The sequence below is a fragment of the Xiphophorus hellerii genome, chromosome 6 (assembly GCF_003331165.1).
Source record: "Xiphophorus hellerii strain 12219 chromosome 6, Xiphophorus_hellerii-4.1, whole genome shotgun sequence".
In the NCBI taxonomy this organism is placed as follows: Eukaryota; Metazoa; Chordata; class Actinopteri; order Cyprinodontiformes; family Poeciliidae; genus Xiphophorus; species Xiphophorus hellerii.
Window position 1 is genome coordinate 4022846 of NC_045677.1, and position 120267 is coordinate 4143112.

A 120267-nucleotide genomic window follows, 5' to 3' on the forward strand; every position below is an offset into this window, starting at 1 on the left:
CCAGTTGATTTTGTTTTTCCTTTTTTGGGGGGGATTTTATTGTAATCCATAGGGGAGCCCAGAAAATCTTTGGGAACCACTGGTCTAACTACATATACTTTGCAGCCGATAAACAAAACTTCAGTACAGACGTGGGACTTTATTAAAATCAAAGTTTACAAAACAGCCTGTGAATTAGTGCTTTAGAATTTATTTGGAAAAAAAAATACTTTAGGGGAAGCTAAGTGTGCTGCATTTTTTAAAAAAAAAGTTAGCAATAGCATTAAATGCTAAACAAAAAAATTGGCTTCGCTATTAGCAGATTAGCAGAAGTGTGTGCTGCTTAATGTAGTAGTCTGAAACAGCGCTCACATATGTTGATGCTGCTGCCGAAACAGAACACAGATACAATCATTTGATGGAGGGAAACATGAAAATAAAGCGAAAACTACAAATGAACACATGAAAAGAACTCCGATCATCTCACTTATGCCTTACGTGATGTCATCAGAGGACTACGGAAGCTTGTCTTTGGAAACTTCTTTTTTCTTGATTAAAAAGTCTTTAGTTAGCAAAACAGCAAAAGCCACGTGTCCTAAAATTAACAGTCTATATGTAGCTTAAGTTCTACTAACTTCACAGAAAAGCCAGGTGTGCAGCTTTAAATATATAATAAATAATCCCTGTATGGAAAAGAAGAACATAAATACAGCATTCTTTTCACGGCAAAAACGGTTTCATTCTTATTTCAGGATACCTTCGTTTAGCCGGCGGTCCAGCTGCAGTCCTTCCTTTTCAGCATGAGATGATGAAATATACTGAAATGCTGTTATGGAGTCCTTGAAATTTGTAGAACAGTAGCAGAAACTGCCCTGCATAATCATTGCTGCACGGCTGTTTTATATGACCACTAAACATGAGCTGTGATAGAAGCACTTTTTTACGAATTACAGCATCTACTCATTGGGTTTGGCATAATCAAACACACACCGACGCGCCCGGCCCTCGCCCCCCACACACAGACATCCTTCTACTTTACAAACGGAGGAATTTGTATTGACTTTTTTATAACTGCATTATGCCTAACCTAGACTTTTTCCTTAATCCTGAAAATGACTAATCCTAACCTTAATCAAACCTTTATTCACGTCATACCTCTAAATCAAACTAGCACAGCGTGTTAAACTGGAGAAAGTCAAATGCCAAAATGCTCCCAAAACACTAAACCTATCCCTTTAATTCAGCACAGAACTTTCTGTTGTTCAGCAAGATTTTGCAGAGTTCACACGCTACACCACTACCGGGGGCGCCAATCCTCATTGACTGGAATATTTGTTCTGAGCACAAATGACATCTTAATATTTATTTTGTTTCCGTACCACCTTGGGCAGAACGTCCTGTTGCCCCATATAAAACACGCCTGCAGGTCTGAAGCAGGTCATTTGCAAAACGTGTTTGCATTTTCACAGTCACTTGCACTGTTTTACTAATTTTGAAACACTTCTGCTATTATTGGACATCTATTTTTGTGATATATTTTGTTGTAAATAGTCATCTGTTGTTTTTGTTTTTTTAATGATCAATACTTGTACGTTTAGAAAGAAAAGAGAGAAAAAACTACTTTGGTTGTCCTAGATCGGAGAACGCTATTTTTATTTCTGAGAATCGCATCATATTTTTCATATTATAATCTTGTATATCAATGTTGTTATTATTCTTTTAAGGTTGCTGTTTTTAAGCTTGGTTTTTTTATATATTTTTCACACTTCTTGATCTTCAGTGTGACTCTATTCTATTCATTACATCCCAGAATCAGCACTGATAAACATCAGAATATCTGTGTGCAAGTAGAAGCCAGAAATGTAAAAAAAAAACACACAAAAATAACTGTTCCCATTTGTAAAATTTACCTTTTTACACAAGTTAATTAATAATATCATATTATACAATCCCAGTACTATTCAATAACAGATCCGCAGGCTCTTTTCCTCCATCTTTTTAGTTTGTAATATTTAAAACTCCACTTTTTTAATCAATTGAATTGTGGCCAGTTGCTCCTGTATTGCTTTGATTGTTAAAAGGAAAAGAAAAAGCACAAATTTGTTTCATTTTGTCTCCATATTAACGAGAAAGTTCCCCCACTTTCTGGCCGGTTCTCTGACAGCCGACAGGAATATATGCTCCGTCACTCCCACTGCATGAGAAGCTTTTGGCAGCAGCAGAAGAAGCAGAAGAAGTCTGGAGCGGATTCCTCATGCAGAGTGCCAGGCTTTATGCAACATGTTATTCACTCTTCAGAGACAAATCTTGTGAGATGACTCGCCTCCTCTTTGTCGCTATAAATCACGCTCATCCGTTTTCACCTCCTGTGCACTTGCATGGTGCAGACCCGTGTGCCGCAGGAGGGCAGACAGAAGGCTTGTCTGCATTATTAGACAGGAAAAACCCAAACTGTGAGGTCTGCTTTTTTGTCAGCAAAGCGCTTTCGCTCTCCAAGAACCTGAACCAGCACAAAGTCCTTTTGTAAAATAAATAAGATATTGTGTTGCCTGTATGTGACTTTTGCTTATACCTCTGGAACTTTTCAGCATTCGTCGTGACAACGCAATAAGCCAACAAGAAAGCTGCGGGGCGCTATGGGATATAGGTCCAGAAGCGTATTACAAGCTTCAACGCCTTTCGGTCCGGCTCTGAGACGCCTGAAACACTTCATCCCAGAGGTTTTCACAGTGCAGACACAGAACCACAAGAACTCCCTCTAATTAAAACAGAAACTGTGGAAAGCGCGTGTGTGTGTGTGTGTGTGTGTGTGTATGCACCGAATGCACCTGGGAAGACTCAATGTGCTGTTGAGCCAAATAGTTGCTGGAACTTTCTGTGGTTGTTTTAAGAACTGGAGAACTTACTGACTTTTTTTCCCTTTTTTTTTTTTTTGCCTCATTGTAATTTGCATTGAACATAGAAATGCTGAGACTGCAAACAGCACCACGAGTTCAATATTCACTCCAAAGAAATCAGATTTTTCTTTTGATCACACTTCCACCATAAAGTTCAGTAGGGTTTGTTAGAATTTTATGCTCAAATGACCACAAAGAAGCGCATAACTCCAATGGAACTAGTTTTTATTCTTCAGATAAAACATATGGAAATATCAAAAGCGTAGCTATATTAGACATTTATTAGCTTTTCGGGGCCCTGAGTCATTGCGCTGTAAAGGTCCATCCATCCATCCATTTTCTGTTCACCCTTGTCCCTAATGGGGTCGGTAGGGTTGCTGGTGCCTATCTCCAGCTACGTTCCGGGCGAGAAGCGGGGTTCACCCTGGACAGGTCGCCAGTCTGTCGCAGGGCAACACAAAGACATACAGGACAAACAACCATACACACACACACTCACACCTAGGGAGAATTTAGAGAGACCAATTGACCTAACAGTCATGTTTTTGGACTGTGGGAGGAAGCCGGAGAACCCGGAGAGAACCCACGCATGCACAAGGAGAACATGCAAACTCCATGCAGAAAGACCCCAGGCCGGGAATCGAACCCAGGACCTTCTTGCTGCAAGGCAACAGTGCTACCAACTGCGCCACTGTGCAGCCCCGCGCTGTAAAGGTGCCTGTCAATAAAATAACACCTGTTGTGACTGTTTCGAATTACATCTTTGTCGCCTTTGCACATTTCCAACCTCGTTCTACACCTGCTTATCCTGGTGGGGCGGGGCCTGGTGGAGGTCGCGTCAATGTGTGAGAGGTCAGCAGAGTGTCTGCAGGAGGCAGCAGGAGGGCTCTGCATATCTACAGACTGACAAGTCTTCACATTCCGCTTTTCAAAGTAGCTTGATCTGTTTGGGTTCATTGTTCAAAGTCTCATTTTCACCATGTCATTCATTAATTAATTAATTCATTCATTGATAAATATTGCATAATTCAACCTAAATATGCAGTTAGCAAGCTAGTATTTGGCTTCTAACTAAATATTTCGTTAGCTCCAACCTACATATTTAGCAAGTAACGAGGTAAGTATTTTCTTTAGTTTGGAACTAAATATTAAAATGAAGTTAGCAAACTAAATATTGAATTTGTAAATGAATTATTTAGCAATTATTCAGTTTATCACATAAATATTTTGTCTCAAAATGTAGTTTGCAAGCTAAATATTTAGCTCGAAACTAAATATTTAGTTATATTTACTTCATGCTGCTCCCAACAAGTTGCCACCCTGGGTGGTTGTCCATGTCGCCCATATCAGAAACCGCTACTCCCTTTAATACCCTTCAGATTCATTCTTTTCACTCAGTTTTTGCACTTGTGCTTCATGTTAGTCATATTTTTCATTTTGATTTATTAAATTTCCCACCAATCCAGCATAATTCAGTTCAATTTAATTAGAAGATGACCATAATATCTGTGTGTGAGCTCAGAAAGCTGATCTGAAGGACATTACAGGGTTCGGCCTGCCTTAGCAAAACCATTTTTACTCTTTATGTCGACCAGTTGGTCTATTTCAGTCACATCCCATCACATGTGTATCAATATCTGTTGGAGTAAAGCTTTATTTTAGTAGACGGATGCGGCGAAGAACCTGAAAGGGCTCATTCAAGGCTTGGCCTGTCTGCGTTTGATGTGTGTGAAACTGAAAAAGAGGCGAAGAAATGGGGCTGCAGCTCAGCTCGCTGCTGGCTCAGCAGGAGCTATTTCAAGTTCCCGAGAAACAAAGCAGCAGCAGCATCGCCTTTCATGTCCAGCGTACACGTTTCACCTCCAAACGGAAACACAGGCCGCACTGTGTGGCTATATTTAGGCTTCACCTCCAATAATGAACACAGGTTCCTGACCGTCCGCCCCCTTCATTCTTTCTCATCCTGTCGTTTTTTTGTTTTGTTTTGTTTTGGGGGGTTTTTTTGGCCCGAGGTTTAATTAAAGGGGAAAGCTTCCTGCAGTTCTGCTTTAAGAGAGTTTGATTTTTTGCTGCAGCTGCAGAGAGATGGACTCGTATAATCTTACAAACCAAATAGGATACGCACAGACTGCAGCCAAGACTGGCTGGGGTCAGCCAGGAATAATCCCCGCTCTGGTCAGACTGTTGAGGAAATGACTGCTTACAGAGAGTTAGAGGACAGAAAAATAGCTGGAAGGCCGAGAAGAAATAAACAAGCCCTTCATTATTCTGAAAGGCGGTTCGTCAAGCGAGCACACAGGGGTTGTGCTCATATTTATTCACTTAAATATCTGGTATAACACCAATACTTATTTATTGCTTGTTTGATTAAATTTTTTTTTTTACACTTTATTTATTTTATTAATTTCTTGAATGGATTTCTGTCCATTTTGTTCATGACATTTTTTTAACACCTTTCATTCATTGACTTATTTATTTTTATTTTATTGATTGGTTGATTGATTTCTATAAAAACATTTCATGATTGTCTCATGAAGTTTTTTTCAACTTTGCCTTTATTTGTTTGTTTATTTACTTATTAGTTAATTGAGTTTCAATAAAAAGTCCAATTTTTTTTTTTTATGACATTGTTATTAACTTATTTTATTAATTTGATATCTTGGTTGATTGATTTTTATAATTTTCTCCATTATCTTTGATGAACTTTCTACTAACTTTTATTTACTTATGTATTTTCTGTTGTTGATTGATTCATTAATTTCTATTTCAAAGAAATCATAATTTTTTTTGAAAGGTTTTTGTCAACTTTTTAAATGCATTTATGTATTTATTGGTTGATTGATTTCCAGAAAACCTTTTTATTATTTTATGGTGTTTTCATTAAATTAACTTTACTTATTTATTGATTGATTGATTGACTTCTATAAAAAATATTATTTTTTAATGATCTTTATATAAAATTAACTTTATTTTATTGATTGGTTGAGTTCCATACTGTTTTCCATGATCATTTCTGACGTTATTAACTTTTTTATTTTTTTTTTATTTGATTGATTTATCCTTCAACTCAGACGCCCTGATGCTGTTGTAAATTCCTAGTTTAACACCAAATGCAGTAGCAAAAAAGTAATATTGGATAGTACAAAAATGGTTACCATGGAAACTTAGCACAGATTTGTGGACAGACCATGCAAGATTTGGCAAGTGGCTCCGTTTGCTTGGGTCTGAGATGTGACAGGTGCTGCTCCAGCTCAGGTGAAATTTGATCTTCAGCCTCCAAAGAAAAAGAGAAACATATTTCTGTTTACTGCATACTTTGTAATATATTGCATCAAATATCGCTTGTTGCTTTTAATCCTTCATAACCTCTGCTGCCTGCGTTAATGCAGAATGCAAATAGGATTCTATCTGCAACATCTGCTGAGTGTTATGAAATGAATATAGCTTGTCAATAGAAAAGTTGTAACAACTTTTCAACAAAATAAATCATCTTGAAAAGGAACTTCACTGGCGCTAACCTGAAATCAAAGAAACAAACAAATGATAAACAAAAACAAAACTTGTGCTGCACTGACACCTTGTGGCCAAATTTAGCCACATTCGTGAGTCCAAGTGTTTGACATTGAAGTTGTTCTTTTGTGACATTTGAAGCCCGGGGGATATTTGAAATCTTAAAGTTCTGGCTTTGAAGCTGTGCCCTCCCTGCAGACCTCCTCATTCAAGTATAGAACTGGACGCAAACAGTCATGGTCACTTATTCAGAGTGATGTAGCAAGACCGGCTGGTTTTGAGCAGAACTTGCATTGTGGAGAGAACTCACATGACGGTGCTAGGTATGGCAGGCATCCCGATCACTTGGGGTAAGAGTTTAAACAAGTGGTGGCCAGCTGCTCTCCCTTGCCACCCAGACCTTGTTGGGAGAGCCACTGCTGACACTTGAAGTCCAAAGACCGGATTATCTCAACAGTCCAGCGACAGGAGGTGGAATCCCTCCGACTGTACGTATTACCACCTTTATTTCATTTTGGCTGACACTAATCACTTGGCACAGCTGGGGACTTATGCTTAGCTTTATGGGGATGTAGGAGGATATTAAAGCAAGCGCATGGCTGGAGATAGTGATCATAGATAAGTCAAGCCATTTACTGGAAATCTGCAGCTACATTTTTCAAACTAGCGTACTAAATAATTCAGAACAGGCTATTCTAGAATTCAAACAAATCATTTTGAGACACAAACATTTGTCAGGAGTCCGTTAAAACACCAGTATGTAACTCTTACTTTAAAATAAATAAAAATTCTATATATTTGTTGTCACTATGTTGTGACAGTACGAGACAGACAATCTGTGAAAAAAACCTAGCTCCTTTGCCTTCTCCCAGAGCTAACTAGAATCAACCAATCAGAGCCAGGAGGAGGGTCTTAGTGCTGTCAATCATGCCCTTCCTCACTTGTTCTCTACTAGCATTGCCTGGTCATAAATGCTAAGCCTAGTTAGCGATTATCAGACCTAATGACCACCGATGACGGCGCTTAAGCGACTTTCCTGTAATGGTGAGTTGTTTCTCCGTCCTTAACACATTTAACAACACGTTCACGAGGTTGATTGACAGCGCTAAGACCCTCCTCCAGTCTGTCGCAGGGAAACACAGAGACAGACAGGACAAACAATCATGCCCCCCCCGCATACCTAGGGAGAATTTAGAGAGACTAATTAACCTAACAGTCATGTTTGTGGATTGTGGGAGGAAGCCGGAGGACCCGGAGAGAACCCACACATGAACAGGGAGAACATGCAAACTCAGTGCAGAAAGACCCCGGGCTGGGAATCAAACCCAGGACCTTCTTCTACAAGGCAACAGTGCTACCAACTGCGCCACTGTGCAGCCTGATAGTTTTAACAAACATGTGAAAAACATATATTTTTTTGTTATAAAAGTTACAAAGTGTCTCTTTAAGCCACCACAGTTCAGCTACACTGATACTTTTTTAAAAGTTAGAATTTATTTGGTAATATTAGTATTTGCATTTAACTTTGGTTCAGTAAGATGAATTCTGTTTTTGAGTTAGTTTACCTGCTGAAAGACAGAATTTCTGAAACAGTCTATAGACCTTGATGTGGTTTTCCTGGGTTCGATTCCAGTCTTGGGTTACTTGCTGCTATTCCTGGCTCTTTCCAGTCAAATTACTGTTCAATACATGCCACAAAAGTCCAAAAAATGTACATGTTAGCTTTAGTATGTTACTCAAATTAATTATTTAAATAGCTCAAATAATTTAGGTAGATTGACAAAATAAGTTGTACATTCCAGTTGTCCTAAAAACTAACATCTGTATGGTCAACATTTAATCAAAATGTCGTAATTGCATGTATTTAATATTCCTCAATCCAGACAGATATTCTCTAATATATATTTGAAAAATACAAGCTACAACTGATCAACAGCACTTGTTGATAAACTGGAGAAGTTGGTGGGGTTTCCACTAAAGTGTTTCAAACTTTGACAGACCAGGACTACTTTGTGACACTTGGTACTTATACATCTGGGCAAACACAATTTAATTCTGGGGTTCCTCAAGGCTCCATTCTCAGTCCTGTTTTATTTAATCTCCCAGCTCAGATTATAAAGTACTACAACATCCCTAACCATCAGTATGCTGATGATAGGCACGTATATATCTCTGTTTTTGCATGACCAACAGTTCACAGCTGTGTTTGAGTCAGTGTGTCCATAAAATCAGTGAATAAATAGGTCAGAACTTCCTCCAGACTAAAGTAGTTAAGATATAAAACATTTTAAAAAATCATTGTTTTTGGACCCAAAATTGCAAGTATAGAGGTTATCCAGCACTTAATGGACTTGGTGGGGCTAAAAATCACAAAGCATACAAGAAACATAAATCTTACTTTGAACTCAGATTAAAATTTGATCAAACATAAAATGTGCTATTAAATCATCTTATGACAATCTTAAAAACATGGCAAGAATAAATGGTTTCCTTCCAAAACAGGTAATTAAAAAAATTGCTGCGTGCTTTATTTCAGACATTAAAGGTTACTGGAATAGTAGAAAATTTTGTAAATTAATAGAAAAAAAAAGGGTTTGGAAGCTTGCCTTGCTTGGCTCACAATGAAAGTCTGTCGCTAAAATTCTTGCTCCAGCACAGAACCACAAGTCCCACAACAGTTTCTGAATTGTATTTATTCACATACAACCCAAGTAAACACATCGCTCTTACCCTTCCATTCTGAGCACTTTGGCCCACGCTGCAATGGCTTATGGGCCTTTTCTGCACAAGAAAGGCATCTTAATAATAAGACAGAGCATAAAACTGATTTGAGCAGGGCTCTCTTTCTTTTGGCCACGCATGCAGATGCTTGCGGATTGTTGTGCAGAGAGTGGGTTTTATAGCAAACATGTCTGATTTTGTTCCGATGTGAGATGTGTTGCTAAGCTCTCAGCAATGCTTGGTCCCTTCTGCGAAATGTGGGGAAAAAAAGTGACATAAATGTGAAAATTAGTCATCTAAAAGACCCTTTCTAATTATTCTGCAGGTTGCTTACAGGATTTTATTCAGTAAGACAAAAACAAACAAAAAAAACCCAACAAATTAAGGCAGCTTCTTTAAATCAAATTAGGATCTGCAAAAATGTCTTACTTTTCTGGATGAACTACATGAGCAAACTGGAAAGCAATGCAATTAATATTATTCATATACTCATATATACATACAATTAACATTTAATGCACAGCAGTTAAGACTGAGTTCTTGCTAACAGTAACAAGAAGACTGAAAGAAAATAGTTTCAACAACAAAGCTCTCTGCTGAAGCAGTGGAAGGGGCCTCAGCGCCCCCTACGTGTGTGTTCTCACACAAAAGACGGCACTTAATTGAAACCCATTGAAGTTCCTAAGGTTCACTGATGAAACCCCTCGTTGAGTCTGCATGGAGACGAGGAGACGGAGAACTTTCCACACACTCCCTGTTCTTTCCGTCCAAATCCAACCCAATTTATTCATAAAGGGCATCTGAAAAACAGAAGTTAGCCCAAAGTGTTGTACGAAAATAAGGCAAAAAAAAAAGAATAAAAGTCGAGAGCAAAACAACACTCACCCCCAGAAACAAAGGCATTAAAAAGAACATCTCTATGCAGACCGGAGCCAACGCTATTGGAAAAAGATGTGTTGTTAAATCAAAAGAGACTTAAAGACAGGAAGCAAAGACGTCGGTCTAATGTTCAAAGGAGATGAATTCCAAAGTTTGGGAGCCACAACAGAATGAGCTTGTTCTCCTCTCAGTGGTCAGCTGAGGGGAAGGGAGATAACGCTGGAGTACGACCAATTCAATTCAATTCAGTCCGATACACTTATATCACCAGTTCACAACAAATGTCGTCTCGAGACACTTTACAAAAAAAATTATTTCAGTTCCGTCACGCATACATTCCTATTGGTCCTAGTTGTCAAACAGTGCAGCATATTTGGTTAATTATTCACAGTAGTTTAAACCGTTTCTATATAAGTGAACCCAGCAGATCGCAGTGAGCCATTGGCACATTGTCGACCGTAGATAACATTAGGTTGTTACGATCCACATCTCTGGGGAGCGGTACGGTGGCCCTGAAGAGCAAACCATGACAACAAATCACTAAACTGTGAGGATGTTGGTATTGTGTGTTTATTAGTTAATTTAGTCCCTGTGCTGTCGTGTCTAGCCTGACTGGTTCCAGCTGTCTCTTGTTCCCCTGTGTATTTAACCTCACCTGTGTCTCCTGCTCCCCGTTGGATCCTAGCTTGTCGTTCCTTGTCATAGTTCTCGTCATTGTGCTGGCGTTGGTCGTCATTGTATGCCTTCCTGAGTTAGCGATCTAGTCCGGTTCCTTACCTGCGTTTTCCAAGTGTTGTGAACCTTGCGGACTTCATTAAACTCACTCCTTCCTCTTACCCTGGGTCTCACCGTGCCTAAATCCTCATCTACAGACCACACTACAAATTGTAAAACACAACAGCATATTCAAAAACACAACAATATTAAGTAAGCACCTCTTCTGCTTTGTTAATATCATCATGTTTTCCTAATTTGTAGTTGTGCTTAGTTAATATCTTCTTGTTTTTGAATATTTTCTTGTGCTTTTCATTTTGTAGTTGTGTTTAGTTATTTGCTGAAGTGGTTTGCACTTCAGGGCCACCGTAGATCAGTGGTGGTCCTCACACCTCCGTCTGGAGACTGTCCCTCCAAGAAGGGCCCAGCAGTATTTGGTTGCAATTCACGGGGCAGCATAAGAAGTACGGCCCATTTTGGAGGCATTGATCAGAATCTTTTCTGCCACTGTTATATCAGGCGAGAGATACAAAGCTCTGGTAGTAAAAACCAACAGTCATAGTGTCATGAGGTGTGGTGAGGGTTGGTGAGGCAGACGCTGTAGACCCAGGTAGGATAAATTAATGGATTTAATGATGAATGTCCAGAATAACACAGTCCAAAATAACGGGCAGCACGGCCGAGCGGAAACCAGGGCTCGACACCGGTAGCAACCGTACAAAGGAATGGACACGGAACAACACGAACGCACATTAGACGAGGACCCGACGAGGAACAAAGAACACAGGTGGAGTTAAATACACGGGAGGGTAATCACAGAGACGAGACACACCTGGGAACAATCAAGGGGAGGACAGGACAACAAAGAGACGCAAGGACACAAAAAACTCTAAATGAACACAGAAAACACAGATCATGACAGTACCCCCCCCTCAAGGGCGGCTACCAGACGCCCAAAAAAAAAAAAAAAACCACAACAAGGGTGGGCGGAGGGGCGCCGGATGGGGGGCCAGAGTCCAGAAAAAACAAAAATACAACAAGGGTGGGCGGAGGGGCGCTGGACGGGGGGCAAAGAGTCCAGAAAAACAAACAACCCACCATCGTGGGCGGAAACACAAGAAGGGCCAAGAGTCCATAAACAAACAAAAAACTACCCACAGGGTGGGCGGAGGCAAAGGAGGCGGGAACCACGGAGGTGGTCCGGCGGTCGTCCGCGGCGGCGGGAACCACGGAGGCGGTCCGGCGGCCGTCCGCGGCGGCGGGAACCACGGAGGCGGTCCGGCGGCCGTCCGCGGCGCTGGAGGCGGGAACCACGGAGGCGGTCCGGCGGCCGTCCGCGGCGCTGGAGGCGGGAACCACGGAGACGGGAACCACGGAGGCGGGAGCCACGGAGGCAGTCCGGCGGCCGTCCGCGGCGCTGGAGGCGGGAACCACGGAGGCGGTCCGGCGGCCGTCCGCGGTGCTGGAGGTGGCGATGAGTCCCGGGGGCCGCCCACAGACGGCGACGACGAGCCCCCCGAGGCAGGGTCTCTGGTGGAGCACAGGGTGTCTCGGTCGGAACGCTGGGGGTCTCGGTCTCGGGTGGAACGCAGGGAGTCTCGGTCTCGGGTGGAACGCAGGGAGTCTCGGTCTCGGGTGGAACGCTGGAGGTCAGGGTCTCGGGTGGAACGCTGGAGGTCAGGGTCTCGGGTGGAACGCTGGAGGTCAGGGTCTCGGGTGGAACGCTGGAGGTCAGGGTCTCGGGTGGAACGCTGGAGGTCAGGGTCTCGGGTGGAACGCTGGAGGTCAGGGTCTCAGGAGGAACGCAGGAGGTCAGGGTCTCAGGAGGAACGCAGAAGGTCAGGGTCTCAGGAGGAACGCAGAAGGTCAGGGTCTCAGGAGGAACGCAGAGAGTCTGAGTCAGAACACAGGGAGTCTCGGAAGGAACGCAGAGAGTCTGAGTCAGAACACAGGGAGTCTCGGAAGGAACACAGGGAGTCTCGGTAGGAACACAGGGAGTCTCGGCCTCGGGTGCGCCGGCTGGAACGCCGGCTGATTCGGCCTCGGGTGCGCCGGCTGGAACGCCGGCAGAAACGGCCTCGGGTGCGCCGGCTGGAACGCCGGCAGAAACGGCCTCGGGTGCGCCGGCTGGAACGCCGGCAGAAACGGCCTCGGGTGCGCCGGCTGGAGGTGCCGGTCCCGGAGCTGGATCTGAAGGTGGTACTGGTGTGATGGGAGCTGGAGTGGACGCTGGAAGGAAGGCTGGAACGGATTGTTTTCTCCGCACGAACTCGTCATAAAGTTCAAACACGATCTCTAACACAAATGAATCCTTTCTGAACTGCTCGAAAAGAAAACAAAAATCCTCCTCGGAAGTTAACTCAAAAATGTTTGTAGGTAGCGACGATGTAGCGTGGGTGGTGGCTGTCGGGGTGTGAATCTGGTTCTTTAATTTATCATAGTCCGACTCCAGTCCCTCTTCCTCCAGCAGCAGTGGAGAGGGCAGGATCTCTACGTCCTTGTACAGATCCTTTTGCGCCAACTCCAACTGCTGCTGGATCCATTCCTCACGGTTATTTTGGGCCATGAGCGCCGCGACCTCACCTCGTTCTTGGTCGGGTCCTTCTGTCATGAGGTGTGGTGAGGGTTGGTGAGGCAGACGCTGTAGACCCAGGTAGGATAAATTAATGGATTTAATGATGAATGTCCAGAATAACACAGTCCAAAATAACGGGCAGCACGGCCGAGCGGAAACCAGGGCTCGACACCGGTAGCAACCGTACAAAGGAATGGACACGGAACAACACGAACGCACATTAGACGAGGACCCGACGAGGAACAAAGAACACAGGTGGAGTTAAATACACGGGAGGGTAATCACAGAGACGAGACACACCTGGGAACAATCAAGGGGAGGACAGGACAACGAAGAGACGCAAGGACACAAAAAACTCTAAATGAACACAGAAAACACAGATCATGACACATAGACAAAGTTTTGTCACCAAGGCAGTCTCTATGACGATCACAATAAACACTTAATAGCCAGATGGTTATTATCTAGGAAAAACAATAAAGGTAAAGCATAATGTGCATATTTCCACTATTCTAAACGTTCTTCCAAACTGCTGTACCCCCCACATGCGTTTTCTCTGCCGATGTCAAATAATTGTTGCTATCAGTAAAGAGTTTCCACTAACTCTCATCACAAAAACCCTTGGCTAACTCCCGGCTGCCTTCCACATATCAGCCAGTCGTTCATTTAAATCAAATTTATTGCTGTTATTTATGGGACCAACGCCGGACGGATTGAGACAATTCCCCCGTTTTCAAAATACCATCGCTGTGGACTCGATGACTACGTGTTGACAGCACAAATGTTGGGGATAAAGAAGGTCGGTATTCCACCCTTGACCTCATCAGCGTCAACACCTTCCCTCTCTAGCTATTTTGTTTGCCCTTTGGAGGATTTCTTTGTGTTAGAAATGAGATGTTGCAGGAGTCAATAGCAGGAGACACATGGGAAGAAATATGTACTGAAGCACAATTAACAACAAATTCTAATACATGGAGAGAATTCAAATGGAAAGTAATAGTCCGGTTTTTCAGAACGCCAGCAATAACCAGTAAAATGAACCCAACACAACCCAGTCCATGCTGGAGAAACTGTGGGACGCAGAATGCAAATCATACTCATATCTTTTGGGCTTGTCCTAAACTAAGTGTATTCTGGGAGGACATTTTTGAAGCTCTCAAGGTAATTTTTAGAAGAAATGTTCCAAAAACCCCCTTTGTGGCAATTTTGGGAGTAATACCCGATGGATTGGACAGGAAGGATGATAGATATCTTCTAAGAATCTTGCTTACAGCAGCATTGAAATGCATAACTATCAGATGGCTGAAGCCAGGACCTCCTACATATAACACATGGATACAAAAAGTTTGGGACATTCATTTGATGGAAGAAATCACATATTCCTTAAGGCTTCAAAAAACAGTTGTTAATATAAGGTGGAGCTCTGTCATACCGTTACTATTTCAGTGACACAATAACAGGATTGCCCTTTTGCACTTGTATGTTCTCTTGGGTCGGTCTAAAATACCATGGTGGGAACCACTTTAACTCAGGGAGGATTTAATCGTATGTTTTGTATTTTTTTTTATTTTGCTGTTATCTGTCTGTTGATTTCGTTTTGTTGTTTTGTAATCATTATTACATTTGTTAAGAACACCTACTGTCTCATCTCCTGTTGCCAAGTTGTAATGCAGATGACAAATGTCAGTAAGAGACGGAAGAATGTAACCTTCAACATGTGTTGTAAAAAATAAAAAAAAAATAAAGTTCAAAAAAAAAAAAAAAGAAATGAGATGTTTACCTGGGAACCACAAGAGTGCTTTCAAGGCTGGCAAAAAAAGCTTTATCCTCCACTGAATGAGCTTACCAACGAATAAATTGTGTTACACAGGCAAAATCTATCAAAGGTAAATTCTTATTTGACATTTTCTTGACTTAACTTACTCTGCAGCCCAGAACAGAGGTAATAAATGGGAGAGAATTCATTACAAGAGCCGAACATAAAACTGTAATTTTTCACAGGACTTTCCAGCAGTCTCGCCGCTGCTGCGCTTCGGCAAGTGGAGGAGCTCCAAGGTCATCAGGATAGATGTTTTTTGTGGCAGGGGCCAGAAATGCCGCAGAATCAGAGGAGGTAGGTGCTGTGTTCAATATACAGTATTTACACTGAGAAATGCAAAAAAAAAAAAAAAAAGAAATCTGTTTTTTCCACATTTATTAAAACTGTGACCATGTTGTGACAGTTTGCTAAGAGCCTGATAATCTGTGGAAAAAAATCAAATCCTCCCTGAGCTGCTATTGCTGTCTGAAGAAATACACCGGTCCCTGTCAAAAACAACCAATCACAGCCAGGAGGAGGGGCTTAGCGCTGTCAGTCATCCTCATGTTGTCCCTGCTAAAACCTTTTATCTGTTGTCATCAGTGGCTATGCTAACTATCCTTAGCATTTGTGGAAGACTGTTGTGGTAAACCAACTGTGGCTGAGCAAAAAGAAAGGGAGAAGGGTTGAGTATTAGTAATTACTAGTATTGATTACTAGTAATCAATACTAGTAATTGATACTAGTAGTATCCTAGTATCAATTAGGATACTACTAATTGACGATTAGTAGTATCCTAATCATCAATTAGGATACTCACCTAATCATCAATTAGGTGAGTATCCTAATCATCAATATTAGGATGATTGAGAGCTCTAAGTCCCTCCTCCTGGCTCTGATTGGTTGTTTGATTTCTGTCGTGAGTCCTGGGAATATGGCAACGCCACGAGAAGGCAGAGGAGCTCGGTTTTATTTGAACAGATCATCTGTCTTATCCCGACATAATGATAATTTTAACACATATGTTAAAAAACATATACTTTTAGAAACGTCATATACTGCAGCTTCAATGACCACTTTTTTTCTTTTTTTAAAAAAAATGTTTGTCTCTGTTTTTGCCTTCTAAAAAAACATTTTAAAAAATGATGCCGTTTAACCTTCTGCTCTTAGGTCGATTTACCAGAAGTTTCGAGAGGTGGATATTTTGGACAAGAAGAAAACGGTGACGGCTGTCAAACCCGGAGAAGACTGAGCCATTCTCCTCGGACTCGGGATGGTCCTGTGTTCAGTCATGATGTATTTTGTGTTGGGCATCGCCGTTTTACGCTCGTGTGCAGACAGGTACTGGTCTGGTGGTCACTGTGTCATAGAGGTGCATCTAGTAGAACAGAGGCACCTGGAAATAAAAGCATATTTCCAGGTAAGATGGAAATAAAACTTAGCAAAAAAAAAAAGCAGATAGCAACGGGGTAAAACGGAGAGAGATGAGCTACGCCACATGAAATAGTGATTGACAGCGCTGAGATCTGCCCTCTGGCTCTGATTGGTTGTTTCTAGTTAGTAGTAGGTAAAGGCAGAGGAGCTCAATTTTTTCAGATTATCTGTCTCAGATTCAAACTGTCCCTACATAGAGACAGTTTGAACAAAACAAATCGTGTTTTTTATGAAAGTTACATACTGCAGCTTTAAATAATTCATTGTTTTGTGCTGGCATCCATCGCTTCCAGGCCGACATCTTAAACCACCTGGTTCTCTTCAACAGGACTGAGTTTAACACCATAAGTGTCAAGGGTCACGCACTATTTGACCGGCAGTGATGTCAAACCCACAGGGAAACTGAAACGTTGCTCATATGGAGCTTAAGCCTGTAAACAAGATGGAGTGTCTGAATTACAGCTTAAACCTAAACGGTTTTGATGAGTCAGATTTAATAAAGTCTCAGTTCTTGAGAGTTCAATGAATTGTGCGTTTCTGGACTCCTGCACATTGTTTCCTACCCCCACCTCCTCAGTGACCTTACTGGAAAGCTAAATTGCGAGGAACGGTTTTGGCTTGTGTCACCTATCCAATCGGATTCCAACGTCAAATGGTTTCTGCAGACTTTTGGAGAGTTCTCCGGAGAGCGTCGGCAACTTACTGGACTCCTCCACTATATGCGTGATGAAGCATGAGAGTCTCTAGACCAGTAGTCCCCAACCCCCGGGCCAATTGGTACCGGGCGACCTGTCCAGGGTGAACCCCACCTCTCACCCGTTGACCACTGGAGAAAGGCACCAGCACCCCTCATGACCCCAACAGGAATAAACATGTAAGAAGGATGGATATTAAAATGTAAGCAAAAAGTAATAACTCTGAAACAGGAAGAACAGAGGAGTGAATGACGGCCTTTATTCATGCAACCCCTTCTGCAAAACACACAGTATTTGCATCTCTTGACACAATAACAAAACAAAAAGAATAAGACACAGTGCCACATGTCTTATTCTTTTTTGGGAGCTGATGGAAATAAGATGCAAAAGTTTGTATTTGACTGATGCATCTAAAAGTATTTCTATCAGGGAATATATCATAAGCATCAGCTTGCAGCAAGGACCGTCTGCTGAGTTTAGAGTTTATTACATAAACTGAGTTATTTTTTGTTTTGATGAAGGAGGATGCATCTGCCAGCGACAGTCACCCGTGTTAAGAGCAAATATTCTAACCCTTAAAATCGTTCCTAACCGAAAACAGTGTGAAGTCTTTTATTCGGTAAGCGGCTCACATCATTCACATCTAAGCTGGCACTGTTCATATACAATATTTAACTATTCCAGTAAAACAAACCAGCATCTGTAGTTTCACTGTGAGTTTATTCCAGCCTCACTTTGGGTTAATCAGGTTCTTGCTTGAAATGTACCACCTGTATTGATGTAGAGGAAGTAGCAGACCTGTATTACCTATTTCTTGTGTTGATTTATGGTCGCTCCCTGCAAGAAAAATACAAAACTCTAAAGTTTATCTAAAACTTTAGAGTTTTCAGATAAACTTTTACAAGGACTGAGAGTGACTCTCAAACCTTTTGTAAGAAGCAATACTATATTGCAGTGGTCCCCAACCCCCGGGCCGCGGACCGGTACCGGTCCGTGGACCAATTGGTACTGGGCCGCGGAAGAAATAATTAAATACTTCCGTCTCGGTGCGCAAACCACGCCCCAACCCCCGGTCCGCAGCAAATTTTCGAAGTCTTGACCGGGCCGCTTTTACGTTAAAGATTGGGGACCACTGCTATAATGAATCCAAAAAAAGGAACATAGAAGAAAAAAAACTTTCTCGTGTGCACCATTGTAGCCAGCTTTCTCTCAACTTTACCTTACCTTCTGTCGGGATTTGAGATTTTTATGTTTATTTTGAGTTCTCTGTGTTCTGAGTCCCTGTGCTGTCCTGTCCTCCCCTTGATTGTTCCCTGGTGTGTCTCGTTTCCTTGATTACCCTCTGTGTATTTAACTCCACCAGCCTTATTCCGCCCGTCAGCGCCTGGTCATTGCCACATGCATGGTCCTTATGCTGAACTACTGGATCCTGCGACTTCTGCACCTGGGGCTGGCAGAGTTGCAGCAGGAGGCAGAGTGGGAGCGCCTGACGGCGGTTGCCGTTCTGAAAGGCAACACTCTGCCTCCCAAGCCGCAGAGTCTCTCTGCCAGCCCAGACCCAGCGTCTCCGGAACCAGCACCTCCAGAGCCCGCAGCAGCGCCTCCGCGGCCAGAGCCTGCAGCAGCCCCCTCTCCTGCAGCTCCAGAGACTGTTTCTCCTGCACCCGCCATACCTTCAGCCGTTGCTGTCTCCGTGCCTCCAGCCCCTGCGTCCTCCACACCTCCGGTCGTCACCGCTACAGCTGCCGCTCCCACGCCCGCAGGAGCCGTTGCTCCTAAGCCTGCTCCAGCCCCTCGGCGAAAAGAGCCCACTCTCGCCTTCGCTCCGGTCCCCATGGTGAAGGGTTTCCAGGCGGCCGCCTGACACCAGGCCGACAGGGGGCGCGGCTGATGGCGTGGCCTGTCCCCGTAAGTGAGCCTTCGGGCCCAGTTAGTGGGTTCTCGGCCCCTTCAGAGCTTCCTAGTTCCTCCGAGATTCCTAGTGTCCCCTCCGAGCTCCCTAGCTTTCCCTCCGAGCTCCCTAGCGTCTCCTCCGAGCTCCCTAGTGTTCCCTCCAAGCTCCCTAGCGTCCCCTCCAAGCTCCCTGGCTTTCCCTCCAAGCTCCCTAGCATCCCCTCCAAGCTCCCTGGCGTTCCCTCCAAGCTCCCTAGCGTCTCCTCCGAGCTCCCTAGTGTTCCCAATGTTTCCTCGTCGCCCCCTAGGGCTCCTCCCGAGAACCAGCCTCCTAGTGCTCCTCCAGATTCTCCCAGAGACTCCTTGTCGCCGCCTCCTGTGGCGCGGTCCCTGCGCCGACATCGCCTGGCGGACCCGCCTCCCGCAGCCAGGCCTCTGTGCCGACGTCGACCTCCGGACCAGCCTCCAGGGGCCCGGCCCCAGCACCGACATTGCCCGCCGGACCCACATTTGGCTCCTTCCTGTGCCTCCGCCCACCCTGCTGGGTTGTTTTTTGTTGTTATTTGGACTCTGGCCCCCCGTCCTGCGCCCCTCCACCCACCCTTGTTGTGTTTTGTTTTTCAGAATTTGAGCCCTACACCGTATTCGTCCTGTCCTTCTGTGGCTTTTTCATAGATGTAGACGTACCCATTGCTGCAAACGTCAGCTGCACAGTCGATCGTTTCCAGTGATACCCGCTCATCCTCCGCCTTAAACACCAGTTCTCCACACATCAGATATGTGTAAAAGCTGCTGGTGTCAGAAGCAGTTGAATGTCTCCAGCAAATGACGGAGGACAGATGATATAACTGAGTTCCATTTTTTAAAGGAACTTCCAGGGCTGGGTCGGGTATCACAGGATGTCTATCATCTGGACTGTCTGACCATGGCAGTATCAGGGTCATCACATCCGTGTCATTAAAAAAGCAATCCCTCTTTTTGTTTGACTTGCAGGTGTCGCAACTTTCTGAAATTCCACTCCAATAATCCTCCAGAAGTGTTGATGTAGTGTCATTTACTTGTTCCTTTGGCAGAGGAACGACAGGACCAAGGTCACGAATAATTCGTGAACACTTCTGACAATGTTCACAGTAGTCAGTTGTATATAGTTTAGTGTTTGTGTAGATGCCACACTCCGCCAGATAGTGCAACATGTAAAACAACAGGACTCCTGGCCTGTCCTGATGTTTCACATCCTTAATCTTCAGAGTATCAATTAGTTCATTCTGAACAGCAAACACTTCATGTGCAGGAAAGTCTCTTCCTGGATGGCACATTGCTGTGAAGAAGCATCTCGCAAACAATGGTGTCGCTGAAAAAAGTTCAGAAATCTCCTCAGGATGCTGAGCCACAAACCTTCTGACAACAGTCAAATTAATTATGCTTTGCGTTGTGGAATTCATCCAACAGTTATAAAAGGAGTTGGAGAATTTGCAGAAATACATGGCTGGGTAAATATTTACATCCATGGCATCGAAATCGTTGGTGTCATTCTGATTTCCGTCTTCTGAGTTTTCTTCTTCAGAAGACGATTCCTCTGATGAAGAAAACTTATATACTTCTCCAAATTCTGGCCACGTATCCTCAGCATTTGGGCTTCCAGAACCAACTTCCTCATCCTTGGAGGAAGCATCAATGCTCTTAGTATAAATGCCTTCGTTATGGTCAGGGTCAAATTCAACATCATCTTCAGAGCTTTCTTCATCTGAAGACCATTCTTCTGATGAAGAAAGCTCAGACACTTCATCAAAATGTGGCACAACATCATCCTTATCTTTAGTGTCCAGGTTCTCACAATGGTCTGTGTGACTTTTAATTTCTGTGTCTCCAGAGAAGGTTTCAAATTCCAGCTCCATTTTGCTATCAGGAAGACAGATGCTTTCCAAAGCAGCAGTTTCTCCAGATGTCTTTACTGTCAAACACTTATTGATGGTAACTTCCTCGACTTTAGAGGAAGCATCGATGTCCTTCTGATTTTCAGGAAAAATGTCAAAACTCATGTACTTCCCTGTCTTAAACTCTACGAATTCTCCTGAAATTCCATCGTCTTTGGCAACAATGTCAAAACCAGAGTATTCCAATCTTCCATCTTCAGATGAGCTCTCTGTAGAAAGATCACTGTGTTTTACATCGTCTTCGGAGACAATGTCAAAATCAGAGGACTCAAATCTTCCATCTAAAGATGAGCTCTCTGCATAAACATCCTTGTGTTTTACACATTCTTCAAAGAAATCTTCAAATCCAAAATACTTCATACGTTCATCTTCATATGAGCTCTCCTTTGAAACAACATTGTGTTTTACATCGTCTTCAGAGACGACGTCAAAATCAAAGTGTTTCGAACCTTCATCAGTTGATCTCTCTGCTGAAAGGTCTTCATCTTTTATCCGATATCCCAGCAACTTTTCTACTCCCTTCGTAACAAGATACCCAAGGCCCCAACCGATAGTTAAAATCATTTTGACTGAGGTTGAAATGGTTTCTAAAATCACTGTCCGAAATCGTCTCTCTATCAAAGTGTTGTACCTCCAGTGTTGTGAAAAGCAAACTGAGAATTCTTGTATTCCAAATGATAATAATAATCGCTTGAACCTTTATGACATCATCGATGAGAACACCGATGACATGATGATGTCATGATGATGATGTCACACGACCTGTGTCAGGTTCTTGTTTGTTTTAGTTGCTATGGAAACACAAGGAGTTATGTATGAGATAAGACTACTGTCAATTAAAAATGCATGCGTAGGCATCTAAATTTGTGAATTTAAGTCAGTAAATGTGCATAAATGTAAGTTTTGTATTTGTCCTGTTTTTCAACTCATACGTACGTGTAACTTTACCTATGAGAATACTCGTAAACAAATAAATTAATACAAGTGTTTTTGATTGGTTTTATAGAGAGTAAGTATTTTTCCAGAAGTTAGACACACATCAGTCACATTTAGAAACTGGCTCTAAACCATCTGCTTGATCTATTTTGAACTGGGAGTGAGGAGGATCCTCTTCAACTTATCATGTCTCGCCTTAATTACTTGCTCTGTTCATAAGGAAAACATTGGCTGGCTGACTTCTCTGGTTTTCACTGCTTAGCTGCGTCATTTATATATTTCCTCTGTCCTGTTGTACAAATGGTTTTTTTAAACATTTTATCTCCAAAAATATAGAAATGTTATGGATGAAATAATGTGTTTACAATCATGAATTTAAAGTGTAGCAGGAAGCCGGAGCACCCGGAGAGAAACCTGCAAATTTCTTTTTGATATTTTATTCATGAAATGTAATTACAAAATCTATTTCTGACATTTTGTAATTAAATGTCAGAAATACATTTATTATTTCAGAGCCTTTTTGGGAAATAAAGGCTCTAGTGGCCTTTATTTTATAGGAGTAGACAGGAAAGTGGGTTATGAGAGAGGGGATTCAAACCCAGGACTTTGATGCTGCAAGGCAACAGTGCTCCCAACTGAGCCACTGTCCAACAGTTTTATTCTCAAAATTAATGTTTTATTAACATCTAAGGAGAATTTAGAGGCCAATTAACCAAACAGTCATGATGTTAGACTGTGGCAGGAAGCCGGAGCGCCCGGAGAGAAACCTGCAAACAGGAAACCTGTCTTAATCTTTTTACCCTTTGATCCCAGAAAATTTTGTGTCTCTTGTCATGAATGTTTAAGTAACTGAACTCAACAACACATGTTCTGTCCCAGTTACTGAAACGTCTCCAGCTTCAAAATGCTCGGTTATTATCTCATCAGGGATATTTTCTTCAACCAAATTAGAAATTTCTAGCTCCTCTCCAAAAGCACCTTAATCGCTTTCGAGAGGAGGGGCTGGAGAAACCATCACATTAGATCTTTTTACCCGGTCTTTGCCTACTTCCTTTCCTTTTGATAAAGGTAAATGAAGCCCCTTCTGAACATGATGATGTAGAAGCAGTCGTGATAGTTTGTGGACTCATTTTAAGCGATAAAAAAAAGAAAAGACGTTTGATACAAGACGGAACTACGAAATTTAACTACGAAAAAACATAACTCAACTAGAAATCATAGTGCAGCAAATAGAACCTCCAGCCCCTGCGTCCTCCACACCTCCGGTCGTCACCGCTGTGGCTGCCGCTCCCACGCCCCCAGCAGCCGTCGCTCCTAAGCCTTCTCCAGCCCCTCGGCGAAGAGAGCACACTATCGCCTTCGCTCTGGTCCCCATGATGATGGGTTTCCAGGCGGTCGCCAGCCAGGGGGCGCCAGCCAGGGGGCGCGGCTGATGGCGTGGCCTGTTCCCCGTAAGTGAGCCTTCGGGCCCTGTTAGTGGGTTCTTGGCCCCTAAAGAGCTTCCTAGTTCCTCCGAGTTTCCTAGCGTCCCCTCCAAGCTCCCTGGCTTTCCCTCCAAGCTCCCTAGCTTTCCCTCCAAGCTCCCTAGCTTTCCCTCCGAGATCCCTAGCGTCTCCTCCGAGCTCCCTAGTGTTCCCTCCAAGCTCCCTAGCGTCCCCTCCAAGCTCCCTGGCTTTCCCTCCAAGCTCCCTAGCGTCCCCTCCAAGCTCCCTGCCTTTCCCTCCAAGCTCCCTGGCTTTCCCTCCAAGCTCCCTGGCTTTCCCTCCAAGCTCCCTAGCGTCTCCTCCGAGCTCCCTAGTGTTTCCAATGTTTCCTCGTCGCCCCCTAGTCCTCCTCCCGAGAACCAGCCTCCTAGTGCTCCTCCAGATTCTCCCAGAGACTCCTTGTCGCCGCCTCCTGTGGCCCGGTCCCTGCGCCAACTTTGCCTGGCGGACCCGCCTCCCGCAGCCTGGCCTCTGTACCGACGTCGACCTCCGGACCAGCCTCCAGTGGCCCGGCCCCAGCACCGACGTTGCCCGTCGAACCCACATTCGGCTCCTTCCTGTGTCTCCGCCCACCCTGCTGGGTGCTGCTCAAATCTTTCATCTTCAGATGAGCTTTCTGAAGAAACGTCACTGTGTTCTACATCGTCTTCGGAGAGAGTGTCAGAATCAGAGGACTCAAATCTTTCATCTTCAGATGAGCTTTCTGAAGAAACGTCACTGTGTTCTACTTCGTCTTCGGAGACACTGTCAGAACCAGAGGACTCAAATCTTTCATCTTCAGATGAGCTCTCTGAAGAAACGTCACTGTGTTCTACTTCGTCTTCGGAGACACTGTCAGAACCTGAGGACTCAAATCTTTCATCTTCAGATGAGCTCTCTGAAGAAACATCACTGTGTTTTTCATCGTGTTCAACGAAATCTTCAAATTCAAAGTAATTATGTTGTTTATCTTCAGATGAGCTCTCTGCAGAAACATCAGTGTGTTTTACATCGTCTTCAGGGACGATGTCAGAACCAGAGGACTCAAATCTTCCATCTTCAGATGAGCTTTCTGAAGAAACATCACTGTGTTTTTCATCGTCTTCAGCGAAATCTTCAAATCCAGAGTAATTATGTTGTTTGTCTTCAGATGAGCTCTCTGCAGAAACATCCTTGTGTTTTACACATTCTACAAAGAAATCTTCAAGTTTAAAATTCTTGTATCGTCCATCTTCAGATGTGCTCTCCTTTGAAACATCCTTGTGTTTTACATCGTCTTCGGCGACGACGTCAAAATCAAAGTGTTCTGGACTTTCGTCAGTTGATCTCTCTGCTGAAAGGTCTTCATCGTTAATCCGATATCCCAGCAACTTTTCTACTCCCTTCGTAACAAGATACCCAAGGCCCCAACCGATAGTAAAAATCATTTTGACTGTAGTTGAAAGGGTTTCTAAAATCACTGTCCGAAATCGTCTCTCTATCAAAGTGTTGTACCTCCAACAGCGTTGAAAAGCAAACTGAGAATTCTTGTATTCCAAATGATAATAATAATCCTTGAACCTTTATGACATCATCGATGAGAACACCGATGACATGATGATGTCACACGACCTGTGTCAGGTTTTTGTTTGTTTTAGTTGCTATGGAAACACAAGGAGTTATGAATGAGATAAGACTACTGTCAATTAAAAATGCATGCGTAGACATCTAAATTTGTGAATTTAAGTCAGTAAATGTGCATAAATGTAAGTTTTGTATTTGTCATGTTTTTCAACTCATACGTATGTGTAACTTTACCTCGACGTGTTTTGCGTTCAGAGATGCTCTTCTGCATACCTCGGTTGTAATGAGTGGTTATTTGAGTTACTGTTGCTGTTCTATCAGCTGGAACCAGTCTGGCCATTTTCCTCTGATCTCTGGCATCAACAAGACATTTGCACCCACAGAACTGCTGCTCACCGCATATTATCTCTTTTTCAGACCATGTTCTGTAAACCCTAGAGATGGATGTGCGTGAAAATCCCAGTAGATCAGCAGTTTCTAAAATACTCAGACCAGCCCATCTGGCACCAACAACCGTACCACATTGAAAGTCACTTAAACACCTAATAAAGTGGCATATGTGACATAGTAGTGTCAGTACTTTAACAAATTCTGACAGTTTCAGAAAGCTCAAAGTTCTGACATTTTTCAAAAGATTTCCTTTTGATTTCCTTTGATTTCTTCCCAGTGGCCGGTGAGTGTATGTGCAACTGTCCTGTGTGTGAATTCATTTGCTGTATTACCTATTTCTTGTGTTGATTTATGGTCGCTCCCTGCAAGAAAAATACAAAACTCTAAAGTTTATCTAAAGCTTTAGAGTTTTCAGATAAACTTTTACAAGGACTGAGAGTGACTCTCAAACCTTTTGTAAGAAGCAATACTATAATGCAGTGGTCCCCAACCCCCGGGCCGCGGACCGGTACCGGTCCGTGGACCAATTGGTACCGGGCCGCTGAAGAAATAATTAAATACTTCCGTCTCGGCGCGCAACCCACCCCCCATTCCCCCGGTCCGCAGTGAATTTTCGAAGTCTTGACCGGGCCGCGTTACTAAAAAGATTGGGGACCTCTGCTCTAGACTGTTCAGAGCATGCACCGAGCTTCTGAGGCCGAAGCAGCAGTGGCTGAGTGCTGTGGCGGAGCAAACGGAGAGTTTGGTAGCAACCAGGATCCCTTCAAGATGGCTGCAACCTCACCATGCATATACCGGCCTGAAAAATAAATTAATGTGAAACTCTTGGGCTGCTGCTACGTGCTTCCTGTCCTGCCACTGCTAGGACTGCAAGCCGAAAGATCTCAACAAGCAGCTGAAACAAACAACAACCTCCATGCTCTGTCCTCATGCTCATAGAAATCAGCATGTGTAGGTGTACTGAGAAATGTATATTGAGAAAGTACTCTGGGCCCAGAAGGTAAAGGCAGAGCAAAATTGACTAGTAAAATATAAATAATAGCTCAAGCTAGTACAATATTTTAATCTCTTATCCTGCTTTACGTTTAGATAAAGTTTTAAACCTGAAGTGACGTAAACGTTGACTTCAAGCTCTACCGTTAATAAGGAGAATTTGACTGCAGTATTCAATGTTTAACCCAAAGAGGGCAGCACTGAGATGGTTTGGGGCCAAATATTAAATAAATTAAATAAAGTGACCCGAAAACGTTGCATTTTTTTCACTGTAACAAAAAAGAAGCACCTTTAAGAAACCAATGTATGCAATTTCTTAGCAAAAAGGTTGATTTGGGGTTTAGTTATTCTTTAAGATTGAAACACGTTTCATAAGACAACACTGAATATAAGACAAGCTACCTGATTAACTTAGCAATAAAATTATGTTGAATAATTGACAGATCTATTTACTGCTTCTTATTGTTGCAGATCAGCTTTTTTTTTTTTTTTTTTTAAAGTCAACGACTTTTCACCCACTTGTCAAAATTTGGGTTTTACTTCCTCAGATGGGCATGGAGATGACCACCAGGGGGCAGGGCTCCCGCTCTTTTCTTCTGTCGTTAAGTTTGCATTTTATTTTGATCTTATGGAAAACATAAAAAAATATGGGGAGGGGGGGGAACCATATTTATTAAAACTGTCACCATGTTGTGAAAGTATAATTTACAGATAATCTGTGGGGGGTGGAGGGGAGCTGACCTCCTCCAGCACCACCCAGTGCTACAACTGAGGCCTGCAAAAATGCACCAGTCCTCCAGCCAGGTTGAAGGTTTTAGTGCTGTCAATCAATCTCCTGTACTCGCTGCTCAATGTGCTAATGACAGAGAAACAACTTACCGTTAAACAAAACCCGTTTATCCGTTGTCATTGGTGGCTCTGCTAACTGGCCTTAGCATTCGTGGCAGGCTATGTTGTGGTGAACCAGCTGTAGCGTAGCTGAGCATGAGAGTGATTGACAGCGATAAGACCCTCCTCCTGGCTCTGACTGGTCGTTTCTGACAGTATAAATTAGAAGAGATAACCTCTTTTATATGCTCTCATGAAATAACGATAATTTTAACAAGTAACCAAAAACATATACAGTATATGCATTTATATTATTTTCTCATAAAAATTACTTACCGCAATTTTACATCTAGTAAAGGATTTGTTTCATCCAGAAGAAGATGGGAGAAAAACAAATTCCTACCTTGAAGGACGATCACCACTGGCTAAAGTTAACCTTGCCTTCCTCCAGTTGTTTTTCTTTTCCGCATTTTAAAAACAGTTACTGTTTTCTACTGTAGGCAAGATACTAACAACTCTCAATTTTTTAAAAGAACCTTACTTGAAAATCAGTTTTTGTTGTTTTTTTTCTTTGCCCCTTTAGGCAAAGACTTACAAGTAACACAACCTGAGATAACCGCCTTTATTTTGTCTTGATACAGTGTGTGGACAGAGGAAGGGACGTGTGCTGTCATCAACGCCACGGTCACCGGGGGTCATGACCTGTTCATACAGTTGCGGGTCAGACTGCGTGAGGGTGTCCAGGTTCCCCTGTCTGCAGGTGTATGTGAGCGTCAACAACACGGGTCGAATCGGCCGTCTGTCGCACAACGAAGAGACGCAGGACGCCAGCTCTGAAGGAAGTCCAGCGCCAGAGAAAACACCGCGACTGGCTGTGAGTCGCTTCAAATGTTGGCAGGAGGAGTCGACATGCTGGCCACAGTGACAGACTCACTCCAACCACTGAGCAGAGAGGGTCTGTTGGTTCCAGGTGGCGCAACTATGTAACTTTCTGAGGTGAATGTGGGCTCATCATAGGTGCACCGTGTAGGCCATTGTTTTGTTTTGGTCCCACTTCAAGAGCAGTGCCCCTATATAGTGAATACCAACTTTATGTGCCGCTACAAAAACTTTAGCTATATTCCGCTAACATCGAAATATCGCAACTTTGCAATTGCCGTGTTTCCGTTGAATAAGAAATGCCAATAAAATCACACATGAAGTGACAAGTCATTAATATGCAACTCCATCATCCTCCGACTACTTCCTGTTATCTTCTTCTTTGTGGTTTGCGCCAGTAGCTGCATTTCCATTACAAATGTGCGCAAAACTGTGTCGATATTCCGCTAATGTCGAAAAAGCAAAAATTTCCAATTGTGGTCTTTCCAAAAATCTTTTAAAAAATATGCGGCCATATTCCTCATACCACTTCCTGTCGACTTCTTCATCTTTTCCACTGGTAGTAACATCTGGTTGTTGATCATGTGACTTGTGTGATGTGAAAGAAGTGCTTCCACTGCAGTTTTGCGAACTACACTAAATCACTACATTGTATCGCCAAAACTTTAAATTATCGTGTTTGCATTGGGCAACTGTATTCTCGAAATGTTAAATTGCTCAATTTTATGTTCTTAAAATGTACAACAGCAGCTAATTCCACCAGTTAGTTCAGCGATAACTCATTAGAAACATGCCACGCCATCATCCTCCAACTACTTCCTGTCGTCTTCTTCGTTTCTGCCAGTGGCAACGTCGGACTGTTGATCGTGTGACTCGCCATATGCGAAAAATATTGCTTCCATTGCAGTTTTGCCAGAAACCAATTTCAATGTGACCCAAAAAGAGACACCTCATCCTAGCGCCAAACTTTTTTTTGAAATTGAAAAACGAGTTGGTTTTTCAAAATTGGCAAATAAATTAAACAAATCTATTCTTAAAATGTCAAATTGTGCAACTATACGGTGAATGGAAAAACACAGCTGTACGAGTTAACATTCACTGTTGCGTAAAAAAACCTGGCCAACCAAATAAACGTTTCGCTCAGTGTAACCTGCCGCCCTTTGCTTGCCTTGCAGTGTGTCTACATCCCCCGGTGCCAGAAGGACAGCGCGGCCAACCGCGCCGTCATCGTCAACGTCTCCCAACACCTGAAGACCAACCAGCACGCCTCCTGCTACTACGACCCCAGCGAATAGCAGGACGCGGTCCTGCTGACTCGGCTCTATGACCACAGCTCTGTCTTCCACACCCTGTTGTGGCCCTCTTGCACGCTCAGGTGGGGGCCCTCATCGTCGTCATGGTGAATCTCACGCACTACGTCTCCAGACTTTGCGAAGAGGTAGGGAAGCTCAAGAGGTGAATGACATGCGGCGGCTCTCAAGGTCACGAATGTTGGGTGATAGACATGTAAAGAGGATTTTATTTTATTTTTAATCTACAGCAAACTTTGCCGTGACCTTTGGCAGACTTTCCTCCCTGGCTGAGACTCTGAAAACTTCCACGGCACTGCAGCGAGGATGTAGCTTGTTTAGAGAAGCGGACTGGATGTTCCTGGCCGGAAGCTGACAGACATGGAACTGGCTGTTCCTGACAAAACAGAGATCTTTCTTTTGCCTGGTTTTAAAGCTTTGCAAAGCATCTGCGAGGACGTGTTTAATCCAAGCACTGCGTGAGACTTCAGAAAGAAAGAAAAAAAAAATGTCCTGGAGTGACCAGAGTTTTCTCCAGCTGCACTGAGCGTAGGATAACAATGCGCTGCCGCTCCCCCCACCTGTTTCTCTGCTCTGCCACTCACGCATTGGAAGCTAAAGGAGTCCCACCCATCACTCATTCAGACAAGAGACAGATTGAGACTGAAAGCTTTTTAAAGCGAAGCTGTGTTGTTTTTCACTCAAGGTTATCCTCAGAATCTCTTTCCAGGATATGGCTACTTGAAGGCTCTGACATATAGGAGAGTAAAATATTAAAATATCTTTGAGGAACCTCCTGATGGTTTATTGAAGTCTCATCAGCGCTTTCGCGTCCAAGTAGGACACAAAGTAGATGAGAGAAAACATCTTTAAATCACTGACCTGCGCTAACCTGCCTCAATGCGACAGTGTTTATAAAACGCCTCGTTGTAGATGCTTTTTTCGGGTTTTGAATTGAACAAAACTAAAAGTGTTTAAACGACAACAGAATATTGGATGTTTACTCTCATTTTTCAGTGTTTGTCATCATTTCCGCTGCTTTTTCTTAATGTCTCTGTTACTCATTTCACTCATCCAGATGGATTAGGACTAGGGATGCAACAATATAAAAATTGGTACCGATTCCGATATTATTATTGATGTCATGGCCGACATAGCATTTTTATTTTTTTTAACCTGTATGTCAGAAGGCCTGCATGTGCCCCTCAGCAATAATATTTAGCTAAATATAATAAGTTAGCTAAATAAACTAGTCTGGCTGCCCTCAGTCTAATAATGACTCTCAGAGCTTTGTAGCTGTTGTGCAAGAAATATTTTTTCACATTTTTGCAAAAAAAAAGAAAGAAAAGAAAATAAGTTGTCTGTTTCTCTCATGTGGTGCTGGTGGCCTGCTCCAAGACATGGCTGAACAAGTTTTAGCTTATATCTTTAAGAAAAACTTCAGTCCGTCCCAAGAGCTTGGCCTTCCACTCCCACATTCAGCCTGAATGAAGCCATATTGCAAAAAAATAAATAAAAAGTTGCTTGACAGGACAGCAAATACTCACAGTCAAAGAGTGTGTCTGGTTGTGGTTTAGTTGTAATCAATGCAGGAACTGGAGGAACCAAAGCTGCAGTGATCACTGAGAATTTTTCTGCAGGAGAAAAGCAGCTAACTTGTTAGCTGGAGTAAAACTGATGTGTGCAGGACTCTTTGTTGTGGATTTGCACACAGACTCTTGTGGATTGCTCTGCAGAGCATGGGACAGTAGCTGACATCTCTGCTTTCGTTCAGATGTACAAAGGTGGTCCCTCAGCAACAGTTTTCTTCCCCCCCCCCTCTCTGCAGATGGAAATGTGAGATAATAAGGAAATTACTCATGTAAGAGGAACTTGTTCATCCTCTTGCAGCCTAACTTCAGCAAAAAGAAATAAAAGTGGTCTAGTTGTTCAGCTTCTGTGAGTCAAAACGGGAAACACGGGTAACGGATGTCGATCCTGTGCTGTACTACTGTTTAGAAAACGTGTGAGAAAATTACAACATTTCACCCGTTTTTCTTAGTAAGATGGATGGAAAAAATGCTGCACGTTCGCAGTTGACAATAATCGCCCCACTGTTGTCAACTCAGTGACTTTCTTGCTAGATTTTGCAACATTTCAGACAAAAAACAAAAAAAAAGAGTCAGGCTTTTTTAAAGATCTGTAATCGGCGATCGGCCAGAAAACTGCAATCAGTGCACCGCTAGTTCAGGCTGAGTTCCTGCTAAAGGAAAACATCGCCCCATACGAGAAAGCTATCTGCTGAAACAATGGAAGGGCTTTCAAAGCTGGAAGCCTGGAAAACAGGACATAAATAACAAAAGAAGTGAAAAACAAACGGTCAAAAATGGAAGTTGATACCTCTGAGTGAGCTGCGAGGAAGTGGGTTTTTTAACCAGAAAAGCCAAATAAACCATCATCAACAAGCTAAACAGAAGAAAACACGGATATGCTTGGTTGAACCAGATGACAAGACGCATAGTATCCATCCATCCATTGTTTTCTGCTTCTCTAAGATCAAGTTGTGAGGCCAACGGGTCCAAAGAGGGAAACCCAGACATTTCTCCAGGCCAGAAAGGAAACGAGAGTTCCTCTAGCGTGATCTGGGTCTTCCCCCGATTACTAAAGCACGTTCTGTTCAAGGTTCTACTCTGCAGGAGCTGATTTTTCAGATCCGACATAAAAGGGATTTTTAAATCTAGAGAACTTGCTGTGACCTGTAGCAGACTTCCCTTCCTGGCTGGGGCTCTGAAAACTTCCACGGAGCAGCAGCGAGGATGTAGCTTGTTTATAGAAGCCGACTGGATGTTCCTGGCCGGAAGCTGACAGACATGGAACTGGCTGCAAGCAGGGATTTTCCTCCGCATGGCTTCAAAACGCAGTGAGGCATCTGAGAGTAGCACTTTACATGTGTGTCTAATTATCATTTAACACAGTTCTTCTCTAGTCACATACACTGTAAAAGGGTTATATATATATTTTTAAAATCCAAGCCATATGTGAGATTTCAGTAGTAGTGCCCAAAGTTCTTTCCCGGCTGTACCCCAACCAGACTGTCTCCCATGCAGCCACTGGAAGTCATCTTACAAAGTCACCAGAAGTCACATCATTAGTCACTGACTAAACATCTTTCTCCCCGAGTGACTCATTATTGGTGTACTTATAAGAGAAAAAAAAGAAACATGACTTGAGAGTCTAAATATAATATTTATAACGTTTGCTTCCTAAATTCATCATGAATTTAGGGTCCTCAAAAACCTGTTCCGTGGAGGAACCACGGAAACATTAACGGGGCAGTATTATGTGTTTTCCAGCCATATAGTGCCATTTTATAACACAATCAAGTAACTATGTTAACTTTAGTTGTTATAAAAATGCTACATTAATCGATTATGATTTAAAAGAAATTTGACTTTGTAAATTAACGCCTTGAAATTGGGCCTCTGTCTCTTTAAAAACTCCCGCTCTTTCTGAAACTCCACCTTCAGGAAGTCGTCACAACATGGCTCCTCTATTAACCCTTTAACAACATTTTACCAGCTCAGCAGATGCGCAGTTCCACCACGTGTTTGCTAATTGCTGCTGGCTAGTCTGAAGGAACTGAGTGGGGGAGGGCCGCTCTGTGAGGCAGAAGCTCTGAAACTTGGAAACTGCAGCTCTGTAGGAGGAGCTGCCTCTTGAAGGCGGGGCTAGGTCCACCCAGGCGTTTTTTGTCTTTTTTTTTTTTTTCAGCTGAATGGTTCCCATGGAGAGTAAAGAATTTCTCAAACATGCATGAAAGAATCAACAAAAAACTCCAAGTATGTTTTAGATGAGGGAATAACATTACAACATGATGAAAAGCTCAAAAAAGTCAATTTTACATGATACTGCCCCTTTAAACCATGTTCCCTCACATGGTTCAGGGAGGAGTCGGTTTGCTTTGGGCCTTGCATAAGACTGCATGAGGCAACATATTTTTTCATGCTTTTCTCGTTTTTTGCTGACATTTATTTAAAGATGTCGGTTGTGTTGTCCTTTGTCAAAAAACCAAAATAAAAAAAGCACAAGGGGTGGGGGAGTTGATTTCCCCTATCTCATCATCCCATGAGGAACATCTGCTCCAGCTGGAAAATTGTGATTTTCCACTCGTGACCAAACTGAGTCTTTGTCCCGGTTCACATGTCTGAACAACAGAAGCTGGCTGCCGTCTTTCCTGCGGTTGATGTCTCTGTGTTAGACAGAGAGGGGCTGATCTGATAACTAAACTAAAATGCTCTCAGTAGTAGGCCAGAACAAATCAAGAACAATAATCAGGCATCGTCTTGGTAGAAAGTATCCAATTTCAATACAAAATTCAACGGCTTTGCATTGAATTTCCACAAGACGATAACACTAAATCGTACCTGTGATATTCATTAAATCTATTTTTTCCTTTCTCAATAAGCTTTGATTCTACAGTATAGATCAAAGCTTCTTATTGGGTGAAATTGGCCTAATCCAAGTCCAAACCTAAATTCAAATAGGAATCTTTTAAATGCTTGTTGATTGCCATGCCTTTAGACAGAGATTGAACCGTTTGGTAAAGAATAACAGGCAAAAGCTTCCATCTCTAGATGCACAAAGCAGACATACTCCATATGAGTAGATAATCATAAGTGATAAAACTTATTCAGAGGCTCATTTGTGTTCATGGTTTTGGTTGGTTCAGAACATTGATTAAATTAATAATTTAATTCGGAAATATTTTGTTACTGTTTTTACATGTATTTTTTTAGAATTAAAAAATAAACATAGACACTGGATGAGCACTCTCTGTCAGACTGAATGATTGTGAGATTAAAGTTATGTTTTTAAAAATAAATGTCCACATATAGTCAGTAAATTATCTTTTACTAAGCAATAAGCTCAACGATTTTGTTAGTCCTTTACGTTTTCTGTAAGCAAAAACATAACAACCAGTAAAATGAGTTGTTTGTTTGTTTGTTTAATTCACTTTCTTCCACAATCATCTAAAAAAAAAAAAAAAAAAAACAGCATGGAATTTGTTCATCGTGTCCTATTTTGTTTTTAAAGTCAAATCACGGTACATAAATTTGATCCTGACGGTGTTTCCAAACATCATCCCAAAAATATATTTCAACACCAGGTGTTGAAATATCCACCGAACGGGTCGGCTCTTCCAGCACAGTTGAGCCGAACGATCCGGATCTCAAAAAGAGGAGCCGAAATTCCCATCAGTCCAGGCTAGCTGTGTGGAGATAGCGCGCTATGAAACAGAACAGTTTGTTTTCAGGACAGCACAATGACGAACAATATGAAGTATGATCAATTAATATCGCTCCAACATGCTGCTAACATCACCGGCAGCTAGGACCGGGGCTTTCTGCTCCACGGTTGTCGTGTACATGGACAGAGGATAACATTAACGTCGCTGCGTGAGACTTCCCGAGTGGGCACGGATGGGATTAACTGGGCTAGCCGCAGCTAATGACGGTGCTGGCTGACTAGCTTCGCGGCTAACCGGTTTGAGTTTGCAGTCCAACTCAGGTACTGTTACCTCGTTTCTCCTTTATTTTGTTCGCTTTCGCTGTCCACCCAAACGACTGTAAAGTCCCACACACCCAGCCAAGTTTGAGCTCGCGCACATTAAAAATATTAACGTTAGACTAAAATTAGCTCATGTATGAGGCGAGGTTGTCATATTGCCAATGACATTGATCTGCTTAGCGAGCTCGGCTAGTCTGGTCATCTAGCTCCCCGAGAAACGACACCCAGCTAAAGTTTAAGGAAGAAAACGGCAGAAGTGGAGAAAGCGTTTCGTCCAGCTGCCAAAGCTAAACCGCAGCCGTGTTAGCCTCTGGCCAGCGTGCAGCTGAGCTTCAGGAGCTACTGAGTTTGTTTACATGCTGTTGTAAGTTCCTTAAACCCACTTTCCTGGGCACTTTTCGGAGCTTTTGCGTAAACGCGCATAACCATTCTGCGTTCTGTTTTACATATCCAAAACATTTCAGCAGTTTGTTATCGGCAGGGTTAGGTCATCTACTCCCAGGTGCCAGCTAAATTAGGTGAAACAAAATCTAAATGACTTAAATAAACAGAAGGAGCGCTCTGTAGATGATCAATATATAATAAGGCAGCTTTAAAGCATTTGATAAACCCGTTTGGGATATTTTATGGGATTCATAACTCCTTTACTTAATTTAAAAAAAACAACTCATCAAATGGACAAAACTAACACAAATGTGCGATGTTATTATGTAAGCAGTATTTATTCTTAAGTTTTGTAAGTCTGTAAACAAAGTCACATGACCTCCTCCGACCACAATATTCATAGCTTTCAGGACAAAAATGACAAAGGTCCAGAACATCAGAAGACAGTGGATCTTTGCCAGTTTTAGTTTGAGATTATATCTGTAATCTTCCATATCCTCCATAGATTAACAGAATCCTGTATGTCACCGTTGGGATTAGAGATTCACCAATCGTAAAGTTTGTGGCCAGTCTCTCATCTCCAAAACTGTAGACCGTATATAACAGTTTTAGCTAATAGATTTTTTTTTTCTTGGAAGGTATTTAAAATGTACATTTCCCTCACGTTTGTTTGTGAGAATTCAGTTCACTTCAACAGTACTTTTATTCATCCCAAACGGAAATTAAATGACTGAATGATAACTTCAAAATATCTTCAGAGAGTCGTTTTGGCTGGTGAAGCTGCACACAGGGAGGTTTTCCAGTAGCAGTCGGTTTCGCAACGAATCTGAAAGGGCCTCTGACTACAGACTGTTGCTGTATGACTGCCTCGTGACTGTCATGACATGCTAACAGCTCAGCAGAGATGATATTCCACAGAAACATGTCATGGATAACACCTGCAGTTGTTAGCAAGCTATGCTAATCCACCTGGTTCGCTTTTGCCACCCCTCTTTAATGATTGATGGAGGGGAAGTTTTCAACTTCCTGCTTCTCTCTCTGCATCCATAAAGTTTCCTTTTCAACTCCTCTGGGATTTGGGGTCATAGTTCAGGTATTATTTTTAGCTTTTCAGATGCTAATCAGCTGCTCGCAGTTGTAAAAACAATCTTTTGTTGCCCAAGGTTACGCATCACAGCACCTTTCCAAAAGTAAAAAGAAAAAAAAAATGTAATGGCTGTCTGCGTTACACAGTTAAACAGGATTATCTCAAAACAAACATGACATGAATAAAGAGGAGGACATTTTAACATCTTAGCATGAATTAGGCATGTTAGCATGAACAACAGCTTTGTGTGTATTCCCTGCAGAATGAAAGATACTCATCTGAGCTCTGAGGTCTCCAATAAGCTGCCAACATTTCTAAACCCAACATTTTCCTTTCAGAAAGAACCTGGTCAGACAGAACATTTTACTGTAACACATCCACCACCCAAAGGTCTAGTCTTGGGACTTTTGTATGTTTAAAAAAAAAAAAAAAAATAGATTAATTGCGTAATTAATTAAAGTCTATGTAATGAATTAAAATCCCGGCCCTAAATATTTTTCATTCCAACATACGATTTCTTATCTTTCTATGCAGCACACTCACATCGGTTCAGTGAAAGTAATGGGTAAAAAAAAAAAGCTGTTTGATTCCTGCCTACATCTACAAGGTTTTCATTTACTTAAAATCAAGAAAATTTAAGAACAACTCTGAAAATCCTCTTTATAAGACTGTCATAGAAAAACAGAGTGTCTTCAGTCAGAGGCTTCTTCAAACTCACCGTAATACAGACCACTACAGGAGATCCTACCTGCCTTCAGCCAGGAAGGATCTTGAATTAATATGATAAATTAAGAACATTTCATTTTCCTTTGGGATCAATAAAGTATTTCTGAATTTGAATTGAATTTCTCCGAACAGTACGCCTTTATTCCTCTATTTCTGAGGTTTTTTTGGGGGGGGGTAAAATGTTAATAATATACCCGGAGGTGAACGTGTATTATCTGGGGAAAATGTTAGTATAATATCTGCCGTGTTTAAAAGGTCAGCCGTCGTTCTGTGATTTCTTACATAATTGTCTTTTCTTTTTTTTTTTTTTCCTTGCCTCACAGTCAGCTGATAGCTCTCATCTGGAAATCGCCGGGCAGGATTCGCCGGGACCGCCATGCCTCCGCGGCCCTCTTCCGGAGAACTATGGGGGATGCACTTGATGCCCCCCAGCATCCTAGTGGATTGCCTGCTGCCAAACGGCATGATCCTCACGTTGGAGTGCCTCCGGGAGGCTACGCTCATTACGGTCAAGCACGAGCTCTTCAAGGAAGCCAGGAAGTACCCCCTCTACCATCTGCTGCAGGAGGAGAGCTCCTACATCTTCGTCAGCGTCACGCAGGAGGCCGAGCGCGAGGAGTTTTACGACGAGACCAGGAGGCTGTGCGATCTCAGGCTCTTCCAGGCTTTCCTCAAAGTTATCGAGCCAGTGGGCAACAGAGAGGAGAAAATCCTCAACAGAGAAATAGGTGGGCCTCCCGTCGGCGCTGCCGGGGTGCGCAACATGCGGCCGTTGAGCATGTATCCGATTGCGATCTGTTCTCCGTTTGTCTGCAGGCTTCGCCATCGGAATGCCCATATGCGAGTTTGATTTGGTGAAGGACTCCGAAGTGCAGGACTTCAGAAGGAACATTTTAAATGTTTGCAAAGAAGCCGTGGACCTCAGAGACAGCAACGGCTCCCACAGCAGAGCGCTGTACGTCTACCCGCCTAACGTGGAATCGTCCGCAGAGCTTCCCAGGCATATCTACAATAAACTAGATAAAGGTGAGACGCTCCACCGAGCGGTCACTGCATCCTGGAGAATTCAACACGTCGGACACGCCTTGCGTCCAGTGTCCTTTGTTGTTTCATTAATTTTGTAAATCTTTGGCGTATTAATGTCAGTTGTCCTCTGTGATTCTTCTTAAAGGGGCATTATTATGCAAACTCTTTTTTGAGGTTTATATGACATTATGTTGTTATTCCCTTATCAAAAAACATTCCTGGAATATGGCCTTACATTCACGCATGTTTGAGGAATCCTGGAATCTCCCATGGCAACCATTCAGGGTGCATTAGCTCTGGTTCATACAAAGCACCGCCTGTTTACCCACAGCTCTGCCTTGGAGCTGGACTCCCGCCTCACAGAACCAGTCTGAAATTTATGTTCCTAAAATTAAGGCCTTTAAATGTCTTACTTTTTTTAAAAAATGAATTTAAGTTGGGCTGAAATACATCAATCAGAGGTCTTACAGGACCGTTTAATCTCGTATATCTTCACCTTCCTTAAAATGATGGCCTAAGTGATTTTTGCCAAAAGATATCTTGAGGGGAAAAAAATCACTTTTGGCAAAAAAAAGAAAAAAAGACTTAGAATGGTAACTGTATGTAGTTTTTTTTACTTGCTGGACTTTCCTGTCACACAAAAGTTAGTGTTGAGCGCAGACATCTTTACTGTGTTCAGCAGGTGGATGGTTGATGCCACCAGCTGTTAACATACTCTGGACAGTTAGCTAGGCCAATTTCTAGGCATCAGATTCAAAGTCAAATTTCTGTTAAGTCATATTCGATATGTGTGTCATTTCCATAGCAACTGAAGGTAACATAGTTAGTTGATTGTGCTATTAAATGGCATTATGTGTCTAGAAAATAGATAAACCCTCATTGTTTTCAAAATCCTAAAATATAACAATTCAAAAAGAACACTGGAAATTCCCGTTTTACCGAACGGCTTCTGCTGTTCTTTTTTTCTGTCCTTCAGGCCAGATTATCGTGGTGATCTGGGTCATCGTTTCTCCCAGCAACGACAAGCAGAAGTACACCCTGAAGATCAACCACGACTGCGTGCCCGAGCAGGTGATCGCCGAAGCCATCCGGAAGAAGACGCGCAGCATGCTGCTCACTCAGGAGCAGCTGAAGATGTGCGTCCAGGAGTACCAGGGGAAGTACATCCTCAAAGTCTGCGGCTGCGACGAGTACTTACTGGAGAAATACCCCCTGAGTCAGTACAAGGTATCCCGCTCTGCGCTTTTCAGCACTTGTTAACGGCTGAGTGGGAACTTTGAATTAGTTTCATTTCACCTGTCGCTGTGCTCTACAGTACATCCGCAGCTGCATCATGCTGGGAAGGATGCCCAACCTGATGCTGATGTCCAAAGAGAGCCTGTATTCCCAGCTGCCCATGGAGAACTTCACCATGCCGTCGTACGCCAGGCGGATCTCCACGGCGACGCCCTACATGAACGGCGAGACGGCCACCAAGTGTCTCTGGACAATCAACGGGACGCTGAGGATCAGGATCCTCTGCGCTACCTATGTCAATGTAAACATCAGAGACATAGACAAGGTAGAGCTGCTGATCTGTCTCTTCTTTTAGCAGATAGAAAACATTTTTGGTAATCCCAGTGAAGCTAAAACGGGGAAAGTTTCATGTCAGACAGCGAGGGAAAAAAAATGGCCATCTGTCTTTTTATGTAGTGTATGTAAACTTCTGGTTTCAGCTGTTTTGGTTAGTTTATTACCTGCTTCAAATTTCTCTCCTTTCCTGCTGTAGATCTACGTCAGGACTGGGATCTACCATGGTGGGGAGCAGCTGTGTGACAACGTCAACACTCAGCGCGTTCCCTGCTCTAATCCCAGGTAAGGAGGCGTAAACGACAGCACTTCATGTTCTGGGATTCTGCGCCGTGCTTCGGCGTTAGCTACGTTTCCATTACAAACGTGCACAAAACTTTGTCAATATTCAGCTAATGTCAATAGCTGACATTCACAATTGAATGTCAGCTATTGACATTAGCGAGTTCACAATTGTGGCGCTTTTATTAAATAAAGAGACGCAATTTAAATCACACGTGACTAAATTTGCTCACGTGGTAAGTCATTAAAAAACAAGCCATGCCAATGCCAACTACTTCCTGTCGTGTTCTTGGTCTTTTCTGCCAGTAGTAACCTCTTGTTGTTGATTAAGACTTGTGATTCAATCACAGACCAGCGAAATACGCTATTTTTGATATGGCTGAAAAACCACCTTATCCTAACGCAAATATTTTTTAATCAAAAATGTGATTTTTTTTTTTATTTTTTAAATTGGCGTATTTCCATTAAGCAAATTTATATTCGTAATTCCATTTGCGCAATTATAGAGACTTCGCAACTTGATGTCACATTCACAGGGGAAAAAAACTGCTTGCCCACAATGACTACCATTGGTTCTAGCTGCCAAGGTCTCAACAAAACACGCTAAATGGATATTTCAAAGAAAGATTCTACAACACTACAACACCTTTACACTAGATAACAAAGTGTAAAGGTATCACATTTCTTAAGTCATTTAAAAGGTTTTAATTAAGAAAAATAGCAATGGAGAAGGAAGTAGGTCAGTTATGGTAACTTGACTATGACAACTTTAACTTGTAGATGTGCTGCAGAATTCTGTGTTTTGGTTCAGTTAAAAGAAAAAGGCGACCCGAACGCCAACTCTCCGACCGATCATCAGTAGAGCAGCTGTTTAAATTAGTTAATCAACCACAGCTGTGTTCAGATGATCTCTTATTAATAATCGCAAAATACACATCAAGCATGAAAACATAAAAGTGTAACGGACTGAATGTTCCGGTTTTTGAGAGGGAAATGTTTGCATGTTTTTTGGTGTTGAGTCCTGACACATACGGGGAACTGTTGTCTGTCAGTTACTATGGCAATGGGACTTTCTGCAGCATAGCCAACACAGAGAGCAAAAAAAGAAACAATATGAGAAATTTTGAGATATTTTTCAATGTTTCTCTGCGTTATCTTTCCTTTTCTGTGGCGCGCTGCACTAAATTAATGATGCCTACATCTCCAGGTCTCTTTTTAACGGAGTTGCTCTATGGCGGCAGGGCGGCTGTGAATGGCAAGTAGTAATTGGATCGTAGATGTTGAGGGAACGTCTCCTTTCGATTTCAGGTGGAACGAGTGGCTGACCTACGACATGTACGTCACAGAAATCCCCAGAGCCGCTCGACTCTGCCTCTCCATCTGCTCCGTCAAAGGAAGGAAGGGAGCTAAAGAGGTCAGCCGAGAAACACACAGAAACGTTGACCCTGGGGATTTCTTGGTCATGAATGATTTGATCGAAGAATTGTTGTTAACAATTGTTTTAGAATATGGATCTGAATGTGTGCGTGTCTGCTTGAGCCGCTGGCCAAATGTGGTCTAAATAAACTTCATCCGTTTACCAGTTAGCCATTTTGCTGGGCCTTTATGCGATCGAGAAATAGCTTGTCGAGTGGAGGAAAAATAATTCATTTTTAAGGAAATTTTTTATTTTTAAGAAGTAAAAATCTGAAAACATGGCATGCATTCAACTGCCGGAGTCAGTTCTTTGCCTGTAGAAGTTCAAATCTAGACACGCAGCAAAAGGGAATTCAACAAAGAACTTTGCAAAAAAAAAAATCTGAAACCTGTCCTGAATCCACAGAGAATGTGTGTAAACATCAGCTTTCATGTGCTGCCATAGATTTTGAACCACATTTAAATCCGTACTTTGACTAGGCCGTTCTAACACCGGAATGTGCTTCGATCTAAACCACTCTGTCGTAGCGCTGGCTGCATGTGTAGCAGGGCTGCACAGATTCAGAGCGGCCATTAAACTGTTTCGGATGTCATACAGATTGGGATATTGTCTTCTAAATGACAACCTGAAAGCCAGGTGACATTTTTCCTTCCACTCAACATTCTTCACTATTTTTTGTTGGCCTGCTACATGCAATAAAACGTCAAGAAAATTCAAGGAAGTTTGTGATTGGGATTTAATATAATGTTCAAGGAAAATAAATATTTTTTTTGCAAAGATATCTGCATGTCTGAAATGAACGTGTATATTAGCATATAAAAGGAATTTGAAAAGATAAAATATGGATTTATGTTCTGGGTAAACCTCTTTAGATGAAAACAAGAAGAGTCATATTCATGAATCGATTTTCCGTAATTTAAGGAGCGGCTCAGACAGGCCTTTGTTTTTGGATGGGCTGTAGTTTTCCACAGCGGAATGAAAGGAGCTAAAGATACGCTGCCAGTTATCTGCAGCTCTCCATTTCTCCTCCACCGTCTCACTGCAATAAATTACTGTCAGGACGTTCGAAAGCAACACCTAAACAACCTCTCTCTGTTTCGCCGGCCTGCTTTTCATTCAGACACACGTTTTGACAAAAGGCTCTATACGTTTAACATCTGTTCCTCCTCAGAGCCGACCATCTCGCTCCAATCAGAAGCCAATAAAAGGAGAAGTGTTTTAATGTTTGAACGTTTAAACGGGGATTGTGCTCCGTAGCCCCCGAGTCAGAGCCGTTTGGAAACATTTTCCTACTTATCTCGTCATCGGCGTTTTCCTGCAGGAACATTGTCCCCTGGCCTGGGGCAACATCAACCTGTTTGACTACACACACACGCTGGTAGCGGGGAAAATGGCTCTCAACCTGTGGCCTGTCCCACATGGCCTGGAGGATCTGCTCAACCCCATCGGTGTCACAGGCTCCAACCCCAACAAGGTGAGCGCTTAGCGATACGGTTCTTTGGCCTGTGGATACAGTTATAATTCTGACCTTATCCGTAGCGGTTGTTTTGAAAGAAATGGAAATGATGGGCATAAATGTGATCTGTTCATGTCTTTTATGACATGTGTCAGCTGCTTACATTTGAGCCTGATGACTGGATTTCATACGATGGGGGGACGGAGGATGGTTTTTCAAAACTGGCCTTAAAGGGGCAGTATTATGTACAAATTTACCTTTTTTAGTTTTACATCATGTTGTAATGTTATTCACTCATCACACACATACCTGGAGTGTTGCCTTGATGTTTGTTTAATTGTTTAATCTCCCATAGCAACCATTCAGCTGTAAAACACACCTTGGTGGACCTAGCCCCGCCTTTGAGAAAGAAGCTCCTCCTCTGAGTTGTAGTTTCCAAGCTTCAGAGCTTCTGCATTACAGATTCCTCCACTCGGCTCCTTCAGACTAGCCAGCAGCAATTAGCAAACACTTGGTGCAACTGAGCATCTGCTCAGCTGATTATATGAGCCACTTCTCAGTGCAACGCTGATAAAAATGTAGTTAAAGGTTTAATAGAGGAGCCATGTTGTGATGACTTCCTGAAGGAGAAAGAGCAGGGGCTTCTTAAAGAGACAGTTGCCCAATTTCAAGGCGTTAAATTAGGAAGTCAAATTTCTTTTAAGTTATATTTGATACATACAGCATTTTTATAACAACTTAAGGAAACATAGTTACTTGATTGTGCTATAAAATTTTATGATGTGGCTGGAAAGCACATAATGCTGCCCTTTAATGAGTAACGCGTTGACGCAGACACCTGCCTGACTGTAGTGAACTCCCTGACTGAGCCCCTTCCCCCTCCCTCACACAGGAAACCCCTTGCTTGGAGCTGGAGTTCGACCACTTCAGCTGCCCAGTCAAGTTCCCCGACATGAGCATGATCGAGGATCACGCCAACTGGAACATTTCCCGGGAGCTCGGCTTTAATTACTCACACCCCGGCTTGGTAAGATAATAACGTCAGGAGAAGCTGGCAAACGCAGGACCGTACAGTAGATTCAGCGTGTTGGTGAAGGAGTTTGGGGTATTAAAGTGTTTGACATCTGGTTTCCGCAGAGCAACAGGCTGGCACGAGACAAACCCCTGACTGAGAGCGATAATGAGCAGCTGCGCCAAGTGTGTAACCGGGACCCTCTGTCTGAGATCACTGAGCAGGAGAAGGACTTTCTGTGGAGTCACAGGTATATCTATCTGTCTGTGCTCTACGTTGAAATGCTAGAAATCGGCTGGTAACCAGTTTTCATCGGTCACCAGTGGTCTTTGGTGTGGAAATCTGCAGCCATTTTCAGTACATTTCGAAAGGCGTTTTTCAGTGAAACATGGCAGCTCTCCACATTGAGGGAGTTGGACCTCAGGCATTAGATTCTGATGGAAAAACCCGTTCTGTTCATCATGGGAAATGTTAGCACCTTCTTTTAGGGATGCAGCGATTTGAACATGTGGGCTGATATCGACAACTGATATGAACATATTTATGGCCAATGCCTAATATTTACCAATATCACATTTATGTTATCTCTTTCTACATGGTGCTTGTTATGTTTCCTTTTAGTTTGGTTTTATATTAGTACTTCCACCCCATATCCTTGTCAAGTTACCTGCTGTTGTCGACTTTCAGTCGGCGCGTTTTCATTGACAATATAATTAGGTATTTTTACAAATAAATTTGCTTAATAGAAACACTGCAAATTTGAAAAAAACTTTTGCCGTTAAAAACTTTTGCCGCTAGAAGGAGGTGGTATCAAAATTGGCTCGTTTCTCAAAACTGTAATGGAAACACTGTTCGCATCACACAAATCACATGACCAGCAACCAGATGTTGCCACTGGCACAAAGCAGGAAAAAGGCGGGAACAGGAAGTGGTTAGACCATCGTGGCAGGTCGTGTTTTATAATGACTTATCGCGTGAACAAATTCATTCATGTGAGTTTAGTTGCCTTTCTTATTCAATGGAATTAGACAGTTTTTAATTTTTGACTTGTGTGTGAAAAAAACCCCAACTTATTTACGGTTGTAAAAGCTGGCTAAAATCTGACTCTTACAACTCGGAAATGAACCACAATCTCTGCTTTTTTTTTTTTTTTTTTTTAAGTGATGGAAAATACATCAAGTTGCACATGTGTGACTAACCTCAAACCTTCTTTTCTTCCAGACATTACTGCATCAACATCCCAGATATCCTTCCCAAGATCCTCCTGGCTGTGAAGTGGAACTCCAGAGACGAGGTCGCGCAGGTGAGTGGATGTTCTCACACGCGGACAGACCCGACCGACTGGAGACATTTCAGACAGGCTGAGTTTAAACTGTTTTATTTCTTTGTAATCCCAGATGTATTGCCTTCTCAAAGACTGGCCTGCCATTAAGCCAGAACAAGCCATGGAGTTGCTGGACTGCAACTTCCCCGACCCCATGATCCGAGAGTTCGCCGTGAAGTGCCTTGAGAAATACCTAACCGACGACAAACTGTCGCAGTACCTCATCCAGCTGGTCCAGGTGAGTCAGGCTGAGGAGGACCGGTTCCCTGCCGTGTCGCCGTCACCAGGAGCCGAGGAGCAGGATGCTGAAGTTGTTTTTCCACGTCGTCTGTGTCCAGGTTCTGAAGTATGAGCAGTACCTGGACAACCCGCTCGCACGCTTCCTGCTGAAAAAGGCTTTGACCAATCAGAGGATAGGACACTTCTTCTTCTGGCATTTAAAGTGAGTTCATTTCTGCCTGGAAGTATGTGAACAATTAATCGCACGCTAAATAAAAACAAGCTCGGTAATTTCCGAAGGGTAATTTTGTTTGCAGAGTCTTTACGGTAGCAGTTTGTACTGTCATCCAAAGAGTTCGACACATTATTTAATTCAGAGCTTGTTAGCTCTGAATTAAAGCTTTTTATTTTCTCTTTATTTGGTGGTTTTGGTTGCTGTGGTTTATGTTTTGGATATTTTAAATGTCTTCCAGGTCCAGTTTTGGAGTGATCTGTGCAAACTTTAACTTTTTTAGTTTTTGAGAGGGTAAACTTGCATTGTTATGCCGTTATAAATATATTAGTTGAAAGTAGTCTCAAAACGACATTATTATCGTTTGTCACAATAACTCCTGGGTCAAGGGCTAAATCAGGGTGTCCAAAGTGTGGCCCTCTAAAATGATTTTGTTCAGCCCTCCTGACCACAAGTCAACAATGGTTAAAAAAAGATACACATCAAATGGTGATCCAAAGAATTTTGGAAATCGTTTGTTTTTCTGTTAATATGACAACAGTCTGAATCCCTTTTTATGTTTCAGATTTTTGATATACAGATTTCATAAAACTTTTGTTTATTGTTGAGCAGGTAAAACAAAAAAAAAATCGCAAATAACTCATTTTTGCATTCTTTATTTAATCAATTTTGTATTACTAATCATATCATTTACAGTTTGTTGTGATAAATTTCTTGTCATGATAGGAATTTTGATTTATTGTTGCCATGATAAATTCCTATTAAAAACTGTCCGTATTGTCGGTATTATTCGTACTACTTTCTCCAGTAGAGTATTAACAAATATTGATAAACTTGAAAATATAATTTAATGCAGTTACTGTGCAGTTTAATGTGACTGGCCTCCACAAAGTGGAAAGTTTTCCAAGGGAAGTGGGGCTACGATTGCTGTGACACGTAGTTGCAGCCATACCATTTCCTTAAAAAGAAGTAAGAAATTGTTCTTATGGTCATTTCTTTATTATCATAATCATACCACAAAATATCATAATGAAACTATCGTCCCCCTCTAGTTAAAGTTTGCCAGTTTTCACATCTGGGGCCAAATATTTTGACAAAATTTGGTTTTTTGTATGTCACCTAGCGATCCAAAGGCAGTTTTCCAAATCATCCGTCCATGATTTCCACGCTGGACACGATAGCATCATCTCCTAACCTCCTAAAACTTCCTTCTTTTTTTTTTCCTTGTGTGTGTGAAGATCAGAGATGCACAACAAGACGGTGAGCCAGCGCTTCGGCCTTCTGCTGGAGTCGTACTGCCGGGCGTGCGGCATGTATCTGAAGCACCTGAGCCGGCAGGTGGAGGCCATGGAGAAGCTCATCAATCTCACCGACCTGCTCAAGCAGGAGAAAAAAGACGAGGCGCAGAAGGTAACCCGACAGCCGGCAGCTGCTTCCCTTTCATCCACGCAGGGTGCGGGTTCAACCTCCGCAACATCTGGACCTATCTGGAGACGTAGATGCCACGAGAGTTTGAGATCTCCGCTAACTGGAGGGTAGACGGTTCTTGAATGGGAACAGTAAATATTATTAGATTTGTGCAGGCTTTAGCGTATTGAATTTTCATTGAGTATTGAACATTGAATATTCTTAGCCTCACTACACTCAAGGCTAGGTGGGGGTAATACCAGGTTTTCACGCTGTTCACACAAAAATATAAAACAAGGATGTATGACAAGATTAGGTTTTTGGACTGCATGATGTTCTAAAACAAATCATGCAATAATATTGGCAAATATTGCGATATCAAGTGCATTATATGTCGGTTTTCTCTCCATCTTTCTAGTCCGTGCTTCCAACTCTGATGCTTAGCATTTTCACTGTAGTTTGAGCTTCTGCTGCTGTGAGACTTGGCATTGGAGATATGGACTGAAAGTTTTATCACAATATTTTGTGGTGCTATTGCGATAACGATAAAAGTGACATTTCAGACCATTAATTACTTATTTTTTTTATAATGGCTGTGACTACATGCCACAGTAATTATAGAACCACAAACACAAATACAGCGCTTGCAAAACATTCCCATTTATTATGAGCTTCTTTAGGACACCCGTCACATAAAGAAGTGTGATTTGTATTGCTAAATAGGACTTAATCATATTTTCAGATTCACTGTTATTCATTAACACTCTTATCAAATAAACATAGGAGAAAATACTGAAACCTACAATACGGACAGAGTCTTTTTACAGACATGAATATCATATTTATATGTTTAACGTAGAAACGACGGCCACTTTAGATAGTTTGATCTCACGATGCATCGATCTGATGTTTAGTATAGACCGCCTGAATTCATTTAAAATGTCCTTATTTTTTTAAACACAGGCATAAATGTTGTGAATTATGAATGTATTTGATAACTCTGCACCAGTGCAGCTCATTTCAATACACCAGTAGCTCCACTAGTTTAAGAACTAGAACTTTGGTTTGGAAATCGTAAAATATATTGGCCAACAAATTCCTCAGTCCTTTGCGATATGATATCGAAGTGCCGATATACTTGCAGTACATTGTCCAGCCCTAATCTAATTGTTTACATTTAAAATGGATAACAATTATTCCACTGCTAGAACAATATACCACATTTTCCGGACTGTAAGTCCAGTCAGTCACAAAATGCGACATGAAGTGAAAAAACATACACAAGATGCTCCGGAGCATAAGTCGCATGTATTTAGAGATTGTTAAACTTGAGCGGGGCTTCGTCCATGTTCATGATCTGATCTGGTGACGCGTTGAGTTCAGTTGCTTTACAACAAACTCACAATAAAAATACAAAGTCACACACTATATTTGTCTAGTTTCTTTCTCAGACATCTTAGTACACTTACAATAAGACACACTAACTTACAGGTACTTTTTCAGCAAGATATACTAGCATATTGTAGCCAATACTTCTTTAATATAGATTTTTAAAAAAGTACTCCACTGGCAGATTATTTCATTCATAACATGAAAAGAACATCTTGTTACAAATGAAATAATTTGCCAGTGGAACTAGTACTTTCAAATATTAAGGAATTATTTACTTAAAACAAGCTACTGTGTTTTGCTGAAAAATTATTTTTAAGTTAGTTTTTTTTTTTAATTCAAGAGTGCAAAAACATTTTCTCTAGAAACCAGACTGAGAAAAAAAAAACATGGTAAGATTTTGTGTTTTTACAGTGTGGACTTTTGCTCGGATGTCTGCTATGCACATATTTATGGCTGTAAGAAATGCGCTTTCAGTACATCGCACAGCTCTAGTCGCAGCTTTTAAATGCACATGAGCGAAATCGCAAGATAAGCTGCTGTTGCAGCATTTAAGCTTACCTCCACTTTTGCTCATATCTTCTTGTGAAAGTCAGCTCTTGTAATTAGGATGTCCGTGTCTGTGACACCGTTCCGCTTTCTGTGGTTACTTGTGTCCAAACTCCAAGCTGCGGCTGCCAAAGCGAATTGTCCTGATTGTGTCCCAGCCAAGTGGAGCTGTGGAGCAGGAGAGGATGTGTGCAACGCTCTCTTTTAATCGTGAAATAAATCTGAATGCCGATCAGCAGCCAAACTCAGATTTTTGACTTCATGAAACTGTCGACTGTAGTTAAATTTTGAATTATTTGTAGATCAAAATCTTACAATCAACACTGTGGCTGTAATTCTCACATATGACCACCAGGGGGTGCATTCTCATACAAAAAAAACAAAACATCAACGTGTTGTAAACGGTAAATGTTGCAGATGAGTTTGAGGTGTAGCGCTTACGTCAGAGTTATGGAAGTGACTGATTTGTCTTTCATCTCCTAAAAGGTCCAAATGAAGTTTCTGGTCGAGCAGATGAAGAGGCCTGACTACATGGATGCACTACAGAGCTTTACCTCTCCGCTCAACCCGGCACATCAGCTGGGAAACCTCCGGTACGCCCTCTGACCTCTCACAGCAAAACAACACCGTCTGCAGTCTAGGGCCAAAACGATTAATCGGATTAATGGAGGTTAATTGAATTAATCGTGATTAATCCAATTAACCTCTGATCAACTGATCTGATTAACCGGATCAGTTGTGATTAATTGGATCAATCATGATTAATCAAATTAATTGTAATTTTTTTGGATCAATTCTGATCAATTTGAATTTATTGTGATTAATCGGAACAATCGTAATCAATCAGTTTACCCAAAACATCAACACTTTGCACTCGAGATAAAAAAAAAAACAACAACCTTTGTCTGTAAAAATATTCTACTTAGAACAGTTTTAGCTTCACGTGGTTAAAATTCAGTAAAAAAAAAAAAAAAAAAATGTAAAAATTTAAAACATGTTGGATGTAATTTTTTAGCAGCAGATCCACTTTTTACCTCAAATGATCAAGCGTTCACTAAAGGAATCCTATGTGATTGCATGTTGGGCAATAGAATGTTTTTCTTATTTGAAAAAGAAATGTAAATATTTGTGCCTTTTTAATGTGTTTCTAATGTTGTATAAAATAAGGTTAAGTGGTCAAATGAAAACTCTGCAGAATGAGGAAACTTTTCATCTGATTAATTGTCAGAATAATCGGTTTCAAAAGTAATTATTATTTATGTTATTTGGGAACATAATGAACCGACTGCTTGGAGGATGCAGACGTCCAGTCAGCCCTACAGCTGCAGCACTCATGAGTAGAGACATAGTTCTGAAAAGCTACCTGCTTTTTTTACTTGCTTTTTTCTGAAAAATTTTTCTTTTCTTCTTCTTTTTTTTTCTTTTTTCTTTGGTTTCAGCCTGGAGGAATGTCGGATGATGTCATCGGCAAAGCGACCTCTCTGGCTGAACTGGGAAAACCCGGACATGATGTCCGAACTCCTCTTCCAGAACAACGAAATCATCTTCAAAAATGGAGACGGTGAGTCCTGCCTCTCTTGCTCTCTCTCCCTCAGTGCAGCATCCAGTTAAATCCTGCAGGGTGTGTCACGGCGCGCACACGCATACACACGCCCACACACACACACACATATCTATCTCCCCTGCTCTTTTAGAAGCGTGTCTGATTCACACTCGGCTGCGGCTCGTGTGAGATCGGCCTGACTTTAACGGCTCCGCTCCCACAAAGAGCGGCGCAGAGCTGCTGATCAAAGCGGCTAATATTCAGTTGTTCACCTCGATGCTTCCACAGATCTGAGGCAGGACATGCTGACGCTGCAGATCATTAGGATAATGGAGAACATCTGGCAGAACCAGGGCCTTGATCTCAGGTAGGCCGCTCACTTCCTCATGACAGCGGGAGACTCGGGCGCACGCTTTCAGTCCTGTTTCTTTTTTTTTTTTTTTTTTTACATGCTAGCAGATTCGTCGGCCCCTCCCGTTCTGTGAACAAACCCGTCATCTCTGTCCGCGTTTCCGTGTTTTTCTCCCAGGATGCTGCCGTACGGCTGCCTGTCTATCGGCGACTGCGTGGGGTTGATCGAAGTGGTGAGGAACTCTCACACCATCATGCAGATCCAGTGCAAAGGAGGCCTGAAGGGGGCGTTGCAGTTCAACAGCCACGCTCTGCACCAGTGGCTCAAGGATAAGAACAAGGGGGAAATGTGAGCAGCTTGAAAACTTGATATGTAGGAAGTATTCACACCCTTTGAATAATTTTTTTATTTTTTTTTCACACAAACTTATTGGGTTTTCTATGACGGAGCAACAGGAAGTGGTTCACACTGTGAAGGAAATCCACACTTTCCATCTGACTGAACAAGATTTAGCACAGATTCTTAATTGGATTTAGGTCTGAGCTTTGACTGGGCCGTTTTAACACATGAATGTGCGTTGATCTGACTTGTAGCTCTGGCTGGCATGCTACCCATTAGTTCCAGCTGAAGACAAAGGCATCCCCACAGCAGGATGCTGCCACCACCATGTCTCACTGTGTGTCTGCTTTCGGACCCAACTCGATCAGCTGAGCAGCCACTTCCACGTGTTTCTGCTCTTACAAATCAATTTTATCGATTGATGAGATTTTCTGTTACATTTTTTGGAAAGTCTAAAAAAAAAAAATTGTAACAATTGAAATAAAAAGCAAGTTTTTGAAAATATTTTCTGATATTTTAAGAAACAGTCACAACTTTGTTCTCATAATATTGGGACTTTTGTCGTACGGCTTATTTTTTTCTCACATTATTACGACTTAATATTGTGTCGTCAATCTCGTACGACTTTTTTTTTTTTTTTACAATATTATGAATTTTTTCTCTTAATTATTTTTCCTTAGCATTATACTTGCAGGATGCTAACGCGACACAACTTTGATCTTATTTATTTATTTTTTATTTTATTTTGAAAACCATATTTTTCCTTTAATTTCAGAGGAATACTTTGCTTGCTGTTGGTCTGCCACCTAAAATTCAAACTTGGAAAAAATTTTTTTAATTTGGTGTGAATACTTTTGCAAGCCACTTTTCAGCACAAACACATTAACAGTTTGAATTGAACAATTATTTCTGTGTTGTTTTGTTTTTTCCTCCGTTAGGTACGACCAGGCCATCGATCTGTTCACCCGGTCGTGCGCCGGCTACTGCGTGGCCACCTTCATCCTCGGCATTGGAGACAGACACAACAGCAACATCATGGTGAAAGATGACGGACAGGTGGGAAGACCTCTGCTTGACTTGTCAAAAACTCCCTTTTTCTTTCTTTTCTTTTTTTTAAATAATCAAACGTTTCTGCATGTGCGTTCGCAGCTGTTCCACATCGACTTCGGCCATTTCCTCGACCACAAAAAGAAGAAGTTCGGGTACAAGAGAGAGCGGGTCCCGTTTGTTCTCACGCAGGACTTCTTGATCGTCATCAGCAAAGGAACGCAAGAGTGTACAAAAACCAGAGAGTTCGAAAGGTGAGACTGCTGGAGTGGACCGAAGGGGAACGATCCGGGACGCAGACATGGGGGAATTTATCGGCAGCTCTGGGAAAGATGAAAAGCACATTTAGCCTTTTTTTTTCCAGCAGCACAATATCAAACTGAAACAATAATGAAAAGTCCAGCTTTTAATTTTGAGAATGTTTATCTGCTGGAGACAAATACAATTCTCTTTTATTGTGCGATTAATTGTTTTATTGCTTATTGTGACCCCGACCCCCCACCCCGCTGACCAACCCTCTCAGATTCCAGGAGATGTGCTACAAGGCGTACCTGGCCATCCGGCAGCACGCCAACCTCTTCATCAACCTGTTCTCCATGATGCTGGGCTCGGGCATGCCAGAGCTGCAGTCGTTCGACGACATCGCCTACATCAGGAAGACCCTGGCCCTGGACAAGTCCGAGCAGGAGGCGCTCGACTACTTCATGAAGCAGATGAACGACGCCCATCACGGCGGCTGGACCACCAAGATGGACTGGATCTTCCACACCATCCGCCAGCACGCCATGAACTGAGAGGACTCCGTTTCCTTCCCAAAGCCACGTGAAGGTCTGGTTATTGCCGCCGAGCTAGACGACAAAAACAAAGGTGCTTAAAAAACCACCCAAAAAAGTCTGCATTGAAGACAAAACGCCTAGAAGCATCTATTAATCCAAGTCAAGATATTCTTTCCCCTTAATAATGACTTTGAGAAACAACGGTGACGTTTCTCATATGAACAGAATGAGCGGAGAGGACCTGAACGGCGCCAATCTTTATATATATATATTATGTACACATACAGACACAAAAGAATATTTTCTTACTTTTTATTCCTTCCCGTACATCTCCAACCATCGGCCGGAGCTTTCCCTGAAGACGACCTGACTGAACCGTTTTCTACTACCTTGTTTTGATGAAGGCGACCTCCGACCCCCGAAAAGGACAGAACGCCTCTTGGTTTACGACGCGGAGGAACCGTCAACAACACTCAACGATCTGTGGTCTGAAAAATTTCACGTTTCCTGCAGCACACTACGAGACTGAACCCGGAACTCGTCGGCGAGCGCGCCGCGTAACTTGAGTTTTCTACAGCACTATATCTTTGCTTATATGCATTTGGTGCACATATTTCTATATAACAGAATTTTCTACTGAGCCAAAGTACCATATATATATATATATATTTGTGTGTGTGTGTGTGTGTTCAAAACCCCACTACAGAGCAGTCTTATTTTAATCAGCCTAAAAAAATCCCAGTCACTACTATTCCATGTTTTGTGTGTACACATAGCACTGATCTCTGCAGTATTTGTTTTGTCTGTCAGTATTACCGTCACACCCACCCAGCAGAGCTAGAGGAAACCCCCCCCACATCACCTAGCTCCAATCAGAGTCTTCTCTTTTTTTTTTTTTTTGTCCAGCGTTGAAACATAGGACGAAGAAAAAGAAAAAGTGTGTGTAATGTTCCTTTAGCTTGATGTTCTGTTCCACTATGCAAGTTGTGGCTCTAACATGCACTGTATACTAGAAAATGAACGAAAGCTCCCTAAGGATACTCAGAACCGTGACGGTGAAGGACGGACAGACGGCTCGCCTCTGGGGGGGAGAGTAGAAGAAGCAAAACTGTTTCCCCGGAACACTAAAGTCTACTCCTACTTCCTCCCAGCAGAACGAACTGTGTGGAGGAAACGCTTTGGAACCCCGCCCCTTTTTGTTTCTCTCTTCCTCTTCGCCGAAGCCATGTGCGTTATTGTGCCTCATTCTGTTTCTTTGTCTTCCGATTTAGAAAGAAAGGTGACATTCTCTGACGCTTTCAAGTAGGCATGGGTGGAGTTAGGCGCCGCTCCTAAAAAAAGTTACAGAAATGTTCAAATGTTAAAGCTGCAGCATGTTTTAAAAACATGTCACTATGTCGCAACAGTGTAATATGAGAGAGGTAATCTGAAAAAATGAAGCTCCTCTGTTTTCTCCAGGTAGCGAATCAGAGCCAGGAGCAGGGCCTTGGTGCTGTCAATCACCCTCGTGTAGGCTAGCTGTGCTAATGGTGGAAAAACAACTTCCCGCTACAGAAAACTATTCACCGTCACTGGTTAGCTGCTAGTTAGCTTTTACTCTACAGCTAGCCAGCTGTAGAGTAGCAGCGAGCAAGGGGGAAGGTTGTGAGCAGCGTGTACAAGAGTGTGATTGACATCACTAAGATCCTCCTCCTGACTCTGGTTGGTTGTTTCTGACCAAGTTATTTCTGCAGATGACACTATGACCACAGTTTTTTCCCCCATTATTTTCTGTCATACTGTCAGGACATAAAGACATTTTTAACAAAAATGTTTAATAGAAGTCGGATAAGGTCGTTTCAAAGTCCTTTGAATGACTTAAAAGGTCCTTTTTAAGAGATTTTAAAAAGGACCATGATTACTCGGGAAAACCACACGTTTGCCTGAGTGCTCTAGCCAATAATTACCGTGGCGACCTGATACCAGCCCATGTCTTACTTGCAAACCTTTCATTTCCTTTCCCCCGGTGGATCAGTCGGTCTCCACGCTTTTAGGAAGCTCCTCGTCTCCAACACGACGTCCTCTTGGCCTTTTCTGCTGCTCAGGAAGCCAAAGCCCATCATGGCGAAGCACGATCCCGAAGCCCCTCTCCCTCTAAACGACCATCTCCTGTCGTCTCTACGTTGTCGCGCACGAACTGCCCAGACATGAAGTCCTCCCCCGGACCTCTCCCCCAATTTTCTCGTCTGACGTCATTTACTTGAATTTCATGTACAGAAACGATCTCGTTACTCGTGTGAGGTACAGCCCGAATGAAGGTAACAAGACGCTATTACATGTGCAAATGCTTTCCTTGAATAACTACAGAGGTAATATATATTTTTGTATTTTTGAAATGTAGACAAACTCATGTATGTAACCGCTAAAAGAAAAGAAACAAAGAACAAACAAACAAACAAAAAAAGAGGCAGCAGTGAGTTACCTTATCCAGGCTCCTACCAAGTCCAGCTGCCTTCCTCCATTAGTGGTGAGGACGGAGTGACTGACGGACAAGTTCTCATGTACCATCATCTTCTCCTTGCCCCCTGAAGTGGAACTCTGTAAGCACAAAACGTTTTTGGAAGAACCATACGTTGCATGTTTTAAAGGAGACCAGATTTTGGGTTTCTTCTATACTCGCTCGTCTAGAACCCGTAGAGCTTTGGATTACTTGCATCATGCATCCTCATATGATCATGTCTGTTAAGAAACTATACATTCATTTATTGTGCTGTTGAATAAAAAAAAAACAAAAACATGCTTCCCTAATTAGATTTTGCTCTGAAATTCAATTTACGCGTTTTAAGCGTGTGCAGAATCGACAAGAATTTACAAAATGGTTCCATTAACAACATGGCTTAGAACTCGGTTACAGTTGAAAGCAGAAGTTTACATACACCAAATAAGAATACTTCTTCTTTTTTTTCCCCACTGAAGTGAAATCGGACCAAATTTCTCCTGTTTTGCATTGGTGAGAATTACAAAACATTTATTTAACAAATGCCACAAAAATGAGAGAGAGAATATGTCAGAGATTTATTTCTAAATTTTGACATGCATTTCCTCATCTTTCGGGAAATCTTTCTGCCATCATTCGAGAGCACACATTTTCCGTCTGAAAGCAAGATTTCATGTCTTTTGTTCTCAAAACTTTTAATAGTTGTGCAGCACAACTGAAAATGTAAGGACAACTTGTGCTTACATTTTCAGTTTGAAAGCAGGACTTTGTGTTTTTCTTCTCAAAACTTGTAATGCTTGTGCTCAAAACTTCTGCTGACTTTCAAATATTCACTGTGCTCTCTCAAACCTTTCCCCTCGCGCTCAAAATTTGTCTCTGCTCGCAGAGAGGTTTGCATGCAGAGATGTGATCTGAGCAGAGAAATTTTGAGCGTGAAGAGAAAGGTTTGAGAGAGCACAGTGAATATTTGAAAGTCAGCAGAAGTTTTGAGCACAAGCATTACAAGTTTTAAGAAAGACACTAATTCCAGCTTTCAAACTGAAAATGTAAGCACAAGTTGTCCTTACATTTTCAGTTGTGCTGCACAACTATTAAAAGTTTTGAGAACAAAGGACACAAAACCCTGCTTTCAGATTCAAAATCTGTGCTCGAATTACAGCAGACAAATTCCCCCATACTCATTTGAATGTGTCAGCTAACCTATCAGAAGTTTCCAAAGCCATGACATCATCCTCTGGACTTAAAGAGACAGGAATCACTGTGGATGTAAGCTTTAGATTTCAAAGACATTAAGTCATTAAATTTTTTCAATAGATTTGTCGCTTTAAATAGATTCTGTTTGGTGTAATTTAACTTCAGATATATATATATATTATATATATACTCTATATAATATACATATTATATATATATATATATAATATATATATATATATATATTATAGATAAACTTCTGGTTTCTGTTTTTGAATTTTCCTGCTCTGATCTCTGCAGATCAACTTTTAAATATTTAAAACGATCTCCAGTAGACTTCGCCTCAGGACTTTTGCTGTAAAACGTCTAAACAGTTGTGAAAAGACGTTTGTGTAGTTGAAAGCTAAGCTGATAAAAATGTGTAGTTTTATAAAAAAAAATATTCAGAAAAAAAGTGCAGAAATGGTGCTGTTTAATTTTGCAGTGATGATCCCGGTTTGTTTCTCCACCATGTTTTTTTTTTTTTTAAACGAATCATCAGTCGTGTTAAAATATTTCAAGAGAGCCACTTCTTCTTCCGTGTGACGGTTCTGCTCCAACATGCTGGTTGCTCCCGGATTGCTGGAAGAAGTTGCTCCCGGAGGGCGCTTCTATCCAGCTCTTTATTCATGGCGGTGTTCTTGGACCGAGCTTGAAGGAGGCGCGCAGCCTTGGATGAGAAGCAGCCCTACACATTGTACCAGGATTCTTCAGCGTTGGCACAGCACAGGACTCATGGGATTGCTCTTTTTTTTTTCCCCCCCTCCTTCTTCTTCTACTTGCTGATTTTCTGTCAGTACTCGATGTTTTTCTGGGGTCGGAAGTAGCTTCTTGTCGCATCGTTCTCTGCAAGTGGGTGTGAGTAGCAGATCCACTCACCCGTTCCTGTTACAAGTGTTGGGCGAGTTCTGCCACGGAGCCAGCGTGATTCTTGCGGCCTCCTCGGGAGGAGACACTCGTATCGTCCTGAAGTGTTCCTCACCGCCACTGAACCACATCTGCTCCTCTACGGTCGCAGTCATTCAGCTTATCCGATTGGTGGCTTCAGATGGACTCATGAGATGCTCATTATGGGATAAAGTTAACGGATCATTTCATGACAAGACAGAACGGCGTGTGATGCTGGAAATGTTTTTTTTGATGTGATACGGAGCGAACACAAGGCTAGTATCGCCGATACCGATACGTTTTATTTTTAAATGTCGTCATTGAATAATTAGGTGATTTGACTTCAGTTAGTTAATCATGATTATGAAAAATTACAGGACAAACATTTTAAACAATTGAGTGTTTTTTTTTATTAACTAACAATATAAAACAGTGTACATTGCAAAAACACAAAATCTTGCCATGTATTTTTAGTCTAGTTTTTTGGTGCAAATATCTTTGAATAAGACGAAGCTAACTTATAAGTAGTTTGTTTTAAGTTAAAAAAGTCCTTAATATTGATGAAAAAGTACTGGTTCCACTAGTAGATTATTTCACTTATAACATGGGAAAGATGCTTTGTTATAATAATCAGCCAATTGAAATAGTACTTTGTCATCAACATGAAGGAATTTGTAACTTAAAACAAGCTACCAGAACTTTCTGAAAAGTTACTTGTAAGAACAACATTAAGGCATCACTGGTAAAGCATACTTAGACTTGACAGATCTTTTTTTTCTATTACTTTACCACCATTGGCTCAAACTGAAGTGAGATTAAATAATCGGCATAAGATTTTGATCTTATCAGATTAGGCCTGACCTGGTCAATAACCAGCTCCTCAGGTATAACAGGATTTAGAAATATGTAGATCTATGGGGATTTAAACAGTACACTCTTTTTTTGACCAGTCAAGTGGTACTCTCAACCTTTTTGTTTTTGTGATCTCAAAGACCACAAAATGTCTCACTTCCTCAAATCCAACAGGTGTGTGTTCCGCCATAAGTCACAAGGTAGATTGCATGCTTGACCTCCGGAGGAGTTTGTACATTTTGCCCTGAGTGTATTTCAAAGTCCGCCTTCCTCCTCTGGAATAACTTCTCACATCAGTGGACAGACGGGCCAAGCACTGTGTCAGCTTCACAAGTCCCACTAATAAAGATCCGCCACCCAGCATCAGACAGGGCCACAGCAGTCCGAACAGCGCCCTCCGCAGGGTGTACTTCCTGTTCAGGATGACATGGTTGGGGTGCCCCTTTTGGTCACTGAAACACATGGAGCTGTTCTTCAGCTGGCCGTCCACCCACTTTTTTACTTTCTGCACTTCGTCCTGAAGCCCTTTTCTGTCCAGTTGGCACTTGGGGAGATAGAAACACTGGAACAGAAGAAAAACAATCCAAGTCCCTTGTTGCCTCAGGATCTGCTAAAACGGATGTGTCATCGATTCATGGACTTCAAGTCTTTAATTTCGCATCTATCCCGTCAGAACTAGCGCGACCATCTTTGGCCATTATGATCTCAGTAAGCTTTAGTGCAGAGTCGCACGTAACGTCAAGAGACCCAGGAAGTTTTGAATGATTTAAAAAAACCGTGTACCTCGTTTGGAAGGAAGACGGAATCCTCGTCAAACTGGAGAAAGGCCGACTCGTTGGAGCCGGTGACGCTGACGGTCACAGTAAGGCAGGGCACCGTGCTCACCCCTCTGCAGTCCACCCACTCTTCCAGGATATGAGTCTGAGGCAGGACACAACTAGCCTCCTCCCAGCAACTGGAGAACAGTCACCGGGGACATTTTAGAGAAGAATGACCAAAACCCTCTGGCATTGTAAACTATCACCAGTATGACAATAATTCTAGTATGTCAGATAGAATATTGGCATAAGAGGAACCAACTGAGTGAGCTCAAGCAAACCTTGCATAGAGACGCAACACTTTGGAGAAGAAAAGAGTTTGCAGATGTGGTGTAGCAGTTCCTTGACAAACTGAATGGAGTGAAATAATGGACTTACTGCCTTTTAGCCATATGTGGTCTTGAGCAATCTGTTACTTAAGCTCATTTTGTTGGCAGTTCTGTGGAATTTCCCACTGAGGTACCGTTTGGCCTATCTTTTTTGCCGAATGAGATGACCTACCATCAGATAACAAGTACCTCAACCAAAAACTCTCCTATAAGTATGGACTAACAGATCTCATTAGCTTCACACCCTTACAGACTTTAAAGGGTTACAAAAGATTTTGAGTAAGGGTAGCATCTTATTCAACTTGGTCTCCCAACTTTTTTTTTTTCCTTAATCACTTTAGTCTGTGCTTTTAAGGACTACGTAGTGCTACATCTGCCATGGGAGGTTCAGTTGTTAGCACTTCTACCTCGCAACAACAACGTCCCGGGTTTAAATCTTCAATGGAGGTCTTCTTATTTGGAGTCTGCTTGTTCTTCCTTCTTTCCCTGTGGTCTGCCAAAGAAGGTATAGTAAACGGGTAGATACATGGCACCTATTGTAGAGCCTTATTTTTACTCCAGCAGAGCAAAGACACATTCCGGAGTAGCCCACCCCGCTGGCGAGCAATGCGTGTTAAATACGATGTAATATCTCAGCCCCACCGACAGCTTGGATGTGAACACCAGTGTACCTGTCGATGTAAGGCTTGACCGTGGTAATGCCGACCACAAAGAACATGAGCACAGAGAAAGCCATCATGGTGAAGCCCAACAAGATGGCTCGTTCTTCTCCGACACTAGACGTAGGCATCTGACTCCGGGCCCCCTGGATACCCCTTCCCTCCCCTCTTTGGCTCCTCTCCTGCTCCTGCGGCGCCGATGTATGCTGGATCTCCCTGTGTCTCACACACACACACACACACACGCCAACCCACCCCCACACACACACACACACACACGAGGACATAAATCAAGCTTAAGCAACACAGCTTAATGCCACTCGACCTCAGATTTTATGCTGTGTATTGATTTACGCTGTAAAAGATGTCTGCTTCAGATTCTTTGAAGCAAACAAAGAATCTGAGGATGTTTAATCCACTTGAGGGTTAAACACCAAAATCATCTGCCAGTTTAGGACTTCAACTCTGACATTATATATATATATATATTTTGTAAATATGTATAGGAAGCTTTAAAATATATTAATTTGTTATTACAGTAGCACAATCTTGCACAAAAAAAATGCTTGAACACAAAACAAACAGAACAAATCAATGGATTTCACAGGATTCGTGCCGCCCACTGAGTTTGATGTGTTAAATTATTTCACAGGAGCCATGAAATGAATGAATACACAGTGAAATTATTATTAGATTATTGAATAAAGGATTTATTTAAAAAGAAATAAACACAAATTTTATGATTTAAATTCATTATCTAACAAGGTAGATTTAATTATTTTATGGGACATCTGATTATTTAATTGCAATTTCATAATTTCATGGTATATTGATATATTTAATAATCTAATGACATATAATTTAGTGCTAAATTGAATAATCTGTATGTTTTTATTTAATTCTGTCATTTTTATTTATACCCATCTGTTGTTAGTAGGTAGGAAATATAAGCAAATATAGCCATCTTCTTTTAGAAGAATGTTTTTCCCTCTACTTTCAAACCTAAAATTAGGAATAAAACTGTGGTAGACATTCCCACCCCCCCCCAAAAACCATAAGTTATCTTTTCTCTAAAAGGCCACGTAACACTCGAGGCTCGGAAGCTGTTTTATTTAGCCAGACCGAGGGCAACAGATTGCCTCTTTGGACTGCAAAGGTTGCCACAGACATCCAAGTGTAGATCTGGAACAAATAAGTCACAGTGTTGGGCAGTTTCACTCGATGCAAACATGAGCCGTCCGCGTTACTATTTTCACGCCGTCCCCAACGTCTTGCCAGCAGAATTTATTTGGTGAAGCTCTGCCTGCATTTCCAAGTGTTTTCCAGCCGTAATGAACTCCCAGCTGTGTTTCCTCCAGGCCCTCGCCGCCAGGCCCAGTCGATCATTTGCTCTTACCGTGTCTGCCGCCTGCGAGCACCGTGCAGGTTGATGTTAATGGGGATGCTAAACGACCTCCGGGGAGAAGCCGTGTTCAAGAACATGCCCGGCTCTATCTTGAGCCGCCTCCCTCGGCCCGCCGGTACCTGTATCCTCCTAACAAGGCTGTATTTCTTTCTCTCTCTCTCTGTATCTGGAAGTCAAATGTCCTTCCTGCGCCCTAAAAAAATCATCTCATGTCTTCCAGCGGGCAGCGAGGGGGATTAATGCACCGGGTTCCAGTTAATTCACCGGGGAACTTCCTGTTGTTTACCAAAGCTCAAAGGTGAGTACAAAATCTCCCACCCTTGTGTGTGTTTCTATAGAAACTGGTACAGGTAAGGCAGGTAGCATGTTAATAGGCTCTCACTTGGCCTGTGACACTCAGCTGGAGCTGTTTGCCATGAAAAGACTGAGCTTGCCTTTTACTTTTTAGACAGATTCAAAGCTTTCAAACAGGATAAAAAGTAAAAAATAAATAAATAAATAAAAACTCACCTGAGCACGTGAGTCCTCATCTTAATCCCTCTGACCTGGTGAGGCGTCTCAGATTGTCTGGATGCACTGGCTCCAGCGCAGGAAGCCGAGCATGTTTATATGTGTTATTCAAACAGTCAGACTCCCTTATATTATTTATGAATTTCTGAAAAGCAGATGGAGGTATTAACCTGTTGACAGTCGAGTTTAACAAAAGCCGCCCGAGGCTACGAGCGGCCCGGAAACACAGCAGCCATGTCTCACCCGCTTCACTCACTATTGAATTTATTTAAGCTTTTTCCTTTATAAACTGTATTATGTAGATAGCCGGAGGCGCGCCTCATTACTTCGTGTTTTGTTTCCTATAAATTTTAAAGTAGATTTGATCAATAATCCGCCAGGCTTTCTGAAGGTCACCGAAACTTTTTTTTTTTGTGTGTGCAAGTTTTCCAACAGTTTCTGGTTATATCTACCTGAGCTAAATAAAAAAAACATATTTCTTAATGTGAAAGCAAATAATAGTAATAATCTAACATGCTTGACACGAAAAATTTTCATACAGGGGGCCCCGGGTAGGCCAACAAAAATGTTAAGGGTGCACAGCTTAAAATAAATAAAAAAAAATTTAAACATTCCTACATTTCTATTAACTTTTTAATCTGATTTGTAATTTTATACATTTGTTTATTTATTGGGTGTTACATTTATGTGTGGTGTGAATTACATTTTTCAAGATCACCTCTTTAACTTACATTTTGTAACTTTCCAACCACAGGCCTCTGTGTACTTTATGAGACACACATACTGTAATGATGTAGAAAGACAATAATCTATTGTTATTAGTAGTAGTAGTAGTATTATTAAGGAGACACTATGTCTAATGGCAGCCAGGGCTGTAGCTCCACCCAGGTTCATCGCGCCCTGCGCGTGGGGCACCAAGTGGCCCCTGAAGGAACCAAAAGAATCAGGCTCAATCACTGTTAATTAATCATATTGATAATACATTTGACTAAAAATGTGTGAAGCAAGTTAATAGATATAAGAAATACATAACAAATTTTGCGCCAGTCTCCCCTGTCCCCATTATTTGTAAAGAATTTTGAAAACGTGTATTATTTTCCTTCCTCTGCACTACTTTGTGCTGGTTGGCCGCATCAAATCTCACTAACACACGTCAACATTTGCAGTTGTACTGTGACAAAAGCTGGAAAAGTTCCAGGCTGTGGAAGACACTGCAGGTGTTTTCTTCACCTTAATAATTAATAGTTGGATGTCTCAGAAATCTTAAAACACCACTTCTTTCTGCAATGAGAGGTTCTGAAAGGAGCCGACGTTCAAAGGAAGACTCTCAGAACGGCTCAAGAACCGCTGCTAACAGAACGCCTGGCCGCTTTGAAGCAAAACACAAAGACTGCCGATAAAAGTAAGAAGCAGGGAGATCAACCGCAAACTAAAAGCTCCAGAGGGTTTAAAAACAGACCAACTAGTTTTGTAGATGCCAATAATTATGACCAACCTGGTGTTGGATACCCAACTAGAAGAGTTCTGGTCATAGAAGGAGCAATAATGATAACCCTTTTCTACTTTTTTAGAAGTCTGCATTTGAAGTATTTGGGATAATTGCCTATAAAACTTTAACATTTTGGGTTTCCTTCCACAATCGTACATGTTTGCTAGAATTTTGGTCCTCTCCTCCTGGTGGAACTGAGTCAGATGTGATATCTGACTCGCTCACGAACACCCCCCCGCTCCCACACACACACACACACACACACACACTTTTCAGCTCTGCCCATCAACTTTCTGTCCGCCTGAGATCAGAAATTTGTGATGGCCGCTCCAGAACATTGACTGCGCTGTTCTTAACAGTAATAACACTGGTCATTATGGCCAAACAATGATGACCAATAATACAAACAATATTGTGGCCAAACAATAATGTGGTGTGATTGTGGTTTAGTCAGACCACAAAACATATCTCTACAAAGTGTAATTTAACCCCCTTGTGAAACCATAACCCCACACCCAGACAAATTTTGAAAATTGCCCCAGAGTGGGCGGAGCCAGGATACTTTGGGGCGTGGCCAAGTCAAGCAGAGGGGTGATGAGTGGGTCTTGTCAGGATGAGGGAAAGCCCTGTTGCCAGCTTAAAGATTTTGTTGCTATTGTTAGCGATCTTTCAGATCCCTCTAGTGACTTTATTTTTTAAAGAAGTGACTAGCAGCAAATCTAGCACCATTTTTTGCATGTTTTAGAGAGATTTATGGTGACGTGTGAAAGAGGGTTTTAGGCCAGACATTGCAGAATGAAACTCATTTACACCAAAATACCAAAATTTGTACAGAAACAAAACGGTAGCACCCTTAAGAACTAATTTAGGCAGCTTATTTGGAAAAATGTTTGGATTTAGTTTACTGTCCAAGCCTTTTTCTCTTAGGGTGCATTTGCAAACTATAAACTGGCTTTTTGTTTCTTTTGAAGTGATGGACAGCTCTGTGTTGATCCTATTAGATCTTAAGTCATTCTACGTTAAGAATGAGACTCTCCTATGACCCCTTAACTTGTGGGGTGCCACTAGGATCAGTTCTGCATCTTCGCAAGAGTGTTAGCATTTGCTCTGGGCTGACTGTGGACATTAATGTGGCATTTTTAAGGCATCGGGAAATTGTACCCAAGGCTGAACCAGTCTTGTGGCGTTCTCTTTCAAATGTTTTTGTCACGAATGTCACGATGTCACACAAGAAGCGATGTGTTTTAGGTGGAGTCATATTGTATGAACACTTTGGATTTTGCAGAAAGTGACCGACTTGAGAGAGAAAACATTTGTCTGATTAATGTCAAAAATTTGAAAGAAAGAAAAGTTTTTGTGACTTTTTCTAAATTATATGTACAACACCTTGTTTCAACCGTATATGTTTATTTAGATTTTTTGTTGTTGAGTTAAGTTGGTACGAAACTCCTTTTTCTGTAATAAATAAAAGCAAACACCTTTGCAAGCATACTGCATGCTGCGCCCACTTCCTTACAGGACGGCAGCAGAATCTGATGCTTTTCATGTAACTGAAGAAAACAAGATTAAAAATGCATTAAGCGCCGAGTTCTCTGCCTCACCTGGCAACCCGAGACCTTGCCTTGACCGTGAGGCTCGCAGCTTGGTCCTGCACTCGAGCAGAATTTCATCTTTAGCGCAAATGCCTAATGGAGTTGTACCGCTGCAATTATTTCAAGTCGGGCTGAACTGTTTCTGTGCTGCTGTGATATCTTCACACAGCGAAGTCCTCGCTTCTGTTGTCTTGTCTTTAGGAAGCCGTGCTGTGATCCTGTACAATGGTGTGACTTATTCCTCCAATTATCCGGGCCAGAGGCTGTAAGTGGACGCATGGTGTGTCTTGTTATCTTGTGGCGCCGCTGAACATTTCACGACAACATGTACTCGGTTCAGGGCGGCGAGTAAGTCAGCACAATGGAGAATCACCAGAAGAGGACTCTAACTTTCCTTACCATCGGATTGATATTCATGCTGAGCGGGATAGAGTACGGTAAGTTTTTTCATATATTACCGTTGAAACTTTCTCCTGGTAGTGCACATCACAGATAACATGGCTTCTGTTTGAATGTCCGGTGTGCAGTGCTGCGTTAACAACCCTCCACCAACCTTCACATTGCAACCACAAGCTGAAGGGTTTCATTAGGATTCTATGTGACAGACCAACACAGTAATGCGTCACTATAGCTGCGCTTCCATTACAAATGTGGGCAAAATTTGTTCTTTTTTAAAAAAGAAATGTTGAAAATCACAATTGCAGTGGCTCCATTAAATAAGAAACGTGATTAAAGTCACACGTGAATAACGATAAGTTCGCACGATAAGTCATTTGCTAGCATGCTGCGTCATCCTCCTCCTACCACTTCCTGTCTTCTTATTTGTCTTTTCCGCCAGCAGTAACGTCCCAATTATTCATGACGACTTGTGTGATGTGAAAAAAGTGTTTCACATCACTTTTTTCGGCCGTATCGATTTCGCAATCGATACGGCCGAAAAAACCACCTCATCCTGGCGCCAAAACATTTTTATTGAAAAATACGTCTGTTTTGATTGGATTGCAGCGCAGGGCATTCTGGGTAAATACAACCAAAACAAACGCTAGCGGGAGAAATGGCTCGTGTCTGTTTTTTTTGTTTTTTTAAACCAAAGACAAAGAAGAACTGCCCCAACCACTGAAATCAGATACGGATTCCATTTTTGTTTAAGTTTCGTGAAAAATGAAGTTGTGCCTAATGTGTTCTTCAGAGGTTTTCATGTTGTCTCCTTCAGTAGTTATTGGTGCAGCGCCACCATAATTGAGGAGGTGACCAGGTTTTTCAAACAGTTTGGTTGATTTGAAGTCTGAAAAACGACCACGCCAGCTGAAAATGTGACAAATGTTGCAATTTTGGTCTCCAATGGAACCGATTCTAAAGGACTATCAAGTCTACAGAGTCTAACCCAGGGTTGTTCGGGAGGTAAATACGTAAGAACAACATGCTTTTCAAAGCTCATTTAGTTTTTTTAAAATATTATTTTTAGAAACCATGTGCTTTTTCCTTCCATTTTACCTTCCCTGCACCACTTTGTGTTGATTTGTCACATAAAATCCCAACAAAGAATGTAAAAAAGGTGGAGCGGTATCGGTATTTTTGCACCAATTTCATCTGTAAGAACTCTTCTCTTCCCCTGTTCCTCTGCTGCGGTCCCAGCCGTCATTCTACCCACAATATGGAGGTATTTGCAGATTCTGGAGGCTCCACCTTACTTCTTGGGTCTGGGCCTGTCTGCCTTCAGCCTGAGCGCGCTGCTCACTGGTCCTCTTTTCGGAGTCTGGTCGGATCGAAGCAAAACCACCAAATCCATCATCCTGTTCTCCAACCTCTTTGAAATCGCTGGTGAGACTTTTACTTTTCACTGAATGCTACGTTATGAGATCTTGACATGTCGTCTCCTTTCACCAGGAGGTTATGTGATACTTAAAATCAAAAAAATATGGTTCTATAATATCAGCAAAGACTCAAGCTAAGCATACATCCAGAGTTATACTTTCTAAGTGAAGCCTTCTCTGTCATTGTAGAGCCTGAATGCTAGCATTGTTCTTTTTCATTTGTCCCCAGGTAACTTCATGTATTTTATTGGCTATTCAAAGTGGCTGTTATTATGCAGTCGGCTTGTAGCAGGTAACACACTCACTAATACACACAAACGCTCACATTGGCATGCATGTGAGTCATGGATTACTCACCATCAAGGACATTGTTGAACTGTGCCAGGTGTTTTGGTTGGAGTTGTTGGCAGTTTGAGTCTTCAGAGGCAATTTGGTGTGAAGTTTGCAGGTTGTTAAAACATTTTTTCCGTTACATCTGGTCCAACTACATCCGCCTTAGAAGTAGAGGAGTTGGAGACCTTAGGTGACTCTTACCTTTTTTTGCGTGCCGGAATTAGATCCAGTACTTCTGAAAACCCGAACAAATCAATGCGGTCACAATAAACACACTATTCACTCTCTATTTTTGTACAAATCAAGTTTGAATTTGTTCAACTTTTCTATCGGTAGCATTTGATAAAAAAAAAAAGTACATTCTCTTCATTATGTCATAATGTTATTCCTTCATCAAAAGTGCTTCCTTGAGTCTTTAATGCTTGTTTGGGGAAATCCTCGAATCTCCCGTGGCAACCATCCAGCTGTCCAAAAACACCTGGGTGGACCTAGCCTGCAAGGGCGAAGCTACCAGTTTGCATGCTTCTGTCTCACAGAGCACACATCCTCAGTGACTCCCCCATCAGCTCCTTCAGACTAGCCAGCAGCAATTAGCAAACGCCTGGTAAAACTGTGCATCTGCTGAGCTCATTATAGGAGCTACTTCTCAGTGCAACGCTGGTAAAAACGTTAAAGGGTTAATAAAGGAGCCCTGTTGAGATGACTTCCTGAAGGCGGAGTTCCAGAAAGAACTGGGGTTTTTGAAGAGATAGAGGCAAAACTTTTAAGGCATTAAACTACTAAGTCAATTTTTTTTAAAGTCAAATTTTAATATATATATATATATATATATATATATATATATACAGCAACAACTGCAGATGGATAATACTGCCCCTTTAAGCTGAGATGAACAGAAATATGCTGTTTTTCTTTCAGGTGTGGGTGCAGGAGCAGGCTCCTCCATCTTTGGCTTCCTAACCCGGAGCACTTTGCCAGAGGAGCGCGCCGGTATCTTCGCAGCCATCATGGCCTGTCGTCAGGCCGGCCTTCTCGTCGGTCAGTTCCTTTCCTCCCTCTCCCACCTCTCCGCACCCTGCTCTGTATTCCGGTGAAACATCAGACACCGGGAAGGATCCTTTGGCTTTGATGTGCAGTTTGATCTGCGAGGAGAAGAGGCCTTTCAATAAAATCACCTAGGTGTACAGCTAGTGTCTTGTGCACGTCCTCCGTTTGTCTTATCTTTAAAGCTCTTCCTCCCGTCTCTCTAGGCCCGGCGTTCAACTTGTTCCTGCGGCTGTGTGATTTCAAACTGGGGCCCTTTGCTGTGAACAAGTACACGTCTCCTGGGGTAACCGCATCCACACAATCAGTAATCTGAGGTTCTCCGAAAGGCTCATGAATAAAGAAACGAGCCATAGAAATAGTCGCTCTGCATTCTTGAACTCTTATGGATCCCTCCCGCCCCCGCTTTGTTCTCTCAGCAATAGAAATAAAACAATATGCGGCAAAGCTCAGGCTTGTAACAACCCGTGTCTGTCTGTTTCCACCCCACCATGCCTTAATGAAACACCTGTTGCACCGATTCAGCCAAAATGAAATGTAGAGGCCCCTCCTTCAACGCTTGCTTCAGTTTTCCACATAATTTGTAGCTGATCTCGCGTCTCGATGTTTCAGACATCTAGGATTCAGACGTGTGTCTTTTTCAGATCTTCATGTGTCTGCTGTGGACGCTGCTTCAGTTCGTCGTCCTGGCCGGGTACTGGGACGTACCGCCCATAAGCTCGCAGGGGGGAGTCGTCCTGTTGGAGATGAAACAAGAAGAGGAAGAGGAGGCGCCCCTGATGGGGTCAGACGAGGAGGAGGCGCGTACCTACAGAGCCGTCGACTCCGACCAATCGGAGACTTCGTTCGCGTCGCAGAGAGCCCACGAAACCTCAAACCCTTTTAAAAACTTCAGCGTCAGCAACGGTGAGCGAATGGCTTGGCTCGGACTGACTGAGCACTGACTCTCTACTTTCCTCCAGGCTATTGGAGGCTTCGTGTAGGAAGAGGCGTCACAGCCGATGCACAAGTTCTGAATCTGCTTTATTGACTTTCCTTGCAGTCACACAAACGTGCTCACAGAGTTACATTGACTTTCTCTGCTCAGAAGGATTTTGCGCAGCGTATCAAATCAGATTCTCTTGTATTGACAGGACTTCTGTCTGTATGTGTATGGAAAAGCAGAAAATACATATAAATGATGTTAGGCGTCCTACTGCATTAGCCTCAGTAATGATACATACAAGACGAGCGGTGATTGGCTGTCATCATTGATTATCGTTTGTTGCTCTTTGAACGGTTGTGTGCAGGCGTGTGTGTGTGTGTGTACTTGTATATACTACACACAGAGGACCAGTTTCACAATATTTACCAACAAAAGCAGGTCATATGTGGAAAGTAAGGACCTGTTTTCTCTGTCCTCACTTTTTTTGTTTGTTTCACTTTGTGACATCACCACTTTGAAGGACCTAAATGCATCTTCCATTACCGGCTGTTACACGTGTACTTAAAGAATTGAGGAAGGATATTTTTACCCATCACATGATTCATTTCTTGTTTTCTGCTTGCCTTTCACAAGATCTGGCAACGCTGATCAGTGGGCGCTGACTGGACACATTTGGGAACAGCATACTTACATACGGCAACAACAGGAAGCAATGCTAGAACTAACTAAGTAAGTAGGATGTGGTTGACTTGTACTAGTTGGAAACGACTAGTAAAAGTTGTTTCCAACTAGGTCTAGGTTTTGTCTAGACCAGGGTTCTATAATCCAAGGAGCCATTTTTACTCTCCTCATTTTGGTGTAATCTCCTTTAAGGACCGAATGGGTGACTACTCTAGAAAACATCTCATCGTCAGTCTGAATGTTTGGAGAGGTTTAGGGTCATGGTTGTCGGTCAGGCCCTCTACTGCTGATGAAAGTCGATACGGTGTCCCAGTAAGGATAGTTGTAAATGACTGTGTGTGTGTGTGTGTGTATGTGTCAAACCCTCTTTATTGATCTTCTCACTCTTTGAAGTTGAGGCAAAGAGAAGGCATGCAGACCTTGTTTATTGACTGGCCTGCTGTGGTTGACTCGTGGATGAAATTCAGACAGAATTGGTAAAGTGACCAGTGTTCCCATCGATTCCTGTTTGTTCTGAAGAGAATCTGCCACACTAGAAACCCCGCCGCTCTGTTTAGCTGTTACAGTGTGTCTGGTATTCGCTCCCTTGAATTATTGATTCTCATGGACTTTTTTTTTTTCTATAGCTGTGGAGAACCTTTGAAAATGTGGCAGAGCATACGTTTTCTTTCATGAAGTCCTGTCTCTGTCAGGGGCCAGGGAGAAGAAAAATAGTTAAAAATAAAATCACTGTGATTTTTAAATTTTTTTTTTAACTTTTTGGCTTTTGAATTGCTGTGGTGTTTTTTTTAAAATAGTTTGCTTGTGGTCTTTACAGTTCATTTGGTTAGAACTGGATCGACCTTCCTGTGCATTAACAGAAAACTGCAGCATTTTGGTTATTTTCTGAGAACATCTACAACACTTACTGATCCAGTGAGAAATGTTGCAACGATTATTAAAAGAAGAACTGACTGAAAAAGTTTGAATTTATTGTAGATGTTCTCTAATACACATTGGAATCATTATAATACATAAATACGATCCATCCATCAATCATTTTTATTTGTTGTTCATCAGTCTCATCTTATCTATCTGTGAATGGAAGGAAGAAATCAGGATCACCACTCTGGACGTCTGACAGGGGAAGCTTCTGACCTTTCGACATGTGAAATGTGTAGGAAATACATTATCGAGTAACTTTATCGAGAAAATCTGTAGTCAACATTTGAACCTATTCTGGCTCGTATTTGCACAAAACAGCAGCTGCTTTAAGACAGCATATATATATATATGTATATACTGTATATACACAGTAAAAGAACGATTTACAAAAGCTGAACTCCAGTAAACAACAGAGGGGGGGAACAAAGACATCTGAACCAGAGCGGACCACTCGCTGTAATATGGAGGCTTTTCTCCAGCCATCTGGTGAGAACATCCAAATTTAGCTGCGAGCACGGCTCGTTTTCCAACCCCGCTTCGTCCATACGGGAGCTTCTGTTCCAGGAAAAGATGGGACAGAGACGTGGAATTAACTAAGATCTATTTATCTCTCATTCTCACAAGAGGAAAACCTCCAACTCACACTTGTCCAACGCAGAAGAAGCTTGGGCGAGGCTCTCGAGTTTTCGCTCCGCACCAAACTTTTATCTCCGCATCGCGTGCCAGTCGAGAGCTTTTCCAGTCGATCTTGTTTGCTGATTTTTCTGTCTTCGACATTACAGAGTTCCTGAGAGAAGAAGTGGTTGTTCTCCTTACGGCTCAGTTCATCACTCTATTCAACCAGACAGCGCTGGAGGTGAGGAGCAACCGTTTCGATCTATCAACCAAAAGCTTGCAAACATTCTGCTCAGTTTTTTCACTCGGGGGCTAGAGCAGGAGCGAATCCCTCCGTGAAAAACTCAAGACACTTAATTTAGTTTTTATAGATTCTTGATCAAATAAACACAAAGTAAAAATCAAGTAACCTTTTCTCAATGTTAGGGTGAATTGGGGTGAACGGTGCTAAAAAGTGTTTTTGCTCTTTTACAGATATATTCTGTTGCGGATTTTTGTTCATTCTGCACCTAAATGTTTCAGATCATAAAAAGCATTTTTACAGTCTTTCTTTTTGGTGCATTTCTCAGAGCAGAAATGAAATTCTCAAAACTACTTGTTCAATAAAAAAAATAGAAGCAGTTTCTCATTTCTGTGAGCAAGAGGCAAATGTACGGCCGCGCGCGCGATTATGTACAATTCTTTGCTTTTTCAGTTATGTCATGCTGATCAGTCTGTTGAATAGTCTCGACCTCCACAACAAGCGGGAACATGCAAAACACTTGAACGGGTTGTCGTAAAATGTCAATCGCATTTTAATTCATTTTCATTAAACTCTTTTTTTTTTCTAAATCTGTCCTGAATTGGTAAATAACTGCTTGGTGAATCCAGGTTTTCGTCAACATAGGTAAACGTTTGAAGCATCAGATCAACAAATGATCAACCAGTTGTCTGAAAACCTCAAAGGTACATGTCTTGAACCGTCAGTTGGCAAGTATATAGTGTATATAGCCAGAGAAAAACAGCATGTTACATTTCGGACAATGGAAGGACGAGTAGTTGGATGGGGTCAGCACCCAGACAGGAGAGGAAGAGGAGTGAGGCTGTGGCAGAGGAGTTGGAAGGTAAAAGAGAAGAAGAGGCTGAGCACATCTGCCAGTTCCCACCAATCCGACATCATCGCATTATGGTTTTGTGATCCACAACAAGATGCTATTGGAGTTCCTCTCACCCTACTCCTTATTCCTTAACTTCATAGAGGAGTTTTTCTCATCATGGAGATGGAACGTATAAGAAGTTCGTCAACAAATGACCTTCTCTTGCCATTGATCTCTCATAGTTACAACAGTTCTTGTCATCAAAACTGTAGCCATAGTTTATGACAGATCATCCCTCCAGAGTACACTGTTATATTGACAACTTGACTACTCAGTTTGACTGTAAGCAAATATGCGTTCATTGATACAGACATTTGCTTTTGAGAGATGAACTGTGGCTTTTGCAGACAATCCATGGCGTTTTGCTGTTCATATGGATAGTTTGGAGAAACGCACTTACTCTGTTTTGCGAATGTCTGAAACGATTCGAGAAATGCACCGAAGTGGCTGATGAAAAACTGTCAAATTTGTTTGGTGACGTGAGACCCTTAAAATTGTTTGATTAAAAAGCAAGCAGACAAAAAAATCTGTGAGCGGGGAAGCAGTCTACAGCATGCGTCACATGCCTCCTGTGTAATTGTCTTTAATTAGTTCAAGGTACCCGAAGTCATTTGTATCCTTTTGGACTCGCATCGATTTCTCACCCAGATCGTGTGCTGATGACGGGACGCTCAGACTGCTGTGTGAAGTCCTCTGGAGCACATCCTAAAGATTTTCAATAGAGTTCAGGTCGGGGCTCTGCGGAGGCCAATCCATGTGTGAAAATGATACCTTCATGATGCTTGAATCAGTCTTTCCCAGTTTCAACCCCAGTAGGCCCATCACTCCCATTGTCAAACATCCCACTTCCCTTTGGGAAAAGTAGAAATCCGACTATGTGAAACCTGGAAGTCAGCTGACTTTAATATTGACACCAAACATTTGAGTCCAAAGCTGACCAATTACAGCAGCTCCAAATCATTAAATTGCCCACTCGCTATGATGAACCCATCATTTCTTCTTCTAATGTGCTTATCACTCTGAAACTCATTATACCACACAACCTTATTCCATTGACCAGGGTTCTGTCTTTACTCCCCACATAACGAAACCATTTCTTTATTTGCCTCACAGATTAGTGGCTCTCGGGAGGCCAAACAGTTATTTAGTCACAGTACACTGAGTTCTCTTCACACGACACGTTAAACTCTATACTGGACTCCTTTTGATTATATTTAACTAGACCTTTAGATGGTTTCCAAACACACGTATGCCACTCGAGTTTCCTGTCAGCCGGGTTTTTTCCCCTCAAAGTTTCTGGTTCTGTATTTTCAATTTTAGAATTTCATTTGAAACTGTACTTAATCCAATTTTATTTACAGACTTTTATTTCGCTTGTAGCACCTTATGAAACTGAGTGACATGGTTTATTTTAAGGACATCAGAAAAGGTCGAATCATTTTCCCGAACTGCGTCATTGACAGAAGTATTGATGACAAAAGTTGGAAACAGCTAGCTCAGAAACCGACCCGCACTTTCTCTCTCCTGACGTGTTTGGTTTGATCAAGTTGCCTGAATTCACGCCACATCATTTGTACCTGTAGGCCATGAACGGCGTTTTCTCTAACACTGAAGAACACCTACAAAAGTCTAGATGCTAGACCATTTTATTCGTACATGGTGTCGGCTACGTGATCATGTGGCACTTTCTCCATGGTTACTATTGATTAGATGTGTACCTTTTCCATAGCGCTGTATTTGATTATATTTTACCAGACTTACTTTCTAATGAAGAATATGAACGTTAATCATGTTACCTTGCCAGGTCTTCCAACTGACGGCAGCTATCCATCTCCGTCTTTTTTCCTCGTCAAAGGAAATAACAAGTTTGCTTTGCGTCCTTGTCTGTTTGTTCAGAAAACTGCGCACAACTCTTCGACCATTTTTACAGTGAAATCAACTAAATAAAAGCGATATTACGCTCCCACCTGTGCCCTTCTGGTGCCATGGGAGGAAAAAAAAAAATTGTGGCGATGACCCAACTTGTGGGAACGACTTGTTTCATTCGTGAGAATGATTTCATATCTCTTGGGAACGACTTGTTTCATTCGTGAGAATGATTTCATATCTCTTGGGAACGACTTGTTTCATTCGTGGGCACGACCCACGAATGAAACAAGTCATAAGTACCGTAACTAAGTTGTCGATACGAGTTTGTTTTTTTTTCTCCGTCTGGTGACATAGGAGAGACAAAAAGACTTGTGGCCACGACTTAATATCTCATGGCCACAACTTGTAATCGTTAAGTCGTTCATATGAAGTAAATAAGTAGTTCCTATTAGATATTAAGCTGTGCCCACAAATTAAACAGGTCGTTTCCACTTGTTATGAAGTCGTAGCCACAAGATATTAAGATGTGGGCGTGAATTGATTTATTTTTCCTCCCATTTCACCAGACGGGCTCTGTAGGTGCGCTTTCTCTGTACAATGACGTTTTGCAATCTTGTTAGAACCAATTTCACTTTCGCCTCCAATTTCTACTAAATCTAACCCTGTCTGTTTATCTTTAACCCCCTCCCCCTCCAGACCATGGTGACCCCTCTGACGCAGCGCTACTTCAGCTTCGGCGAGCTGGGCAACAGCCTGATGTACGGCCTGTGTGGGGTTGAGGTCATCGCGGGCTTCTTCTTCGTGCGCTGGCTGAGCAGCAGGGTTGCGGACCGCGTGGTGCTGGCCGCTGGCCTGGTCATCTGCTCCACCGCCTGTATCTGGTGCCTCGTTTTCCTCTGCAAGCCCCGAGGTGCTGACCTGCCCGCGAAAACACGCAGATGCACCCGACGAGCGCTCACGTACACTCAGGGAGGGACTGTCTCGGAGCCAAGTTGTCTTTGTCTGACCGGTTGTTGGTGTGCGGAGCTGGAACTGGGTCACCCGGCAGATGAAATGAATGAGCTCTTTAAATGATATCATTCAGGCTCTGGTGGGCCAGCAGGAGCTCACGCAGGCAGGCAGGCAGGCCGGATCCTGTGTGCTCGTGTTGGCCTGCGTCTGTTGCAGCTCGTCACGTTTATCGCTCTGATTAACAGTGACAGGTGCTGGAGCCGGGTGCAGCCTGGGTACATTTAACAGGATTACAGTAATCTAATTAAAGGGGGTGGGGGAAAGCTATTTGTTAGAGCGTAGTCTACATTTGTTCTGTATTTGTTTCAGTTCCACTTAAACAAACAATAGCGTCAAACTTATGGCAGATAGATAGATACCTGAGCAGAGAAAAAAAAAGGATTTCCAGACTCGGTCCTCTGAGGGAGCGGCTTAATTTGCAGAACTGCCTTTTCATCGTAAGATCATAGACGTTCAAGTCGAACAGGAACATCCAACCGTTCGAGTGGGCACAGATTCCCACAAACATGTGCATGATGCAAGGCAGCACAGAGCAGAAACGGAGTGGCCGCCAGCTTGGCAGAGGTTTTATTTTGCAGACAAGAGCTCTCTGTGGAGGAGCCAGCCCGTTTATGGAGGAGAACCTAGAAACCAGTGGAGAGAGAGAGAGAGGGGGAAACCAAGATACACCAGCTGCGTTTCCACCACAAATGTGCCCAGATCTTTGTCTATGTTCCGCTAACATACACAGAACACAACTTTGCAATTGCAGTGTTGACATTAAATAAGAAGTAAAGTTAAAATCACACGTGAACAAACTTGTTCATGCGTTAAGTCATTAAAAAACATTTGAGTGACAGATGTAAACAGTTACTTGAGATGTATCCATAATTTGGCGCTCATCATCTATCAGCCGTCAGAGGAGACATCGGCGTCGTGTTCAGGCTTTGGCGCGACAAGCCTCGCCTGTATTGGACTTGTGCGCGCCGATTTTACAGAAGAGCTATGGATTCAAAATGTTTCAATGAGAAACTCGTGACACAGCGTGATTTGTGTGATGCAAGAAAAAAGTGTTGTAGTTTCCATTGTAGTTTCGCGAAATGCAATACGGCTGGAAATACAACCTTTTCCATAAAATGACGCAGATTGAAATAACGAAAATAAATTTGCTTCATGGAAACACAACAATTAAAAAAAAAAAAAAAATCACCTTTTTAAATAAAAACGTCTTGTATTTGTGCGTGTCGGAAAACTTAAATGGAAACATTTTATTCGCATCACACGTGTCGCATGATCAACAGCCGGATGTTACTACTGCCGAAAATGACAAAGAAAATGACAGGAAGTAGTAGAAGGATGATGGAGCGGCAAGCTTTTTAATGACTTATCCGTGTGATTTTAAATGTGTTTCTCATTTAATGAAACACCACAATTGCAATTGTGTTTTTTCAACATTAGCGGAATATGGACAACGCTTTGCTTTGCTCACATTTGTAACGAAAACGCGGCCAGTCGCTCTGCTCTGGCCGCTGTCTGTGGACACTTAGCTGAAGAACAAAAACAAGCAAATCTATTTGATAAAAACCTGGAAAAAAAAAGTTGTACAGAACTTATATCCATCGATTTCATTCCTCCGTATTTCCCGTGCCTTCCAGGTGGATTTGAGTGGCAGCTTTCAACTTTCATAGTGGGAGTTTTCCTGCAGCTGCTGGGGCTTCCGTTCGTGGCTGTGTCTCAGGTGTCGCTCTTCTCCAAAGTCACTGCTGAGAAAACTCAAGGTGTGCTCATGTTATGTTGTCAAGATGTGCAAACAACAGATTGTTGCTGTGCACATAGAATTGTAAAAAAAAAAAAAAACCTCGCAAATATGGTATGTCAAAGCCATATTTTAATATCGGCACAAGTGAAATAAAAATGAATATTTTTTGTTTTGCTTCTCTAAAAGGGTTCAGCCAAGGTGTCCGGCGCTCCGTTGGAGGCCTGGCTACCATCTTGGGTCCTTTGTGGGCCGGAGGATTGACCAACAACTTGTACATAATGCTGGGCCTGATGCTGGCTCTGCTCGTCATGATCACAGTAAGTAGAGCTGGAGCCTTTGACTGACTGGTGAAAACGCTGTTAAAGGGTCAATAGCAGAGCGATGTTCCGATGACTTCCTGTAGGCGGAGTTTCGGAAAGAGCCGGCGTTTTTAAAGAGCCAGAGTCCCAATTTTAAGGCGTTAACTTAAAAAGTCACATTTCTTTTAAGTCGTATTTGATATATACAGCGTTTTCATAACAAGTGAATGTAACATAGTTACTTGATTGTGCTATAAAATGGCACTATGTGTCTGGAAAACACAGGATTCTGCACCTTTCAGGTTTTGGCTGTTGTGTTTTGGCTTTTGAATTTTGTTGACCCTTATGAGCCACTGTATGTAGCAAAGATGCACCTGGTCATCAAGCCTAAAGCACACAACCACATTTTCAGGACTCAAAAGAAAAGCTAACCTCACTTTAGCAGACAAAGTGAAATACTGACAACTGGAGTGGGGTTTTTTTTGTGAGACAGGCTTCATTTGACTAGAAACATCATAGAGGTTTAATGTTACAAGAGCACCTAGCGCAAGATCTCATTACACCTTTAGTAAAACAAGCTACTTCCCACAGTTGGCTCCCCACTGTAGATGCACCCATTAGGATATCTCGGCAATGATTGTGGCTTGCTTTGTGCACAGTGCAGATAAGGTGGAGTTCAACCTCTACATAAAACATTTGGTATTAAAATGTATTCAACATTATCATCTTCAGTTCTACAGTTAAGACCAGATTTGTTCACACCCCTTTAGCTTTAAACCAACTTCAAACCTCAAGAACTGCTGTCTTAGTCAAACGGTCGAGGTCTTTCGTGAACAAGTGGTTCAGTTCTGTAGAGGCCTGCCAGCGACCCATTCATTTGATTTCGGTGAAGTGGAGAAGAGCGGCTTCTGAAAGTTGCAGGACAGTCGGTTGTGAGGACTGGACTTTGGTGCCACAGCTGCCGCAGGGTGATGCCAAGGAAAGAAATTAATGTTAAAATCTAATCCTGTCAGGGCGTGGGTGAGCATAATCTTAGTCTTAACTTCAGATTACAGCTTCTAAACAGTGAAGTACGATGTTTTCACCGAGCTGCAATCTATTCTTAGATTATGACCTGTAGACACGGTCTCTTGGGGAAACCTGGTTTTTGTGGTCACCGCATTGTCTGCTTCTCCTCCAGACCTTAAATCCTTTTTTTTTTTTTCCAGTGTTTAAACTTAAACATCCCATTCATTGGGCCTTTAACCGGCCCGCTGTGATTAATAGTTAATTGCCTCGATCAATAGCACTTTGTCTACGTGGGGATAATGGTGCGACCCAATGAGTGAAAAAGCAGTTACCGCTAGGTTTTTTTTTTTTTTTTCATTTTAAAGCAAAATCCTTTGCTCAGCATGTCATTAATAGCCCACGTGTTGTTTTACTCAAAGGGCCTCTGTTCTCTGTAGCCACATGCCGCTGTTTGTGTCTGCAGGTTATGACAGTCCTGTCCTACGAGCGGCTGGCCGAGCCGAGGGTGGTGCAGTGTGCCCAGAGCGCCGACAGCGGAGGGTAGAGGAGCGGGCCGAGACGGACCGGGGGCCGGGGGGGGGGGGGGGGGCCTGCACTTCACTTCACTTCACTTTAGAGAGAATAAATCCAAGTTTCCTGAAGAGGAAAGCGCATGAGCGCGGAATAAAGACGATCAAAAAGCTTTGCACACCGTCTCCCCCACCAGCCTGCATTAGGATGAACCGCATTATTCATATTACCACCAGATAATTAATTACATTTTACACAAGGGGGCACCATTGCTCTCACGTTGAGTACTTACAGACATAATTGTAGATGAAAGCTATTATTTTTAAGGAGAACTATTTATACTCCCCTGTGTAAGTGGAGAAAAAAAAGCTGTTTTTTTTTTTTTCTTTCTTCCTTTCCTGTGCGACCCGTGTATCAGAAATGTGTTTTTTTTTCTTCCCCCTGTGAAGAGGAAAGCTCTCTCTGAAAATGAAACGGTTGACACAATGAGTGCAGAAAGTGGAGTTGTCAACATCTCAGCGGCTTCGTGTCAAGAAAGCTGACAGGAGAAGAGGGTCAAAGACAGCGATTCTTCACCGATTTATTGGTACCTTTCTTTTTTTTTCCTAAAAAGAGGGGGAAAAAAGCGGAACACACACACACACACACACACCCACACACACCCACACCCAAAAAGACTTGGATGTAATTACACCATGTTACCTGAATTCCTTCCTGTTCGGCTTGAACAAATGAGACACTCATGAAGTTTAAAAAAAACAACAACTCAATACAATAAAAAATACTTGCTAAATTGCCAATTCTATCCTTTTAACTAAAGGGAGCAAATAAAATTTTAACAACATACATTCATAATTTACAATTTGACAAGGTGTGAGTAGTGTACAGTCAGCTGTTCTTGCCTGTGTTCTCCTCTAGGATGTGCTGCGCTACACATCAGCAGACGAGGGAGCAATGCTGTAAGCAACATCAAGGCATCGTCGATTCTCTTTGTAGAAACGAGTGTTGGTTCGGCTAGTCTCTGTGTTTTTGCATAATTGCAGATAAGGCTCAGTAACCTTTCCAGTTTTCCTCGCTCAGCATGTGATATTTGCCTTCTTTTTTTTTTTCTTTTTCTTTTTTTCTTTTGCCCAAAATGGAAATTCTAATCTCTGGGACTCAAGGACATAATATATATAAGTACTTTTCTGCCCTGATCAGCGTATTGAGGTGCTTGACATTTGAAGGGAGATAACAGAGTGCACAGATTCGGGTCAGGCTAGAATGTGACTCACTTTGAACAGCGGCTCTGTCTTCCAGGACGCGTCTCTCCTTTCCACTGACGAAAACAGACAGTTTACGGTGAACCTGCACTTCAATCTGCGGGGATTTATTTTTCATTTGGATATTTATGGCTAAGAAGAAGAAGGGGGGGAGGGGGGAAGCACAGCTAGGTAGCATTTAAAACAAAACTGCTTTATTCTGCTCTGACAGAAGCTTAACAAACCTGCTGAGTGACTCGCATCGCTGCTGTCTTTTTGTTTGCTGTTTTGCCGTCATTCTGTGAACATTTCAAAAGCAACGCGGCGTTTTTAAAAGGCGTCACGCGCTTCGCTCCACGTCCAAACGGAGATAAACGAGGAAGTCGGAGGGCCTTCGTGGCTTCACGTGAACCGAACCAGCCGGCTCAGCAGCCGCGGCGATGAACATTTTTTCTTTTAAAAAAAAAAGATACACAGAACAACCATTTGATGTAGGGGCAACCAATTATTTCTGTTAGCCAAGGACAGGCGTGCGTCGCTATGGAGATGGGACTTTGGAAAGGATGGTGGTGGTGGTGGTGATGGTGGGGGAGTTAGCCAGGGAGCGTGGACGCAGTGGATGTTTTGGTGGAGCAGAGCGTGGAACCTGTTCCTGCCACTGAGATGAAGCAGATACGGCGCAGTAATTACAGTTTTCCTCCTCTGCTGGAAGGAACGTTTCTTCTTTCAGTTCAACATTCCATTAGGAAGACAATAAATGAAAGGCTCTGTACACTGTACTGGGTTTTCAACCCTTTTAAAAATATATATATATAGACGATGACAATGTTCTGATGAATGAAGGTCTGCACGGTGGAAAGAATAGGTCAGATAATTACAGAAAGAGGAAGCTTGGATCGTCTCAAGTAGGTTCTGTGAAGAAGTTGTGAATCATTACTATCTTACCTTCGGTAGATAAGCGTTTTATATACAGTTTGGATTAAAGAAAAGAAAATGCGCAGCCTCGGAGAGCTGGTGATTTGTCAGGGCCGCAAATTTCTTCCATCTGAAAAGAGTGGAAACAGATTAGCAAACACTATATTACTGCAGTCTGCACAGGCCTGCAGCTCGCCACACACTATGTCACCTACTGCAAAATTGAACAGATTAAGTGTTTCTAGTGAGATAAAAAAAAAAGAAGAAAATCAATAAAATAGCAACCGTTCTATAATATCTTTATTTTTTTACCCTACATGTCTGCTTTGTTGCACAAGTTGTGTTTCACCCAAGTATTCTGTACTGTGAAGTATCACTGTCTTTGTTGGACGGATGTTCCGATCCAGTTCAAGGCATCATCTCAGGTTTCCAGTCAAGGCCTTTTAAATTACTTTTGTTCGAACATCTCATTAAACTTTTGGACCCTTTTTTTAATGTACTGTCAGTGATTTTGTCAGAATCAACCGCTGCAAGCTATGTGATACATATACAGTACAGACCAAACGTTTGGACACACCATTTAATTCAATGAGTTTCTTTTATTTTCATGACTATTGACATTGTAGATTCACACTGAAGGCATCAAAACTATGAATAACACATGTGGAAATATGCACTAAACAAAAAAGTGTAAAACAACAGAAAATACCCCTTATATTCTAGTTTCTTCAAAGTAGCAACCTTTTGCAGTGATCACTGCTTTGCACACACTCTGCATTTTCTTGATGAGCTTCAAGAGGTAGTCACCTGAAATGGTTTTCACTTCATAGGTGTGTCCTGTCAGGTTAATAAGTGGGATTTCTTGCCTTATAAATAGTCATGAAAATAAAGAAAACCCATTGAATTAGAAAGGTGTGTCCAAACTTTTGGTCAATACTGTATATACATATATACCGTATATTATATTTTTTAGGTGAATTTTGCAAAATCTAAGTGTATTTTCAGGTTTGCAGCTTTTATTGACTGCGCACATCACTTTGATAGTTCCATAAATCTTTTTTTTTTTTCCCCAAAGCAATTACATGTTTTCAGTTTTTACAGTGAAGCTGAAGGTTGAAGAAGTTCCTGGTCTATTTGTGTCTTGGCATTTTCTGACCAGAGAGCATCTGAAACGCTACACGTTCAGTTTTTAGATGAACAAAACAAGTTTATGATGCTCATAGGAATATGAGCCTCTATGTTCCCATAGAAGCTCAAAGTATGCAAAGTTGCTTTGAACAGGTCAAACTGAAACATGGTGGAATTCTCTAACACAGAAGCAAAACATAGGATTTTCACAGGACACATTTCACTGTGATGAGGAATATTGTGTCTGATCCAAAGGTTACCAGACACTGAGGCCTGACTGAATTCAGTGGTAGTATCACCTCGGTAAATGCTAATGTGTTCGTGTGTAAATGCACTGATGTACATTTGAGAACAGAAAGGACTGGATTTTTTTCAGCTTGCATTGTTTTTATAAAGAAGCAACAAAAAAAAAAACACAGGAAGAAAAATCCTCCTGTCAGTCACCGTTGTATGTTTGGTTGAAGAAATGGGTTTTATAGTGCATTCAATTTTTACTCAAAAGCTTAAAAAGAACAAGGAAAATGGTCACAAAGCAAACAAACTTCCTATTCTGAGTGGAGAACTTGAAGATTTCTCATCAATCCTCATCAGGCTACTAGTTCACAATGCAGTGATAGCGTTGGTTTTCAGCTAGTTTTTAACACTTTAGTCAGTTTGTATCACATTAAATCTGTCACATATTATACCAAACAACCTCTGCTGGTAAAAAGATTAGTTTAGTTTTGGAATTTACAAAATATACTAAAGAAATACCCCACTGTTAGCATGTGTCGCTAACAGTAGTTAGCTTGTCGCTGAGTCCAGCTGTTAGCATATCCGCCCCTCATTTAGAACATGTTTAAATCGGGCTTCAGAGCTAACCAAGTAGACACTGGCACTTCCTGTTTGTTCACTGACGTCTGCTTCAGTTTCTAAGGGAGTTCTTGAAGTACATGCTCATCATTTTTGAGTGTTTCTGCTGAGTACTTGCCAGAAAATGAGCTTTGTTTGATATCAAGCTTTCCTCAGAGTATGATTAAAAGGAAACCCAAGAACAGCAGCGCATATTTGTGAACCATTAGACAACATTATTAACACTTGATTGATAGAAGGCCATTTTGGGTTTCTGAGTTACCTGGTGATGAAACCAAAGAGTAGTCAATAATGCAGTACTGTAAATATGACCGGACCTATTTCATATTTTAGTAATATTCAGTGAAATTGAGTATTCTATCTGATAATTTCTTAATTACTCAAGTAATCGATGTACCTGCATCACACCTAGTGTTTCTTTTTCCAATAAGAACTACGCATGCTCATATACCAGTAGACCAGCTACTAAAGTTCTTTTTTCTCTGATTGTCCTTTCTCTGAAAATTGTGACGCATCGACTCAGACATATTTGCGTCAAGTATTCTTTTGAATCAATTCATTCAAGGATTCATTTCAGCCCTCGTTGTAAAGATTACAGCCGCTGTTGTTGGATGTACCGAGTCCTTGTTAATCCTTCATGTCCATTCATTCTGGGGGTTTTTTTTCCAGAGACTTCCTGTCTTCATTTAGAACCTACCTCATATACCGGTCTCCACTTCCTGCCTGGGGGTCCCCAAGTCACACACCAAAGTTTCAAGGTTATGAATCCAGCACCTTATAGAAAAAAACAGATAGAGTAAGTTGGAGATTCTAAAGAAAGTTCCTCAGAAGCAAAATTCTTTGAACGTCACGCAGAGTGACAAAAACACGAAAGGCACAATCGACGGCCATCAACTTTGAAAGCTGAAATTTAGATTTGGTGCATCTTTGACACTTTGCTGCGAGGCAGCATTGGGTAATTACACACCGCGCATTCGAAATGCATCGGGAATTTACAGGAAACTGCTAAATGTTTCCCGGTGGCTAAAAGCATCTGCTTTTTATGGTAATGCGAAACCACGACAATGGGAGCACCCGAATGTGTACGCCTGCCTGCAATTTCGCAGCGTTTCTATACCTGAAAGAACCCGCGCCGGCTGACATGAAATGCGAGGTGGGGTCATGTTGGTATTCAGCGCTTGCATTTAAAAATTAGATCTCCTAATTTATGCAGCAGACCAAACCGCTTGTATCGAGGGATACATTTAGAGGCTGTTATTCTGGCATTGACGCGCTTTAAAGCTAAATTGGCGATGTCATCTGACAAAAGATAACAGGTCTGCGCTTCTGAAGGGAAAACCAGTGTCCGACTGGAGCCAATATGTAGCAATTATGCTACCAGCAGCCGAGTGGCTCTCCTCTTCCTGATGGGATTAGCCGGACTGAGGCTGCTTGTTAATAGGTTGGAGATGATAGATGAGTTATTAGTTGTGAAGGAGGGGGGATGAAATAGTGCAGCGCAGCTATATTCATTCCACGGTTGTCCATTTTTTTTCCTTCCCCCTCTTTAACTGTCATCTATATTTTATGTAGAAAGGTTTGTCCTTCCAAATCATTTATTAAGAGCTTATATATATATATATATATATATATATATCAGGGTGTGATTTTGTTTCTCCAGAGAAGACTGTTGATCAACAGATAAAAAAAAAAAAGTGTCAGCCCTTGGTGTTGCACCAAATAGGTCAACGATTTACAGTTTTGCCCACATTTGCTGACTTGGGAATGTGACCTGTGGATGATTTTTCTCAGGGTGTGGCTCATTTCCAGAGAGGGGGTGGGTGGGGTGGGGGGGGGGGGGGGGGGGGGGGGGGTAGGGTTCCTCTGCAGACAGAGAAATTGGTGTTTCTAAAAGAGCAAACACTGACTGGATAGTTCCAGCAGCGGAAATCGTTCAGGAACTTACAGAAATGATCTGCTGCATTAAAAAGTTCAACAAGAAGATAAGAAGTTATGGTTACAATTTCTTTGTCTTTAGACAAGTTTAAGTAACATTATTATTTTTATTTTTTTTTCATATTGTATTTCTTCATATATCATTTTTAACTACTTATGTCTGTTTCAAATTATTTCTGTAGCCAAAACGGATTTCATTTTTAGTTCATTTATTAAAACAATGTGCTTTATGTTGATGCTCTTATTTTGAAATTCAACCTTACGCAGACATCCCCAACGAGACTCCCCCCGCTAATGTCGGACTGCCTAAAACAGATTTTATTTTTAATGTAATGGCAAGGTATCAATATTTAGCTCTCCCAACTTATAAACAGATCTGGAAAAATTGATACCGTGAAATATGAAAACAGTGTGACTTATGTTGATGCTCTTATTTTGAAATGTAACCGGAGAAGTTACGGGAACGCCGCTAATGTCGGACTGGCTAACACAATATGCCTGTCGTTATTTTGTCGAAGTGCTTAACGTGAAGCTAACCCTCCAAGTCTCTTGATATTTTGGGTTACATCAGCGAGGCTGTGAAATTAAAAGCATAAATGAAAGTTCGACATGCCAGAAAAGTGAGCTAGCATGGCCGCACACAGAGGTGACTCGACGTAGCTCTCCCGAGTTCGAGTCCCGTACTTGGTTCTCTTGCTGTATGTCTTTCCCTTTTCTTTCTGCCCCATTAGTGTAACAACAACAACAAAAACAACTTAAGAAAGAAAAAGTAAAACTGACAGACATTAATTTCGCCCAATCAGCTGTGTCTCTTGAGAAACACCTTTCTGTGGAAAGGCCTACTGTGACTGCAGACATACCTACTTGAGTTCTCTGTCTCTAGGCGAGAGATTAACACTCAAGGAGGAATATATATATATATATATTTTTTTCTCTCCAACTAATTATGCAAAAGTTTTGCTTTATCTAATTCACAGTTTTGCCTGTGTTCAGGCATAATTAGATGAGAGTTTGGATCCACACCTTGAAGCAATATCGAGACGGGCGACTAATGAGCTGACAGGGGAGCGGGAGCAGAGAGGGGACAGTATCGATGAGTGCAAATCACCATTTTTCGCACGTTCCCCTCCTCATAAGTGGCTCCGGAATCAGAAAAACCAGGACTAGCTCGCGGCGGGGAAATTATTTGATTTATTGCACGTGACAGTCGCATTTGAGGGGAGCATCTGCAGGCCCCCCGATCGCCGTCCCTTCTGGATTCCGTGCGGCTTGGCGTCGCCTCGGATGCTCTGAATCAATTGCGTCCTCCCACACTAAGCTTCCACCCCCGAACTAATATGTAGGTGAAATTAATGCCTGTGGGACACGCGCGTGTTCTGAGTTGAAGACAGCCGCGCTCGCTGATTGGAGCCGCTTGTAATGGCGATGGAAATGTATGCAGATAATCATCGGGCTCATTTGGGTGTGTGGCTTGCTTATGAACCTGCTGTTGCTTTGTGAGGACGGGCCTGATTCTCGTGAAGCGGGAGGAGAACCAGGAGAGCCCGAGCGCTGACGGCCAAATTTGCTCATCAACCCGTTTCGTTCCAGTGCGAGGTAAAAGAAGAAAAAAAAAAATTAGCAGATATTTCATGGTCTGGCCCTTTGAAGGTGGCGTTGCTCGGCAGAGAACTGAGGAGCGGAGAGGGGTGGGAAGGACTGGATGAGACAGCTAGGCAGTCTGGAAATGGACGGAAGTTGACGGGTTTTTCAGGGCTGGAGAAAAACAAAAAGATTTGTTTTTCCATATTTAAAGGGGCATTATTATATGAAATCAAAATTTTTTTTAGCTTTACCTCATGTTATAGTATTATTTCCTCAACAAAAACCTGGAGTGTTGCGTTTATTCTTTCATGCATGTTTGAGAAATCCTTGAATCTCCCCTGGCAACCATTCAGCTGTCCAAAACGCCTTGGTGGGCCTAGCTCCGCCTTCGAGGCGCAGCTCCTCCTCAGAACTGCAGTTTCTAAGCTTCACGGCTTCCGCCTCACAGAGAGACTCCCCCGCTGAGCTCCTTCAGACTAGCCAGCGGCAATTGGCAAACACCTGGTGGAGCTGTTCATCTGCTCAGCTCATAATAGGAGCTACTTTTCAATGCAACGCTGGTAAATACGTTATTAAAGGGTTAATAGAGGAGCCATGTGGTGATGACTTCCTGAAGGCAGAGTTTCAGAATGAGCAGGAGTTTTTAAAGAGACAGAGAACCAATTTCAAGGTGCTAATGTCCAAAGTCAAATTTCTTTTAAGTAATTTTTGATATTTGTAGCATTTTTATGACAGATGAAGGTAACAGAGTTACTCGATTGTGCTATAAAATGATTGTATGTGCCTGGAAAATACATAACACTCCCTCTTTATAGTGTATATTCTACTTCTTCCGTCCATCCATCCGACCCATTCTTTTATTTTTTCATTTGTCTGTCCATTGATCAATAATCTTTAATCCTTCCTTTTTGTTTTTTTCTGTCCTGCTATAAAATCTGCTATAAAATCATGTAGAACTTTTGGATTTTCGCTATAAGTCCTGGTAAAAAGACAAAAACAAACAAACCAAAAAAAAAAAAACGTCCTGAGACCTCCAGACATTCGAGTCTGGCGCAGTACGGAATGTTGCCTCGAGACACGCGTAGGAACCCTGACTGGAGAAAACCAGGCAAACGCCCAAATTCTGCCGGTTGTGGTCGGACGGCGTTGAGGTCAAGGTTTTTCTGTGCGCAGGGCTGCGGGGAGCACACTGAGCTCATTAACGGCGTGTGTGGAGAATATTATCCAATGATGAGAACTTCATAGGAGGTCAGCCGAGGATCAATATTAAATCCTATCTCATTTATAATCCTGCTGGGCAGAGAGGCTCCGCGGGGCTTTGGCTGCTTGAAGGAAGACGCCGTCTGTCAATTTACCTTTAATACCAATACGAATAAATGGAATGACACACAAATGCTTTGAGATGAGATTTTTTGTTGTTGTCTGTTTGCAATGCAGTTCAGAGCCTTTTTTTCCCCCGGTGTCAACGAATGCACTAAAAATACACAGATGACGGCTGATGAGGCCTGACCGCAAAGCGCTGCCACACGCACACGGAGAAACGTGATCAAGGGGAGTATTGACATGGAAGCAATATGAAATTATTTGTTTGAAATCAATTCATCAAATGTCCGTTGGATCTCCTGGCAGATTACTGCGGCGTCCTCGGCTATTTTAAGGAGATTTGTCTGCTCTTATCTGCCATCGTTACCCTCGTTCACACGCCATCCTCAGATCAAGGGTTTGGCTTTGACTGCCTTACAGAAGTATTCATACCCCCAGGAACGCATTTACATTTGCTCATGTTCTCTGTGGATTTTATGTGCACGACTAGATGGAAAATAAAAGGTTGTTTTTGAAGATTTTTGCAAATTAAAATCCGAAAAATGTGGCGTGCGGTTGCGTTTAGCCCCCTTTGTTTTTTTGCGCCTGAATAAAACGCAGCGAAACCAAAACAAAGTCTTCCAGTAAAACAGCTCACGTGTTTAATTTCGTTCCAGTGTAGATCCAGCTCTTCTGCGACGGCCTGAGGAGTTCTGTGGAACTTTGGAGAACAAACGGCATCATGGAGGCCAAGGAGCACGGCAGACGGGTCTGGGAGAACGCTGTGCAGGCAGGGTTTGGTTATTAAACGGCATCTCAAGCTTTGGATATTTACAGAGCTCTACATTTTCTTGTGTGTATGCAAATAGTTACAATTAGACTGAATGGTATTTTAATTGAACCAAAAGTTTATTTCTTATTGTTATTCAGATGTCTTACAAAAGAAAGGACCGTCTTCAAGAGGTATTTTGAAGGAAAGAAAAGCTGTTTTATTTATATTTCATGAAAATATTGTGTGTCAAAAATGACGTCTCCTCTTCGCAGTCATCAGTGTAAAAGCCTTTATTGAGGCTTTTTTTTCTTTAGAATTACAACAACTAAATGCTTCTTATGGTCTTTTTTCATTGGTAGTTTTGACCATTAAACTTTTGCAACAAACTTCAAGTCTTAAGTGGCGCCCCCAACAGGGCACCGGGCGGGTAAGACTGTTGAACTAATTATTAAATTAAAAAAATTGTATGCCTAATTTTTTTGTGTCATGCTAAAATTCTGACTGGTCTGGCCACCCCTATGAACAATTTTTTAAGGGATGTAAATCTGGTATGAATTATTTTGGGCTTGACTGTATGTGTGATGGGAAAGCAGCATTTCACATCTGCTGGGTGAAACACGGTGGTGGTGGCAGCATCATGGTGGGAGAACATTTTCCTTCAGCAGGAACAAGGAAGTGAGTCAGAGTTGATAGGAAGATTGGTGGATCTAACCATGGGACAATCTGGGAAGAAAAGCAGAGGCTGGAGAAGACTTGAATGTCGTGTTAAAATGGACCAGTCCAAGTCCAGACCTAAATCCAATTGAATATTGGGGGGGGGGGGCAGGGAGAAATCCAACTCCTGTAATTTGACTTGGTTTGGGCTATTTTGCAAATAAGAATGGGGTGTGGGGTGTCAGTCTGGTAGAAATCTGAGAAAAAAAAATTGTACAAACTATTGAGATGAATACAAATGGACAGCACACTTTATAGATTTTGATTTGTAAAAATTATGTTGAGAACAGTTTATTTTCCATTGACGTCAAAACTGTTCTCCACTCATGTCGCATAAAATTTCTTTTACTGTCAAGTTTATTTGTGCCGCACTTTTCAGCAACAAGACGGGTCAAAGTGCTGCACACCATGAAAACGGCCCACAGTCATCAATTATGAAACGAGCAATAAACCTTACGTCTTGTCAAATGCCCATCGTCAAATTACTCAAGCAAATATACATCAGACATATCAATCGGTGTTCTAGTTGGTTTCAATCAAAGACGGCTCTGAACAGGTGGGAGTTTTAGCCTTGATTCTAAGGAACTCTGTGTTTCAGCTGTTTTGTAAGTTTTCTGGAAGTTTGTTCCAGCTGAATCCTGCTTCTCCATGCCTGGTAAGGCGTTGTTCATGTTAACTTAAAAGGTTACACTTTTTATAAGCATACCTGTCTGCTACAAACCCCAACGAGAAACGCTTCAGGACGTAAATTCCCTGACGCAGCTGCAAAACAAACAAGCAAACCAAAAAGCAACCCATCCCAAACCCTTTATTTATTATCTTCATACTCTCCCAAATCTTGGAATTTAACCTTTGCTTCGAAACCATTCCTGAGCCAATTAAGCCGTGAGAGTCATTTGAAGTAGCGCACCGAAAGACCGCTTCCAGCCCCCCGGAACAGCGAACGGAGACCGTAGGGGTCCGGGTTCCCAGAGGCTGCATGTGTAATCCAGTCTAAGACGCATGCAAATCTCATCGGTGGGCCGCACACAATGGCCAGTCTGTGTGGAGGAGGGAGGAAGGAAGCAGAGAGATGGTGAAAGCTGGAAGTGATGTGGTGGCTCATAGTAGAACAAGACAAAATAAAGTTCCCAGACTGGTGAGAAACTGTTTAAAGGGGCAGTGTTATGTAAAAAAGACTTTTTAAAATTTATTTTCACATCGTGTTATGATGTTATTCCCTCACCAAAAACATACCTGGAGTGTTGCTTTGACTCATTAGTGCATGTTTGAGAAATCCTTGAATCTCCGGTGGCAGCCATTCAGCTGTGCAAAACGCCTGGGTGGACCTAGCTCCGCCTTCGAGGGCAAAACTCCTCCTCAGAGCTGCAGTTTCCAAGCCTCTGCATTTCAAAACAGATTCTTCCTCCTCTGTGACTCCCCCACTCCTACAGACTAGCCAGCAGCAATTAGCAAACACCTGGTGGATATGCACATCCGCTGAGCTCATTATGTGAGCCACGTCTGAGTGCAACGCAGGTAAAAACGTTCTTAAAGGGTAAATAGAGGTGAGATGTTGTGATGACTTCCTGGAGGCGGAGTTTCAGAACCAGCAGGAGCTTGTTAAAGAGACAGAAGCCCAATTTCAATGTGTTAAATTATGAAGTCAAATTTCTTTTAAGTTATATTTTGATATTTGTAGCATTTTTATAAAAACTGAAGGTAACATTGATTGTGCTATAAAGTAGTGCCATGTGCCTGGAAAATACATAATACTGCCCTTTGAAACATCAGCATAGGTAATCTAATAAATGAGGAAGAAAAAAAAACAGTGTTAACCATATTCTGCTAATTTCTTCTCTGAGTGCACTTCATCTTTGGCGTATGAAAACAAAAGTAAGCAACCTGCGATCCCGTGGGAAATTAAAAATCTTCGTCCGATCCCAGTCAATTAAATGAAACACACTTTTTTTTTTTCTTGTACTTGCCCGGCCCCAGAAATCTATTTTTGACGATGTTCACTTCAAATATGCCCTTCAGAGAAGCTTGAAATCAGAGCTCTGAGGTGAGAGATGCATGGATTATTCCCCCCCCCCCGCAGACGCAAAGAAACAGAAAAGTTTCCTTTCCGTCTGTCTCGATCTTATAGATTCCCGGGATTACGGCGAACGGCGAGGAGGAGGCTGGGCTCCTCGTGTGAAACACCGGATTAGGTCGCCGTGGCGCCTTTTGTCTCTCCTCCTTCTATGGCGTCTTTCTTAATCGTCTTTATAGTTTTGTTTGTAGAATCTTTCAGGATCCCTTGAACCTTATTACATTTTGACAACTTCATACGTGTGTGCCTTTTTTCCCTCGAGCCGGCACCCCTGCTCCATTGAGGGCAGACCGCAGCCCAGCGGGGGGCCTTCACTCCAGTTTGCCATCGTTTGTCACCAATTGTTGGACCTGACAACCAAAACGCCGGGCCCCGCTCACCTCCCGTTTGGCCACAGCACACACAGCTGCTCCGATCCCTTTTAGCAGGATCCCGTTCTTCCTTTCCCCCTGTTAACAATCCTGCTGCTCATACTGGTAGGGGAGAACAAGCGCTTAAAATAGCATCCCGTCTAATTACCTCATTCCATCTGACATCAATATTGTAGCATGTTGCTGCTGCATTATTGAGGGTGTGTTTGTTTTGGTGTGTGAGATGTTAATTAAAAGATACAGTGGGAGCCGCGGCTGGATGACAGGTTCTTTATATCCCAGAGTCAGGGGGCTTTCATCCCGTCTCCCTGTCTATTGTTCTTCCAGGCAGTGTTTTTTTTTTCTTCTTTTTTTTTTTGCGGCTTCTGAGTCTAAAACATCTCTATTACATCCCCCTTTGATTTCAAGGTAAGTGTGTAATGCACTTTAAAGCCTATTTTTATGATCAACTGTAGCTGGAAAGACTTCCATTTGCAGGGCTGAGCCGCGGAATAAAGCCGAGATGTTAAAGGCTGATACGGCTGAAGGACGGTAAACCTCCTCCTCGGGAAAATGGCTGGGACTGATGTGGCTCTCAGTGGGTGGAGCGGGAAACTGAAACATGTTAAATGGCTCCTCAACGCCATAAAAACACAGGAAGGCCTGGGAGGGTAAGGACTCGCCTCCGGATGGCCTGCAAATGGACAAGCTGTAAGGTGATTTCTGATGTGTGAATCTGCAAAAAACAAAGGAAAAAGATTATATGTAGTTAATGTCCTACAGTACCTGTGGTCTCTACATCCAGATTAGGCAGATTAGTCCCAGAGTACGAATGAACAGCTAGTCCAAGAACAAACATTGGCTGACTTTCCATCGACCATAAAGTTGCACAAATTGAAATTACGAATCTAAATTTGCTTAATGGAAACGTGGCGATTTCGAAAAAAACTTATTTATTGATTGAAACATTTGGTTTTTCTGCAGTGAATTTTATAAAACTGCAGTGGAAAAAGTTTTTTTTCGCATCATGCCAGTTTGTATGTCACAGCGAAGCGCCTATTTGTAGGCATTGACTGCATTTCCATTCCAAATGTGCACAAAGTTTCATCGATATTCTGCTAACATAACCCCCCCTCCCCCCCCACACAAAATCACAAACACAAATTTGCGTTGTTTAAAATCACACGTGAATAAACCTGTTCACGCGATAAGTCATAGTTTGGACAAAAACAAGAACAAACCATCATCCTCCTACCACTTCCTGTCGTCTTCTTTGTGGTTTTTGCCAGTAGTAACATCCAGTTATTGATCCTGTGACTCGTGTGATGCAAAAAAAGTGTTTTCATTGAAGTTTTGCGAAATGCACTAATTTCGCACAACTGGTAGATTTTCGCTGAAAAACTACCTGATTTTAGCGCAAAACACTTTTATCGAAAAACTTGTCATTTCCGTAATTTCAAGTTGCACAGTTTCGTGGTTAATGGAAACGCAGCTACTGGCCTCCTTGGACAATACGCAGCTGGCTCCACCAGAGCTCTCACAGCATCACACAGTTCAAAAGTTGAGTTTGTAATTTGAAAGCGCTGAATCCATAGCTCTTCTGTAAAATCACAAACTACAATTTCCCCAAAACGCCGCATCCGTAGCGCCTCCCAAGTTATGAAGGGCTCGTCGCTGCGACACCTGAACAAAATGTCGACATCTGATGGTTTAGCTGTTAGCCTCCAAGACCAATGGATCAATGAATATCCCAAAAAGGTTTTCTACTGCTGATGAGATATAGACAGAAACTCACTTGAAAAGGACAGGAAGAAATGAATCCAATCATTCAGTCATTGTTCGTTCCTCCCGTCTCTGTGTTTTATCTCTGCGATAAAGTACCAGGTGACCTTACCATTAGGCTGAGTTAGCCGGCTGCTTCTCTGGTCAATCAGGCCACGGTGACAAACAAGTTGGCAAAGAATTAGACACGAGGCTCCTTGGCACGGCAGCTCGGACTGCCTCCTTTCAGCCCCAATGAGGGACAAAGAACAGATGTCTGGTTTAAAGCAACAGAGTTCCTCTTGGGCTGCAAATTTGCTCTCGTTTGAAGTTAGCCCCGAGACAGATCTCATTTTCTGCCCCTGCACCAAATCACACGCATACCTTTATTCACTTCTTGAAGACTCTCATTACGTGAAATGAAGAGTGTCAGATATGGAGGAAGCTATTAGGGGAGAGCAGCAAGCCCAGTAGGTCATAATTGGAAATATTTGTGCTGAGATGAGCTTTATATCACCGACGCTGGTTTAGAATCTGACCTCTTGGCTGCTGCGTTTGTGACCCAGAGGGCATTTACAGTCCTCACTCGGGATTTATTGAAAACACACGGGCGAAGCAAAGGTTTTGTCGCAAAGTTCGAATGTTGATGTTGCTGGGAAAAACTATTCATGTAGCAATAGCTTAATGATATCTAAGCCATAGAACTCCAAAGCTGATCAATAAGCTGAACTCTTGTACATATGTTATAGAAATACTGCTAGAAAGATTGACTAAAGGACATGGAAGATACAATCAGAAGCTGAAAGTAGTTATCAGTGATTGTGTTTATGCTCTGGGAGGAAGTACAGTTCTGTTTCGTCTCAGATTTTTTTTTTAAATGTAGCAACAAGAAAATCTCCTCTAATGTTGCTGATGGAGCAACATCAAATCAAATCATTACAGATTTGTCCTCGACAGAGAGGTAATGGAAACTGATAAGTGATAAGGGAGCGCTTACTTTATTTCCTTTATTTTCTCATAAATCCCTCATTTTCTGTACAATTACAAAAGAAACATCAAATTTTCCTCCTTTCTGCATTATGGTCCTCAGAAAAAAGTGGAATATGTAGGTCAGACTTTGAAGAAAAACATTGATCAGTATTAGCCAACATAAACCAGACAGCCGTCTGGTTTATGTTGGCTAATACTGATCAAATATACTATTTTCAGTATATTTAATCTTAAACAGTAAATATGATTGGGGCCTGCCATGCAAAGCAATGGCAGGAACCTATTGCTATTGTCGGAGAAAGTGTTTCTTTATTCTTTATTTTTCTTCCGTAACCGTTAATGCGGCTCATACCGCTGGGTGCACACCTACAAATGAGGTATCAAAACGTGCAGAAAATTCACGCCATTCCAGCTATTACTTCTGGTGGGATTTGGGCTTAACGTGGCGACATAATTCGCAAAAAACTACGAAAAAAACCCCATTATAAGTCAATGGGAAAAATCCTAGAAATACCCTATTTTTGAGGATTTTCTGTGTCGTCACAAATTCACCTAGAAATGCCATTCAAATTTCATTTTGTAGATACGTCTGTGATCTCTTCGAAAGTGAAGACGGCTCGTCGATACCAGTTACGGTTTGTCCACAATTTGCCTCTAAGCGACCCAAAGTTTCTCATTTTTTCTAAAATTAGAGTGACAGCCCATCTCGGCTAGAGTGAGAAATGAAGAGGTTTTTTGAGCCCAAAATAATTTTGAAATCGCCATCACGGCCACAAATATCGCACGATTTGTATCAAAATCGGTCCTGACATTGATACGCCTGTCTGCTCCGGTAAAATGTTTTCGAAATTTATCTAGACCGTACGGTTTTCTGTCACGGTGCTTCAGAGCAAAGTCATGCGACAGGATTTTCTGAGGCTCTCAGGCTGTTTCACTAACACTTCACACCTTGGTGTGAAACTTATTTAACATAGCAACGGATCTCAAGAGGCTATTGGCTGCTGATTTGGACTACAAATACGCATCATTGTAGTTCTATCTATCCTCAGTTGAAACAGATCAGGACTGAGAACTGGCCTTTAGAACTACCCGCTGCTATGGGCTGTATATAACTGATTTAACTCAGTAACTGTTACACATGGGATTATTTTGGAACTTTAAAATTAAGCATACTGAAAATTTCAAAATAAAAGCCTTGAATATTTTACATGACGTAATTGCTCTTTTTGGCCGTATATGACTTTTTCATCCAAAGCAATGTTACACATGGGATTAGTTCGGAACTTTAAAATGGAGCATAATAATAATTTCAAAATAAAAGCCTTGAATATTTTTACATCAGGTAATTGCTGTTTTTGGCTTTATGTGACTTTTTCATCCAAAGCACTGTTACACATGGGATTAGTTTGGAACTTTAAAATTAAGCATACTGAAAATTTCAAAATAAAAGCCTTGAATATTTTACATGACGTAATTGCTTTTTTTGGCCGTATATGACTTTTTCATCCAAAGCACTGTTACACATGGGATTACTTCGGAACTTTAAAATGGAGCATAATAATAATTTCAAAATAAAAACCTTGAATATTTTTACATCAGGTAATTGCTCTTTTTGGCCGTATATGACTTTTTCATCCAAAGCACTGTTACACATGGGATTACTTCGGAACTTTAACATGGAGCATAATAATAATTTCAAAATAAAAGCCTTGAATATTTTTACATCAGGTAATTGCGCTTTTTGGCTTTATGTGACTTTTTTATCCAAAGCACTGTTACACAATGGAATAGTTTGGCCCTCTGAAATGAAGCATACTGAAAATTTCAAAATAAAAGCCTTGAATATTTTTACATCATGTAATTGCTCTTTTTGGCTTTGTATGACTTTTTCATCCAAAGCACTGTTACACATGGGATTCGTTCGGAACTTTAAAATGGAGCATAATAATAATTTCAAAATAAAAGCCTTGAATATTTTTACATCATGTAATTGCTCTTTTTGGCTTTATATGACTTTTTCATCCAAAGCACTGTTACACATGGGATTAGTTCGGAACTTTAAAATGGAGCATAATAATAATTTCAAAATAAAAGCCTTGAATATTTTTACATCATGTAATTGCTGTTTTTGGCTTTGTATGACTTTTTCATCCAAAGCACTGTTACACATGGGATTAGTTCGGAACTTTAAAATGGAGCATAATAATAATTTCAAAATAAAAGCCTTGAATATTTTTACATCATGTAATTGCTGTTTTTGGCTTTGTATGACTTTTTCATCCAAAGCACTGTTACACATGGGATTAGTTCGGAACTTTAAAATGGAGCATAACAATAATTTCAAAATAAAAGCCTTGAATATTTTTACATCAGGTAATTGCTGTTTTTGGCCGTATATGACTTTTTCATCCAAAGCACTGTTACACATGGGATTAGTTCGGAACTTTAAAATGGAGCATAATAATAATTTCAAAATAAAAGCCTTGAATATTTTTACATCATGTAATTGCTGTTTTTGGCTTTGTATGACTTTTTCATCCAAAGCACTGTTACACATGGGATTAGTTCGGAACTTTCAAATGGAGCATAATAATAATTTCAAAATAAAAGCCTTGAATATTTTTACATCAGGTAATTGCGCTTTTTGGCTTTATGTGACTTTTTTATCCAAAGCACTGTTACACAATGGAATAGTTTGGCCCTCTGAAATGAAGCATACTGCAAATTTCAAAATAAAAGCCTTGAATATTTTTAAATCAGATAATTGCTCTGTTGAGCATTATATAACTGATTTAACCCAATGACTATTACGCATGGGATTAGTTTGGCCCTTTGAAATGAAGTTTAACAAAACTTCCAAAATAAAAGCCTTGACAAAAATTTTAAATCATACTGAATGGTGCACGTCCGCCTTACTTTATGTTCTTGCGATTCTCCGCGTGCCACTGATTACGTTGCGGCGTTCTTTAGCGTCGATGCCAATTTGTAGCGTGACGACGCCGGGCCCATACCCCACGGGCGCGCCTTGGCAGGCCCCGGCTAAATTTCTTCAGAAATTTTGTTTTTCTAGTTTCTATTTACTACCCACAACACCTAAACATGGCAATCAAAAAATACATCGTAATTATAAAGTAAACTATAGCTGCATTTTCACTGACCATAAAATTGTGCAATTTGACGTTCTGAAGATAAATTTGACTAATGCCAATTTCGAAAAACAAACACATTTTTTCATTAAAAAGTTTAGGCGCCAGGATGAGGTGGTTTTTCGGCCGTATCGAAATTAGTTTATTTGGCAAAACTGCAATGGAAACACTTTTTTCCCCCGCATCACACCAGCCACATGATCAACAACAGGATGTTGCTGCTGGCAAAAAGCACGAAGATGACGACAGGAAGTAGCGGGAGGATGGTGACGCAGCACGTTTTGAATGACTTGTCTGAACAAACTCACCTGTGGTTTTAATTACGTTTCTTATTTAATGGAAACACAGCAGTTGCGAATTTGTGCTTTTTCGACATTCGGGGAATTTTGACAAAGCTTTCATTAATGGAAACGCAACTGCTATTTGAGTTGAATATTCATAAATTCAGTCATAAAACAAAAATTTTAAAAACACATTTTACTTGGATAAAATATATCCATGACATGATAGTTTTAGTAGTAAACTATAGCTAAGCTAAATATAGTTAGCTAAAAAATTGTTTAGCTAAAGCATTAGTGCTTCTGCAGTGCTAGCAAAGCTTTCAGATGAACGTATTCCTAAGTCTCCTGTTTAGTCTGATAATTAACAACTGAAACTATAATCCTTACACACGGGGCACAGACTGAACTCTGACTTCAGTTAAATACTCAGACGTTCACCTTTTGCTAAACACCCTACATTCTGTGTCAAGAGCCTTTTGACCATGCAGTGCTAATTCTCAAAGCAACTCCTATTTCTCCCTTTTTTTTTTAAGTAGCCTGTTTCTCTCGGCACAACAGGAGGGTTTTAGTGCAAAAAAAAAAAAAAAAATCAACTTGGAGAGTAACTACTAAAACAGAAAGACAGAGCGTATCCAATTAGTACAAACTATCAAATTTATTTGTTTTGTAATGGTCTTTTTGTTATTTTTGGAGCTGATTGCACCTGCTGCAGTAGCCATAAAAGCATAGCAACAATAGGAGCTCCGCAGCAATAAGTTGCATTTTCATTACTTGTCAGCGCTGTGTGTGTGTGTGTAATAAAATTGTCTAGAGCAAATCGTGGCTACCAGTGAGCAGATGTTCCACTGCGGAGCTGTTGTACGGATTAAGATCATCAGTATCTATGGGCTGAAACTGTGCCTTGTGAAGTCAAACATTAACTCATCCTTTCTTCTTTTTTTTTTTTTTTTTACTCCTGCAAAGTTGTATTTTCAAAGTGAGGGCCGCAGCCCACTGGAAGGCCACCAGGGGGCGCGAGGTACGCCTCAGAAAACTGGAGAGAAGAAGAGGAGAAAAAACAGAGTAAAAAAAAAAATTGTATACATTTTTTTTTATCATAAATCCTTCACCATATTTGTTTTGTCAGAAAATAAAATCAGTTGTTCAATTATTATCATGAAATATAAGGTCAAATATTTTACAAAAATGTTATTTGCCCTGCGCACCTTTCTGATTGGCTGATAGTCAAATTTGTCAAGCTGCGTCGTCAAGCCACTCGGAACCGTCCAGCAGCTGTGCTGTGAAGGACATGTCTGCGAAAAAAACCCCAGTAACTCATGTCCAACTACAATAAGAAGGTATGATTTTAACATTTATCCTAAAAGGAAGACAAAAAAAACACATTCTGGAAGTTGATGTTTCTCTTTGTTGTCTGTGGGTTTGTAAAGGTCGTGTTTCTCGACCAGAAGCTAACTCTGTTTGGAGACCCCTGTTGTCGACCACATAATTCAACAATACTACCTATCTGAATGATAAAGTATTATTATGGAAGGCTCATTGTAAATAACTCCAAATTAAGTTCCTTATCAGTTTATATCCGTTTTTAGCACGTATTGCCTTTATTTCGTTTTATTTGTAAAATCTACACTGAACACAAATATAATCGCCGCATGTCAAATATAATAGTTTTCTGAACATTTGGGTGTCACAATATATAAAGAAACTCAAAATATATTTTCAGTAATTCCTGATCTTCATATCGGCGTTGACGACATGGTGTTCTGGCCATCTGTAGCGGATTGACAATCCTTTGAACATGACAGGGGTCAGGTAGAGGAGTTAGATTTTGACCAAGTTGGCTTCGCGTAGGCGCCCACGGGCAGTGTGAGGTGTGAGGCGTCTGTTGTCCAGACCAATACTCTCATCAGCTGTGTGTGTTTCTGGTCTTAGCCGATCCCGCAGACGGACGAGCCGGATGTGGCGATCTTGTGCTGGAGTGGTCACACGTGGCCGACGAGGATGAGGTCGATTTGCAGTAGTACTCTTAAAAGGCCTGTGGTCCGAGAATGGACATCGAGCCGTGGAACTACTGCTCTGGTGGACATCAGTTCAATCTAAAAGCCACATGCATTTAGACATGGCTGCAAAATTTTATTTATTTTATTTTATACTTTACTGTTTTTACAGTATTTCTTAATCTAACTGCTAGATGCTAAGCAGTTAACATAGCTTAGCATTCCTGCATTAGCTGCTGAGCTAATCTAACTGTTGATATCAATAATTTTTATAGATCATTCTGTGGCGCCATTAAGCTGAATTGAGCAACAATGATAAATAACCTTAAATGAAACTTGAACCGTAGGAAAGATTTAAAAGGCTTCAACAATTTACTGTGGGCAGAGCTTGTTGTTTGGTTTTCATGTTGTTTGATGGATGACTACGTAATTCTCCCACTGGGACTAATAAAGTTGCACGACTTTAAAAGACTTAACTGCAGCTGAACCTTTAACAAAAATCCTAAAGAATTCACCGAACAATAGAGGAAGAGAGCCAGTTTGCATTTCGTCAAAAACAAAGAGGGAGGAAGAAAGGAAAGCATGATGCAAAGTTTTCTTGTGAAGTTCTGCAGTTTGTGTTGGCGTGTTGAGTTTTTTCTTGTGTTGCAGTGTGAAAGCATGCAAGTCATAATTGGGTCTTTCCTACATGAACTCTCATCCCCCAATTTTCTCTTGGACATCAGAAAAACAGAAAGCGGCTGCAGAGACCACCCTTTTATGTGAAGCATGCATTTTTGTTGCACATGTGTGGTAAATTGAAAGGCAAAACAAGATTGTTTATTGACATTTCTACACAAATCTATACCCCATGTCCTAAAGAGCTAATATTTCACATTTAAATGGTTTTCAGGGATGAAAAAAAAAAATCACTTTTTGTCTGAATTTAAAATCCTCAATAGAAACAAGATGAAACAGATAAAGAATTAGGATAGCTAAGGATGCCAACAGAATCGGACTCAAAACTCGATATGCAAAAAGATAAAAGTAGTAACAGCAAAGTCTCCAGTCTGAATATGAGATCACACAATGGATATGAATAGGGAGATTTTCTCACAGTGAGGATCAGGAAGGGAGAAGAAGCAGCAGTTTGGACCCTCGGCTATTGAGAAACAGTTGCTGCCTGGAGGCGTGGACTCTGCCGAGGTTTTAAGTTTTTCCCAGTCGCTGTTGTTTGTCCGTTTCAGAGCTATGAAGCTTACCAGAAATCGCCTGCTCTGTAAACATCCCCCATTGCGAAGAGAACAGTGCAGAGATAGTTGTTAATGTTAAATGAAAAATTTGGAGGCGTGGCCAACCTGCACTGAACGGCTTTGTTCACTTCCTCCTCTGCCGTTGCTAAAACTACAGACGGTGTGCAATTCTATAATGGTACAGAAAAGCAACGTCATTGTTCACAACTTCTTCCTGCTGTTTGCTGATTGGTTGAAATTCTACCGGAGAAATCCAAGTCAATGGGAGAAATCCTAGACGGAGAAGTGAAGTGGAATTGTGTAGCAAGGCAATAGCCATGCTAGCTCAAAGGGGAATCTGGGAATGAAGTTCGACTCAACTTACTCATGTCCCTGCTACAAATTCAAAAATCTACAGGATAAGCTAACTATGGTGCTCAGACACAAGCTAATATTAGCAATGCTTGCGAATAGCAGTACATTTCTCTATTTCTTATTTTAAAAAAGCTAAAAAGAAACAGACTATACAATTCTACATGTCAAAGTTTGTGTCCCATTTAATTAGCTTTTGTTCAATTTACTTCAATCAGAAGTGTAAATATTAAAGTTTTCTTACTGGGCCGCACACGCAGGAAACAATCTTGTTAATTTTCCGTCTGTCTGTCGATCCATCCAGCCTGGAAAACACCTTCATGGTGAACTTTCATATTAATATTTGCCTAATTTCAATCTAGAAACTCCTGAAATTTGCACATGAAAAACCCCTGAAAGACGGTTTAGTCTAAGTTTTTAAAGGTTTTCATTCTCAATAAAAGGCTGTGGCTCAGAGGCAACACAGACGCCAAAATACCGCAGTGGGTTTGTTGACTAGTACACAGAATATCACATGTCTGTTGATATGAGAGCATGATAAGATTATGGTATTTGTCATTGAATTACACTAATGCAACGTGTTCTTGCCAACAAAAATTGGGGGGGGGGGGATGATTAGTTAAAAAAAAAAAAACCAAGATTTTATGCTTTGGAGACGTATAATCATTGATTGTCATATAAAACACTTCAAAGCTGAATTAAATCAGATGCTTCTGCCTTGGTTTCATAAGCCTCCACCATTTCCTAATCAAATCGCTTTCATCAAGAGCTCATCTAGTTGTTGGAAACTATGTTAATGTGTTAAAATGAGCAGAGGATTCACCGGTGTAGCTGCAATCAGCGCCGACTTTCATTACAGTCTGATGGAAAATAAAGGGAAGGCAGCACAGAAAAGAAAAGGAGAAAAAAAACCAACACTGGTGAATTATGCGTCAGCGACAGAAAAAAAAAAAAAAGTTCTCTCTAATTAAATCAAGCGTGCCCTTCACTTTACTACGCTTCCGTATCTTGTTTTGATCTGCTAGTGGCTGCTGGTAACCTGCACAGGACGTCTGAAAAATAGTCCTAGGATTAGATTACGCTCTGCTCCTTTCTGTTTTCATCCGCCTCCCTGAATGGAAATGACTCAGTATGGTTCGTTTCAAGCAGACAGCAGTCAGACTCATCTTAGACCTCAGACTGGTGGCTGCGGCAACGCACTTCAAATAAAAAAGCTTAAGCAGCGCATTTTAACGAGGCTTAAAAAAAACCCAAGTTAATTAATCCTCGCCTCAGTCTTTCGTGTTCCCAGAAAGGAAATGTACGTTCTCATTCAGGTGTGCTCGGCGTCACATTGTGAGTGATTAAATAAGAGAAGGTGGTGACTTATACAACAAATTTCTGTCACCTTCAGCCTGGTGAGCTTACCCCCCCCCCCGGTGTCTGTAGTCAAACACTTTCATGCATAAAAATCTTTGAAAAATTGTCATTTTAAGGATAATTAAAATGACTTTATTTGAATTTTTTTCCCCCAGCTTTTGTTTCATGTCGTGGGAAAAAAAAACCTTGTCGGATTTTGACACAGATGTTTGCAATTTGCTGCTTTTCTCTCGCATTAGTTAGACGACGTGCGATGCTGAACAGAAAAAGGCCTGAAACGTTGGAACGTTCAGCAGCTGCCTGCGACGCAGAACATCCCTGGTTTTAAGCTGCGACACCAATCAGTCATTGATTACTGCAAGTGCTTTAGAAGCAAAGGCAACTTCTTTTTCCCTATTTTTATATTATAGCAACAAACTAATGTGTCTTAAAAGAGTTTTGCGTTAACGAAACGAAGCAGATGATTGTGAAGTGGAAGGAAAATGATCTTTAGCACTTTTTGCTAGCATACGATCAGATTTTTTTTCAATGCTTAATGAGACTTGTATATGTTAATATTTTTTTTTTTCCTCTTCATGATGTGGTTTTTTTTGACTGATGGGTTAAAAGTTAATTCATACTGACGGACATGAACCGAGGAGTAAGCATTAGCTTCCGGTCGGGAAGAAAGCTAATGCAGGCTGAAAGCTATAGAGATCCAGAGCTGGAGGAACAAGTCTGCATTGGTTTCCTGCAGAACTTTCTGCTGGAACAGGCAGCAGCTTCGTGTCCACACCCTGGTAGCCAGAAAATGAAGAAGAATGAATTTCAAAGCAGGCCTTTTTGGTGTTACAGCTTTATGTAGCGCAACTGCCTCTCTAAAACCCCAGATTTACACCGCATGCGCCTCTGCTCCTCTCCGCAGGTGAAGTGCTCAGTGGTGCTGAGTTGTTCCAGACCAGCCCTGTTCAGAGAGAGAGAGTGGACACTGAGAAAATGGCAGCAGACTTCCAAGCCATGGTGGACAAGTTTCCAGGACTTTGTTGAAAAGCAGGTAACTGAACACAACATGACACGGGATCATACCATTAACATGGACGAGGTCTGCCTTACGTTTGACAATTTCTAAGGAAATGCAACTTGTACTCCAGTCCAACGCATATGTGTTTTTTTCCTCTTCATGATGCATTTTTGGACTGATAAAACTCGTGCAGTGGAGTGACTTAAAGTCCTGAAAATACAGTAAAAAGTAAAAATGTATTCACCTCCCCTGAGTTTCTCCTACATAGCTTATGGCAAACTAGAAACAAGAGTGCTTACTGCTTTTTTCAAAAAAGGTCAGACTAGATGAACAATAACGTGTTGTAGACTTGCAGCTGTGGCATATTATTTCCATTTTCAAAGATGATAGATTGAACACACACTCCAGAGGATGATTAACCTTTGGGATATTGTCTTACAACCTGCTTTAATTTTCTCCACACCATTCCTCCCGACCTGTCTGCTGTGTGCCTTGGTCTCCATGACGCCGTTTGCTCACCAGTGTTCTCTGGAAAACCCGCAAGGCCTTCACAGAACAGCTGGATTTAAGGTGTCTGAGTGCAATTGCGAGGCAGTGAATGTGCAAAAATGGCCCGAGATCACCCACAGACATACTTTCATTGCCCTGCAGCGACTCGTCTTAGAAATGAGAAACACAGCATGAAACTGTGAGAGTCGAGATGTGAAATCTTCCCTTGCTGCCTGCAATCAAATCTGTACCGTAAGAAGAAAAAAATCAGCACACGTCATATCAGAGCATTCTGTAAATGATCCAAAGTTTTCATGCCAAGAAAAACATGAGCAGGCATTCATCGTCATTTTAATGTCAGATGGGTCAATCGCTCCAAACCACACAGCCTCGTCGATCCGGATCAGTAAAGCCTAGCTGAACTTTCTGCTGGAACAGGCAGCTTTTGAAACCCATCCGACTTGTCAACAAAGAAGAACCTTTGTTGTTCTCCTTAGTATCAGTAAAACGAACCTTGTTGAAACACCTTTTGGTTCACTTTCATCATCCAGTCTCGTTTAGAAAGAGTCTATGGGCAAGTCCTGACAAGACAATATTTACCCACTCTGCTTGGCAAAAGTTCTCCCAATCTGACAGATAGTGGACAACATCTGTTGTCCACTGCCCTCTAAAGGTGATCCCAAATTTTTTCTGACAACTTTACTTCTGGACTCTGAGTAAGTCTAAAACTTTAATTTCCTCCCCAATCATAAGGTATGACACGTAGGAGATAGGCATTTCAAAGCAGTTTTTTTTAGTGTAGCTGTCAACCTTTTGCTGACCTCTGCCTCCCGCTTTTTGTGACGATGGGATGTTCTCTCTCTCAGATGCGGGCCATGCAATCACAGAGACATACAAGGGAAAAAGCCTCTGTCACAAACCACTCCTAGCAGTACTCGGGTGCCTTCTCGCTGTCTGTGTGTTTTCTTCAAAAGCGGATTGAAGTCAACCCTCTGCTGATAGGACTCTGAGCAACCAGGCAAGATAGTCAGAGCCTTGTCATGACCAGCTCCTGAAAGAGTTGGGTATTTTTACAGCTTAAGGTTGTGATGCATCAATGACAGAAGGTCTCTGTGGCGAGGTAGCCAGGGGATTTAAGGCAAAAAACTTGCCGTTAACTCACATAGGATGGGTTGTAATGATGTGTGTCAAGATAGGACAGATCACTGGACCAGTTAGTTGTAAGAGTAGTAATGATGCTAGAAAAGATCTCTGGTGCTATCAGTGCATTTAACTTTTTAGAGCTATAAATGCTTTTTATGTGTAATGGGTAGTTTATGTAATTTCAAGTTTCCTTTGGTTCTGTGAACCTGGTTTGATCTTTTAAATCTCACGTATTTGGAGGATACATCCGGCTAAGCTGGTGTTAAAGAGGGTTCATCTGGGGTGTGTCCTGGTGGCGTGGGGGACAGCGCGACCCATATTTGGAGGCCTTGAGTCCTCGACGCGGCTGTGACGGGTTGGACTCCCGGACCCGGCGATGTTTGCCGCATGTCTTCCCCCTCTATTTCCCCCTTTCCTGTCAGCCTACTTTCATATAAGGGACACTAGAGCCCACAAAAGACCCCCTGGAGGGTTAAAAAAAAGGTATAAATGGTTCATAAAGAGGGTTCATCTTTGACACTTCAAGACCAACCTGCTTTGTGAAAGAGGCTAAACAACCTTTCTGGCCTTTGTTAGGGTCCTCGGTGAACCTAACAAGTATGTTTTTGGACTGTGGGAGTAACATGGGGACAATACATGTTATGTTATTGTTAGTAAAAACCACACAGAAGGTCACCAGCTAAGATTCTAACCTGGGGCTGCCTTGCTGTGCAGAAACAGTGCTAAGTAAAGCAGTTCTGTGGCACACAGTGGCCTGAACTCCATTTGTAATTACTAGTGAAGATAAGTATTTTTCTGTTTTTGCATCCATTATCTTAAACAAGATAAATCCCCAGGTATTAGCGATTTACAAGGGATAATTAATCAAACGTACCTGTTACTTACATTACGTTAGCTTTTAGGAAAAATGTGTTGCCGGGATGTCAACTTTCTTTCAACAAGAGCAATACACCTGTAGTCAAATTGGTTGAACCTTAAAGCTTTTAGCCAAAGGTTGAACTTTTGCTGCGTATTCAAGATGGCACCCAAACAGACTGCTGATATTAGTGAGTATGAAATAACATGGGGGTGGAAACAAAAAGAGATCTCTTTCCCTTTGAAAACAGAAACCAAGCCTCTGTGATGAGATGTGAAATCTCAGCAAGTCTGCAGATGCAAATTGGGGTTGAAATTAAGCATCTTCTATTGAGTTCTTGTGATATTAGGTTTTGAAACGGAAATCATTTTTAAATAAGGGAGACATGTTTTGACCTTTTATGTGAAGTTCACTAGGTCTTGATTAGGATGCACTGATTTATCGACCTGCTGATTCCCTTATTTTTAGGAGATCGGCGATCGGCCGATACTTACATGTGAAGCTGATCTTATCTGCCTCAGCAAAGGTCTAAAAATCAACCGCTGTCCTCTTCTGCTCTCCCCTGACAGAGGTTTGACTGACAGACAGGCCCACCAGGTCATGTCTGCACGTTTGCCGTGAGCAATAGTCACCCCAATGTTGCCAACTCAGCGACTTTCTTCCTCTTTTTTTTTCTTTTTGTCTTTGCTTGGTGGTACACGCTACTAATTAAATGCTACCGCAATCAGACTGCTGAACATCACGCAACAGCTCACTGTTTATGGCAGTAACAACGGCTGGATTGATTTTAACATTGTCTATCATTGGGAGCTGACAGTATTGTCTCAGGAAACTCAGAGGAAAGTTATGTGTTGGCCCTACTTGCTACAGCCGTTGTTAATGTCTGGAATTACTACGTCTAGCTTTGTTCTGGTGCAGAAAAGGCGTGTAAAATGTGACACAATCGTCGACTGAAAACGCTTTCAAAAGCTATCTGATACATGTCCACATATAGAAGTGACATAAATAACCATTTTTAGGGGGTAAAAAGACTGGAATCAGGCTGTTCAGACTTACGATGAAAAAATTAGATTTGAGTCTCGTTTGCCTGATGTGTGAACGTAGCATAAATAAGCAGTTTTTACTTGTTGTAGAAGACTATAGAAGATTAATGTTTTGGAAAATGGGAAATGGGGAGTTACAAAGCCAGCAGTGCTTTACAGAATTTAGCACTGTTGCCAAATTATGCAATTCAATGACTTCCTGGTTAACCATAAAGAATGTGGTCAACAACAGATTAACAAGACGCCACAGGAAGCGGTTACTCGGTTAAATTCAACCAGCATATTTCACTGTTTGCTCTTATTTATGATGTACTGTGCATGATTTATTGAATTTTATTTTAAAATATTAGCACCAACTTAATAATTCTGCATTAAGCCAAAGATAGATGAAAACATCATGGCGAACAAAGACAGAATAATTCTCGTTTCCTTCTGAGGCATCGGATCATCTGGTGCTGCTGTAGTTTAAAGAGAGACCCTTTTTTTTAAAATCCAAAATTAATTTTATTTAAGATGCATGTGGAACCACTGAAACAAGCTGACACATTTCATTTTTATTGCTTTTAGCAGAGAACGTTGAGGGCGTGCTGTTGTAAAGTACTTAAGTTTCCACTTTTTTTTTTCCCCTTTTTCGCAAACGCACCATATTTATGTGAGGAGTCGGTATTTATGGTGTTGGCCCTTTTGTTTAATATCTTCTACAATCTTTCCTCTATAAATCAGCTGCTGGAGCACAGCTTGACTCATCGTGATCTGTTCATGTAAAAATGTTGCTTTCTGTTTATCTAACCGCCTTTTCAGAACTACAAGCAGGTTCTCAAGGTGTTAAGATGCGGGACGTTTTCCTGTCTCAGCTATAAAATGTCATTCTTCTGATGTGTAAGCCTCTTTGTTTTCACTTTGTTCTTGTAACACGGCGCTCCATGCTGCCTGAAATCGCTCAGGCCGTCTCCAGATTGGGCCTGGAATGTTGGAAGGGGTTCCTCTCGCAAGACGTTTTGGTCCCGGTTTTTATTTAGGGCAGCCTTCTGGGGCAGCGTTGACCAGCTCCCTTGAATGAGAAGCAGACCCTCACATTCAGTACATCATATTAGGTGGATTTATGGTGGGAACACCACGGGACTCCTGGCGGCTTTCCCCAACAAACTTTTCTTGCCCAGTCTTCTGATCATCTTTGTACTTCCTGGAGGACTGCAGTCATTCTTTGAAGCTTTATCTTGGATAGAAATTGCTTCCCCCCCCCGCCAGCTTTTATGGTTACAAGGCCCTTTATTAAAAATCTTAACCTGACTCTGCATGCAAATGTTCACACATCCACCAAGTTAATCAGACACTAGTGGCAACACAGCTCACCTCAGGGGGTGACTGTTCTCCTTTAGTTATTGCTAGTCACCATTAGCTCCTTTTTACAGCTGTATTGAAAGTAGTGCATTTCACTTTTTTCACCTTTAATGTTTAATGGAAACACTGCAATTGCATTTTTTTTATTTTATTTTTTTACCTTAGCAGAATGTCAACAGAGTTTTGTGCACATTTGTAATAGAAAAGCAACTGCTGTCTGCTGTAAACATACAACCACAAAAGTCTCCTTTATGGATCACTGTGTTATGTTTGTCTTTCAAGTTGATAACTGAGATCGCAGGTAGTGTGTACTTTCAGACCATGCAGCTGGGATTGTGGGACCAAGGGGGCGGAGCCTAAATGTCACTGTCTTTCTCTGGAAAGGATTTGCGTTTAGGGTTTCCCTGATATCAATAGAGACAAAAAATAATTGCGTCTGATTTAGCTCTTCTGTGTATTTCTCCTGCTCGCTCTTTGGTAAGCAACAACTGCTTCACCACAACATAGCCTGCTATGAATACTTAGGCTGGTAAGCATAGCCACTGATAAATAGTTTTCCTGTAACGGTAAGTTGATTTTACACTTTTAGCACATTGAGCAGCATACAGGAAGTTGATTGACAGCGAAATGTCAATTCGCTGTCCCTCCTCCTGGCTTTGATTGGTTGTTTTTGACCGGGAGCGACGCAATTTCACACTCGTGCATATGTATTAATTAGTTTTACCTTGTAAACAGGTTGCTGTGTATTGCAGACTTCTGCCCAGGTCCCTCTTGAAAATGAGCTCTAGATCTCAACGGGGTTTACCCAGTTAAAAAACAATTGCAGCTCAAAGAGGAGGTACCTTATACTGTCACAACATGGTGATACTCTTAAAAAAATCTATAAGCAAAAGTTGCATACTGCAGCTTTAATATGCTGACTATTATCTTAAATTTAATGTTAAGATGTTGGTTAGGAAGGCATAAAGAATGTGCATATTTAAAGGATGGCCCGAAAGTGACTTTTGATGAACCAGACTGTTTTCACTGTCATCTCTGGTGGTAAACATTGTCAAACACCGAAATCGATCATTTCCAGCTCATCTGAACCTCCTTTACGGCAATCAGTCCGTTAATTAGATTGATAAAGGGATTTCAGCCGGACTCTATCACAGCCTCACCTGTGCTGCTGACTGTACTGAAATGCCACACAGCATTAACACACCGAAAATGGGGTTTTTGTTATCCAGTGAATCTTTGCGGGTAGCAAAGCTGTTTGCAGCGAGCCGGCACACATCAGATCACGTTTCCCGACGGGCTCAGCAGTGTGACTCGTCGCCACGAAAAGTTCAGCTTCAAAATTTGCGAAACAACAACGCAACTCCTCTGGTCATAACTGCATTTGTTTTTCACGGGTTTTTTTTCAAATTTATTTTGCACATAAATGTTTTCAGATATTATTATGGTTATTAATATTAATATTATTACCAGACAAAGATAATTGGAGCAAAGCGTCGTAGATAAAAATAAAATCAGGGACAAAGTCGTGAACGTTTTTGTTCTGGGAAGCGTTCACAGTGAGCGCCGTTATCGGTTCTCTGCATCTCCATTCACCTTAAAATTCCGCGGATTGGAATTATGAAAGTAAATTCACCAAACGGAACCATGCCAGTCAGTTTTTTTTTTTGTTTGTTTTGATCAACATTGATCAAATGTTTTTGCGCTAGGATAAGGGGATTTTTAATTTTTTTTCCCCCCCAGCTGTACTGAAGCCAGTGTATTTCGATGGAAACAATTTATTTAACTTTTTTTTGCATCACACGAGTCACGTGATCAACAACCGGACGTTACCGCTGGTGAAAAAGAAGGCAGGAAGCGGTAGGCGGACGGCGACATAGTGTGACTTTAACTTTATTTCTTTTATTTAATGAAAAAAAAAAAAACACAATTGGTTTTTCAACATTAGCAAATTTTTAGGTAACTGTATGGTTGAGACTGCATGGCACAGCAGTTCCAGCCCCACAAATACAAATAGTGCTCTGGAAAAATATTCCCATTTGTAATAACACACTCCTTCAGGACGCAAGCCGTATAAAGAAGTGCGATTTGTATCACTAAAACTAAAGCTGCATTTCGTCAGATTTTCAAATTTACTGACATTTATTTCATTAAACAAAAAGTGGAGAAAAATAGCAAAAATAACAATCCCGAGAATACGGACGGTTCAGACATCATTAATTAGAATTCATTGTGACAACGACAAATAAAAGTCCTAGTGATGAAGAATTTATTACGATAATTAACAAATGATGTAATAAATACCCGCCCCTGTGTGCTGCTGGATCCTAAAACCCCATTTCAGAAAGAGAGGTACAAATATTTATGCCACCAAATATCCAAACTGAATTCAAAAATAAATTATTGGTCCCAAAGGGAAATTAAATGTTGTAACTTTTAATTACAACATTAATTGTAATGTTGTAATTACACTCATATGTAACTCATAAACTGTAATTTCTGTAAATGCAGAAATGTGGCGCTTTGCAGAGATCTTTTATAAAAACAGTGACGGACCACACAGCAGTCAATTTGGAATGATCAGTCTGGTTATCAGGCCGTCGGATTGGGACCCAAATGACCAGATAAAAAAAAAAGAAGTTTTTAATATTGCGAGATTCTGTGGCGTGTTGTCACTCAGACATTTCATACTCAAAGCAACACTCCAGAGTGGACCAATTAAAACCATTATTCGAAGATGATTTGAATTACGCTTCGGGAGAAATGACTTTTTTTTTTTTACACAGGGTCAGGAAAACTTTTTACCCTAATAAATGAAATCATTACTTGAAAACTGCATTTTGCATTTAATCAGGTTATCTCTGTATGATAAGAAAATACATTTTCATGATTTTAAAGCTTTAATCGTGACATGTGCCCGGTCTTGCCGCCCTGCATGCAGAGCCCCAAGGACAAAGCAAGCATGTCCACTTCAGTCCAGACTTTAACTGGACCCAGATAGTACTGGTGACTTCTGCTGACATCAGACTCCAGACCAAGGCCAGACGCTGGCAGGCATTATTACCACATGGTTTTGTTTGCTGTCGAGCAAACAAAACGCACGTTAAGATGATGTTGAATTTCGCCATTATTCAATCTGTTTTACAAGCTGATTATAAAAGTCCCCATAAATAATTCCTCCTAAACAGCTGATTTAGTTTAAGTGAGACAGGTTTGATGGCACATTATTAATGGGAGCGTCCTCCACCGAGAGGGAAATAGATTATTAACCATGAGCATGTTATGCATCATAATGTTTTCTAACTTATTATGCGGTTTCAGAAGCCTGGTCACATTAGTCATTTTCTTCCAACGTGGACTGTTGGGGTGTGTGTGTGTGTGTCTGTGAGAAATGAAGAGGAAGATTAAAAGATGTGTCTTTGGAGACTTCAGAAATCCTATGGAGACCATATTATTAACTTTTTCTTGACCCGCAGTCTGTAGTGCAATAATGCTTTTGTTTGTCGGTTTTTTATTAAAACTGATAAACCACTCAGAGTGTCTGAAAGTGTTGGGCTGGCTACATGAAGCCTGATCCGGCCAGGCAGATGGATGGAAGATAAAGCCAGGGTATTCCTGGTCTTTTTTTTTGGTTGTTTTGTTTTTTATGCACAAATATTCACACCACTAGGAAACTTTCTTTCACATTTGGTTGTCAAGTTGCAGCAAGGAACGTCGTCGTATTGGGATTTTTAATGCGACCAGTCGAATCAAATTAGTGCAAAACTGCAAAGCGGAAGGAAAATGACGCATCTTTTACAAGCGAAACATCTGAAAAGTGCGGCGCGCATTTGTATTCAGCCTATCTGAGTCAATACTTTTGACAACTAGAGACTGAAATTTATGCCTAGTCATTTTTTTAGTAAAATAGTTGAACATGCAGTTTCAAAAATTCTCACAGATTGGACACTTTTCAGATTTTAATTTGCGATATTCCTGCTCTCTCATATCAATTCCCATTGAAATAAACCGGAATTTGTCGCTGTGGCATGACTAAACTTGAAGAAGGGTGTGAATACTATTGCGAGGCTTTGTGTGACAGCATCTACTTGAACACAAAACGATCTGTCAGTCAGTAATCTAGCCGCAGCACGATTAGGCCCAGTCACTACATGACTATAATCACACGGCGGCTGAAACCTGCGGAGCGGACAGAATTCCTCAACCTCTGACGGCTTAAAAGCACAACCACACAACGTGTATTTTACCATTTATTGCTCTTCCTCCCGGCTGCTCGCTTTTATTTTGATTTTTTTGTTTTGTTTTGTTTTGTTTGGAAGAAGGTGGAGGGGATATTTACATTTTCATTAGCATACTAAAAAGCTTATTTGCATGTTTTAGTAAAGTCAGCGCTCAAGTTTGCAGAATTTGTTCATTTGGCTGCAGTAGCTTAATCAGGCTGGAAGAGCTCCTGAAATCACATTTACAGTTTGTTTCCTGTTCGGCAAAGCGGCGTGGAAAAATAATACGGCCCGGCGAAACGGCCATTTTTGCACATTCACTGCCTCGCAAAATTATTGTTATTATTATTATTGGGGCTGTCAACGTTTAAATAATGCGGGTAATCTGAAAAATCTAACATGTCGATATTACATAACGCAGATTAATCAAAGTTTCGCAGGAAATGAACGGAGAGGAAAGTTTCTAAATGAACGTTTAAAACAAAACGACTTGCTTTAAAACTTTCCTGAATATAAAAACCTGGAAACACCGAGAATCTAAAACCATGTTGGGTTTGAGACGATAAAACATACTTTGAAAACCATGAGTGCAGTGGCAATTTTTGATATGGACTCCATGGGCAATTGCCCAGGGCGGCATCAGAAAGGAGTGGGGCACCCAAGAAGTAGAAAATAAAATGTATCTTATCCATCAGTTGATCCCTGGACGAACTTGCTGCTACTTGTATGCATGAGTACTGGAGGACGTTTCCCTGAGTTGCTGTTGAGTACTGGGAGTACCAAAAAAAAACAAACAAACAAAAAAAAACTAATCAGATCATTTCTTGCATTTTAATTGGTTGGATTTCAGCAGAAGGAGGGGTTTTTCCACACCACCATTCCTGCATGAATAACTACACTCAAGCTTTCAAAGTGAGGCATAGTGATTCATGATTAATCACAGAACAAGAGGGTGTTTAATCTGATAAAAAAAATGTAATCAATAATATATATATATATATATATATATATATATATATATATATATATATATATATATATATATATATGAGCCATTCCATTCCTTCACCAGTCTTGAAGGAATGGAATGGCTCATATCATACAGCTCAGTGAATATCTCAGACAACAGGGAACGGAGGTTGAGGTGCCAGAGATACCATCATGGCAGGACAAGCCCCTACATGGGATGTACCACCAGCAAATAACCCAAGTGGCTGATATCAGTAAATCCTACCAATGGCTGGAAAAAGCTGGACTCAAGGACAGCACAGAGGCCCTCATCCTGGCTGCCCAGGAACAGGCCCTAAACACCAGAGCAATAGAGGCCCAGATATACCACACCAGACAAGACCCAAGGTGTAGGTTGTGCAAGGAGGCCCCTGAGACAGTCCAGCACATAACAGCAGGGTGCAAGATACTGGCAGGGAAAGCGTACATGGAACGACATAACCAAGTTACAGGCATAGTGTACAGAAACATCTGTGCAGAATATGGACTGGAAACCCCGAGATCAAAGTGGGAAACACCCCCAAAGGTGGCGGAGAACGCCAGAGCTAAGATCCTGTGGGACTTCCAGATCCAGACAGACAAAATGGTAATGGCGAACCAACCAGACATTGTCGTAGTGGATAAACAACAGAGGAAAGCCGTTGTGATAGATGTAGCAATACCAAGCGACTACAACATCAGGAAAAAGGAGCACGAGAAACTAGAGAAATACCAGGGCCTCAGGGAGGAACTGGAGAGGGCCTGGAAGGTGAAGACCACAGTGGTGCCTGTGGTCATCGGGGCCCTCGGGGCAGTCACCCCCAAACTGGACCAATGGCTACAACAGATCCCAGGAACAACATCAGACATCTCAGTCCAGAAATGTGCAATCCTTGGCACAGCCAAGATACTGCGCAGAACCCTCAAGCTCCCAGGCCTCTGGTAGAGGACCCGAGCTCAGAGGATAAGAACCACCCGCGGTGGGTGAGAAGGGAATTTTTTTTTTTTTTATATATATATATATATAACATGGTAAAATATGGATTTTTAAATCTTTTTGCAGAACCTCTGTAACATTGCGTGGTGTTGCTAACTGAAGTCCCTCTCCTTTATGGCTCTCTCTCTCAACTTTTCATTATCCTTACAAATCTCCCGGCGTGCTAACAAGCCGCTCCGCTCGGTAAGTGAACAGACGGAGCTCAGGGAGGGAGGGGGGGGGGGAGGATCAGAGAGACTCCAAGCTCTTGGGTTGGTGTGTGTTCAGAGATTCGCTTTTTTTTTGTTGTTGTTTTGTTTTTTTTCCCACATACAGCTGGGGCTCAATTAGTGTCCATTTTTGCTAATTAAGTACACTCTGTCTGAATCAGTGGTGCAAAGACTCGCGTTGTTTGTCAAATCATACGCTGTATCCGGCTTGCTGCCCCTGAGGCAGGCTGGAGGCCCTTTCTACACTACAGCGCTCCCCATCTTCCTTCCCTTTCTCCCCCTCTTACCCCATCCTCTCGTCTCCTTGATGTGTTCAGAGATGAAGAGAGGAAATAAAGAATTCCCTCTGGTTCTTCTGTTGCGAGCGAATATTTTCTCTCCCCAGTCCTGCTTAAACTAAACCCCGCTGCCAAAGAGGGCGCCTTTAACAAATGAGGAGCCGGTGCGCGTGTCGATATTAGTCCCCCTCCGTCCCCTCTGACGTGAGCCTGTTCCCTTTCAGCCGGACCTTTGATCCTGTGTGTGACACTCGTTACCGTGGCGGCGTGCTAAAGTGCGGCTAAAGGCACGGCGGAGGAGTTTTCGCGCATATTTCCCTAACAATGTGCGGCGGAGGAAAGCTCGGCGGAGCAGATAAATCCTTAAGTATTTGAAGAAGAGACCCGCAGTCACAGACATTTACAGTGTGAAAATACCCACCACTGGTGTCTGAAGTTAACACTTTGTAGTATGATACGTGTTAGATTGCTCTCCCAGAGAGAATCAGCTCCGACGCCGTCAATCTCCGCACTCCATCTGCGTACGACGGCATTAATTTCCGAGACGTAACCGCGGTAGGGGTCAGACTTCTCCAAAATGATCTGTCAACCCCTTCATCCCATGTCGCACTCTTATCAATGCCGCACACTTCCCCTCTCTCCACTGTTGCCATGGCTACGGTTTGGCAGGGATGAGCAGTATCAAAAAAAAAACAAAACTCGTTCTGGAGTTTTAGAGAAGACTCCTCTCCACACTTACCTTTGTTACGCGGCTCTAATCCTTCTCTTTTTGATCTTCTTTTGATGGAGACATTAAACTTGAAGGAATTCAGCGTGAACCTCACACACACACGCACACACACCCCCACACACACACACACAAAAAAAGCCCGCATGCGGGCCGTTTGACCGGCCGAGGCGGCGATTCTCTGCGGACAGATGCTCCGGTCCGGCTCGGCTGCTCTCTTCGAGCTAACAGATAGCAACCTCATTATCTGCAGTCCACAGATAGGGAATCTCTAGCAGTCAGGAAGCTCCGGCTTTCTTCTACTGCAGGCTTTGAAGCTGCGAAAGGGGAGAAAGACACAAAGAAATTCACAAACCCTGCGAAAAACAGGCGCGTTTCATGCCAAATTAAGACGGCAGAAAATGAAAGCTTTGCAAAATAAATGCTAGATTTGAAGAAAAAAAAGAGTCTGTAGTCGAAGTTGCCTCAGAAAAACTTCAGGTCTCTGAAGGCGAACATAAGAGTTTGGCTAACCTTGCTGATAATATGAGGAGCTGCAGCTCTGAGAGTTTTCAAATCTAACTTGAGGCTGTTGTTAAAAACTGTTCATATATGTAAACATTAACTGCATGACTGTGTGTGCCAGTGATTAGAAATCAACCAGTAGTTTTATATGTTCTGTTTTATTTTATTGATTTATTGTACATCTAATTTTGTAATCTGCCAAGGGACTGCAAATGCGAATTAGCTTTCATGCTAGCTCACGGCGCATCAAATGGTGAAATTTATGTACATTCTCCCTTCCTGAACAAAGTTTACCACTACTACTACTAATTAGTGCAAATATAAAGAACTGTGTCTTCCTGGGAGGGAATAATTTTATATTTTTGAGCTCATGAACCAAAGCACCAGACATTTAAAGCTGATCCTGATCAAACTGCTCCTGTAGTCGTTTGACATTTGTTGAGGGAGAACAATGGCAAAAACCTGCTGTATTAATCACAGGGTCACCCAAAGCCTCTGGATTTCCGCTGCGGAGACATTTAACTCAGAGCCTCTTTCACACGATATTTAAAGTGTATATAGGGCATTCACACTGACCATGCAAGCCTGGAAGACTCGCTCACGCTGAATGTTTTGCCCTTTTTCACAAAGCAGGCACAAATATCCTGAGTTTTAATGAAATATGTGGGATGTCCTCTGGTAGCCGTAGTGTTGTCTTCTTCCTGTAGCATCAAGTTAGCAAGCATACAGACATTTACGCACATTACACTTCATAAACCATGAAGCAGGAGGAGACATTACTGAGCGTTTAAGCACAAGAGCTTGCCTGAACAGCAACAAAAATTAAAAAAAAAAAAAAACATATTAGTGGTAATTTTATCTTTTACGTTCACATTTCACCAAAACTACAGCTGGTACCGATCCCTGTTGTAGGTACAGCCTTAGCAGGACTCAAGTTTTCAGAAAAGTGCTCGTAACCTTTAAAGGTTTTTAAAATTTCTCACGTTTCAAACACAAACATTAGTATATTTTGCCTATTTACGTTTATGTCCAAAACGAAACAAAACCAAACATAATTGTGTTGTGTTCCCATTAAATAACAAACACAATGAAAATCAGTCATTAAAAACATGCTGCAGCGTCGTACTCCTGCTTCTTCCTGTCGTCTTCTTTATTGTTTCCTCCAGTAGTAACATCCGGTTGTTGATCACATGACTCGGGATGCAAAAAGTGTTTCCATTGCAGTTTGGCAAAATATACAAATTTCGATATGGCTAAAAAAACCATCTAATCTTACTTTTTCAATCTTATTTTTTAAATTGGCATGTTTCCATTAAGTAAATTGTTGTTTTAATTCCAGTTTGCTCAATTGTATGGTGAATGGAGCAACAGTTTGTGTTTTGGATTTCTTTCTTTCTCTTTACACTTTATAGTAGCTTCAGGTTTTATTTCCCCTTTTTTCATTTGCTTTTGCTTTATTTTTCACCTCTGTCTTTCTATTCCCCTTCCCAGCTAGTAATCATTTCCCTATTTCCCCTACCTGCTCCTTTCCTGTGCTGCATCCACTTACCTGTAATTAGCCCTTCTGGTTCCTTTTTCCACTCCCATCGCTCCCTCAGTATTTAAGCCTTTCAGGTTCTAGCAGGTTCCTCCATTATATTCCCAACATTTCCCTTTTGCCCCTTTGTTGTTTGCTCTGCGTGTCTCCTTGTCTTTGTCCTGCTGTAAGTCTTTTTTTCATTTACTTAACTCGTTAAAGAGTCTTTGGTCGTGTCTAGGGTCTTCCACATTTACTCACCATGACACAAAGTCTGACAAATACCCTGCAAATCCACGAGCCGGAAATGACAAAGTTCGGTTTTCTTCCGAGGTTATGAGTTAAAAGTGGAGTCAGTAGATCGATGGGCCCGTAAAATTTCCTTAAAAGACTTTGAATGTTTGGGATAACGTAAAGTACAAACGATACGCACACATATTGTGAAAACAGCTTAGGCTTAAAGCTTCTTAAATCTCTGGTAAGTCTCTCACTGCTGCATTCATCTCAAGTGAAGACATCAATCTCAAACACAGTTTAAGCCTCAACAAAACTGTTAGCTAGCTTGACGACTCCCATTCATTATGCAATCGATCAATATGTTCCCATTATTGGAGACAACATAAAGCGGTTATCCTCCTCTGGGCCAAATCCAGCCCAGGAGAGCCGCCGCAAAGCGTAGCTTCTTTTAGAAATGACCCACAATCTCATACAGGAAGGAATCACTAAAGAGCACATGGCAACGGCTGAGTTTATATCAGCAAATTTTTTTAAAAGATAAAATGTTTAGTGCCGCTCAGAAAGGGTCAGTAGTAGTGCTAACACTACTTTAGCCAATCACAGGAATTAAGTCAGGAGGGAGGAAAATATCTGTTTATGGATGCTTGGAAGAATCTGTGCTTGAAATGTGACTCGCTAAGAAAAGTTACAACATCAGCAGCAGTCGGCTAAGCTAATGTGTTGACAACTGTTTAAATAGTTCCTGAATTTTGTTAATTGTGCTGTAAAGATGCAACAAAATGTTTTTGTTTTTTTTCCCCAAAGAATAAATACATTGCAGTTTTTTTTTTTGTTTTTTTTTTTTTTTCATGCATCCCAGTTGTCTTGGTCCAAATATTGATCGTGGCTATTTTGAAATTTCACATTCTCAGATTCTCCTATTTTGTTATTTTAGACCTTCCTCTTTTTTGCATTAAACATTTATGGTTATTCACAATCAGAACATAACAATAAAAAGAGAAAACGCGGAAAAAGACCCATTTGGAAAAATAAGAGTAGGCCAAATGCATCGGTGAAAGCAGAAACTTCCCAAAAGTAAAACAGGCTGACCAGACGACACGTTCCATCTGTACGGTGCAGTCATCTGGGAATGACCAACACATCCACCTTGACTGTGAGTAAGATGGCTCAGAAACCTCTGCTTTTAAATAAAACAAGCACTAAATTGATCAAAAGCTGTTTTTGACATACGTCCATGAGTCACATGATCAACAACCGGATGTTACTACGTACAGAAAAAGATGACAGGACGTGTATCATGTATTGTTTTTTTTTTTTAATATCTTTTTTATACCTCTCCAGGGGGTCTTTTTTGTGGGCTCTAGTGTCCCTTATATGACAGTAGGCTGGCAGGAAAGGGGGGGACATGCGGCAAGGATTGCCGGGTCCGGGAGTCGAACCAGCGACAGCCTCAAGGACTCAAGGCCTCCAAATATGGGCCGCGCTAACCCCTACGCCACCGCGGCACGCCCCACCTCATGTTTTTCAATAA

The 120267-nt window shown here is 41.8% G+C and overlaps 4 protein-coding genes and 1 pseudogene across 9 annotated transcripts; 3 read left to right on the forward strand and 2 right to left on the reverse strand.

Annotated features, from left to right (window-relative positions):
* The first annotated feature begins 6711 nt into the window (after positions 1 to 6711).
* Positions 6712 to 32062, forward strand: LOC116721876 (calcium-activated potassium channel subunit beta-2-like; annotated as a pseudogene).
* On the reverse strand, positions 16915 to 25074 carry LOC116721578 (keratin, type I cytoskeletal 9-like). Its single transcript, XM_032565422.1, has 2 exons — positions 23202 to 25074; positions 16915 to 18899 (listed from the first exon to the last, which is right to left on the reverse strand). The coding sequence occupies exons 1-2, from the start codon at positions 24853 to 24855 to the stop codon at positions 18622 to 18624; spliced, it is 1932 nt and encodes a 643-aa protein (XP_032421313.1). The 5' UTR covers positions 24856 to 25074; the 3' UTR covers positions 16915 to 18621.
* A 2520-nt stretch (positions 32063 to 34582) lies between the features above and the next one.
* On the forward strand, positions 34583 to 55840 carry LOC116721571 (phosphatidylinositol 4,5-bisphosphate 3-kinase catalytic subunit alpha isoform). Of its 2 annotated transcripts, XM_032565411.1 has the most exons (21): positions 34583 to 34917; positions 37438 to 37842; positions 37931 to 38140; positions 39117 to 39367; positions 39456 to 39701; positions 39909 to 39994; positions 41300 to 41405; positions 42730 to 42882; positions 43757 to 43891; positions 44002 to 44126; positions 45098 to 45179; positions 45274 to 45438; positions 45539 to 45642; positions 46890 to 47061; positions 49483 to 49589; positions 50436 to 50557; positions 50828 to 50906; positions 51069 to 51239; positions 52169 to 52286; positions 52380 to 52531; positions 52801 to 53071. In XM_032565411.1, exons 2-21 carry the CDS (start codon positions 37491 to 37493, stop codon positions 53069 to 53071), a joined length of 3207 nt encoding a protein of 1068 aa, XP_032421302.1. In that variant the 5' UTR covers positions 34583 to 34917; positions 37438 to 37490. The 2 variants fall into 2 exon arrangements, with proteins under 2 accessions (XP_032421302.1, XP_032421303.1); XM_032565412.1 differs by lacking the exon at positions 34583 to 34917 and having other exon boundaries at positions 37491 to 37842; positions 52801 to 55840.
* A 2571-nt stretch (positions 55841 to 58411) lies between these two features.
* On the reverse strand, positions 58412 to 61807 carry kcnmb3 (potassium calcium-activated channel subfamily M regulatory beta subunit 3). Its single transcript, XM_032565488.1, has 4 exons — positions 61705 to 61807; positions 60321 to 60524; positions 59286 to 59457; positions 58412 to 59064 (listed from the first exon to the last, which is right to left on the reverse strand). Exons 1-4 carry the CDS (start codon positions 61788 to 61790, stop codon positions 58696 to 58698), a joined length of 831 nt encoding a protein of 276 aa, XP_032421379.1. The 5' UTR covers positions 61791 to 61807; the 3' UTR covers positions 58412 to 58695.
* On the forward strand, positions 60519 to 81855 carry mfsd8l2 (major facilitator superfamily domain containing 8-like 2). 5 transcript variants are annotated; one of them, XM_032565441.1, is made up of 13 exons: positions 60519 to 61828; positions 61934 to 62011; positions 63517 to 65741; positions 66940 to 67125; positions 67348 to 67410; positions 68370 to 68489; positions 68702 to 68781; positions 69140 to 69401; positions 71808 to 71881; positions 75342 to 75555; positions 77291 to 77413; positions 77581 to 77711; positions 79165 to 81855. In XM_032565441.1, the coding sequence occupies exons 3-13, from the start codon at positions 65666 to 65668 to the stop codon at positions 79243 to 79245; spliced, it is 1410 nt and encodes a 469-aa protein (XP_032421332.1). In that variant the 5' UTR covers positions 60519 to 61828; positions 61934 to 62011; positions 63517 to 65665; the 3' UTR covers positions 79246 to 81855. The 5 variants fall into 5 exon arrangements, 4 of the variants coding, with proteins under 4 accessions (XP_032421332.1, XP_032421333.1, XP_032421335.1 ...); XM_032565442.1 differs by having other exon boundaries at positions 65506 to 65741; XM_032565444.1 differs by lacking the exon at positions 60519 to 61828 and having other exon boundaries at positions 61901 to 62011; positions 65506 to 65569; positions 65645 to 65741.
* Positions 81856 to 120267: the final 38412 nt, after the last annotated feature.

Excerpts from the sequence above, each read along its gene's own strand:
- LOC116721578 (XM_032565422.1), bottom strand. The coding sequence starts at position 24,855 with ATGATTTTTACTATCGGTTGGGGCCTTGGGTATCTTGTTACGAAGGGA. Across the intron at positions 18,900-23,201 it reads GGAGGACGCAGGGGCTGGAG|GCACGGAGACAGCAACGGCT; the intron begins GTTCTATTTGCT and ends CAGGGGCTGGAG.
- kcnmb3 (XM_032565488.1), bottom strand. The coding sequence starts at position 61,790 with ATGTTCTTGAACACGGCTTCTCCCCGGAGGTCGTTTAGCATCCCCATT. Across the intron at positions 60,525-61,704 it reads GCTCGCAGGCGGCAGACACG|GGAGATCCAGCATACATCGG; the intron begins GTAAGAGCAAAT and ends TGTGAGACACAG. Across the intron at positions 59,065-59,285 it reads CCGTCTTCCTTCCAAACGAG|TGTTTCTATCTCCCCAAGTG; the intron begins GTACACGGTTTT and ends CTTCTGTTCCAG.
- LOC116721571 (XM_032565411.1), top strand. The coding sequence starts at position 37,491 with ATGCCTCCGCGGCCCTCTTCCGGAGAACTATGGGGGATGCACTTGATG. Across the intron at positions 37,843-37,930 it reads AATCCTCAACAGAGAAATAG|GCTTCGCCATCGGAATGCCC; the intron begins GTGGGCCTCCCG and ends GTTTGTCTGCAG. Across the intron at positions 42,883-43,756 it reads CAGGCTCCAACCCCAACAAG|GAAACCCCTTGCTTGGAGCT; the intron begins GTGAGCGCTTAG and ends TCCCTCACACAG.
- mfsd8l2 (XM_032565441.1), top strand. The coding sequence starts at position 65,666 with ATGGAGAATCACCAGAAGAGGACTCTAACTTTCCTTACCATCGGATTG. Across the intron at positions 67,411-68,369 it reads ATGCAGTCGGCTTGTAGCAG|GTGTGGGTGCAGGAGCAGGC; the intron begins GTAACACACTCA and ends TTTTTCTTTCAG. Across the intron at positions 77,414-77,580 it reads CACTGCTGAGAAAACTCAAG|GGTTCAGCCAAGGTGTCCGG; the intron begins GTGTGCTCATGT and ends CTTCTCTAAAAG.